The sequence below is a fragment of the Musca vetustissima genome, unplaced genomic scaffold (assembly GCF_032173495.1).
Source record: "Musca vetustissima isolate MV318-11 ecotype Yass unplaced genomic scaffold, APGP_CSIRO_Mvet_v1 utg20545, whole genome shotgun sequence".
NCBI classification, from domain to species: domain Eukaryota; kingdom Metazoa; phylum Arthropoda; class Insecta; order Diptera; family Muscidae; genus Musca; species Musca vetustissima.
This window is the reverse complement of record NW_026879477.1, coordinates 5,885-150,063: the sequence shown is the minus strand read 5'-3', so window position 1 is coordinate 150,063 and position 144,179 is coordinate 5,885. Positions and strand designations below refer to the sequence as shown.

Below are 144,179 nucleotides of genomic sequence, written 5' to 3'. Positions count from 1 at the left end.
TTTGGGATACGAAGGGAAGGAAAAAGAAACAAAATAAAAAAATAACAATATTCAACACATGTTTTGTTTTTCCTTTTGTTCTTCTTCTTCATCTTCAATGTCGTCATCATGGCAAAAAAAAGAAAACAACAAATCACTTACATACATACACATACAGATCGTTGTTGTTTTTGTTGTTGTAGATATTATTATAGTATATTTTTTATATTATTATTAATAAAATTCTTTCTTTGTTGTGGACCTTTGGTATGTCAGGCGAGCGTTTGGACGTTTGACTGTTTGCCGATTGTTTGTCTTGTTACAAAAAAACTGTATGACGGAAAGAGGGATGGTTGTATGGGTGGTTGAGACAGTGTAGGGGAGGGGGGTACATGTGGATTGTAAACAAAGAAAAAACTGGCAAAAAATTAGTTTGTTTGTTTGTTTGTGTAGGGGTGGGGGTGAATGAAAATGCATGAATGCATGGGTGTGTGTGTGTGTGTAAGTAGACTTTGGTGGGCGTTAAATACATGACACCATCACCACCCCCTCTCTCTCTTGCTCACTCTCCCTCCTCTAGCACTCTTTCTCACCACTCTCCCATTTGGGAAATTCATAACTGTTGAAGAAATGTAAACAAAGCACAAATTTTCTTTCTTTATGGAATTGCTGATGTTGTTATTATTGTTGTTGCTATTATTTGCCAGTCAGTCAGTCAGTTAGTTGGTCGTCGGGGGTGGAATATCTATACAGTGATAATTATTGTTGACCGGTTTGCGCAGGCTAGAGTGGGACATAACTCGCCCTCTCCACACCACCCCTTTTTACTGATGGCATTTGTTGTTGTTGTTGCTGCTGCTGTTGATGTTATTATTTTACAAGACATTTCTCTGAGACATTTGTGTCGGTGTTGTTGTTGTTTTTTGTATTTTCATGGTAGTAATGAAAAATTAGAGTACAGTTCCGTTTGTTGATATTTTTGATGTTGTTGCTGCTGTTGTTTTTAATTGAAATGCTTTTTAATAGGCCTTTGTGATGTACTTTAAACAAAGTTAATAGGCCAAAACAGTGTCCCGACAGGGTTTTTATGGAGCCAAAAATTAAAAGAAAAATTTTTTCAGGGTCCACCAGAGGCGTGGATTTATTAAGGAATATTTTTTCAAGGGTCAACCAGAGGCGTGGATTTATTAAAGAATATTTTTTCAAGGGTCCACCAGAGGCGTGGATTTATTAAAGAATATTTTTTCAAGGGTCCACCAGAGGCGTGGACTTATTAAAGAATATTTTTTCAAGGGTCCACCAGAGGCGTGGATTTTTTAAAGAATATTTTTTCAAGGGTCCACCAGAGGCGTGGATTTTTTAAAGAATATTTTTTCACGGGTCCAACAGAGGCGTGGATTTTTAAAACAAGATTTTTTCAGGGTCCAACAGAGGCTTGGATTTTTAAAACAAGATTTTTTCAGGGTCCACCAGAGGCGTGGATTTTTAAAACAAGATTTTTTCAGGGTCCAACAGAGAAGAAGTGTGAAGCTTAAATAGATATGACCTTCAATAGACGGAAGGGTGGCTAGAAGGCTGATCAAGTTTTGCAAAGTGCATTAAATATTATTTGTTACAAAATCGGTAGCAATTTTTTTCCTTACTGTTTTTGTTACTGTTGTTCTGTTTTTTTAATTACAATTCCAATGCAGCCGCTCATTACATCAAAAAAATCGCATTCCAATATAATTTTATTTTATGATTTTTTCAATGACGGCTGCTTTTTTGCAACCGGTAAACCGGACAATGTAAAACTTATTGAGGTGTCTCTGGCAGAAAAAAGTAATAAAAAACAAACCACAACTAATATAGTCTTTACGATATGCAGCGCAGCTTGTTCTGTCTGGACTACAAAAACAAACAAATATGCAATGCAACATTTTATTGCAGTCGGGATTTTTATACTTCGTCTAATGTCGAAACAACAATGGCGTTTAATGACTCAAAATTCTATTCAGATTTGTAATGGTTGCGGAGGTGTTCGAAGTGGTGAGGTATTGGAATATGATGGCGGAAAAGATGAAAAGAACAATTTTCAGATCACCTGAAAATATATATATTGTTTTTTTTTTAATTCGTCGGATGGGCCTCGAAAAAATATTTTTGACGAAATTTAACGCTCACGGATATACTTGAAAAAAAAATATTCTTTAATAAATCCACGCCTCTGTGGGTCCTTGAAAAAAATATTCTTTAATAAATCCACGCCTCTGTGGGTCCTTGAAAAAAATATTCTTTAATAAATCCACGCCTCTGTGGGCCCTTGAAAAATATTCTTTAATAAATCCACGCCTCTGTGGGCCCTTGAAAAATATTCTTTAATAAATCCACGCCTCTGTGGGTCTTCGAAAATAATTCTTTAAATAAATCCACGCCTCTGTGGGTCTTCGAAAATAATTCTTTAAATAAATCCACGCCTCTGTGGGTCTTCGAAAATAATTCTTTAAATAAATCCACGCCTCTGTGGGTCTTCGAAAATAATTCTTTAAATAAATCCACGCCTCTGTGGGTCCTTGAAAAAAATATTCTTTAATAAATCCACGCCTCTGTGCGTCCTTGAAAAAATATTCTTTCAAAATCCAAGCTTTTGGTGGACCTAGAAAATTCTTCTTTAAAAATCCACCCCTCTGTGGGTCAGCTATAGGGGTCAAATTTCCATGGAAGTCCAGCCTTCTATATATTTGAAGTCCTCTTTTATCTATAGCAGGGCATCCTTCTAGTAATTGAGGGCCACCTATAAAAGGTCAGTCTACCGTCTATAGGAGGCCAGTCTCCTGTTGATAGAAGGCCAAGCTTCTATCTATGGATGGAATCTGTCAATACGTGGTCAGGGCTCGGATTCTCTTTATAACAGGTTAGCTGTCTGGTCATTCTTCTAGCAATAGAAGACCAGTCTCTCATATATGGAATGTCAACCTTACATCTTTATAAAATTCCAGCATATAAAATTCCACCTATAAATTTCCAACCTGGCCAGAATACCAGAATTGCAACTATAAAATGCCAGCCTTCCAGCTTTAGATGACAAGCTTTCAATCTACATGTCGCCAGCATTCCATCTATAAAAGTTCAGACGTCCAAATGTAGAGGACAAACCTTTCGTACACTGAATGTCCGGCTTCTATTTAAGATCAGGCTTTAATTTGTAGAAGGTTATACATACATGTGTAGAAGACCAATCCTGCATCTATAGAGCCACAGCCTTCTTTATTCTATAAGCATACCCTGAGGTCTTCTCTCTGAAGACTTTCTGGTATTTTCTAAAATGACCTTCTGAACTAAAAACTTTACGGCTATAGCCCAAAATTTACGCTTGGTAATATTAAAGAAAATGTCAGAATTTTGGCTAAACATATTTTTAAAATGTTTTTCTATTCAACAGCACTTATACGCACCCTTGAACGTATACTGCATTTTAATCTACATGACATATACGCCCTAGATGATACCTATTTATAATAGCCATACGCAGGTTGGTTCAGCAAAGATCTGAGAATACCTAATGTGAGATCTTTGTGATCCTCTACATGAATTTAATTCTGGTATTTTATAAAATGGCATCTCTCCTAGTCTCCTACCACAAATCCTGTCTAAAAATCTCCGTTTTGCCTTAATCAAATTCTTAAAATTATTTTCCTATTCAACAAACACTCATACGCACCTTTGGACGTAAAGTGCAATTTAATCTACATGACTTATACGCCATCGAGGATATCTATTAATAATAGTCATACGCATGTTGGCCAAGCAAAGATCTGAGTAGACCTAATGTGAGACCTTTGTGATCCTATGCATGAATTGAATTCTGGTCTTTTATAAAATGACAATTCTCCTGGTCTCCTACCACAATAAATCATGGTATTCTCCAAGATATATCTACTGGAGTTATATAAAAGAGGCTTGCCGGTCGCTCATATGAACACATCTCTGGTGTCCCACAAGTTAGACATTTCTAGGATTTTCTAAGAAGACCTTCCTTGCCTTCTAGAGGAAGATTTTCTGCTTTCCGATAAGAAGTTCTCTTAGACCTCATCTTAGACCATCCTTGCAACCCTCACATTAGATGACTTTTGTGGTCTTCTGCGGAAGACAGTTCCGTTCTGTTCTTCCGTTCTCCTATACGAAAGCCTTTTCGGTCCTCTATAGTAGGAATGCCTTCCCATCATCTATAAGAAATACCTTCCGGTCTTCGATACAAAAACTTTCTACTTTTCCATACGAAGACCAACCTAGTATTTTATCAGAATATTTCTCTGGTATTTTATATGAAGATTCTTCTATAAGAAAATTGTTATTCTCCAAGAAGGCCCTTCTGGGGTTTTATAGGAAAATAAATCTGGTTTCCTTCTACTTCTCTATGAATATGGTATCTCCCATAAGACAACACATCTTGTCCTCTATAAGAAAGTTTTGGAATCTTTCTGGTCCCTTATAACAAGACCCTTCATAACTTTAGTTGTCACACTCTTCTGGTCTTCTATAAAAAATACCCTTCTCAGCGAAGACCTTTCTGTTCCTTTTCCATTATTATCATTTGAGAAATTTTCGTCCTTATCCTTAAAAAATTCCTTCGAAATTTCTAATAAAAGCAAAAACATGAACATTCTTGTCCTCAAATCAAAATCCTATTTCATATAAAATTAAACAAAAAACAGAACAAATATTTTTACGACGCAATTTAAGAAGAAAATAAGTTTTCTAGGATACGATAAAGTGCAGCGCACAGAGCTACGGTTTGTTTGAATTCCTTGTAAAGCTCAAAAAAAAACGAAAAAAACACCCAAGCCTTATGTTGGGGAAAAAGCATCAGGGGGAGAGCATCATCAGCAGTTAAGGTGGTGTCTTTTTGGTCTTTGGCAATTGAGGTCAGGTCACCACACTCAGTTAGCTGGCTCTTACTCAATTTTTTTCCAATGCCAATGCCATAAAAAAATACTCCCGTTTTCCCGTTTATTTTTGCAGTATTCAAAATTAGTTGCGTGGGTGCAAAGGGGGTGGTTGGTTATGGCCCATATCATAATTCCACCTACATACACATATTAAAACGCATGTCCTTTTTTAGACGCATTTTTCAGGACTACCCGTTTATTGTTTGTTTATTTTCATTTGATTTGTAGTATTTCATTGATATTCCTCTACTAGCGAAACGAGAACTCCTACAGGATTCTTTTGGTTCTACGCACACATACATACAACAATATTGAAGAGAAGAAATATATGTATGTACATGCATATATTTTCCGCTCCAATATTTATGTTTTCCTTCGAATTTTGTTTATATTCCACAATTTCACAACATTGATTGAAAAAATAGGAGCAAAAAATTCAAGGAAAATAAAAACAACCCCCACCCTCTCCCCCTGTTTTATGGGGGTGGTCATCATAGTAGCGTAATAGTATTTTCTCCTTTCGGCTACATTCATAAATATATATGTATGGCCTTGGCGCCATATTAATTTCTTTGACATGTCTCTCAGCATTGCGTATATGTACATAAAAACTTCGCCATCTTCTCTCTCTCCCCCTTTCTCTTCTCTCATATACCATTATTTTTGACATATAATAAAAGTTTTTTTTTTTTTGGACCCCAATAATGGAAGTGATGGGGGTGTGTGTTTTTTTTTTGTAATTTTGCTGTGGAATTTACCAGCTGTCTGGCCAAAATGAAATGCCAGTCATTGTCTGGTATATGACCCCACTTGATGCGGTGGCCATTCCCCTAACACGTAGGTTAAGAGATAGGATAGGTAGGTGGTGCAGCAATAAATTTTGGGGGCATTTTTGCGATAAAAAGTTATTTTTTATCGAAGGAGGAGATACGATTGTGGGCAATTTTTTCTGGTTATTGACCCCTAAAAGTAGGCAGGGGTTAGGTGGATAAATAGGGAACGCCTTTTATAAGAAGGTCTGGTCTTCTGTAATTTATATAGGCTTTCTGGTATAAATATTTTTTTAAATTTTCATGGGCGCCATGTCTTGCTGGTTTTAAATAATGACGCCTAAAAGTAGGCATCGGTTATGAGAAAAAAAATTATTATCATGAAGAGAAAGAAGCAATGACAGGATCCATTGTCATACATAGGAATACTTGGTATTCTGTAGGAAAACATGTATGCTCTTCAATAAATGACCGATCTTGTTACATTTTCTCCACAAAATCTTCTTTAAAAATCCCCAATTTTCTATTAAAAATCTTCTTTTTAATTCCACGGCTATAGCCTGAAAAAAATACTTTCTCAAAAAATCCGACCTGAAAATCACAGAATGGCCTTTAAATATACTTTTAAAATTATTTTTCTATTCAACAACACTCATACGCAACCTTGAACGTATACTGCATTTTAATCTACCTGACTTATACGCCCTAGAGGATATCAATTAATAATAGTCATGCGTAGGTTGGTCCAGCAAAATTTTGAGAAGACCTGATGTGAGACCTTTGTGATCCTCTATATGAATATAATTCTGGTATTTTATAAAATGGCATTTCTCCTAGTCTCCTACCTGAAAATCTCCGTATTGCCTGAATCATATTATTATAATTATTTTTCTATTCAACAACACTCATACGCACCTTTGGACGTATACAGCATTTTAATCTACATGACTTATACGCCCCCGAGGATATCTATTAATAATAGTCAGGTTGGCCAAGCCATGTCCTGCTATTTTTGAATAATTCATGGTCATATATAGGAAGTCTGGGTATTCTGTGGGAAGACCTTTATAATCTTCACAAAATAACCAATCGTGTTATATTTTTTCTTCTTTTTGAAAATCCATGCCCGTAGTCTTCAATTTTCTCCTGAAAATCGTATTTGTAATTCCACGGCTATAACCCGAAATTTACACTTGGAAATATTAAAGAAAATGTCAGGATTATCGGTAAAGAAAAAAATATATTCTCAAAAAATCCGACCTGAAAATCTCCGAATGGTCTTAAAAATATTTTTAAAATTAATTTTATATTCAACAACACTCATACGCCCCCTTGAACGTATACTGCATTTTAATCTACATGACTTATACGCCCTAGAGGATATCTATTAATAATAGTCATACGCAGGTTGGTCCAGCAAAAATTTGAGAAGACCTGATGTGAGACCATTGTGATCATCTACGTGAATATAATTCGGTTTTTTTTTATAAAATGACTTCTCCCCTAGTCTCCTACCAGAAATCCTACTTGAAAATCTCCGTATTGCCTTAATCATATTCTTAAAATTATTTTTCTATTCAACAACACTCATACGCTCCCTTGAACGTATACTGCATTTTAAACTACATGACTTATACGCCTTAGAGGATATATATTAATAATAGTCATACGCAAGTTGGTCCAGCAAATACCTATGAAGACCTAATAGGAGCTTTGTGGTCTTCTGCATGAATTTAAAAAATGGCCTTCCTCCAGGTGAGCTTCCACAATACCTCATGGTATTCTCCAAGAAATATCTTCTGGACTTCTGGTTTCCAATAAGAAGTTCTCTTAGATTTCAACATCAGGTGCTTCTTGCCCTCTCATTAGATGACCTTTGTGGTCTTCTGTGGAAGAATTTGTGAACTTCTGCATAAGATCTCCTATTCAACCATAAGAAATCCTTCAAGGATCTCAAAGATCATTTTGATATTCTATCTGGGTTCTCATTTAAAGTTCTCCCCATAAGAACACTTTGTAGACTTCTAAGGGAGAACGTTCTTATTTCAGGGTCTTCATTATATCTGGTCTTCTTTTTTCCGTTATTGAAGGTCTTTAAGAAGAGAAATTTCTGTATTTCTTTAAGGATATTTTCCCGATAGAAGGCCTGTCGGGTCTATTTTAAGAAGACATTTATTTTTCTTCCATGAGAAGATCTTTGAGGTCTTCTACTTTCTCTGTCTTTCTTTAAGGATATTTTCCCGATAGAAGGACTTTTGGGTCCTCTATAAAATAGTAAAATTCTGTCTCGCAGTTTAGTTTTACATGGAAATATTTCTAGTCTTCTGTAAGAAGATTTGGTGGTCTTCCCTACCTTTCTGACTTCCAGGGAAGATCAACTGATATTCTATTAGAATAGCATTCTGAATTTCTTTCTGATTTTTATCATCCGAAGCCCTATATGGCAATCAATAAAAATATCCGACTGATCTATTTGGACCCCCCAGATATTTAGAGCATATTTACCTCACCCATAAAGACCCTCAGTTGGCTTATAAAGTCAGCCGGCACGTTAGTTCGTCTATAAGTCCTCCCATCACCAGATCCCTAATCTTCAGCCTCAGTTCCTCAGGTCGTCTATAGAGATTCCCTTTCACTCCTCTATAAGAAGTCACACCAAGCTCCCAGCTTGTCTACAAAAAAATTGCTGACCTTCAGCTTGTATATAAAAACTCCCTGACCCTTCAGACTACTTTAAAAAAAAATCTCCTTATCCCCTTCAGGTCTTATATAAAGGCTCCCTTCAGCTTCAGCTCGCCTATAAAGGCTCCCTTCAGCTTCAGCTCGCCTATAAAGGCTCCCTTCAGCTTCAGCTCGCCTATAAAGGCTCCCTTCAGCTTCAGCTCGCCTATAAAGGTTCCCTTCAGCTTCAGCTCGCCTATAAAGGCTCCCTTCAGCTTCAGCTCGCCTATAAATAAAGGCTCCCTTTAGCTTCAGCTCGCCTATAAAGGCTCTCTTCAAATTCAGTCTATAGAGGCTCTCTTCAGCTCACTATAAATGATCCCTTAAGCTTCAGCACGCCTATAAAGGCACTCTCCGTTTCAGTTCACCTATAAAGGCTTCCTTAAGCTCCAGTTTGTCCATAAAGACTCCATTTAGTTTCAACTCGTCAATGAAAGCTCCCGTCAGCTCAAGCTCGTCTATAAATGAAGGCTTCTCTAAAGGCTCCCTCCAGTTCGCCTATATTGGACCCTCCTTGACTTAACTTTCTAGACCACCTCTCGTTTATGCGGGACTATTTACATTATTTTCATTGTCATCCTCTATTTATGCTGCTATCCTGCTGGTGCTGATGTTGTTGTGGCTACCATATATTTTTTTTATTTTTGCCCTGACATTGACGTAAGCAGTTACTCCTCCACAAACAATAGTGCTGGGATTTTGATGTGGGTTTCCCAGTAACATTGTTTCAAAAGAACATAAATGTGGAAATAGTATACGACAACAATAACAAAAACAACAAAAGAAAAGCGAAAATGCATTGGCTGTTCGAAGTGTCACGATTTAACCTTGTTCAGGAAAAACACATTGTTTACATTTTTATTTCCGGTTCCATAAAATATCACAGGAGAGAATTTACCTCCTCCCCATTCAACCCATTGGAGCTACATAAAATATCACAGCTAGAATTTGAGACCTTCTGCAAAACATAGGAGGTAGGGAGGGAGGGAGCTGCAATCCCAGCAACCTTTTTTTGCAAAACAAGCTGTTGATTCATGTCGTTGTGATTTGCCAAAGGGATTTGAAATTCAAGGGCAATTGAGTAATAAAATGCGAGTGGGAGAATTTTGAGTGGGAGTTTGGAATGGGTGGCAATTGAAGGTAATTTATATGTAGGTGGGTGGGTGCGTGGTTGGCTGGGTGTGAGATCCTGTATTGATGACAAGTGGAAAAAAAGTAATTGCTTCTTTGTTTACTTTGGGATACTTAGTTGTAAATTTTCTCCTCCGAATCGGAAAATATTTATGCGTAGTTTGTAATTTCTACAAAAAAATGTTGCAGATTTTTACTTCTGTTTCGCTATTTTCGGAGGGGGAAAGAACAACAAGACATCCTTGCCCGAAGGATATCCTTGAAATCATTTCAATAATTTTTAAATGTCAAGGTAAAGAACCACAACATCGCTAAATGCTAATAACAAAATCGGGGAGGATGATATCCGCTATCATTGGTTAACCTTTGATGTTGGGCTAATGAGAACGTTTTGTGTAAAGGATGTTCCCACCGCGTAATGCTTGGTTGTAAATAATATTGTAATGAAATATCTTATTAATTTTCATGGGAATTGTGAAAATTAATTTTCTCTGTGTTACATTCTAAGAATCGCGTTATTTGGGTAATTGTTTTTTTCCCTAAACCTCAATATTCAAAGGGGACAGATACATTTCTCTAAGAAATTTAAGGCATTTCCGCTGAAGAATGTAATCGACTGGAAAATTGGTAATATTTTCATATAGAAAATATTAATTTCGGACACAAACAGCTGTTGTTATGTTTTTGCCCAGCCTAAAAGTATGCAACAGACATTGAATGTTGTTGTTAATACCCATTAGACAATAGGCTATATTTTAATTTAAAATAAATTATTAATTGTTTTATAATTATTAAATAATTGTCAAAGACACATTTAATCAAAAAAAAATGTTTTAAAATTTCTCAAAACGGCAGAAAAATTTTAAGGTTAGGATATTTTGTGGTCATAACGAAAAATGCCAACTTAAATTATACATCACACATTTAGAATATAATTTTAGTTTATATTTTGCCATAAGAACACTTTGAGGACTTCTATAGGGAGAACTTTCTCATACCACGATCTTATTTATACCTGGTCCGAAGACCTGTATGGTCTACTTAAAGGGAAATTCTGGTTTTCTTAAAGGATATTTTCCCCGGGCCTTTTGGGTCTTCTATAACATTTTTGAAATTCTCCCATAAAACAGCGGTTTCTGTAGAACAATAGGATAATATTGCTAGTCTTCTGTAATAAGATCTCGTAGACTTTCATAAAAATCACCTTTCAGACCTCCACAAAAGATCAACTGATATTCTATTAGCATAGCATTTTGAACTTCTATAGAAATTCCTTACTGATTTTTATCATCAAAAAATCTATATAAAAATCAATAATTAATATCGGACTGATCTATTTGGAACCCCCAGATATTTAGAGCATATTTACCTAGTTTACAGAAACTCCCGTCAGCTTGTCTATAAAGATCCTCAGTTGGTCAATAATATCAGCCTACACGTTAGTTCGTCTGTAAGACCTCCCACCCATCACACATTAAAAAACTAATTTTAGTTGATATTTTGTCATATATTATATTGTAAAAAATATGAATTTTGGAAACCGACAGCTGTTGTCGGTTTCTATAGAGCCTAAAAGTATGCACTGCACACAGTAAACTTGGTGGAAAAAGTTGTTTATTGAAAATTGGCTATTATTTTGGGCCAAGAAAAACCTTTTTACTAATGTTTTTGTTTTTTGGAATTGGGAAATGCGCATTTTGTTGAGAATATAAATTCCAAATACCATTTTTTAGAATAGGGAATTGGCATTTCTCAATTGTCAAAATATTTATAAAAATATTTTTTATAAAAATATATTTATAAAAATAGTTTTTCGAGATCGAAAAATATTCATAATGTTGTACAAAAAATGTTTATTACAAGTTGGTTAGTTCTTATTTGTAAAAAAATGCATTTCGGAAACCAACAGCTGTCATTAATATTTTTTGCAGCCTAAAAATATGCCTCACAAATGGATTGTTAGTATTTTCTTTACAATTTCAGTTAGAGGCAGTTAGGGACAATGTTCCATTAGATAATACAGTTGTGTTCGAGTTTTTTTTTTTGTTTTCGACATATAAAAAAAATCTATATACTTTAAATCGAATTTTATGAGTTCTTGTACAAAATATTTTCCTCGTTACATTCATTTGGTAAACGATACTTTTGCGACCTTTTCGTAAAAAAGGAATATATCTGCAAAATCTTTTTAAAACTGTAGAAGTTTTATTACTACAACTTACCTTTTATCGTTGCCTTAAAATGTTTCTGTTCAACATTTCGCCTCCAAATGGGAAAATAATCAGAAATTCTGAAAGAGCGTGTCAGAAAGAAAAAAAAAGGTTAAAATTTGAAGATCGGGAAATGTTTTTTGAAAATAAAATGAAATTTTTTTATAAGAAGATATTTTTATATAGAAGATTTTATTTATTAAAAAATTACAAGCTAAATATGGAAATATGGCTATGACAGCTAAGGTCTTAAGCCAATATATAGAAGATATTTTTGAGAATTTATCGTAGATTATCTTAAGTCTTCTTTCTATACATGTAGTAAGAAGTGATCCAGGAAGAGAGGAAATTTCGAGGGTACCCTGAAGAAGTCCTTTCAAAGCAGATGTGTCTATGATAGGATTTCTTCAGAATTCTCTAGGAAGTTCTGTAAATAGAAATTTTTTTAGAATTCTTCTACGCACAGAAGTTTTTTTTCAAGGTTCGGCCTATGATAGGATTTCTTCAGAGTCCTCTCGGAAATCTCCTATACATATATATATATATAGAAGTCCTGTAAATAGAAAATTTTTAGAATGCTTCTACACACAGCAGCCTCTTTTTGCCTTCTAAACATGGCAATATTTCTGGACGTTCTCTACATATAAATTATCTTCCTGAGCTCCCACCAGATCCAAAATTCGTAGTTCCTTCAGGGAATAGAGATATAATCATCAATTAACAAAAGTATCACTTATAGTGCAAGCAAGCAGGTAAATTCATCGAAACCAAAAATACAAGGACAGAACTCACTTGTAGAATTTAACTCTACTTTCAGGATTTTCATGCATTAGTATTTGACAGATCACGTGGGATTTCAGACATGGTGTCAAAGAGAAAGATGCTCAGTATACTTTGACATTTCATCATGAATAGACTTACTAACGAGCAAGGCTTGCAAATCATTGAATTTTATTACCAAAATCAGTGTTCGGTTCGAAATGTGTTTCGCGCTTTACGTCCGATTTATGGTCTACATAATCGACCAAGTGAGCAAACAATTAATGCGATTGTGACCAAGTTTCGCACTCAGTTTACTTTATTGGATATTAAACCAACCACACGAATGCGTACAGTGCGTACAGAAGAGAATATTGCGTCTGTTTCTGAGAGTGTTGCTGAAGACCGTGAAATGTCGATTCGTCGCCGTTCGCAGCAATTGGGTTTGTGTTATTCGACCACATGGAAGATTTTACGCAAAGATCTTGGTGTAAAACCGTATAAAATACAGCTCGTGCAAGAACTGAAGCCGAACGATCTGCCACAACGTCGAATTTTCAGTGAATGGGCCCTAGAAAAGTTGGCAGAAAATCCGCTTTTTTATCGACAAATTTTGTTCAGCGATGAGGCTCATTTCTGGTTGAATGGCTACGTAAATAAGCAAAATTGCCGCATTTGGAGTGAAGAGCAACCAGAAGCCGTTCAAGAACTGCCCATGCATCCCGAAAAATGCACTGTTTGGTGTGGTTTGTACGCTGGTGGAATCATTGGACCGTATTTTTTCAAAGATGCTGTTGGACGCAACGTTACGGTAAATGGCGATCGCTATCGTTCGATGCTAACAAACTTTTTGTTGCCAAAAATGGAAGAACTGAACTTGGTTGACATGTGGTTTCAACAAGATGGCGCTACATGCCACACAGCTCGCGATTCTATGGCCATTTTGAGGGAAAACTTCGGAGAACAATTCATCTCAAGAAATGGACCGGTAAGTTGGCCACCAAGATCATGCGATTTGACGCCTTTAGACTATTTTTTGTGGAGCTTCGTCAAGTCTAAAGTCTACAGAAATAAGCCAGCAACTATTCCAGCTTTGGACTTTCCGAATGGACCACCTAAGACGCAGCCGCGGTCAACATTTAAATGAAATTATCTTCAAAAAGTAAATGTCATGGACCAATCTAACGTTTCAAATAAAGAACCGATGAAATTTTGCAAATTTTATGCGTTTTTTTTTTTAAAAAAATTATCAAGCTCTTAACAAATCACTCTTTAGAAGGCCATCAGAAATTCTGATATCCAAAACAGTTAAGCTCTTCTATTTTTAGTTTCTTGCCCATAGATACTTCGAGGGTATTTTGTATACAAAATATCACTGAAAGTCCTGGTATTATCCAATTATTCACATAGAATGGAATTCCATAGATAAAGAATTTCTTTTGGAGAACAATCGATTGAACTAGTCCCTTTTTTTGAGCTCTACTGTAGAAATATAAACCATTTTATAATGTATTCAGTAAACAGAAGATCTTCGATAGGGATTTCTGCTGAGGAATATAATCGAGTGAATAATTGCTTGTATTTTCATTGTGAAAATATCAAATTCGGAAACTTACAGCTGTTATGTTTTTTTTTTTTTTTTGCGTAGCCTAAAAGTATGCAACAGACATTGAGTGTTGTTAAATGATATGTATTTGAAAACATGGTAGATTTTAATTTTAAATAAATTCGTAATTAAAAGATCTTCTGTGTACAAAATACAAAGTCTTGCTATCCTCCAGTGGTCCACATAGAATGGAGTTCTATAGATAACGAACTTCTTTTATAGATCAAATAGATTGAAATAGTCCTTTTTGGGAGCTCTACTGTAGAAATAGGAAACCTTTAACAAGGTATTCACTCAACAGAAGTCCATGTGGATATTTTCAACAGATAGCGGATATTTTATAGATTCTCTATAAATAGAATATAATCTGGTCTATTTAAAGATTTTCGAAAGATAGATGATTTTTGCAAAGTTTTATATAAACAGATCTAAGATTTCTAGAGATTCTCTATAGAGTAATCCGAAGTTTTTATTTAAATGGACGTCTCTAAAATATTTTCGAGTTCTGCCTTCCATTGAAAACCTTCTAGATGTGTTCTATATTATGTTGACCTTTTGGAGACCTATACAAACCTATAATCCATAACCCGAGGATTTAATGTAGGTTTTATATGATTAAAATATGCCTTTTGGAGACATTCAATAGATAGGCAACCCTTCTGGCAGTCTTGTATCGTTAAACGATTTGAGGCGTGAATTTATTAAAGAATATTTTTCAAGGGCCAACTGAGGCGTGGATTTATTAAAGAATATTTTTCAAGGGCCAACTGAGGCGTGGATTTATTAAAGAATATTTTTCAAGGGCCAACTGAGGCGTGGATTTATTAAAGAATATTTTTCAAGGGCCAACTGAGGCGTGGATTTATTAAAGAATATTTTTCAAGGGCCAACTGAGGCGTGGATTTATTAAAGAATATTTTTCAAGGGCCAACTGAGGCGTGGATTTATTAAAGAATATTTTTCAAGGGCCAACTGAGGCGTGGATTTATTAAAGAATATTTTTCAAGGGCCAACTGAGGCGTGGATTTATTAAAGAATATTTTTCAAGGGCCAACTGAGGCGTGGATTTATTAAAGAATATTTTTCAAGGGCCAACTGAGGCGTGGATTTATTAAAGAATATTTTTCAAGGGCCAACTGAGGCGTGGATTTATTAAAGAATATTTTTCAAGGGCCAACTGAGGCGTGGATTTATTAAAGAATATTTTTCAAGGGCCAACTGAGGCGTGGATTTATTAAAGAATATTTTTCAAGGGCCAACTGAGGCGTGGATTTATTAAAGAATATTTTTCAAGGGCCAACTGAGGCGTGGATTTATTAAAGAATATTTTTCAAGGGCCAACTGAGGCGTGGATTTATTAAAGAATATTTTTCAAGGGCCAACTGAGGCGTGGATTTATTAAAGAATATTTTTCAAGGGCCAACTGAGGCGTGGATTTATTAAAGAATATTTTTCAAGGGCCAACTGAGGCGTGGATTTATTAAAGAATATTTTTCAAGGGCCAACTGAGGCGTGGATCAAGGGCCACCTGAGGCGTGGATTTATTAAAGAATATTTTTCAAGGGCCAACTGAGGCGTGGATTTATTAAAGAATATTTTTCAAGGGCCAACTGAGGCGTGGATTTATTAAAGAATATTTTTCAAGGGCCAACTGAGGCGTGGATTTATTAAAGAATATTTTTCAAGGGCCAACTGAGGCGTGGATTTATTAAAGAATATTTTTCAAGGGCCAACTGAGGCGTGGATTTATTAAAGAATATTTTTCAAGGGCCAACTGAGGCGTGGATTTATTAAAGAATATTTTTCAAGGGCCAACTGAGGCGTGGATTTATTAAAGAATATTTTTCAAGGGCCAACTGAGGCGTGGATTTATTAAAGAATATTTTTCAAGGGCCAACTGAGGCGTGGATTTATTAAAGAATATTTTTCAAGGGCCAACTGAGGCGTGGATTTATTAAAGAATATTTTTCAAGGGCCAACTGAGGCGTGGATTTATTAAAGAATATTTTTCAAGGGCCAACTGAGGCGTGGATTTATTAAAGAATATTTTTCAAGGGCCAACTGAGGCGTGGATTTATTAAAGAATATTTTTCAAGGGCCAACTGAGGCGTGGATTTATTAAAGAATATTTTTCAAGGGCCAACTGAGGCGTGGATTTATTAAAGAATATTTTTCAAGGGCCAACTGAGGCGTGGATTTATTAAAGAATATTTTTCAAGGGCCAACTGAGGCGTGGATTTATTAAAGAATATTTTTCAAGGGCCAACTGAGGCGTGGATTTATTAAAGAATATTTTTCAAGGGCCAACTGAGGCGTGGATTTATTAAAGAATATTTTTCAAGGGCCAACTGAGGCGTGGATTTATTAAAGAATATTTTTCAAGGGCCAACTGAGGCGTGGATTTATTAAAGAATATTTTTCAAGGGCCAACTGAGGCGTGGATTTATTAAAGAATATTTTTCAAGGGCCAACTGAGGCGTGGATTTATTAAAGAATATTTTTCAAGGGCCAACTGAGGCGTGGATTTATTAAAGAATATTTTTCAAGGGCCAACTGAGGCGTGGATTTATTAAAGAATATTTTTCAAGGGCCAACTGAGGCGTGGATTTATTAAAGAATATTTTTCAAGGGCCAACTGAGGCGTGGATTTATTAAAGAATATTTTTCAAGGGCCAACTGAGGCGTGGATTTATTAAAGAATATTTTTCAAGGGCCAACTGAGGCGTGGATTTATTAAAGAATATTTTTCAAGGGCCAACTGAGGCGTGGATTTATTAAAGAATATTTTTCAAGGGCCAACTGAGGCGTGGATTTATTAAAGAATATTTTTCAAGGGCCAACTGAGGCGTGGATTTATTAAAGAATATTTTTCAAGGGCCAACTGAGGCGTGGATTTATTAAAGAATATTTTTCAAGGGCCAACTGAGGCGTGGATTTATTAAAGAATATTTTTCAAGGGCCAACTGAGGCGTGGATTTATTAAAGAATATTTTTCAAGGGCCAACTGAGGCGTGGATTTATTAAAGAATATTTTTCAAGGGCCAACTGAGGCGTGGATTTATTAAAGAATATTTTTCAAGGGCCAACTGAGGCGTGGATTTATTAAAGAATATTTTTCAAGGGCCAACTGAGGCGTGGATTTATTAAAGAATATTTTTCAAGGGCCAACTGAGGCGTGGATTTATTAAAGAATATTTTTCAAGGGCCAACTGAGGCGTGGATTTATTAAAGAATATTTTTCAAGGGCCAACTGAGGCGTGGATTTATTAAAGAATATTTTTCAAGGGCCAACTGAGGCGTGGATTTATTAAAGAATATTTTTCAAGGGCCAACTGAGGCGTGGATTTATTAAAGAATATTTTTCAAGGGCCAACTGAGGCGTGGATTTATTAAAGAATATTTTTCAAGGGCCAACTGAGGCGTGGATTTATTAAAGAATATTTTTCAAGGGCCAACTGAGGCGTGGATTTATTAAAGAATATTTTTCAAGGGCCAACTGAGGCGTGGATTTATTAAAGAATATTTTTCAAGGGCCAACTGAGGCGTGGATTTATTAAAGAATATTTTTCAAGGGCCAACTGAGGCGTGGATTTATTAAAGAATATTTTTCAAGGGCCAACTGAGGCGTGGATTTATTAAAGAATATTTTTCAAGGGCCAACTGAGGCGTGGATTTATTAAAGAATATTTTTCAAGGGCCAACTGAGGCGTGGATTTATTAAAGAATATTTTTCAAGGGCCAACTGAGGCGTGGATTTATTAAAGAATATTTTTTCAAGGGCCAACTGAGGCGTGGATTTATTAAAGAATATTTTTCAAGGGCCAACTGAGGCGTGGATTTATTAAAGAATATTTTTCAAGGGCCAACTGAGGCGTGGATTTATTAAAGAATATTTTTCAAGGGCCAACTGAGGCGTGGATTTATTAAAGAATATTTTTCAAGGGCCAACTGAGGCGTGGATTTATTAAAGAATATTTTTCAAGGGCCAACTGAGGCGTGGATTTATTAAAGAATATTTTTCAAGGGCCAACTGAGGCGTGGATTTATTAAAGAATATTTTTCAAGGGCCAACTGAGGCGTGGATTTATTAAAGAATATTTTTCAAGGGCCAACTGAGGCGTGGATTTATTAAAGAATATTTTTCAAGGGCCAACTGAGGCGTGGATTTATTAAAGAATATTTTTCAAGGGCCAACTGAGGCGTGGATTTATTAAAGAATATTTTTCAAGGGCCAACTGAGGCGTGGATTTATTAAAGAATATTTTTCAAGGGCCAACTGAGGCGTGGATTTATTAAAGAATATTTTTCAAGGGCCAACTGAGGCGTGGATTTATTAAAGAATATTTTTCAAGGGCCAACTGAGGCGTGGATTTATTAAAGAATATTTTTCAAGGGCCAACTGAGGCGTGGATTTATTAAAGAATATTTTTCAAGGGCCAACTGAGGCGTGGATTTATTAAAGAATATTTTTCAAGGGCCAACTGAGGCGTGGATTTATTAAAGAATATTTTTCAAGGGCCAACTGAGGCGTGGATTTATTAAAGAATATTTTTCAAGGGCCAACTGAGGCGTGGATTTATTAAAGAATATTTTTCAAGGGCCAACTGAGGCGTGGATTTATTAAAGAATATTTTTCAAGGGCCAACTGAGGCGTGGATTTATTAAAGAATATTTTTCAAGGGCCAACTGAGGCGTGGATTTATTAAAGAATATTTTTCAAGGGCCAACTGAGGCGTGGATTTATTAAAGAATATTTTTCAAGGGCCAACTGAGGCGTGGATTTATTAAAGAATATTTTTCAAGGGCCAACTGAGGCGTGGATTTATTAAAGAATATTTTTCAAGGGCCAACTGAGGCGTGGATTTATTAAAGAATATTTTTCAAGGGCCAACTGAGGCGTGGATTTATTAAAGAATATTTTTCAAGGGCCAACTGAGGCGTGGATTTATTAAAGAATATTTTTCAAGGGCCAACTGAGGCGTGGATTTATTAAAGAATATTTTTCAAGGGCCAACTGAGGCGTGGATTTATTAAAGAATATTTTTCAAGGGCCAACTGAGGCGTGGATTTATTAAGAATATTTTTCAAGGGCCAACTGAGGCGTGGATTTATTAAAGAATATTTTTCAAGGGCCAACTGAGGCGTGGATTTATTAAAGAATATTTTTCAAGGGCCAACTGAGGCGTGGATTTATTAAAGAATATTTTTCAAGGGCCAACTGAGGCGTGGATTTATTAAAGAATATTTTTCAAGGGCCAACTGAGGCGTGGATTTATTAAAGAATATTTTTCAAGGGCCAACTGAGGCGTGGATTTATTAAAGAATATTTTTCAAGGGCCAACTGAGGCGTGGATTTATTAAAGAATATTTTTCAAGGGCCAACTGAGGCGTGGATTTATTAAGAATAAAAATTTTTCAAGGGCCAACTGAGGCGTGGATTTATTAAAGAATATTTTTCAAGGGCCAACTGAGGCGTGGATTTATTAAAGAATATTTTTCAAGGGCCAACTGAGGCGTGGATTTATTAAAGAATATTTTTCAAGGGCCAACTGAGGCGTGGATTTATTAAAGAATATTTTTCAAGGGCCAACTGAGGCGTGGATTTATTAAAGAATATTTTTCAAGGGCCAACTGAGGCGTGGATTTATTAAAGAATATTTTTCAAGGGCCAACTGAGGCGTGGATTTATTAAAGAATATTTTTCAAGGGCCAACTGAGGCGTGGATTTATTAAAGAATATTTTTCAAGGGCCAACTGAGGCGTGGATTTATTAAAGAATATTTTTCAAGGGCCAACTGAGGCGTGGATTTATTAAAGAATATTTTTCAAGGGCCAACTGAGGCGTGGATTTATTACAGAATATTTTTCAAGGGCCAACTGAGGCGTGGATTTATTACAGAATATGGTCTTCTATACATAGAAGACCTTCTGAGGGTCTTCTATACATAGAAGACCTTCTGAGGGTCTTCTATACATAGAAGACCTTCTGAGGGTCTTCTATACATAGAAGACCTTCTGAGGGTCTTCTATACATAGAAGACCTTCTGAGGGTCTTCTATACATAGAAGACCTTCTGAGGGTCTTCTATACATAGAAGACGTTCTGAGGGTCTTCTATACATAGAATACCTTCTGAGGGTCTTCTATACATAGAATATCTTCTGAGGGTCTTCTTTTTTGTATAGAAGACCTTCTGAGGGTGTTCTATAAAGCTGATATTTCGATTAGGCATATTTTTGAGTTATCAAAGTCATCATCTTGAGCCTTAAAGCTGTGGATATAAATTTGAAAAAAAAATTGTTTGCCTATACAGTAAATACCGATCCTGATTATGAAATTGCAAATCTCCAATTTTGAAACTGTTTCCAAAACCATATTTATTTACAATTATGCGAAAAATGATTTCAAGTACCCTTGAGATCCTCTGTAATTTTCTGTTAATCATTAAGGATAATTACATATTTTCCATACGACTTCCTAAACGATTTCCTCTACCCTGAGGCTCTTCAAAGAAAAAACAAAAATTTATTGAAAAACACTTAACTTTCCGCCCGATGACTTTCTAGATTCTTGGAATTTAGAAAACAATTTATTTATTTAACAATTGTGGTCCCCCTCCTCTAACCTCTCCCCCTTCGCCACGAAAAACACAAATTGTTACAAACTTCTACCAAGCCTTTGGTTGGTTAGGAACAGCATGAAAACACTTTAAACTCCTTGGGAAACTGGTATGCAAATTGTCCCGATGCCGGCAGGGTGGAAGAGAATTGTAATTTTGTTTCAGCTAAACAATTATTTGCATTACAATTGATGGACGGACGGACGTATATGATTGTTTTTCACAATGCCGTTTCGAAAAGGGAAAAATCGATCATAAGAAGGAGGAGTAGGGAAAATTTGTTCTGATGATGATCACCTTCCCCTTTTTTTATTAAAATTTCCTTTAAAGGAAATGGTGTGTGCGCGCATAAGGAGAGAATTACTTTTTTATGCCCAGAAAAATTCATAAAAATTAAAAATCCATAAAGTTTTATGGAAAAGGAAATCCAATTTCCCTACCCTTCCCAAGTTTGAGATCATCCCCTTTATTTTCTTGGGAGAAGTTTTTCCTCCTTTTGTATTTCTAATGTAAAGCATGAAGAAAAATCGCTTTTTAATCATTTTCAATGGATTTTTATGACCCAGTGATTTATGGTAGTAATGGTGGTGGTGCTGCTAAAAACCATTCAAAGTTCCCGCAATGCAGTTCATAGTTTTTAATCCTTCAATAGCTGGCGTATTGTCTGTAAGTTGTCATAAATCTTTGAGCAGTCTATACAGAACAAAAAGGTTCCAAGACAGTTATTGAAATTCAGTTCATTGCATTTTTTTTTTTTTTATTACAATTTACTCATACCTGATTCGAGAATCTGGCGTAAAGGATATCATAACTGTAAACTTCATAATAGTTTCTAAAGAAAAGTTATTTTCCTTTGGTTCTTCGTTTCCATGTAATAAAACTTTTGAAAAGAAATCCAATAGCAAAACATTCTTATTCACACATAGACATATCCTTATGCTGCCTTACATTTACAAAATATGTCTTTGCGGTGTTCCAGTTTTTTTTATTCGAGAATGTTTCCCCCACCTCTATCGTAATTTTTTTATTCATATTGTTCTATTGGCATAGTTTTGAATATAATCTACCGTTCAGGGCAGAGAGATCCTTTGTTTTCATGGTTTTATTCATATGATTATTACTCTGGCATCAATTTTATTACTAGCGGCTTCTATACGGAACTTCTTTTTATAGTTGTGTTATCTTTTGTCTCCTTCGACCATTTGTCTTCTAAGGCTTTTGTCTTTTGGGCTTCTTTACCCTCGAAGCTAATATTTTTTTTTTAACTTACTGCAATTTTATTGATTTTTTTTAAGACTAGTTGTAATGTTTTATTCGAATTTTATGTCTAGAAGAAATTCGAGTAATTTAAAGATGTATGGTATTACAATTGGGTCCTATGACTTTTATATATGACTAGCATATGCCCTTCGCTACTTCGTTAGCGAATGTGGGAATTATTTAAAAACCAATAACGATCATAACTAAAGTTTGAGTATGTTCTCTTATAGTATTTCCAAAAGGACCTCTATATCACAACCCTATACACCAATTCTGACCGCAACCGAAATCTAGCTCTATACTAAATTTGGTATAATTTATTACCCTTTGTACTCTAGTAATACGTATTTCCAAAAAAAAAATCCAAAGTCTTTTATACATAGAAGACCCTCAGAAGGTCTTCAATACATAGAAGACCCTCAGAAGGTCTTTTATACATAGAAGACCCTCAGAAGGTCTTCTATACATATAAGACCCTCAGAAGGTCTTCTATACATAGAACACCCTCAGAAGGTCTTCTATACATAGAAGACCCTCAGAAGGTCTTCTATACATAGAAGACCCTCAGAAGGTCTTCTATACATAGAAGACCCTCAGAAGGTCTTCTATACATGGAAGACCCTCAGAAGGTCTGATAACATAGAAGACCCTCAGAAGGACTTCTATGTATACAAGACACTCAGAAGGTATCCTATGTGTAGATTCACCCAAATTTAGTACCAGTTTGTACACATTAATATACATTTTTATAACTACCAACCTCAACAATCGTAAGTACGAATTTCCTAACCTCCCCACATACCCCAATCTTAATTCCCAATAGCAGGATTCCAGCTCTAATAAGTACTCATAAGTACAAATTTCCAAAACTGCACCCAAACCCCAATCCTACACTTGAAAATTGATTTTAATACCAAATTTTCGGAATTCAGCTGTATCAGATCAACTAAATCCAAATTGTATCATATTTGGTACCATTAAGTACACATAAAGGCAAAATTTCCATTACTACCTACAACTTGCCCAACTTTTGGAGCGGTTTACCCTAAATTCAAATTAAGTGATATTTAGTACACATATGTACGAATTTCCAAAATTATTTACATACTTCAATTCCACACTCCAACAGTAATATTAATTCCAAATATTTAGTATTCCAGCTCCAAAATCCAAATTGTAACAAATTTCGTACTTTTCGTAAACTTAAGTACAAAATTTCCAAAACTACCTACATATCCCAACCATATTCCTCAACAGAAATCCTAACGAATTTAGGAATTTATGTAAGAATTTTCTACATAATTCAATTCTACACTCCAATAGTAATCTTAAATTGAAATTTTTACTATTCCAGGTCTAAACCCAATTTGTACCAAATTTAGTACCCATAAGTACATAATTCCATACTCCCAATCATACACTCAATCAATAATCAAATTTCCAAATTTCAGTGCTCCAGCTCTAACGGTTTACCTAAATTAAAATTGTCCCAAATTTTGTACCATTTAGTACACATTAGTATGAATTTCAAAAAATTCCTACATAGTCCAAAATTCGACACCTCAACAGTGATCCTAACCACAAATTTCAAGATTCCAGCTCTATCGTTTTACCCAAAAATTCAAATTGTACCATTTCAAGAACTACATCCATACCCCAATCCTACACTCCAACAGTAATCCTATTTCAAAATTTCAGTGTTCCAGCTCTATCGGTTCACCCAAATCCTATTGTACGAATTTCCAAGACTTCCAACATATCCACCACCAATCCTACCCCCTAACAATGATTCTAACACCAAATTTGAGAATCTCACCCCTATCGGTCCACCAAAAATTCGAATTCGTACCAAATTTAGTACTATTTAGTACCCATTAGTAGGAATTTCCAAAACTACATCCATACCCCAACAATCCTGCACTACAAAAGTGACCTTATTTCCAAATTTCAGTGTTCCAGCTCTATTGGTTTACACAAATCAAAGTTGTACCAATTATAGTACGATTTAGTACTTTTTGTACAGGTTAGGTTAGATTGAAAAAAGGGGTGGATAATACCACCACATGTCCAACATGGTAAGGACATACACATAAGCCAATTGAGGCCTGTTGTGTGCTTTAGAAATGCAGCGAAAGATAAAATTAGGCAGGGTGCGGAGAATGATTAAAATGCGCTCTTTCTCACGAATGCTCACGACGACAATTCGAATGTTTTCAATTTATCGCGAATGATAAAGTTACAATGAATGAACAAGCATTTGCAATCTCTCGCGAATGTTCGCATAGTACGAAAAATTCACGAACGATAAAATTTCGATTCATTCTTTCGCGAACATTTGTTGCTGAAGAAATTTTTCTTTTGAAAAACTCAGAAAACAAATGTTCGCGAATGCTCGCGAGCATTGTTAAAAACAACAAACAAACATATCATAAAAAAGTAAACACACACAACGAATGAAGGTGTGTGTAGCAGAAAGTGTGTGAAATAACAAAACACATGTCCAACAACTATTGAGTTTACGAACGTTTGTTGTTGCTGTTTTGAGCATTCGCGAGAATTGGAGAATGTTTGTTTTCATTCGCGAGAGAATGTCAGAAAGAATTTCAACCACCAAACGAAACGAACGATCGTTTTTGTGTGCTCTCATTCGTTTGTTATTGGTGTGCGAACATTCTTTGGGGAATGCTCGTTTGGTAAAGAATTTATCGCCATAAATTCATTCGTAAAATGAGCACAAAACGAAAAGAATGTATTTTAATTCATTTGCGAGCGAATTTTTGCGCATCCTGATTATTTATTCAAAAAAAAAAATGCAAAGGTCTCCCAAGAAAGGTTACATAGGAAAAGGGATACCGATCCTTTTATAAATCATAAGAGTTTATGGATTTTTAATCTTTATGAATTATTCTGGCCATAAAAAGCAATTCTCTCGTCATGCACAATACACCACAGACCTTTTTCCATACACCCTTTATAAAGAAAATACTACAAAAGGGGGAAGGTGATCATCATCAGTAATAATTTTCCCTCCTTTTTACGATTGATTTTTCCCTTTTGCAACGGTATGGTGGAAGACAATCATGCCCGTCCGTCTGTCAATTGAAATGCAAATAATTGTTTAGATGAAACAAAAATTACAATTCTCTTCTACCCTGTCGGGATCAGTAGAATTTGCATAACAGTTTCCCAAGGAGTTTAAAGTGTTTCCATGCTGTTTTTAAGCCACCGAAGAAATTTGTTATCGACATGCCAAGTAGGAATAGTGTAGGGGAGAGAGAACCTCAATTAAATTGTTTTGCCATATTCCAAGACTCTAGAAAGTCTTCGGGCGGAATGTTAAGTGTTTTCCAATAAATGTTACTTTTTTTGTAGTGCCTCAGGGTAGAGGCGTAGTTATTTTGGAAATCGTTTAGGAAGTCGTTTGGAAAATATGTAATTATCCTTAATGATTTACAGAAAATTGCAGAGGATCTCAAGGGTACTTGAAAACAATTTTCGCATAATTGTTAATAATTAGATTGGAAATTTCAAAATTGCAGATTTAAATATGAAGAGTACAAACAAGATGAGAATTTCCAATATTGAAAAGGAAATTGACTTTGAAAAAGGAAAAAATGCCTCTTGCTCTTCTATAAAGGAGACTTTTTTTGCGTCTTTCCAAGGAAATCCTTTTCATATACTATTAAAAATACCTAGTGATCAATGAAGTATGATGTTGAGGCCGTATAGTAATCTATTATTTCAAAATTTGTTTCGAAGTGTTTTTTTTTTTTTTTTTTTTTTTGAATTTGTGGTCTTCTGTAGATAAACACTGCAGGAAGCCTTCTAATCTAAGAAAGCCCATTAACACATCTATAAAGAAGACTTTATGTTCTTTTATAAGGAAACTGTGTATTTTATGCAAAAGAAGAGGTCAGCCGAGATATATATCTTCTTGAGACCTAGACCATCTTGGCTCATGTATATAATTTCTAATTTTTGAAGTTTATAGAATTCGTTGATCATTGTACTTCTATAAAAAAATATGTCCTTTTACTTATAGAAGAAGTAATCCATTTAAAAAAAAATATTCTAAAGGTTTCTTTCGATATAGAGGATATAGAGAGGAGATATTCTACTATAGAAGACTTTAATGTGTACTTCGAATGGTAGACAATTTTATAGAACTCGAAAATATAATTTTATACAGAGTTTTTGGAATGTCCACTATTATGGAAGGCCACAATGTCTTTTTCTATGTTACAGGTATGTGTTCTTGAAGGAGTCCTTCAAAAATGTTTCTTTTTTTATATTACGAAATATATTTCCTAAGCCAATATCCTTCTATTGATGACTTCTTCGATGTTAATTCCTTTTAAAATAGGCTAAACTTTAAAAATGTTTTTTTTTTATAATTTCTTTGGACCTCTGAAATCTGAAGGATTTCAAATTACAAAATATGATCTCCGATGTATATATAGTCAATAGGAGATATCTAAAAGTCTTTTATTGATATCAGAAAACCTTTCAAGTAACCTAAACAGAGCTTCCATTGTCTAGAAAGTCCCTAAAAGTAGCCTATGGCCTTCAAAATAACTTATTTAGAATAATATAAGATTTAGATTATCTTTTGACAACATCGAAGCTCATGGAAGTTGTAAGACCATATGTCTTCCACTTGATCTTTCCATCGGATTCCCGGCCTTCCCCTTCTGCGTGAACCATCAGCTGGTTCGCTTTTATATGCCTTTTGGGCTGGGGCATCTTCATCCATTCTCACAACATGACCTAGCCAATGTAGTCGCTGCAGCTCAATACGTCTAATAATGCCGATGTCCGAGAATAGATGGTACAACTCATGGTTTATTCGATGGCGATCGGTCCATAGATCTTTCGGAGAATTTTTCTCTCAAACACATCAAGAGCTGTCTCATCTGCTTGCGTAAGTACCCATGCCTCAGATCCATATAACAGCACGGGTAGTATCAGCGTCTTGTAGAGTGTGAGTTTGGTCTGGCGGGAGGTGGCCTTGCTTTTGAGTTGTTTGCTCAGACCATAGTAGCATCTGTTGGCCAACACTATCCTTCTCCGAATTTCAAAACAGATGTAATTCGTTTTATTTATGGCAGGTCCGAGTCTACTGGATGTCTTGAGCGTTGATGCCATCAGCTTGGTCTTCCCGCCGTTTACTGCCAGACCCACTTTTGCAGACTCCTCAATTTGTTCAAAGGTGGCTGTTACCGCTCTCAATGTTCGACCCATTATGTCGATGTCATCGACGTGTAACTTGTGTTATTTGGTGTACATAGTCCCATTTCTGTTCTCCATTGCCTTTCGTATGACCTTTCGATGTGTTTTTCGTGGTTTTTTCCAGGAGTGAGTGGCGCAGAGTGAAAATCTGGTCAATGATGGATTTGTAATGTCTGAAGCCGCATTGATATGATCCAACAATGTCATTGACTCTAGGCTTCAGTCTTTCACACACCACGTTGGATAGCGCTTTATATGCGATGGGAAGGAGACTAATTTTTCTATAGTTGGCACATATCGTCTTGTCTCCTTTTTTGTGCACGGGACACAGGATACTGTGGTTCCAATCATTGGGCATGCATTCTTTTTTGTCAAATTGTACTAATCAGCTGGCGCATGTTCCTTACCAGCATCTGACCACCAGTCTTGAATAGCTCGGCTTGTAACCCATCGGCACCTGCTGCTTTATTATTCTTCAGCCGATTGATAGCTATTCTGACTTCACTTTGGCTAGGTGGTATACACTCCATACCGTCATCTATTATTGGTTCTAGGGGTATCCTCTTCACCGCTACTATTTGATACCAAGAGTTTTTCGAAATGCTCCTTCCAAATCTTCAGCACGCTGTCTGGTTTTCTTCTGCATCTCTACAGGAGGATGTAGCTGTAACAAAGCCTACGGTTTGGTGTACATCTCGATTTTCTACCCAATTAGAATTTAAAATACATTATAATAGCCTATTTGGTTGAAAAACGTACCCAACATATAGTAATATGGGGTCTAACTAAAAAGTACACCAATATTGAGAACTTTTGGAAGAAAGATTTTCTACCCAATGAAAATTCGAAATATAAAATTTCAGCCTTCTTGTACCGGTCCCATCATCGGACTTGATCTAGGCTTGGTAAAACTATTTCGATTTACAAATTTTGGAGTAAATCGGAACTTACCATTCTCTTGATAATGGATTAACAAATTTTAAAAATTCGGAAACTTGGAGGTGGAGATATCAAAAGGGGTGGGCCGATATTAAAAACAGTGGGCCTATAAATCCCATCTTCAATCTATATAAAGGCTTTGTTAAAATACTGATTGGTTCTAACTATAGTTCGAATCGGATACTTTGTTTTTTGACCATTTTGTGGTGGAGATTCAGAAGAAGTAGACCATCTTCGAACTTAATTTATTTTTGGAAGAGATATTTGAGAGTCATTTGCGCATCAGCCAAATTGTCTCAAACGGATTTGGTCCAAAGGAACATGTGTCTTTGTCATGTTTTGTATTATAAAAATGAACATGAGAAAATGGCTTTCCTAAGAAGATCACTAGGTCTAATTTATCTTAGAAGACCTTTTTACGAAAAATCAGAATATTCTTTTTAGAGACTAGAATTGTTATAGTATAAGGAAATTGTCATGTTTTGTAGAAGACAGGAATTAAGCAGGTCTTTGGTAGTTGAAATAGCGATTATAGCAAAAAAAAAAACAATAATTTCATGGAATATCAAAAGGACCTCCTCTATATACGAATTAAATTTCTTCTGAAAGACCATTAGATCACTTTTATATAAAATTTAACCTCACGATCGGAATTTCTTTGAATGAAGATCTGATTCAATAGATATTCCGATCATCTGACTTGATAGCCATGTTTTCAATATTTTATAACCAAATTATGAATAATAGAAAATTGTAAATATTTTTTCTATCAATTTTCCTTGATGATCCTGGTCCAAAGGTATCATTAATTACCCTCTACTTGACCTCATAATTATAAAATTACAAAACTTACAGCAAAAATTATGGGAATTTCCCCCAAAAAATCTTAGTTGACATCTGTGTCGATCACTTCCAAAGATCATAACCTTGTTGAAAAAAATAGCAACCAAAACAAGGCATATCTAACCCAGTTTCATCGTAAAAATATCCTTTGAAAGCTAGAAGGAGAATCAAATTTGGCCTCCGGGGCAAAAATCATAACAAAGGCTAATTACAAATGATTAATGGTAAAAAATGGATGAAAATGACATATGACTCTAATACGCGAACACATCTTTATGATGTGGACATGTCATAAATGAGCAGGAAAGTTCCTTCCTCGGAGAAAACTTCTCAGCAGCAGCCGAACAGTGAGAAATTGACATTATTAAAATGAAAAACGATTCTTAAATTAGTGGTAATTGGTGGCAGGAAAGGACAAACAGCATGCAGAGCTAGAAAGAAGAAGAAGAAAAAACCACAACTCAACTACAACAAATGAAACCGGAGATCCTTCTAAGGTAAAGGAATTTTTAAGGATGAATCATCCACCACCTAGAAATTTAAAAGGAATGAAACTGGTTTCCGAACATCATATCCCTTCTGTATTAGATCTTTGTATGGGCATTCACTTCATTTGGCCTAAGGGCTGTTTTTTTCTTCTTGTAAATCTCTGCAACTTCCCTCATCCCACTTGAAAACAATAGAATATGAATGGTGGTCATCTTCAGAACAACAAAGGATAGCATTATGAAATTCTTCCACATGGTGAATTCTTTGACATATCGTTTTGGTCATAGTGCGAAGCACACACGTGTAAAAATTACTTCGAAGGATTTAAATCAAACAAGTTTCCATCCTGCATTCCATTCCATTTCAAACTAGTTTCTATTGTATTACAACATGTCAGTTGTGAACTTTAATGAGGGTTACATTAAAAAAAATCGAATGTATTCAAAAAAAATGAAGGTCTTTTTGTTGGATTTTCGCATGGAAATTCCTTTTTTTCTATTTTTTTTTATGTAGACAAAAGCTTTGGGTTTTTTTGTCTGACTCCAGGATTTTTTAATTGCATACAGGGCGTTTTTACTAACAGCCTCCTTTAATGCGGAATGTTTTTGTGTGTTTCCTTCATTGAAGCTTCCCCGGAAGATGAAGAAAAAGTTTTTATCGTTTTATAGTAGAAAACAAAGTCCTGCCGGGCCGAATTTGTTATACCTTATTATACTTTCAAAATACCGAAAATGAGGCTTAAGTTTTATATAAGACTATGATACCCATAACAAATAGACCTATAACAAAAATTTTCTGCGATTATATTTTTCGCACTTCCAATTTACAGCCACTTCGATTGGAAAAATCCGGTAAAACTTTCAAACAACAGAAAAGGGAGCGGGGCATTTATAGTTCAATGTCTTTAAAAAGCCCCCCTATGTCGAGACCTATACTGATAATCTTCTGAATAGATGATACCAGCCGTCTATGAACCTGAAATTCAAAATTACAGCTACTTCGAAGTGGAACATTTTACTAAACCCTTCAAAATACCGAAAATGAAGCCCCTTTATTTTGAGTCATATACTGATACTTCTATGCAGAGATGTTACCCGCAGCCTATGAACCAGAAATTTGTCAAAAAAAAACCTTTAAAATACCTAAAATGATGCGGGGTCTTTATGGGTCCAGGTCTCAGCAATTCCCTTCTATGTCGAGACCTGTACTAATATTCTTTTGCATAGATGTTGTCCGCCCCTCTATGAACCAGGAATGCAAAATTACTACCACTTCGAAGTGGAAAATATGGCCAAAACCTTCAATATACCGAAAATGAAGAGGGGACTTTAATGGTCCATGTCTCGACAATGTCCCCCCATGTCGATATCATACTCATAAATTTCTGCATAGATGTTATCCACCCCTCTATGAACCAGAAATGCATGATTACAGCGACTTGGAAATGGAAAAAATAGCCAAAATTGAGCGGGGTCTTTATGGGACCATGTCTCGACAATCCCCTCCTATGTCGAGACCTTACTGATAATCAGCTGAATATATGATTTCCACCCTCTATGAACTTGAAATGCAAATTTACTGCCATTTCGAACTGGAAAATGTTTCCAAAAACCTTTAAAATACCGAAAATGAAGCGTTGCCTTAGTGGCCCATGTCCCGACAATGTCCCCCTATGTCGATACCTTACTGATAATCTGTTGAATAGATGATATCCGCCCTCTATGAACTAGAAATGCAAAATTACTACCACTTCGAAGTGGAAAATATGGTCAAAACCTTCAAAATACCGAAAATGATGCCGGCCCTATAATGGCCCATTTATTTTGAGACCTATCCAGATAATCATCTACATAGATGTTATCCACCCTTCTATGAAGAAGAAATGCAAAATTACAGCCACTTCGAATTGTAAAATTTGGCAGAAACCTTAAAAATACTGAAAATGAAGCGGGGCCTTTGTGGCCCATGTCCCGACAATGTGCCCCCATGTCGAGACCTTACTGATAATCTTCTGGATAGATGTTATCCGCCCCTCAATGAACCTGAAATGCAAAATTACAGCCCCTTTCGAAGTGGAAAATGTGGCTAAAATCTTCAAAATATCGAAAATAAAGCGGGAACATTTATAGGGGGGGTGGGGTATGACAAAACATGGAGCTGCATTTATAATTTCCTCCATAAAAGTTTTCCATTATCCCAGAATCCGAAATGCCAAATTACATCCACTTTGGTAGAAAAAAATCGGCTAAAACCTTAAAAATATCAAAAAAAAACTGCTGGGCCCTTGATTATAAAAGAAATGATCAATATTAATTTCCTCAAAGATTCTCGTCAGCCTCTAAAAATCAAATTAATGTTAAATTACATACACCTCGAGAAAATGTATCGAAAACCTTGAAAATTCCGAAATGAGGCCAAAATCTTTACATGGTGCTATATCAAAATAACGAAAACAGGCCGCGACAGTTATATGGATTCCCTGGACTCCTTTTGAGCACGTCCAAACAAACTCACAGCTTCAAAGCTCCCAGAATCTACAAAATAACTCTCATTACCTGCCGTGGTTCTAAAAGCCTACCTGTCTTTAAAGATATCAGCCTTCAATTCCCTCTCTGGTTATATACGAAGACTTTCTGGTCTATAGACTGTGTAGACTATAGACTCATTCCAGCTCGACATAAAAAAATACTCCAAATCCACTAATCGACAGAGTTCCCATTCAGCTCATCTAATAAGCTTCAGTGTATAAAGACTACCTTCAAATTGTCTAGAAAACCGCTTTAAGTCGTCTAAGATAGACTTCCTTCAGCTCGATTATGAAAGACTTTTTAGCACGTCTATGAAATACTCACTTCAGCTCATCTATGAAAGGTTCCCTTCAGGTCGCCTATGTGATACCCACAGCAGCCCTTTTTAAAGACACCTTCATCCCGCATATAAAGACTCCCGCCCCACAAACCCGCTTATCAACAGAGGCCACAATCTGCTAGAGGCTCCCTTCAGTTGTTCTATTCAGCTTCAGTCTATAAAGACTCATTTCAGATTGTCTAGAATTACCCCTTCAGGTTGTCTAGAAAAACAACTTCAGCTCGTCTATGAAAGACTTCCATTGGCACGTCTATGAAAAACTCCATTGAGTCGTCTAAGAAAGACTCCCTTCTGGTCGTCTGTAAAATACTCACTTCAGCTTGCCTATGAAAGACTGCCTTCATCCCGTATATAAAGACTCCCTCCCTACAAAAACTCATTCCAGCTCGTCTATGAAGGACTCCCATCAGGTCATCTATTGAAGACTCCATTCTAATCATCTATAAAGACTCACTCATCTGTGAGACTCCCCTGAGCTCGTCTATGAAAGACTCCCTTCAGCTCCTTAGAAAAACGTCATCCAACTCGTCCGTACAGACTACTGTCGGCGCGCCTTTGAAAGACTACCTTCAGCTCGTCTATGAAGATCTTCCTTTAGCACATCTATGAAATACTCCCATCATGTCGTCTATGAAATACTCACTTCAGCCCCTCTTTAAAGACCCCTTGATCCCGTATACAAAAACTCCCTCTCTAGAAAGACTCGCTGTAGCTCGTCTGTGAAAGACTCCCATCAAGTCGTCTATGAAAGACTCCCATCAGCTGGTCTATGAAAGCCTCCCTTCAGCCCGCCTATGAAAGAAATACTCCAAACCCGCTCATTAATAGAGGCCACATTCTGCTAGAGACTCCCTTCAGCTTCAGTCTATAAAGAGTCCCTTCAGATTATCTAGAAAACCCCCTTCAAGTCGTCTATTAAAGACTCCTTTCAGCATGTCTATGAAAAACTCCCTTCAGTCGTCTATGAAAGACTAATTTCAGCCCTTCTTTAAAAACCCCTTCATCCCGTATATAAAGACTCCCTCCATACAAAGTCTCCCCTCAGCTCGTCTATAAATACTCAGCCCGACTATAAAAACTCCCCGACCTACAGATCGCCCATAAAGACTCCCTTTAGCTCGTCTATTGGACTCCGTCTATAAAGACTCCCTTCAGTCCGTCTATAAAGACTCCCTTCAGTCCGTCTATAAAGACTCCCTTCAGTCCGTCTATAAAGACTCCCTTCAGTCCGTCTATAAAGACTCTCTGATCTTCAGCTCGTCTTTTTATTTATTATTTATTCGTCTACAAAAGACTCTCTTCCGCAGGTATATGAAAGATGTCCTTCCGTTGGTATAGGAAAAACTCCCATCCTCATTTCAATATAGCCTCCCTTCATATCGACTAAAATTAAAAAAAAAAAATCCCGAAGTGTAAAAGTTCCCAAAAAAAAAAACAATAAAAGCTATAAATTCCATAGAATTTCTATAAAAAGAAAATTATAGAAAGGAAAAAAATCATCCTTACAAAAACAAAACATAAATCAAACACAAACAATGATATCGGTAAAATAAAATCTTTAAAAATAATAAAAGATTTAAATAACAATGAAAAAAAAAGACCTTAGACATGTGAAGATCAGAACAAAAGAGGGATTTAATTACACAAACACATGGACACATACACACTCACACACACACATTACATCCCAAAACAAAAAAGGAAGCACATGAGACATATTCGTATGATGTAAAGTTATTTCACAAGGAGTTTTACAATTAAAATTGTACATCAGGACAACAACTAAAACCATGGGAGGAGGATATTCACAACTACAATAAAAAAACAAATTCGAAAAACTAAAGGAATTTCCAACCTTGTTTTCAAATACAATTCAAAAATTATTCTATAAATGGTGATGGGATGTGCCCAGAATGTGGGTACCATACCTTTAGCAAAGCGGCCAAGAACAATAAGAATGACTGCAAGAAGAACTGTAATTCATGTCATTCCCCTAATAACAAGTTAAGGGAAACGGGAAGATTCGAAAGAAGTAAAATCAACCCTCTTGGTTTCTGCTTCGGGAAACTGCATTTCACCCCATTAGACAGAGAAATCCAAAACAAAAGAAATACCAAATAACGAACACCCAGTTTTCTACATCTAAGGAATCCCCCTCTTGGTCTTTTTGTAAGTTGTGTGCCTTGTTTAGCTGGTCTTCCTTGGCCTGCTTAACATTGATATGACATGGTTTGATTCGGTTTTTATGGATTGTCTTTAATCTTCACAGGGGGTAAAGAATATTAGATACACACATACATACATCTAATATTCCTACAATCATGTGTGGCTTGAGAAGAGGTTTACTAGAGGATGACATGTAAAGGAATTAATTCAATGAAAGAACAGATAGAAAGCCAACATGGAAAACAAACAAAAATGGTCTTCAAATATAAAGCGCGATTCGTCTCGTATAGATATTCCCTTCAGCTGGTCTATAAAGGCTTCCTGCAGTTCGTCTATAAATATAGCCTTCATAGCTCGCCTTCAGTTCATCTGTACAGGCTTCCTTCAAAGGCTCACTTCAGCTCGTCTATACAGACTACCATCTGGTCTCCTATAAAGACTGCCTTTACCTCAACAAAGACTCCTTTCAGCTCGTCTTTAAAGAACCCATAACCTCTTTTTTAAGACTCCCATCACCTCGTCTATAAAGACTCATTTCAACTCGTTTATAAAGATTGCCTTCAGATAGTCTATAAAGACTCCCTTCACAGCACCTATAAATTCTGCCTTCAGCTCGCCTATAGACAATTCCTTCGGCTCGTCTATAATGACTACCTTCAGCTCTACTATAAAGACTCCCTTCAGCTCGCCTAAAAATACTTCGTCTGTGAAATACTTCCTTCAGCTCGGCTATAAAATACTCCCTTCTGTTCTTCTATAAAATAATCCCTTCAGCTGGTTTATGAAAACTCCCTTCAGTTAGTCCATAAAGGCTGCCTCCATCTACTCTATAAAGACTACCTCTGGCTCGTCTATGCAGACTTCCATCTGCTCGCCTATAAAGACTCCCTTTAGCTCCTCTATTAAGACTACCTTCAGCTCTCCTATAAAGATTCCCTCAGCTCGCCTAAAAATACTCCCTTCCGCTCGTCTATGAAAGACCCCATCAGCTCGTCAATGAAAGACTCCCTTCAGACTCCCTTCAGCTCGTCTATGAAAGACTCCCTTCAGCTCGTCTATGAAAGACTCCCTTCATCTCGCCTATAAAAGACTTCCTTCAGCTCGCCTATAAAAGACTCCCTTCAGCTCGTCTATGAAAGACTCCCTTCAGCTCGTCTATGAAAGACTCCCTTCAGCTCGTCTATGAAAGACTCCCTTCAGCTCGTCTATGAAAGACTCCCTTCAGCTCGTCTATGAAAGACTCCCTTCAGCTCGTCTATGAAAGACTCCCTTCAGCTCGTCTATGAAAGACTCCCTTCAGCTCGTCTATGAAAGACTCCCTTCAGCTCGTCTATGAAAGACTCCCTTCAGCTCGTCTATGAAAGACTCCCTTCAGCTCGTCTATGAAAGACTCCCTTCAGCTCGTCTAGGAAAGACTTTCTTCAGCTCGTCTATGAAAGACTCCCTTCAGCTCGTCTATGAAAGACTCCCTTCAGCTCGTCTATGAAAGACTCCCTTCAGCTCGTCTATGAAAGACTCCCTTCAGCTCGTCTATGAAGACTCCCTTCAGCTCGTCTATGAAAGACTCCCTTCAGCTCGTCTACGAAAGCTCACTGCAGCTCGACTATCAAAGACTTTATTAAGCTCGTCTTTGAAAGACTTCCTTCAGTTGGTCTATGAAAGACTCCCTTCAGCTCGTCTATGAAAGACTCCCTTCAGCTCGTCTATGAAAGACTCCCTTCAGCTCGTCTATGAAAGACTCCCTTCAGCTCGTCTTTGAAAGACTCCCTTCAGCTCGTCTATGAAAGACTCCCTTCAGCTCGTCTATGAAAGACTCCCTTCAGCTCGTCTATGAAAGACTCCCTTCAGCTCGTCTATGAAAGACTCCCTTCAGCTCGTCTATGAAAGACTCCCTTCAGCTCGTCTATGAAAGACTCCCTTCATCTCGCCTATAAAAGACTTCCTTCAGCTCGCCTATAAAAGACTCCCTTCAGCTCGTCTATGAAAGACTCCCTTCAGCTCGTCTATGAAAGACTCGTCTATGAAAGACTCCCTTCAGCTCGTCTATGAAAGACTCCCTTCAGCTCGTCTATGAAAGACTCCCTTCAGCTCGTCTATGAAAGACTCCCTTCAGCTCGTCTATGAAAGACTCCCTTCAGCTCGTCTATGAAAGACTCCCTTCAGCTCGTCTATGAAAGACTCCCTTCAGCTCGTCTATGAAAGACTCCCTTCAGCTCGTCTATGAAAGACTCCCTTCAGCTCGTCTATGAAAGACTCCCTTCAGCTCGTCTATGAAAGACTCCCTTCAGCTCGTCTATGAAAGACTCCCTTCAGCTCTGCTATGAAAGACTCCCTTCAGCTCGTCTAGGAAAGACTCCCTTCAGCTCGTCTAGGAAAGACTTTCTTCAGCTCGTCTATGAAAGACTCCCTTCAGCTCGTCTATGAAAGACTCCCTTCAGCTCGTCTATGAAAGACTCCCTTCAGCTCGTCTATGAAAGACTCCCTTCAGCTCGTCTATGAAAGACTCCCTTCAGCTCGTCTATGAAAGACTCCCTTCAGCTCGTCTATGAAAGACTCCCTTCAGCTCGTCTATGAAAGACTTCCTTCAGCTCGTCTATAAAGACTATGAAAGACTCCCTTCATCTCGCCTATAAAAGACTTCCTTCAGCTCGCCTATAAAAGACTCCCTTCAGCTCGTCTATGAAAGACTCCCTTCAGCTCGTCTATGAAAGACTCCCTTCAGCTCGTCTATGAAAGACTCCCTTCAGCTCGTCTATGAAAGACTCCCTTCAGCTCGTCTATGAAAGACTCCCTTCAGCTCGTCTATGAAAGACTCCCTTCAGCTCGTCTATGAAAGACTCCCTTCAGCTCGTCTATGAAAGACTCCCTTCAGCTCGTCTATGAAAGACTCCCTTCAGCTCGTCTATGAAAGACTCCCTTCAGCTCGTCTATGAAAGACTCCCTTCAGCTCGTCTATGAAAGACTCCCTTCAGCTCGTCTAGGAAAGACTTTCTTCAGCTCGTCTATGAAAGACTCCCTTCAGCTCGTCTATGAAAGACTCCCTTCAGCTCGTCTATGAAAGACTCCCTTCAGCTCGTCTATGAAAGACTCCCTTCAGCTCGTCTATGAAAGACTCCCTTCAGCTCGTCTATGAAAGACTCCCTTCAGCTCGTCTATGAAAGACTCCCTTCAGCTCGTCTATGAAAGACTCCCTTCAGCTCGTCTATGAAAGACTCCCTTCAGCTCGTCTTTGAAAGACTCCCTTCAGCTCGTCTATGAAAGACTCCCTTCAGCTCGTCTATGAAAGACTCCCTTCAGCTCGTCTATGAAAGACTCCCTTCAGCTCGTCTATGAAAGACTCCCTTCAGCTCGGAAGTGAAAGACTCCCTTCAGCTCGTCTTTGAAAGACTCCCTTCAGCTCGTCTATGAAAGACTCCCTTCAGCTCGTCTATGAAAGACTCCCTTCAGCTCGTCTATGAAAGACTCCCTTCAGCTCGTCTATGAAAGACTCCCTTCATCTCGCCTATAAAAGACTTCCTTCAGCTCGCCTATAAAAGACTCCCTTCAGCTCGTCTATGAAAGACTCCCTTCAGCTCGTCTATGAAAGACTCCCTTCAGCTCGTCTATGAAAGACTCCCTTCAGCTCGTCTATGAAAGACTCCCTTCAGCTCGTCTATGAAAGACTCCCTTCAGCTCGTCTATGAAAGACTCCCTTCAGCTCGTCTATGAAAGACTCCCTTCAGCTCGTCTATGAAAGACTCCCTTCAGCTCGTCTATGAAAGACTCCCTTCAGCTCGTCTATGAAAGACTCCCTTCAGCTCGTCTATGAAAGACTCCCTTCAGCTCGTCTATGAAAGACTCCCTTCAGCTCGTCTATGAAAGACTCCCTTCAGCTCGTCTATGAAAGACTCCCTTCAGCTCGTCTATGAAAGACTCCCTTCAGCTCGTCTAGGAAAGACTCCCTTCAGCTCGTCTAGGAAAGACTTTCTTCAGCTCGTCTATGAAAGACTCCCTTCAGCTCGTCTATGAAAGACTCCCTTCAGCTCGTCTATGAAAGACTCCCTTCAGCTCGTCTATGAAAGACTCCCTTCAGCTCGTCTATGAAAGACTCCCTTCAGCTCGTCTATGAAAGACTCCCTTCAGCTCGTCTATGAAAGACTCCCTTCAGCTCGTCTATGAAAGACTCCCTTCAGCTCGTCTTTGAAAGACTCCCTTCAGCTCGTCTATGAAAGACTCCCTTCAGCTCGTCTATGAAAGACTCCCTTCAGCTCGTCTATGAAAGACTCCCTTCAGCTCGTCTATGAAAGACTCCCTTCAGCTCGTCTTTGAAAGACTCCCTTCAGCTCGTCTATGAAAGACTCCCTTCAGCTCGTCTATGAAAGACTCCCTTCATCTCGTCTATGAAAGACTTCCTTCAGCTCGCATATAAAAGACTTCCTTCAGCTCGTCTATGAAAGACTCCCTTCAGCTCGTCTATGAAAGACTCCCTTCAGCTCGTCTATGAAAGACTCCCTTCAGCTCGTCTATGAAAGACTCCCTTCAGCTCGTCTATGAAAGACTCCCTTCAGCTCGTCTAGCTCGTCTATAAAATACTCCCTTCTTCTCTTCTATAAAAGACTCCCTTCAGCTTTCCTATAAAGACACCCTTCAAATCGTCTACAAAAGACTCTCTTCATCTCGTCTGAAAAAGACTCCCTTCAGCTGGTCTATGAAAGACTCCCTTCAGCTCGTCTATGAAAGACTCCCTTCAGCTGGTCTATGAAAACTCCCTTTAGTTAGTCTATAAAGGCTGCCTCCATTTCCTCTATAAAGACTACCTCCGGCTCGTCTATGCAGACTTCCATATGCTCGCCTATAAAGACTTCCTTCAGCTCCTCTATAAAGACTACCTTGAGCTCTCCTATGAAGACTCCCCCAGCTCACCTAAAATAATCCCTTCAGCTCTCCTATAAAGACTTCCTTCAAATCGTCTATAAAATTCTCCCTTCAGCTCGTCTATACAAAATCTATACAAATCCCTTCAATTCTTCTACAAAATCTCCATCAATTCGTCTTTATAAAGACTCCTTTTCAGCTCGCCTCTCCTACCTCACCTCCAGCTCGTCTATGACAGTCTTAAGCTCGTCTGTAGAGTCTCCCTCTTGTTTGTCCGTAAAGACTTGAGGTCATCTAGTAGGACTTCCACCAGCTCCTCCTTGAAAAACTCCCTTCAGCTCCAGTCTGTAAAATATTCCCCCCAACTCATCTATAAATACACCCTTCCACTCGCACATATAAAAAGATTCTTTTCTGTTCAATAAATAGGTTTCCTAGCTCGCCAATTATGGATCCCTTTAGCTTGCCAATAAAGGCACCTTCAGCTCGCCTATATTGGCTACATACATCTCCTCTAATGGCCCCTTTGGTTCGACTATGAGGACTCATAGGACTTCTACAAACACTCCTACTTCATTTCAAAGGCATTTTTGAATCTTATGATTCCATTCCTTTACATCCTTCGATCCATACCTACAAAAAGTAAAAGAAGCCATCATAGTTTTTCCTCTTCTATGTTATTTTCTAACCTCTTATTGTATTCTTACAATACCTCTGGGTGACACTGACAAACCGTGAAAAGACAATAAATAGGAAGAAAACCAAAGGGAGATTTTCCCCTTTTTTCAGAAAACAAAAAAAAAACGCACACACACACACACTAGAAGGAAAAATCACAAGGGACGTAGAAGTCGTCATTCTTCCCTGTTGCTAACTGCCCCGTTTAGAAAGATTTTGCAACTTTGTCATGTTCTGTGTTGAAAACTCCCTTGTCTGGATTGAGCGTGATGCTTGAATTGATGCCAATCCACTTACGGTGGTAACAGTTGCAGTTATTTGTAAGTAAAGGATATTCAGTAGAGAAGTTTGTTTCTTGAGCGCCGAAGTGTTGATGGTGGTGGCAGGCATGCAGGCATACCCTGTAGCCGATTGTGTGTGGAACACGTGCTATAATGTTAATATTTTACATGAATTTGTTGCAACAACTACAACAAGAAAAATACTTATGCTGCAGAACAAAGGGAACCCCTGTTAAATTTTCTTTTCCATTTTATCAAGATGACTGTGAAGTTGTAAGGAAATTGAGGAGGTATGGCAATGATCTGCTTAGCAACAACATTAGCGTCATGTTCGGAATCTTATAATTTAACTAAAGTAATTTTATTGGGCAGAGGACTGTACAAGCAATAACATAAGACTTCTTTAAAGTGGTCTATAAAAATTAGCTTCGTATATAAAGACATCCAATAGGTCGTGCAAGAGTACTGCAGGTCTCTAGTTCATCCATAAGACTCTATGGCCTTCAGCTTGTCTATAAGATTTCCTAATCGTAAATTTTCTTTATAAAGAGTCCATGGCAAGAATTCGTCTGTAGAAATAAACACTGATCTTTAACTTGCCTGAACATACTTTCTCCAGCTCATCAATAAAGATTCAGTTCGTCTATCGCGACTACCATTATTTTAGGTGTCCCTCCTGCCAGCAAAGCCCTCACGACACACCATCTTTTCAAATGTATTTCCGCTCCTCTTAAAAGACTACATTTAGCATGTCTATAGAGACAATCCTGGCCATTCTGCTCCTCTATAAAGACGCCTTCAAACTCTGTATATCGTCTATAAAGACTCCTTCTGATCGTTTAAAAAAATTCCCTCCTGGGGTTCTATAAAGGCATCCTCCAGAACATTTATAAAATACTCTCTCCAGATCGTCAATAGAGAGTACCATGATCCCGCTTCGAAAGGTTTTCTCCGATCATCTTATAGACAACTTTCAGCTCATTTTCTACTTCTTTCTCGCCTATAAAAATTTCGTGCAGGTCTATAAAGACTCTCTCCAGTTTATCAATAAAGTCTACCGTTAGCTCGTATGTTAATACTCTTTCCTGGTCTTCTACAAAAACATCCTCCTGATCGTCCAGAACTTTTATAAATTCACCAATCTGCACGTATTTAAAAACTCTATTTCCCACGTCTCTTAAGATTCATTCCGCTCGCCTATGAAAAACGTCCTTGAGCTCGCCTATAAAGGCTCTATTCAGCTCGCCCATAAAAACTCCTTTCAGCTTGCCTTCAGCCCACTTGAAAGACTGCCTTCATTTTGTTTATGAAAGACTCTCTTCTGCTTGCCTATAAGGGCTCCATCAGCTCGCCTATAAGGGCTCCATCAGCTCGCCTATAAATACTCCCATCCGCTCGTCTATAAAAAATCCCTTCAGCTCGTGTATGAAAGACTTCCTTCAGCTCTCCTATAAAGGCGCCATTCAGAGAACCTATAAAGACTCCCGTCAGCTCGCCAAAAAAGACTCGATTCACCTCGCCTATAAAGACTCGATTCACCTCGCCTATAAAGACTCTATTCAGCTCGCATATAAAGACTCGTTTCAGCTCGCCTATAAAGGCCCCCTTCAACTCGTCTATAAAGTCTTCTTTCAGCTGGCCTATAAAGGCTCCCTTCAGCTCGCCTATAAAGGTATCCTTCAGTTCGCCTATAAAGACTCCCTTCCCTATAAAGACTCCCTTCAGATCGTCTATAAAGGCTACCTTCAGCTCGCCTATAAAAGCACCCTTCAGATCGCCTATAAAGGCACTCTTCAACTCATCTACAAAGCCTTCTTTCAGCTCGCCTATAAAAGGTTATCTTCAGCTCGCCTATAAAGGCAACCTTCAACTCGTCTATAAAGAAAGGCTCCCTTCAGTTCGCCTAAGAAAGGCTCCCTTCAGCTCGCCTAAGAAAGACTACCTTCAGCTCGCTTAAGAAAAGCTCCCTCTCTTTCACTCGTCTATAAAGCCTCCATTTGACTTGCCATGAAACCTCCCTTCATCTGGCCTTGTTCGAATTTTTATATTGAAATTAATATCCCATCAATACACCCATTTTGAAATAGCCTTCACAATTGTCACCATGCTACCACCACAATGACATTGCACATAAATTCTGAATTCAAATTTAACCTTGAATTGTGTACACATTAACCTTAATTTTTTTGCTCTGCTCTGCCACTTACAAAAAAAAAATCCTTTACCGCCTCACCACAAAAGCTCAAAAACAACCTCCGTGAGAGTTCGCGCCAAAAAATGCATGCAATTCCAAGCTTTAACTTGTCTGCCAGCCAGCAAACCATCCAACCAGTGGCCTACACATGCATTGTCTATGTAGTTGAGAGTTGTCCATAGAAACTGGTTTCTTCCAGCAGCTTTGCTCCAAAACTGCACTGCACTCCAATACTCCATCATGGTTGTTGTTGTGTGTGGCAACGATGCTTTGCATAAATTATGAAAACAAAACAAACAAGATGAAGAGAACAAAATGTAACAACCAAAACTAAAAAAAATGTAGAACAAACACGTTTATATGTCGTGCGTTTTCTGTCTTTTGGGGTCGCTTGCTGTTGTGGTGCTGCTGATGCTTAAAAACAATTTGAAAACAAAATATTTGGTGCCACTGCTTTGGTCGTGGTCGTGGTGGTGGTGGCGTTTATGGTGGTTGTGATGATGCCAAGCAATGCTGTTCATTGAAGACAAGACAATTTAGGTTCTCCCCACCCCCAATTGTTTTTGTGATGTCTCCACCATTCCACAGACAGTTGTTGCTTCCTCTTATCCACAATAACAACAACAAGAATAATAATCATAATAATAACAACAAAATGCCAGATGTTCACGTTTTCATTGGATAAATACCCTTGGTATCTGGTGGCCAATACAACAAAACAACAAAAATAACAATAAAGAACAAAATTCAAGAGCAAGTTCAACAATAAGAGGAAACAAAAACAACAACTACAATAATAATCTGTAGAATACATTTACTTACTTTATGGCATATTTTTTTCGTAGAATTTGTTGTGTTTAATCCATTTTTTTTAATATTATATTATAATATCAATATGATGACTAAGCACTGTTTGTATAAATATACATTGCCAAATAAACAAATCGTATAATTAACAACAAATATTTATTAAGAAATCTTTTGTTATTGTTCACCTCTCTTCTTTGTACTTTTGTTTTTATAAAATCTTTTAATTTTATACAAATTTTTTCACTTTTTTGTTTTACATATAAAGGCACACCAAAATGTCACTTTCAATACGTGTTTTGAAATATTTTTCCAATATTTTGAAATTTCAATCAGAGTTTTTCTTGTTTTTGGGGAATAAAAACAATTGTAAACAATCGTGTTGTGTTGTGTTTCGAAACGAACTAGTTCAGCGCAATGATTCTGTGTAATGAACTACAGGAACTATTGACAGCTAGATTCATTTGAATGACTGGAGCATGGCACAATGAATAGGTAGTCCATTTAGCGCAGCTAATGTCTTGATTAACTGTCAAAGTAGGTAATTTCTACTTGAATTCAATGTGCAGTGTTGCCAACCATTTGAAATATTATATGGAGACATTTGACAGATAATCGAGACAAAAACAAAGGTTTTTGTTTTGATACATCACCTTATTATTGCATCATGGACTGGAGCATTATGCAATAATAAGGTAGTGTATCAGAGCGAATTAGTACAAAAACAGCTGTTTTTACTGGATGTATTTACTCTTTGCAAATTATTATTGAGTAAATGTTACTGGGAAAGTAAACGAACGAACCTATAGTTGTAATGTTCAAATGAAAAATATCTGTTTTGACAGATAATCAAAATATCAGCTGTTCCATATGGACTACCTATTTATTGTACCATGGACTGAAGTAACTGTAATCAGCTGATAGTACACAATACTAATACTAATTGTCAAAGAAAAAAATGTAAAATGTACCGAATTTAACACCCTGTAACTCACAACTGGATGCACCAAACAAAAAACAGGAAAATAATATTTTTACTGCGAAGTGTCACCCTGCCAACGAGCATAAATCTGAAAATTTTTGATCGATACTTTACGAGAAATCTATCAGTACAGTCATCTGGCGAAAATATAATGGACTTCTTTTTCTCCAACCTAATATAAAAATAGAAATTCCCAAGGTTTCTTTTAGATATCAATTTACCTTTATAAAGACCTGTGGGCTCTATATCGACCAATTTATCGTTATTATTTGGATGTTATTCTAAAACCAATTCAATTGCATAATGATCATGAAAATATCGAACAAAAAAGTTGATCGTGTTACCAGAGATCATATGTGCTTATAAAGGCCTGTTGAACCCATACAGAACAATTTGTCTTAAACAATTCCTGTGGTCTCCACACAGACCAAATGCAGTGTATTTTGTAATACGTTATATCCTTCGGTCTAGACCACCTTATCGTCATCGTCTCCATCAAGACAAAACTTTCCTGAATTAAAGTAACGATGAATGGCAGGTATTCAAAGAATTAACGAAGTAAGATCTCAAAAGTGGTGACGGTGCTTGCAAATGAACATTATTTGGTTCGAAGTACGATATCTGAAGTGTGAGAGAACCTTGTCTTCAAGTTAGCGTGCTTGGGTGTAAACAAAAACAGAAAAAAGTGGTTGAACCAAATGAAGTTCTGTAACTTCGGTACCGGAACAAATAAATTGTGGGGCTTAAGCATCCCAATAAGAGGCTATGTCAAATATTGCACCAACAAATTTGTTAGATAACAGATATATTATTCTCCGAAAAGCTTGTTCGTCACCTTGTATGATATTTTTTCCGAATTGCACATTTGTATGGCGAGTATAGAGTGCCATAGGTAAAATATATATTATAGTTATTTTTTTAAGAACTCTTTATGTATAGAATTATAGTTTTAGTTTTTTTTATGTATTTAGTTTGGACATGTCTGAAGTGTCCCTTTGTTGGAGTAGTTAATTCATATTGTTAATCATAATGTATCTTATTCGGCCTGAAGGCTTTGTATACATGTTATTGTTGAATAAAAATTAAATTAAAATATCAATTACAAAGTCTCAGTATGGAAAATACTGTTTAAGAGGCAAAAAACTTTTTACCTGCCAAGAACGTGGTATGTGGAATTGCCATCACTTCGGTTGAAAATGAGCTTAGGACTTTCAAATTAACGAAAATAGCGGAAAAGAAGAATTCGGAACACAAATTTATAGCCACTTCGGTATGGTAATATTGAGACAACACCAAAAACTAATCCGATATATCCTAATACCAAACATCCTTGGAGTAGTATGAATGGATTTGCAAAATTGTTAAGTTCTATTTTCATTATATCAACCTCTATCGCAATTTTAACACTCAATCGGATATTGTCAAACCGAATTGGGTCTCCGATGATTAGTTCGCGGTGTAGCAACGAAAATGACAACAATTTAAACTAAAAACACCAGTTTACAATTCAAATTTAACATATCTCCTTTCCCCTATGCATTTTATTCCACACAACATTTCGATCTATAGAACCCTAACAACATTTTTGACATTTCACGTGTTGATGTTTTGATCCATTTACTCTGTGAACACGCGGTGCTGCTGCCAGTTGAAAAACAATTTGTGTTTTTATTTAAAATAATTTAAATTTATTGAATTAAAAGTTTATTCGGAATAAGTAAAAATGGGCAAATCGAAAAAGAAGCATCCTAAAAAGCGTACCGCCGCTTTCAAAGAAGGCGAACCCAGTGAATTGGCAGAGGCACCACATTCATTCATTATACATCGTGGCCTATCCTGTCCCCATATTACAGATTTGACATTGGATTTTCGTCGAATTATGGAACCATTTACCGCGAGTGAATTGAAAGAGAAGAAAATTAATCGTATTAAAGATTTTGTTGCTGTTAGCAGTTTCTTCCATGTCTCACATATGGGTATATTTAATAAGGCAGCGACACAGTTGTCATTTAAAGTGGCCCGTTTGCCAAGGGGTCCCACACTCACCTTTAAAGTGCATCAATTTACACTGGCCCGAGATGTGATATCACAACATAAGAAACAATTTATCGACGAGGGTATGTTTAAACATTCACCATTGGTGGTAATGAATAATTTCACCGGCGATGGTAAACATTTGAAGCTGATGGCTCACACATTTCAAAATATGTTTCCGGCGATTAATTTGGCGGAGGTAAGTACAATGGGATTTTAGATTTTTTGAAAAATTAATAAAGACATTCTTTTGTATTTCAGGTCAATATTGCCACCATAAGACGTTGTGTATTATTCTCCTATAATCCTGAAACAAATTTGGTCGATATGCGCCACTATTCCATACAGGTTGTACCTGTTGGCCTTAACAAAGGTGTCAAGAAATTGGTTATGGGAAAAATACCCAATCTATCAAAATGTGAAGATATTGCCGAATTTATTATGCAGTAAGTTTTGAAAAACAATTCATGATTTATGCGAATATGGGATAAAAATTCCACAGAAAATATTTTTTTTGTAATCTAAAAATAATTTTTAAAAATCCACCCCTATGATAAGTCCTTAAAAATAATTTTTAAAAAATTCAAGCCTGTGTTAAAACTCTAAGGCTATATTGAGAGGTTAAAAATTATTTTTAAAAAAATCCAAGCCTAAGTTGAACCTCTATGGCTATGTTGAGAGGCTAAAAATTATTTTTAAAAAATCCAGGCCTATGTTGGATGTCTAAAAATAATTTTTAAAATATCCTCGCCTATGTTGGGTGTCTATAAATAATTTTTACGCTCCTCTTTATTAAAAAAATTATTCTTTAAATCCTTTTAAAGTCCTAAATTGTTAATATTTTAATTCACTTCTCCTTTCCAGGGATGGTAACGCCTCTGAGTCCGAAGCCGAAGATGATGAAAATTCCCAAGTTGTCCTACCACAAACTCTCAAACGTAAAGGTAATTTGGAAAATAACAAATCCGCCATAAAGCTACAAGAAATAGGACCTCGTATGACAATACAACTGATGAAAATCGAGGAAGGCCTATTGACCGGTGAAGTTCTTTACCACGATCACATTGTTAAGACCGAAGAAGAAAAGGAAGAACTAAGAAAAATGGTAGAGAAGAAACAAAAACTCAAGGAACAGAGGAAGAAGCAACAAGCCGAAAATCGGGCAAAGAAACTCAAAGAACAACAACAGAAATCAAAGACCCCTAGTAGCGGTCAAGCTGAGGCAGGTTATGAGGAGGAGGTTGCTGCTGCCAGTGATTTAGATGATGATGCTGTCTACTACAAAGAAGAAGTTGGTGAAGATCCCGATGAGGAACTTTTCAAATCCACAGAACCTGAATCAAGGAAACGTACCAAATTGCCACCTAGCTTCAAGAGTAAAAGGCCGAAATTAGACGCGAAGGATGGCAATAAAAAGGAGTTCAATAACAAAAAGGATTTTAATAAAAATGGTTTCAAGAAATCCTTTGGTGACAAGAAAAACGGAAGCTTCAAGGATAAGGGTGGCAAGGATAAGAGTGGTTTCAAGGATAAAAAAGGTGGCTTCAAGGATAAAAAATCATTTAAGAGCGGTTTCAAAGATAAAAAGCCATTTAAATTTAATAAGAAAAAATAACACTTGTAAATAATTTATTAGATAACTTTTTACAAAATGGAAAAACACTATTCGTTTGTTTCTTTCTTAAGTTTATTTTTAACTTAAAGTAATTAATAAAAAAATACTTTTTAAAAACTAAGAAATTCCCTCGCCTTTCTTTAGCTAACCAAACATTTTCTTCACCATACCCTTATAATTGGCATTACTAGTCTTGCGACATTCCACCACTTTGTGGTAGAGATTGTTAAATTCTTTTTTCTCCTGATAGTCGGGTATTTTCTCTATGGTCTTTTGGGCCAAATCAAATTCCGACAAATGATAATAGGCCATGGCTCGACGATAGACACTCTTCTCCGAGGGAGAATTTTGTTTATCCACAAAATTTGTTTGATAGATGACATCCTCATAACGCTTGGCATTTAACAGACAGGCAGCCAAATTGGTTTGAATTTGTATGAATAAATCATGCATATCCTTTCCAGCCATACCATCCCGTTTCTTGGTCAACCCTTCAAATTCTTTAAAGGAAATCAAACACTTGGCAGCTCGTGAAAAGTATTCATGGGCAAAGACGGGATAGGTTTTGAACATTTTCACCCCATTCTCTTTATATTTCAAGGCCAGTTGATACATTTCCGGTACCGTCAGCTTATGTATGGGTTTGGACTCTTGTATTTCCTTGAGCACCAATGTGACTCGTATATCTTTAGCGGTTTCTTTGGTCTTAATCGTACACAATGCCTTCTCACCAATGACCATTTGTTGCACCATCATTTCCAAATAATAATCCACTGGACTTAAGGCACTACCCATTTCCATACACTGATCCTTGCCAAGTTTGTCATCACTCAAATAAATTGTTCCACGTCCATTCAGATTTTCAACACTTTCCACACAAATAATAACCTTGGCCACCGGATGAGGTTTCTCCAATTTGGTAAATTGATGGGCCAATACCTTTTTGTGTAGGCCTTTGCGTTCCAATTGCCATTCGGTACCAACATACCATTCCATTTTGTGGACCATGGTGGAGGAGCTTATTGGATTTTCTTCCCTTTTAATTTGTTTTGGAAGCGGCGACTGACGTCGTGATTTGTTTATTTTTTGTTTTTCTGGTAACTTCGACAAGGGATTTATAGGTCGACTTTTGAGTTTAAGAACAGATGTTTTGAACCAACATGTTTGAAGCTGTGTTCGATGCGGATATGACAAGCGGTTCAATCTCGATTTTTTAAAATTTATTTACTTTGTAAAAATTATTTTTAGTAGACCAGCAAAGGCTTGGATTTTTTAAAAATTAATTTTAAGGACTTATTATAGGCGTGGATTTTTTAAAAATTATTTCCAGGAACTTATGATAAGCGTGGATTTTTTAAAAATTATTTTCAGGAACTTATGATAAGCGTGGATTTTTTAAAAATTATTTCCAGAGACTTATGATAAGCGTGGATTTTTTAAAAATTATTTTCAAGGACTTATGATAAGCGTGGATTTTTTAAAAATTATTTTCAGGGACTTATGATAAGCGTGGATTTTTTAAAATTTATTTTCAAGGACTTATGATAAGCGTGGATTTTTTAAAAATTATTTTCAAGGACTTATGATAAGCGTGGATTTTTTAAAAATTATTTTCAAGGACTTATGATAAGCGTGGATTTTTTAAAAATTATTTTCAAGGACTTATGATAAGCGTGGATTTTTTAAAAGTTATTTTTGGAGGTCCAGCATTGGCCTGGATTTTTTAAAAGTTATTTTTGGTGGTCGATCATAGGCTTGTATTTTTTAAATATTATTTTTAGAGGACCAGCAAAGGCGTGGGTTTATAGACTAGCTGAAGGTAGTCTTTATAGACGAGCTGTAGGGAGTCCATAGAAAGTAACTAACTAAAGACCCGCTGAAGGACAGTGAGTCTTTTAAGACGTGCTAAAGGATAGTTAGTCTTTATCGAAGAGCTGATATGCAGGATGTCGTATTAAACTATATTTTTCAATGCGCTGAACTTCTAGGCAACTTTATAGATGAACTGAAGGCCATAAAGAAGGCGCTAAGTTCGGCCGGACCAGACTTTTTATAATCTCCATAACGATTTTTTTATAATCTCCACAACCTTCTGGTTTCCGTAAGAGGTCCACAAGGTCTACCATAGGAAGAACATCTGGTCTTCTATAAGAATACCATCTGACCTTCGTTAATAAACCATCTGAAAATCTTCTGGTCTTCTGTAAAAATATTCTTTGGTCTTCTACAAGACCTTCTAGCTTCCCATAAGAGGAGCAAATTGCAGCAAAATCGTTTGCCAAATTTTCTTTAAGACCACTCCTCTGAAATTGGAAAATTTTACCACATACAGCCCCCTTTATCCTCATTACAACGACATTTTAGTTTAGGGACATCAGTCCGAATTGTTCTGGTCCATTCAAAAAGTCAGAAGTGGTGTAATTTTTTCAGAACACTTTCTGATTCTCTGTAAAAAGGCTTTTATTAATGTGAAGTTAAAAAATAAAGTCTTTGGCCTTCTACAAGACCTCCTGGCTTTATATAAGAGGTCCAAATTTCAACCAGATCGTTTCCCGAATTTTCTTTACGACCACTTCCCTGAAATATGTAAATTTTACCATAGACAGCCACCTTTATGCTGATTATAACGACATTTTAGTTTAGGGACCTCTGACCGGAAAGTTTTTTCAGAAGACTTTCTGGTCTTTTTAGAAAGAAGTTCTACCGGCCTTCTATAAAAAATCTACTTTCGGCGTTCCATATTTAAATAATATGAAGTAAAAAAATAAATATCGGAGGGACAGCCTTTGGTAACTTCTGAAGTATTGATTTATCCTTCCTCATCACTTACCTATGGTAATTTTTTTTTTTTTCAGACATTTATCGACCATTTTGTTACCAGGCCATTCTTTATCAGCCTTTTACTCCCTATTCAAGATTTAAAAATTAGGCATGTCCCTATTCGTTGCACATGGAACGCTTTTAAAGCAGCAAACACGGCCGGCCGAGATGTCAAGCCAAACACCTCGTGTTCATTGTTTACAGTTTGCAAAAAAACCAAAACAACCGGCCGGTATATCTGAATCAAACGTATCATCATGTCACAAATTAAACGTGGAGCCTTCATAGTCTTGGAAGGCTGTGATCGATGTGGTAAATCTACGCAATCCCGGAAATTGGTGGAATATCTAGAAAACTGTTCGATTCCCGTCAAATATATGGCATTTCCTGAACGTTCATCGAACATTGGCCAGTTTATCAATGCATATCTCACCAACAAACAGGAGCTGAACGATGAAACTGTACATCTGCTATTTACTGCCAATCGTTGGGAACATAAAAATCATATCTTGAATTTATTAAATTCCGGTACCACTTTGGTGGTAGATCGTTATGCGTACAGTGGTTTAGCCTATAGTGTGGCCAAAGGAATGTCCCGACAATGGTGTATGTCACCCGAACATGGTCTACCACGTCCCGATGTTGTATTCTATTTAAAGACGCATGTTGGCAATCTATTAGATCGTGGCCAATTCGGTGAGGAACGTTACGAAAAGGAAGATTTTCAAACGAAAGTTGCACGCACCTTTGAGGAAATCTATCAAATGGAACAACACTATTGGCATCCGATTGATGCCAATCAAACGCAGGATGAAATACATACGTTGATAAAGCAAAAGACATTGGAGATTTTGAAAGAGGTGGAGAATACGAAGCCGCAAGTATTGGATTGGTTAAATAAATGATTGTTGATTTAAATTGGCATTTATTTTTGTACATTCCCGATTGTTTTGGTTGCATAAAGATTTATTTAAGTGTTGATAAAGTGTCAATAAAGAAATCTCAGGGTAAATGATGGAGTTTTGTTATTTTTTGTTATTAATTTAAGAAATTTATATAGGAAAATATACTGGCCATTAAAATTGGGTTAATCAATAAAAATTCCTATACAACCTTCATATCTTCTGCATGAAAGCATACTGCTCACCTATAAAAAGAGTTTTTGGTCTTCATTCAGAATATCTTCAATTATAAGACCTCCTGATCATCCTCTATAAGTCCTTTTGGTCATCTGAAAGAATAACTTCAGCTATTTAATAAGAAGATCTACTGTTCTTCTAAAAATACCTTCTCTTCTATAAGAAAATCAACTGGTCTACTATGAGAAGACTTTCTGATCTTCTATGAGAAGACTTTCTGATCTTCTATGAGAAGACTTTCTGATCTTCTATAAGAAGAGCTTCTGGTCTTCTATAAAAATACCTTCTAGAACTCTTGGTGGTCTAAGAGAAGACGGTCTTGTCGTCTATGAGAAGAACATCTGGTTATCTATGGGAAGACCTACTGGTTTTTTGCAATAAGATTTACTGGCTATCTAGAAGAAGACCTACTGGTCTTCTATATGAAGACTGCTGGTTATGGTGTCGTGGATTTTTTTCAAAATAATTTTGAGACAACTATCATAGGCGTGGATTTTTTTAAAATAATTTTTGGAGGTCCAGCATAGGGGTGGGTTTTTATACCCTTCACCACACTGTGGTACAGGCTATTATGTCTTTGTGCATATGTTTGTAACAGTCAAAAATAATCGAGATAGAACAATGATTCCTTTTAAGAATATGCATAGAATTACTTTCTGAGTCGATTTATGCATGTCCGTCTGTCTATGTTAAATTTTAAACAAAGTGCAGGTCGCATTTATCATCCGAATTGGATGAAATTTGGCACAGCTCATTTGTTTGGCCCAAGGACAAACCCTATTGATATTTGGAAAAATCGGTTCAGATTTAGATATAGCTCCCATATATATTTTCGTCCGATTTAAGGTAAATGGTGTACCAAAGTCTTCATATATATCTTTCGATTTGCACGAAATTTGGCACAGAGTAATTAATAATTGGTACAGAGTAATGAATAAGGTCTAGAATGATGTGTGTTAAGTTTCGTGAAAATCGGCTCAGATTTAGATATAGCTACCTATATATTTTTATCCGATTTTAGATAATGAGTGCAACAAAGGCTCTGAAAATCATTCGATTTGCACGAAATTTGTCATAGCGTACTGAATTAAGTCTGCAATGACGTGTGCTAAGTTTCGTAAAAATCGGTTCAGATTTAGATATAGTTCCCATATATATTTTCGTCCGATTTTATGTTATTGGTGCACTAAAGTCCCTATATATCTTTCAATTTGCACGAATTTTTGTATAGGGTACTGAATTAAGTCTAGAATGATGTTGCTAAGCTTCGTGAAAAGATCCATATCTTGGCCGATTGACACAACGTACTGAAGTAATATAAATTAGTCTCTGGCACGTTTCCCTGAAATCGGTTCAGATATAAATATATAACAAAAAAAGCGACGTCTGTTAGGATACATATGTAGAATATACCCAAAGTGGTTTATAAATAATTTTTGGCGTGGATTTTTTAAACATTATTTTTGGAAGTCCAGCATAGGCGTGGAGTTAAAAAATTATTTTTGGAAGTCCAGCATAGGCGTGGAGTTAAAAAAATATTTTTGGAAGTCCAGCATAGGCGTGGAGTTAAAAAAATATTTTTGGATGTCCAGCATAGGCGTGGAGTTAAAAAATATGTTTGGAGGTCTTCAATATGTAGACCTACAGGTCTTCTATATGATGACCTACTGACCACCTATTAGTCTACTGGCATTTTTCTGGTCTTCTTTAAGAAGATCTTCCAGTCTTCTCTGAGATGACCTATTAGTTATTTATGAGAATACGTTCTGGTCTTCTGCGTGATTAATTTTGCTCTTCTTTAAGACCAAGAAATCAGAACACTCCGGCCAGTAGGTCTTCTTAAATAATATCTAAAGCTGTGATGTTCTAAATATTTCTACAAATTAATAAAAATCGCAGTCTTTTTTATTTTTTTCATTCATAAATTTTATTTTTCTTTCAAGATTTTGTTATCTGTTTTTTTTTTTTGTAACTTTGATTTTTTTCTTTGCTATCGAATACTGATTTCAGTTGTCTTTATTGTATTTTGGTTTTACTAAATTACTTAAAATATAGTATTTATGTAATTTAATTTTTTTCCATACCATATTTGATTAATAATAACCTACATTTTGAATATAAGCTTTTTTTATGTTATTCTCTTTCTTATAAAATAGTGACGGTTTTCATTGCATTATTTTTTTTTAATTTTAGGATTCGGAACATATTTATGTATGTAAATATTTATAAACATTATTTATACAAAAATATACATTATGTTTAGTTTTTATTGCTATGTTTGTTAAAAACAATTTTTAAAAACTGTGCTCTCTTGAAGATATTTTCAATATCTTCAATAAAGTAAGGATATTCATTGTAGAAGGCAGTAAATGCACATAGCCTTATTATTAATTAACTACACACATGCGGGGCCGCACACACAAGGATATTTTGTGTGTGTTACATGCGTATAACTTTTTAATTGCTTTGGTTTGCAAATAAAATATTACATTTTGAAATTATTTAATTAATAACAATACTGCTGATTACCAATTACACTTCCCGTATGGGTTATCATATAAAACAGATGCATGCAAACTTATTTATATACTTAGTTCGATTTTTAAACCAGCTCAAAGATATTTGTGGAGTAATAACAACAAATAAACTAGTAATAATTAGATATAATTAACTTGAGTAAATTAATTACAAACTCAAATTTTTAAAAACAATTAAAGAAATAAATCGTCTCCTGGGATTTAAGTACAAAATCGTCGAAATGAAATGTAAAGAGAAGATATTCTCACCACTATGGACACTTATAGAATACGGTTATAATACCTGATCATATAATTTCAAAATGCTTTAGGACCTATACTTACAAAATACCACTAGACTTGTTTTTAATAAAACCTTATTTTTTAGAATACCAGATTCATCATTAAACTGCTCATAGTCTTTCGAAGACGGTCAGATTTTCTCAAAGTTGACCAGAAGAATTAGCATACTTATTTAAAAAGATAAAGACGGTCCACTTTTATTTGTATGTCTCAGGATGTTTGTTTCTTCTAATAATTTCTGTGTAAAATCATCAGACATCTTATGCAATAAAACAATTCTGAAAGGACAAGGAGTAACGATTATGGCATTAACCACAATAATCATATAAAAACTTATTTTCTCATTATCAGAGTTCTAGTCACAACGTTATATCTAAAGAAAGGAAGTAAGTCATATGTAATACCATGCCTTTGATTGGACCAAGAAGTAAATTTAAGGCTTCTAAAAGTGCCTTAAATTACCAAGCAGAGGAACACAAACCCTAGGTTCGTTCGTTTACTCAAAAGTCCACTAAAAGGGAGTGAATTGAGACAGCAGATACGACAGTTGTGTTTCTGAGTATTCCCAGCAGTCCGCAGACCATTACAATTTAATAGTCATCTGAATGCATACTATTATGTCAATAGGAAAAAATTATATAACGGCGGTTAATAGCATACAACTAGCTTCCGATTCAGATGAATCGTATTGCTATTGCATTGTGAAACAAAATCCATACTAGAATTGAAGGACAAAATACAATATTATAAAATGTTGTCATTGTACTTGTTCTGTCCAAGTTGACACTTCGATAGCTACATGACAAGTGAAGACAGGATTCTTGTGATCGCAGAGGATCGCTTGTCTATTTCTACTAATACATATACATATTCCAATTAGTGAACATAGCTAGGAGAGCAAAACAACAACTTCCCCCGCTGGTAGGTCATCCGGTCTCCGCTGAGGCAACGTGTGGAGGAGATGCCAGTACAGTAACATCGGGTAATGTGGACTATGCGTCTAATGTGGACCACCCCCATATCTAAGAAAATGCTTGAAATATGTCAATGCCGCTTTGATATATGTTTTCCTAAATAGTAAAAACAAACGTCTAACATACTTTTTAGTAGAAAATTGCAATATTGAAAATTTAGTTAAGCTCTTATTAAAATCTGTAATTTGAAAAGTTATCTATCACAAGAGTCAAACAATTTGTTTTTCTCAATTATAAAGATGTTATATAGAACTTTATTTTTTTCAATAAAAGTGTACGTTTAACTGTAATTACAATCGGTTAGTATTAATTTTTGTTTAGTTTTTAATTCAAAAATTATTTTTAAATTAAAAATGCAAAGTCGGGTAATGTGGACCACCATATAAAAACGGGACATTTTCATGGGGACAAGTTCCAAACATGGCCCCATATTAAAAACATTTCTATGAGAAGGTATTCTATCCTTTGAAAACTCGATATTGCGAAATTACAGCTGCTTCGGTTGGATATTGAAGCTAGGTCATTTAAAATACCGCAAATGGGATGGTACCCTTAAATGGGGGCGATTCCAAAAAATATATGGGTTCATACCCATATATTTTTGCATTAATTGTTACCCAAAACTGCAATACATTGAAATTTATCCCAACCAATCCACAACCTACTTTTTAACTTATTGGTCCACATTACCCGCCAAGTTGTTTTTATTCGCAGTTATGAGTTTTTTCAAATATTTGACCTGCAATATATTTAAAAGACAAATCTACTATGTCGTGAAAACAATTTACAATGTTAGAAAAGTCGGACATATCCGACCTTCACTTACAATTTTGGTGGTGTCGGACGCATCTTAAATTCGCTTATATTGTCGGTGGCTGTATAATTGTAAGTTGAAATTGTATACAGGCTTTGAGCGGGTCGCACCTACATAACTTGGAAGATGTATGGGAAAAAATCCGCTGGGTTTGCAAACGCTTAGTAGAAAAAATTTACTCATTAAGAATGTCCTTATACCATCAGTTGATATTTAATGTTTTGTAAGCAAACAACAGTTTGCCACAGTGATCCTTACTCCAAGTTTCAGGATCCCAACTCTATCGGTTCACAAACAATTCAAATTGTAGCAAATTTAGTACACAGTTCCTACATAACCCAAACCATCACCCCCACAGTTATCCTAAATCGATGTTTCAGGATTCCAACTCCATCGGTTCTACTAAAATTCAAATTGTACCAAATTTAGTACACAGTGCCAAATATAGTGCACTCCTACACCTCCACAGTGATCCTAAATCAAAATTTCATGATTCTAACTCTATCGCTTCACTCACAATTTAAATTGTACCAAATTTGGTACACATTAGTTTAACATTTCTAAAGCTTCCTACATATCTCAAACTTACAACACAACAGTTAACCTGACTCCAAATTTCATGATTCTAACTATTGGTTCACCTAAAATTCAAATTGTACCAAATTTAGTACTATTTAGTATCCATACATATTAATGTCTTAAACTGAATCCTGACCCTAATCATACACCCCTACAATGATCCTGACTCTAAATTTCATTGTTCCCGCTCTATCGGTTCCCCAAATACAAATTGTACCAATTATAGTACGATTTAGTACTTTTCGTACACATAAGTAAAAAAATTTCAAAACTACGTACATATCCCAATCCTACACTCCGACGGTAATGTTAATTTTAAATTTCAGGATTCCAGCTCGATTTGTACCTCCGAATTAAATTTGTACCAAATATAGTACTTTTCGTCTCATATCGACCCTACTTGTCAACCTTAATTTGTATTCCAAATTTCAAGTTTTTAGCTCAATCCATTCACATGCCACGAAATTGTACCAAATCTAGTACATTTCAGTACTTTTCGGATACTCATAATTCGAATTTCCAAAAAGCCCTTTGCTACATCTATTCTACACTCCATTAGTGACCCTCAAACCAAATTTCAGAGTTCTAGCTTAACTGGTTCGCCAAATGCAAATGGTACCACATTTAGTACTTTTCGTACCGTTCTAGTACGAATTTCTGTATTATCTGTCACCTTTGGACCAAGAGTGACACTCACCTAAAATTTCAAGATTCTAGCTTCAGCCGTTTCGTCTGGGCGTTGATGAATCGTTAAATCAGTCAGTCAATCACTACTTTATTTTTATAGATATTAGTATAGATATTGCCAAATTATTAGTATAGATATTGCCAAAGACACCATTAATGCCAGGATTTCGAGAAATCTTAATCTGAATATTTTCAACTATCTTGAAAATGGGAAATATTGCCACGCCCTTTTAGTTTACTTTCCAACATAAATTTTCAAAATGCCTATACATGTTTCTTCCATTTTAGCCGCTCTTTCATATTTTTTTTTTTTTTAAATTTCGCCATAATTATCAAAATAAAAATTGAAATTTGTCGCACTTTGTAATCTGTTTCGCCTGAATTCCGCTAATAAAAACTGATGACGAACATAAAAACCCCTTCTAGGGTAATTGTGTGGTAGCCTCTACATATAAAACATTATATTCACTGTATAATTTCTATAGCCATTCTGTACATTCCAATAATCATTATCTAATAAAAAAATAAACTAATTACATTTTCCAACCAATTTCCGTAATAGAACCAAAAAATTAAATAAACAAAACAACACAAGTATTTTCTTTTTTGTCTTTTTTTGCGTATGAAAAAATAGTTTCGAATTCGTTTTTTATTTGATTTTTTATAATTTGTTTTTCCAGCTGTTTGCATATGTATGTATTTTAATATAAATCTATGTATAAAAAAGTAAAGTAGTTATTGTAAGAAGTGACTAGAAATAAAATACAATACAAAGAAAGAATGTAAAAAAATTAAAATAATTATTAAATTTTAAAACATAATCTCATAATTAAAAGAAAAATAATAATAAATGAATATTTAAATTAATAAAATAAACATTACAGACTTAATTTGTTTCATCATGGTTATTATTATTTAAAATATATCGAAAAAAAGAAACTAAAAAATAAAATTATGACAAAAATTATAATTAGTTTTATTTTATTGTGTGCTGGGGGTGGGGGATCTTGTGATGATGTTATTATTTTAATAATAATATATATTAATAATAAATATATGGTATAATAATAAATTATGTTGTAATAATTATGTTTTGGGTTTAATCTTTGATTAAAATAATCATCATTGAGCATTTGTTTTTGTGTTTTTTTTTGTGATTTGGGTTTGTCATTAATTGGTATCTTGATTGAATTCTTGTTTATTATTATTTGTTGGATTTGAAATATTTTGTTTTATTTTTTTATTGAACCCTTTTAACCCAATAACCACTTAATAAAGAAATTTAAAAATAATCCATTTTAAAAAGAAAAGTAGTTATGTTAATAAAATTAAACTTTTTTTGGGTTAGGTGGTTTCAATTATTTTGATGCACTGGTTAGGTGTGAAAAAATTGTGTGGATGTATTAATAAATTTGATTTAATTAGAATTCTAAATTGATAAAAATTTAGATGTTGTTATTGTTATTATTAGGAGCGGGAATTATTTGATCAATAAGGACATCTTTAAGGAAAAAAATAAAATTAAAAAAATGGAAATATTTCTTTGTTTAAAACGCTGTTTAAATAATTTCATTGTTCTGTTTAAAAACATTTCATCCTTTGTTATAAAGGGGGTGAGAGAGAGAGAGTCCGTTGTCTAAAATAAATATACAGTTATTCGTGTCAATGAAAGCAAGAGACATCGAGAAAGGAATTATACCATATGACAGGCGTCGTTTGCTCTCAAATGAAGTAACCAGGCCACACAGCAAATTTGCTGTTTAAAGTCTTGGCAAATATTTTGATTTGAATTTTATAGCTTTAAAATATTTAAAATATACTTAAGCTGTAAAAAGGTATTGTATTTTATATTTGGACATCCACAGTAATATAAAACCTTCATTTTTTATTTTGAAAAAATATTTAAAAAAAAATCCAACAAATACTTTGGTTTTATGTGATGATGAGATGAAATAGAAAGAAAAATATATTAAAAAAAACTTAAAATTTAAAAAACAAAATTTGGATTTAGCTTTGTTTGTGTATATGATAAAAAAATGATTTAAAAATAAAATTTAAAATCATAATTGAGCCATTTATGTTTACAATTGCTTATATGGTTTAATCGAATTTCTACAAAATAAATTAAACCTAACCTCAAAAATTTTTTCCATAATTTTACAATTTCTTTTTTCATTCAAAACAAAATAATTTCTAAAAGGCATTCTCATTCAATTTTTGTTTTTTTTTAATTCTAATAATTTATAAAATAGCATGATCGACAAATATATTGGCATTGTTTGTTTTTTCACTTTCCTTCATTTTATTTTTGTGGTATTTTTTTTAAAACTATAATACAATTATCATTTATAAAAAATAAATCACATAATACTTAGTATATATAAAGAGAAACCTAAAAAATCTTATATATAATTTTAATTAATACCATAATTTGTTGTTGTTTTTTCTTTTTAATTTTTAAAATCCATTACATTTTGTCTTTTTTACTTCTTCCAGGTTTTGCAGCAATAACAATTTTTTTTAATTTTATGCTTAAATATATATTTTTTTTATTTTTAAAAAATTCCATTAATTTTTTTGCGAGTTTTATATTAATGTCAGGGAGGGTTCCATAGGATCTATAGTAGTATTACATTATAGTGAGTGTGTGTGTATCAAAAAGAAATATTTTTGTGTTTTTTTTTGCTTCTCTCTTTGTATTCATAAGCATTTTCCTTTTGTGTTTTTTAGGATTGTTTTCTTTTTTTATGTAGTATAAGTACGTATAACATCGCGAATAACAGCCCGACACAGTGGACATTGGCCACCGCCAACACCACGCCATTGCTCAATGGCGCAATCATAGCACATACACATATGACCACAGCTATAGAGTACCGAATCAATTTGATTTTCATAGCAGATTGTACATTCAGCACCAGCTGAATCGGAATTGTCCACGGTGTCCTTAGACCATTTGTTGTTTGTGGCAGCAGCCACATTTAATGAAGAGGCAGTGTTAGTCTGAAAGGGAAAAAAAGAAAAAATTTACATTAATAAAATAAACAAAAGATCATGACCTTGCCAATTGAAAACAACAAAAATTTCAACTGCCAATATCTACATTAGCACCAAACTCAATTGCTTAACAAATTGATGTGTGTGCTTTTTTTTCGTTCGAATTCAAATACTAACCTCAATAAATTGTCCATTATTGATATTTCCAACAAGTGTATTTACATTTGAATTACTGCTGGCCCCACTTGAACAAGTAGCTGAATTTCCACCATTCGTTGTTGTTGCTGCCGATGCGGCTAGGCGAGCCTGTGACGTCGCCAAACCATTCAAATCCAATGCTGAAGTGGCAGGTGGTAAATTCACAACCAATACAGTACCACCACCATTGGTGGGCTGAATTTGTATCATTTCACCATTCGAGGGCATACTAATCATACGTCCCGTCGCAGCATTACTGGGTGGGGAACAAGTGCCATTCAGAATACCTGAGGTCTGACCCACCGCTAAATTGTTTGTCGATTGCATTGAGGCCAGTGTTGAGGTGGACGCACTTATCGTACCGTGTGTCACATTCAATTGCGAGGGATGGATAATTTTACGATTTTCCGATATTTGACTATTCAGACTATTCATTGATTCCGAGACGGGTATATTGACTATGCGTTGCGAGGAACCCGCTATTGCGTTTGGTGGATAATTCACCATATTTGGCAGCTGTTGTCGGAACATACGCACCGACTGTGTGGAACCATAGACATCGAGGAAGGCCCACAATTGTAAAGATTGATCGACATGCATCACCACCACAGCTGGCCCATTGTTTTTGCTAATGGTTACCTCACCATTGGGTGCCACAAAGAAGGCAATCTCATCGCCACGTTGGGGGGCGGCGGCAATATCTTTGCTCACCACCCAATATTCGGGACGATCCAACAAGAAATCGGAATCATTTGGCAAGTCTCCGGGTTGCAAGGCGGCTGGATTGCACGATGTCAAACCCAAGGCCAATGCACCCACATACATTTGTTCCGTCTTCAGGATTTGTACGATTATCTTCTCACCTATTCTTATGGGACGGGCAGTAAAAACATAACCTTGACAGAAATCATTTTCTGTTCGCGAAGCAATAAAACGATCATGTGACAAACGTACATTGCGGCCTTTGGTGATGTGGAAGGGTACTGGTATCAGACGGCCAGAGGCATTATAACGTAGTGGAGGTAAGCCATTGGCCAGATCCGAAGCAATGGCCACTTGATCACCGGCAATATTCAATGATTGCATCGAAGGCATTATGCTGCGTTCCAAATCGTGATCATAGCTACCAGCGGTAGAGGGCAGAGATCTCCTAGATTGCTGATTGGGATGATGGGGATTTAGACCACTCATTTGAGAACCGGCTGGCAAGGTGCCAGTCATACCGGCTGCCAAAACTGAGGGAGGCAGACCCACACCACCACTTTGCTGATACATATAAACACGGGCATCTAAAAATTCAATACCCGTACAATTGCCATAGATATCAATGATGGTCCACAAACAACCACGTGTATCAATGCCTGATAATATAACTCCTTTTTCTTCATTATTAATGCCATAGATAACATCACCGGCTGAATTGACATAGTAATAGAGGACATTATCCTTTTCACAGTATTGTTCATGTAGAGCTTTGGCCCAGAAGCCAGGACGATTTGTTAAGTCGGGGCAGGCATATTTGGGCAGAGTACCCTCTAATGTGGCTGGATCATTGCTGGTGAAACCGAAACGTATACCACCATTCCAATTATTAGAGATTTCACAGAATTTCACGCAAATTCGTTCGTTAATGCGCACCGGACGAGCCGAGAAGGTAATGGCACGACAGAAACTTTCGAAACGACGAGCTATCGTACCATCTCGTGATATCCGAATGTTATCACCGTGAACATGATGGAATTGCAGTGGTGGCAAGTTATTTGGTCCAGGGCAAGATGATGGCGAACGACGGACTGTAAAGAAAAGAACAATAACAAATGATTATTAATTAAAATTTCTATTTAAAAGTAGTATATTAATATATAAACAATTAAAAACTAAACTGTAAGACTTTTGAAGGAATCATTTTAAAGGCGTCGGGAGGGGCATTCATTGTGTATATGTGTCAACTGGGAGAGAAAATACTCTAGCACATCGAACAGGGATACATTTTTAATTTAAAATGTATTTTTATTCTATTTATCATTAATTGTAATCCATTTTATTAAAAAAAAATAAATTTTAACGCCTTTTCTCAATTTAACGGCGTTCGGCAGCATCAAGACTTGAATTTCAAGAGTCCTGTGGCTGTGATGTGTAAGCAATGTGAAAAAGTGAGATAATAAACACAAATTTTCCTATTTTATTAAATTATTTATTAATAATTGAATAGTCCTTTAGAAATAATAGTATGTTTGTTAAATTTATAATAAATTGGTTATTAAATTAAAATTTGTTTATTTTAGGACATCGCATCATTTAACGGCGTTAATTGACCTCCATCGTCTATGTGTTATTAAATGTCAACAAAGGTAATATGGGGAAAGAAAGAGAGAGAGAGCAATATACGCGTTTGTGTATTTTGCTATTAAAATTTTAATAAATTAATAATTTATGTGCTAATTTTAACAAATTAATTATTAATTAATATTTACTTATTTTAATTTAAAAAAAGTAAAATTGTATGATATTTTAAACGAAATATTTAGTTAAATGGCGTTAAGAAGCTGAGAGAAAGAAATAGTGAGTGGTATATAACCACATTGAGAGCGAAATAAAAGGATAAATAAATGGAAATTATTGTATTTTAAACGAAACAACAAGTAATAAATATTGCAAAAATATAATTAATTTTAAATTTATTAAAATAAATATAACTTTAATAACTATTGTGGCTTTTAAAAGGAATTAATCTATGCAAATGCAGAGAGAGAGAAAGAGAGTGCACATACACACAGTGAGTGTGGATGACAAATTAACTGTCAATGTCATTCTTTGCAATGCACATAACAGCTGAGCCTTATTAAATAAAAAAGACAAGTTGAAAAAAATTAAATAAATTTAAAAATACCCCCAAAGAAATACGTGATAAATTGCTTGTATAACAACAACACAACTTATTATGAATTTCCAACATATGGAGAAGCCAAGGAACAAGTGCAAAACTAAATATAGAATAAAAGTAAGTAGGCTTCATCAAAGCCTTGCTGCTTCTGCAACCCGTCTTCTTTAAATTTATATTTATGTGTATTTTAAGCTTGCATTTATCATTGACATCATGTTAAAGGACAATCCCCCAAGTTGAAGAAGACAACATAAGTTTGATACCTCTTATGGTGGCGCGTGCCAAAAACTTTAAGAGACAACAATAAAGACCCAAGAATAAAAAAAAATACAATGCGTCTGATGGGTACTACAATGATCAAGACTGGTTGCATATGCTGTGTTGAACCCCAACAACAAGAAGGAGAAGCAGTTTCTCCAGATGACAAACAAATAATTTTAGTACGCATTTATCAAGAAAAAAAAAAAACAAAATGAAAAGAAAACAAAAAACCCGACAATAAGGGCATGCGCCAGCTGCCTTTTAAATGTTGTGGTTAATACAAAAACAACAAACTAAACCTGCTTTTGGGACATGTGAGGGTTCCAAAACCAAACACAAAAACGATATTGAAGATCTTTAAGATATTGTATAAAAAAGGGGGAACAAAAGAAATGGAAGATTGGAAAGAAAATATATAAGGTAGAGGAGTATTAGGAGAAGCAGGTAGTAGCGGTGGTGCAACAGGGTTGCTTTTCAAGAGTTCAGAGTTTCAAAAAATAAGGGATGATCGAAGAACTACTAATACAAAGAGAAGAAGAAAACAAATATCGAATGCAAGCAACAACAAAAAAAGCGTTACAAATTTCATGCATATTGTTTGTTGTGTGTGCAACCAAGCAAACTAACTAAATTTTTTGGGGGTTGAATTTAGTTATTTTGGAAAACGACAGATGTTCTTTATAAAAGAAAATAATTAAAAGCCAGACATTATAGTCTGTTGCTAGGGTATATTCTTTATACCATTCACCAAACCAAAGACAAAAAAAAAACAGAAGACAAAAACTAACCCCGTAAAAAGACATTGCCCTGTTTCAAGAAGCGTAGATGATGTACTACAGATTTTCAAGATATTCAGGTAATATGATATTTTATTTTGTATAAAAAACAACCAAGAGTTCAATGATTTCTTTTCTTAGATTCTCCCCCAAACCAGAAAAGATGTGTTAATGCCTAGCCCTGGAAGAGAATATGAAAAATATGAATATTAGCTTTACTTCCGTTTCTTGGGAACAGTAAAGATCGCCATCATTAAACATTTTTTTGAAAACAAAGACCTGCTTTAGTTAGTATGGGATGTATGTTTGTCTGCTTGTTTATCGAAAGGAAGTCTCAAACACGTTTAACAGAGCAATGAGAGCAGAAAAAACATGACGCTATGCAGCCAGACAGGCAGGCCAACATGATCCCATTGAATTTACTTCCGTTCTAAGCTGTCTGTTCGGAAAAAAAGAAAAGGAGACCGAACATATCTGGGCCGTCTTTAAAACAACTCAAGAAGCGTCTTGTCAACACAAATGAACTGCCTGCGTTTTGGAATAAATTTTGTTTTATTCCTTTTCACACACTCATGCACAACAGAAAAAAAGCTTTCATGTTGGAGTGGCGTTTTATAGGCCATGATGGCTTTAAAATATTCTTGTCATGACTTAATGAAAATTCCATGGGTTTTGTATCAATTACCAATCAGTTAAATGTACAACAACAACATTCATATCTGATTGGTACAACCTCGGGTTAACTGACGGACTGACTGACTGGAAAGGAAATCACGTTTATCTTACATGCATTTTTTTAATGTCTCGCCTTGTCCCCCCAGACATAATGCCAAACAATTTGTTCACTGATTTATGTTTTTTTAATCAAACGTTTTTTTTTCTTCTTTTCATATTTTAACGGTTATAAAGAAAAACGAAACATTAATAAACATTTTTTTCTCTACGTTTCTGAGGCCATGTTTTTCTTGGTTTCAAGGAAGTCATTAGTATACATGGCATATTATATGGGAATATCTTCATTTAGTTAATGGTGTTTGAATGAATAGTTTAGAGAAATTAGAGAAAACATGTTTACCTAAAAATTCTTTATATTAGTAATATTTTTAATAACAATATGCAACATTTTGTAATTATAATTCAATTGTAAAGAATTTAAAGAGACAATTCTCTGAAAGTCTGAAATTTTCAATGGAATTTTGATCCTTCGAATCTTTGTTACTAATCTCTGACTAGTAAATCGTATCCTCTTTGAGACGCCTGTAGTCCTTTAGAGAAGTATAAACAACATGGATTTTATTTCTTCCGAGAATTCCATTGAAATACTTTCCATCTCTATGCTAGACAACCCAGTAAAGAAAGGACATAGTAATTTGCAAAATTTGTTAAGCTGTAATGGCTACCGTCTGTCACATACAAATTTTCTGTTTGCCGCCATAACGACGAATGAACAAGTGTTTTGTTGTAAATCCTTAGCAATGACTTGCCAGAAATGCATAATCTGAACATGTGTTCATGTTCATGTTTTAAATTACCATTGGGATTTAGCTAAAATAACATTGAATTACACCAATGCTTGTTTGCCGCCTCCCACCCTCCTTAAGAAGAAGAATGCAGGCTGGCGACACAAGTAGAGTTCAAAAGAATAAACCTTCCCCCTGTGTTCTTAGGAAGTGTATTGTGGGAGTGTACACATGTTTCACCACCCTCTATTCTTTGCATTGAAATACAAAAAAGGACATTCAAGTGTTATTTTGGCACGAATATTATTTCAAGAGGAGTGATGATGGAAAACTGATCAACATCAGCAGGGGAAAAAGATGTAGGAATATTATTCTTGGACATTTTTTGTTTTTCTTTTTATATCATAAAATTCTTTATAAATATTATTGAATATTTCTTTAAAATAAAAAAATAGGCATTTATTTGTTATGTTTATAAAAATAACCAAAGAATGAACAGCTGTTCTATTTCCTGTGCGCGCTCTCTCTCTCTCTACTTTGTTGGAATTCCATATAAAAAATGCTTAAATATTAAAAAATTGTGTTGTAAATTTCTTTTCCTTATTTAATTTCTTATATATTTTATTAAAAATGTAATTTAATTTAAAAAATGTTGTCTATATTAAACTAAACAAAAGATAAACAGTCACTCTCTCACTTGAACTCTCACACTCATAAATAACCAATGAAAACAATAACAAATATTAAAGTAATTGATTCATATTTTCTTTTGTAAATATGTTTCTTTTACTTGTTTTATTAATTGTCTAAAAAATGTTAACAAACATTTAATTTAAATTAACAAAATATATTTCAAATATCTCAAAAAATAAATCAGATGATCTCTTTCAGTGTTTTGATCTCTCTCTCCCTACTACATTTGTCTTAAGTGGCCCACACACGTCAAACATGTGCGTTCGATCGGTGTGAATCGAAGCAATGTTTGACGTGTGTGGTACGGTGTTCACACCGATTTGCCGGTGCGCACACCGATCGAAAGAAATTAAAAATTTTTAATTTTTCGTTGTGCGACGCGCACTTGTTTGACGTCTGTGGCCTGGTGTGTGGATATTTTCTCATTTGTTAAAAAATTTCGTGGAGTGCGGATCAGCGGACAAAGGCAATACATATGTATTTGGAAGATTTTTTGATGTTTTTACACATATTCTACTGTGTGGCAAATAAAAATGTTTTTTCCCGGAATAAAATAAAATTATTTAATACATTTATATTAAATAAAAATATTTCGTCTTTTTTCCGTCATCACCATCGCGGTCCATCTTCACGCTTCAAAAATAAATATGAAATGAAGTTTAATGGATCCGTTTGACGTGTGTGGGCTAGGAGCTTCACACCGATCGAACGCACATGTTTGAGGTGTGTGGCCCACTTTAACGGCGTTAATTTAACGCCGTCACAATTAAAAGGGTTACCGTATTTGCATAATTATCCCCCTAGACATGATTGCAACTGCATGCAACCAACCGTATTGCACGACGGGTAGTACAATAAACAAAATTTCCCTCATTAATGAATTAATAACTTTCAATTCTAATTACTTATAAAGAGAAATTATTAGGAATCTATAATTCGTGTTAGAAGAAATAATAATTATCATGAAATTTGTTGTATAAATTTCAAACAGGTGATGGTATAAAACTCTTTTTTTCGTTTGTGCGATATGCCTCAGTGGCTACCAAAAGTTGTTGCTTAAATTAGCAATAGAGCCTATTATTTTCCACTCCCCAGCTTTAGAATGATGGAAAACAATAACAAAAAAAAAAAAAAAAATGCAATACTTGGCTGAGCATACTACAATTGCTGGTGGATTGATGAAAACTCTAGAAAATGTATTTTATTTTAGATAAAACCTAAAACGGAAGAAGAAACCTCATTCCTCAATTAAGGCGAATAAACTTTAGGCTAGAGAAGAAATACACACAATTTGTTTTCTTTTTATAAAAATAGTATTTTACAACAACAACAAAAATAAGTATGTATACATATGTGACTGAGCGAGTTACAGATGATATTGTTAATGGTGGCGGTGGCGTTTTGCTTGGGTTGACACCATAGTGAGGTACACACTATAGGGTATTGTTCACCAACAAAAAAGGGGGAAGAAAACAAAAATAAAAATAACTTGTCATATATATGCATGAGTGATATAGCACATAGTTTAGTATTTTGTTATTGTTGTTTTCTTCAACTGACAAACATGCATATCCGATTCTTAGAAGGGGTCCACCAAACCATACAATATTTTCAGCTGATGGAATGGATGCATGGTTGGCTGGCTGATTTTAATAAAAGATTTTATTTTTATAGAATGACAAGAGTTGTTGAGAAAAATTACAACAAAAATAAATAAATATAATAAGAAAAAACAATTGATTTATTTACATATTAATGTTTTGAATTAATAACAATGTGTTTGGGCGTTGTAAACCTAATGCAAGACTACTTGGACATATGCTTCATGTCGGCAATGTGCGTAGGTTGTCTAGCTGTTAGGTTAAATGGTAGTGAGTAGGTAGTAGGTCACGTGTCACCATGATGTGGTGAGTGTTGCGCCTTTACCACCTAATGCAATGTAAATTATTCCATTTCATGTTTAAAGGCTATAATACTCCTTTTGCGGCATTCTTTTTTGTTTTCAGATAAATATTCTAAATCGCAGCTAAAATTTACAACGTGAATGGCCTTTAAAAATCAAATCAAAACTCTGGCGGCGTCGGCATGTGTCACCAATTAATTTGTTGCTCGTAATGGCAACCAAATTAACTTTTCAAACCAAAAACGGAAATGGGGAAGCTATTAACAATTACCCTTATTGTAACGACGAACGGAAATAACATGGCATAAATATGCATATTAAAAGTGAAAAGTTTTGTTGTGACCTTTCAAAGGTTGTTTAGAGGAAAAAAATTTAAACAACAAACAATGTTTCTAATGTTATGTAATATAAACAATAAACAAAATATCGAACAACAATTTTTATTTAACACCTACAGCTTATTTGGAAATTTTGAAAACTAACAAAAAAACATTTACATATATGACTCAATGAATGAATTTCAAGAAAAAAAAAAAAAAAATACGACCGAACGAACGAAAATGCGTGGTTCCACCTGCACAATTATTGTCTGGCAATTTATAATCTATAATATGCAAAGAGCAAGCCCACATAAAACTCGTAATTTAAAATCTAATTTAAGCGTGGTATGTTTTCATTTACGAATTAGTAGGGTAAGCAAGCCAGTTTGCTGGCCCACAAACGAAGATACAAATAATTAAATGCTAATAATAGCAATTACCACGTAATATTGGATATTTAACTGTATATGATGTGGGTTTACAAAAGAAAGAAGAAGAGTTGGCGAGGCCTAATTAATTTGAACATAAAATTTAAAAGGTAAAAATAATTGGTTAAATAGAAATTGGTAAAACTGTTAAATTAATTTTAAAAATTATATTTTTATTATTTTTTTTTTTTTTTTTTCATTTTTTTTAAAAAATATATTTTTTAGGTTATGGTTTTTTTTAACCCAAAAGTTTGGCATTTAACTAGAGTCCTTTTATATAAAATGTTATATAAAATTAAATACTAAATTATTTTTGTATTTTGTGTGAATTTTTAATATTTTTATATTTAGTTAGGTTATGATCAACCCCTGTCTTAAATTAATAACATCAACTATTTAGAGCTGTAATAAAATTTATTACGGTAATTTTATTAAAATGTTAATTAATATCAACTCCATAAGTGAAATTTAATTTTGTATTTCGTGTAATATTTTTATACCAAAAAATATATTTTCATAAAGCAAGCCTTAACTTTAAAATTACCTAATCGCTAATTAACACACCCGCATATGTGCTAATGTCTGTAATATTTTACACAAATTAATTTCTTGACCATTCGTATAACTTTTATGACAAAAAAAATCCCTACTACAAATTTCCATAAGACTATGAGCAACCCCAACCTTAAATCCAAATGCTAATTACACGCACGAACCCGCATTAATGCTAATTTGTAGAACATTTTAGGACAAATTGGTTCCTGTATATTTTCTACCTACAAATCCCTAACGTCAATGCCACAACTTTTAAGTATGGGCAACCCTTTAATCTCCAATAAATTTGATTTTGCTAAGCTATGGAAATCCCTAATCTCAAATCCACCCACTATTTAATTACTCATACCCCCCAATATTTCCAATTTCTATTAAAATTTTCACAAATTAATTCATGTATTTATTTTTCTACCTACAAATCCCTAATTGTCAGTGACACAACTGACAACCCTTTAACCTTCATCGTCAAGGTATATTTAATAAGGTAGCCGCATAGGGCCAGCTGTTGGACAAATAAATGTCAAAAATGTTGTTGTAATATTGAACCAAAAAATTAAAAAACAAAATTATAAATGAAAATCTCCGAATTTCTAACAGCATTTTGGCAATATTTTTATTAACATTTTCTTCAAGAATTTGTGTAAAAAGATCTTGTCAATCTGTTTGTTTTGGCAAAATATTTTTGACATATCAAAATACCGATGTTTGTTGAGAGACCTTGTATATCTACCTTGTTCATAGTCAACTACGCGCCATGCAAATAAACGTCATTGCTTGCAAATGGCCCCTTGGTGAAGAGAGAGAGGGAGAGAACAGCTGATAACTCCTCGATAGCATTGTAAATTAAGAAATTTTTAATGTTTTTTATTTTAATAGCTTAACAAATTACTTTAACAAGCCACAAACACATAATAAACCACAGCCGCAGCTGCCAGCCTGTCCATGGCGATAATGATGTGTATTAAATAAACCATATCAAGCTTCCATTGTTTTTTGAAATTAAGTCGCGCTCGCTCAATTACTTTGAACAAAAAAAAATTATCTTTCATTTCTATTTGTGAAGATGGCGGCATGCTTGTTGTGATGGGGTGTAGTGAAGTTAGTGGGGAGGGAAGTAAAGGGTGCCGATAATGAAGTGATGGAGTACTTATAGTGGAACTAATGTTTAATGAAAATTATTATTGCAATAATGATGTGTCATATACAGAGGTTATGGATCCCTCTCTCTCTACCCCTCTCACTCATAATGGAAAGGAAACAAAACAAAACAAAAAAAAAATGAGTACTTAAATGTGGAGTCTAAGTGGATTATTAGACCTTGGAGTTTTATTACATATAAAATCGTTTTAGGGCTATTGTTGTTTTATTTCCATAATAAGGGATATATTTCAAACATTTGTGAGAGCCACAATCAAATGCTGTCTCCTTGAAGGTTTGAATTATGAGAAAGATCATGAAATGGCATGTCAATTATAAAAGTAATGTGTATATTCCTCAAAAGAAGAAGAAGAAGAGGCGGGAAAGATAATGACGCTCTCTTTAACATATGATTTTAAAGAAAGAAGAAGAAAATACTTGCGGAATTAAAAGCCATTAATTTGTAATGTTTTATATTTTTTAAGAATTAAAATATTACCTCATATGACCCTTTTATACACCACATATTCTAGGGGGCTAATTTAATTGTGGCAAAAAGCACAACAATAACAACGAGATCCCCCATTTGTGTTTAAATGTTCATTAAGCAAGCTGGGCCATGATCTAACAACTCTATGAGTTCTTGTTGGGGTTTTTTGATGTTGTTGTTCTTTTTTGCAATGTGTGTGGGTTATCAAATTACCCTTGTTGTTTTTCATTGTTGCCGTAGTTGTTATTGTTGTTGCTCGTTCTTATTATAGTTAAAGTTTAATAAACTTTTACAACAGTAGATTGACCCAAACGTCTATGGCTGTGGGGGGTTAGGTTGGGCAACATTATGTCGCTACTAATGGATCATATGAACACATCAAAGAAAAGAAAAAACTATTGCAATAATAATATATTGTTGTAGTTGTTGCAAAACAAAAAAGTCGTTGACGTGTAAAACGTTATAAATGAACAGCAGCTCCACCACAACAAACGGAAGTAGTTACCTTGTTTCTTGTTCTGTGTTTCCTTAAGAAGTTGTGCATTTTGTTGTTGTTGTAGTTTTTTATAAAGTTTTAATAAATTTCTTCTTCTTTATTTCTTTAGATTGCATTTTAAAGGAAGTTGTGGTTTTTTGCCAGACTTGTTTTTTCGTTGTTCACACATAAGGCTTCTTTGGAGTATGAAATGAAGAAGTTTTGTGGCATGAAAAAAGGAAGTGTATGCAGTGAAGCGTTTTTCTTTGTTGTTAAGAAGCTTAACAGGTATTATGAGGCAATTTAAAACAAAAGTATTTTGTTGCAAAGACTTCTTATATAAATGCTGTCTGGCTCCCTCTTGTACAGAATGCACAACTTGCCAAGTGGGGGAGAGAGTGAGAGGTGGAATGTATTTTCTGATTCTGTTCCTTCAAATAAATGAAAATTACATTTAAATATTAAAAAATAATTTTATAAAATGTATAAATTAATACTTTTCAATTGTTTTTCTTTTAATTCTTTGCTGTTTTCTTGTGCAAATATGCCTTCAAAGTGCCAAAGTAACGTTTCTGTCATTCGTATGTGAGCGCTCTCTCTCGGGTGAAGGGAGAGAGAGATAGAGTGGTAGTGTTTATTTTTTGGCCATTGAATAAAGGAAATTTAACACAAAATAAAGAAAATATCGCAAAAAATATTAAAATTTATAAAATATTATAATTTTTTCCATCAATTGTTGTTATTTTTGGTGTAAAAATTGCCCTAAAATGTGCAAAATAATTTTGCCAATAAATGCTCTCTTGGTACAATAACATTAACTGTTATTCACTCTCAGAATCAGTGAAACAAGGATGGATCACACCAAGTAATAGACATTATGACAATAGAAGAAGGAATTAATGGAAATTAAGCCTGGTTCACATAAGTACTGTACAAAATTACATGTTAAAGGTGGCCTAGCCACATATCGAACTATAATGACAAAATCGCTAAATATTAATATTTAACTCAGTTTTATAATAAAAAATAATAAAAATTTTAAAATTCAAGAGAATAAAGAGGCAACAAATTAATTGATATTATTAAAAACAAATTATGAATCAAAAATTAATAAAGTTGAAATCTAATTTCAAAATTTTTTCTCCCTAATTTTTTCACTTCCCAAGAAAAACAAAATCGAACATCTTTCTTAACAAGCAGAAAAAAAAGTTTGGAAAAAAGAACGTGAGAAAATTGCAATTTCATGTTTTTTGCTATTGATGACAACAACAAGAAAAAGTTGCATTTATTGTTTTTGCTTCATTGCAAGCAAACTATTTTTTTTTTCAAACTCTTGCAATTTGCAATTGCTGTTGTAGTTGTTGCAGAGATCGTACATTTATCGTCATCATGATTGTCATGGTGTGTATGTACGGATGGATGTTAAAATCGTCATCACATTGCCGTGTTGTTGGATTTTTGTTTGTCGGTTGGTCGTTTCTCGTCGTTATGCGCAAAAAAGTGGTATATTTCAATTTCAAACTAACAACTGATTCACGATATTGGGTTTTGAATGTTCATTGTAAAGTAGTATGCATGTTTTTTTTTAGTTTTTTTAGGTTTGAGCGTGGGAATTTTATTTGGTTTACAAGCCACTCACACTCGCAATGTGGCGGTGTGTGTGTTGGAGAGCTAAACGGTAAATCAGGTTTTGTTGTGGGTATCCGTTTTTTTTTTGCTTTTTGGTTAAATTGCTGAAATTTACATGAAATCATTAAACTACATAAACCCAAATGTGTGGTAGAGCAAGAAAAAAATGTTCCGGAAAAAAATGAAACGATATTGAAGAAATATTGTTTGAGGGAGTTATTGAATCGGAAAATGTCACATTTGATTTGGGAAATATTTAAATCTGTTGATACAGATTGAGTCTTATGAGAATTACGACAAAAAAGAAGGCTTTTTGGAATGCCAATCATGTTGGGCGCCATTTTTTTTAACAAAAAAAGGTGCAGAATGAGAGATTAGGCTAAGAATTTCTGACGACGGCTTAAAATTATGGCGCCCAACGTTAGGTATAAGTCGCATTGCAAATTTGGTTGTGTTGTTGTTCTTTACGTTGGGCGCCATTTTTAACATTTTTGTTTATTACAGTGTAAGGCTATATTTCGATAGAATATTTTAGTAGTTGGGCGCCACTTGTTTGATTTGTTTAATTTTCTGTTTTTTTTTTATCTATGATAATTTTTTTTTTTGGTTTCAACCCAAAAACAGAAAACCCTACCACATAAATTACAAATTGCAAAATAAAAAGGGCATACAAACAACAACATTGCTAAATGTCAAGATATTAACAGCGAAAAGGTAAACTACTTTGAAGGTAGGGGGTATTACACATTCAGATAAAAAAATGACAAATGTAACACAAGCCATTTATTTTGTCTTTCTTTTTTGAGCCTTCAAAATTGTGCTGATTGGAATTGTTGCTGCTTTTTTTTTTCATGAAAAAATTAAGGGGTAGCAATTTGAAAACAGCTGCAAACATGTGCATTTATATACCTGTTCGATATCTTTGAACAGAATGCAGGTGAGAAATACATACATGTATAGACAAAAAGGCGAAGAAGAAAAAAACCCAATATCAAGCCTACTTGAAGTCATGTGTAGCATGCGGGCAGCAGGTTTTTCACAATTGATTCCTTTAAGGAATTCCAGAAATTTTGTTTTTCGAAACATTTCTTAAACAAAATGTGTGTTGTGTGTGCGTAAAATATAGCCTACAACCAAGATAATAGGAGGCCGACTTAAAAGGCAGGCAGAAAAATGTAAAACTCACTCAACATGTGTGTGTCTAGGATAATTTTGTACAACAAAAATTGTAACAAATAGCAGCTGCTAGATTGTAATGCATATATTTTTGTTGCCATGCCTCTCATAAATTCCAGCTGCTATTCTAAAAATAATGTTGTGCATAGTTGTCTTGCAAGATTAAGATTGGCTTAAGATTGAAGAAAATTCAGAGGAATTGCATCCGAAATCTTGAAAATCTAATCTCTTACTTAACAATGACCTTGGCTTATCTTTTTGTTTAATACAGTATTTTAAACATAGTTTTGAGTAACATACTTCAACTCAGTTTAATTGTGCTCAAAGTCCATGATTTTTTTTGTTTGCCTCCAACATTAATTAAAATTCAGTTGGCCAAATTTGTCTTTACACCCTTTTTAATTAAGGTACATAGAGACCGGTTTTTGTTGCTGTTTGGAGGCCACATAATAAAATATTAAAATGTAATAAGTTAAAAAAAGATAATTTAATATGTTTTGAAAGCAAAAAAAAAAACGAAATATACTATCATTTAAAAAGGAGGTTCACACTTTAAAATATTTTTAACTGTCAAAATTTGCATGAAAAACACAGGGAAAAATAAAAATCCCGCTAAACGGCGGTGCTCTCTTGACAAGAGCGAATGAATTCCCAATAAATAATATATTAAGATGTTTAATATATTTAAAAGACAATTTACTATATAAAATAATAAAAGAATTGTAAAAATATAATTTTCTATTAATTTTAACTAGTGTTTGTGTTAATTCATTTTAAATAACAAGAAATATTTACAAAAGAAATTCCATCATCAACTGCAACCGCTGTACTTCTCTTTGAACAAAATGTAAACAACAAAGTCTCTTTGTGGAAGAGAGGGAGTGGTAGAAAATAATTAATAAAATATAGCGAATTAAAATGATATTTACTATATGAAATAAAGAAAAATAATAAAATAAATTAATAAATTTGCCCCCTCTATTAATTTAAACCGTTATTTGTGCAAAATTTCCTGAAAATTAAAAGCAATATCATCAAAAGGGCCTCTCTTTACATATGCAAGAGAGTTAACCTCATCAAAGGTAACCGTACTACTCTTTGCACAAAACGTAAACAAAGGGAATATAAAAGAGATCTCTTGATGGGAAAATAATAAAATAAACCATTTTAAAAGAAAATTTGCATTAAAAATAAACTAAAATAATAAAAAAGTTATTAAATAGTTGTAATTTTTTTAATTTGAATAGTTATTTATAGTAGTTTCTTCAAATTAAAAAAATGCAATGTTGGTACATAAGCTCTCTTGAGATGAGCAAGAGAGGTGACATGAAATAATGACAACTGATGCCAAAACATATAAAACAAGGGCAGTTCACACTGTGTAATATCATGAATCAAGCAAAGAAAGGGGAAAATAATGCAAATAAAGACAGGATCACATGAAAACAGAAAAAATGCAATGTTTTAAAGGTGCATGGCCACACATTAAATTAATATTTATTTTATTTATAGAGAAATATAAAAATAAGGGAAATAAATGGGAAAAACAAAAGAATTACAAGTGTTTTAGAGACACATGGCCACACATTAAATTAATATTTTTATTTTTTTAGGAAAAATAGACAAAAAATGATTTAATGATGAAAATAAATGGAAAAAAATAATAAAATGAGATTTTTGCATTTTAAATTTAAATTTTTAATTTAAAAAGAAAACATTTTTTTATGAAATTTAATTTAGGATTTAATGAAGAAAATATATGAAAATAATAATAAAACGAGATTTGTTCATTTAAAAAGAAAAAAATGTTTTATGAAGTTTAATTTATTTTTTGCGAGCAAATATTTGTTCCAACTTATTTATTTTAATAAAAATGGAATATAATTAGCTATTCAATAATACTCCCCTTAATTATTTATTTATACAATTGTCAATTTTCTGAAATATTTGCTATTAAATTATTTATTATTTTTTATATTGACATTCGATATTTCTATTTTTTTCGTTCAAATATTTATTATTCTAACTTCCCCCTGCTTTTAGTCATTCAAATAAAAAATCTAAAAAAAATTCTTGTTTTTTGCTTTTTTTTGCAAAAGATAAGAAAATCATGTTATTAAAAATTTATGGCTGATAAATGTAATAATTAAAAAAAAGAAGAAGAAACCAAAACAACACCAATACTAATTTCAACACTAATAACAAGAAATTTGAAATAAAAGAAACAAAGACGAAGGCGAGGGTGGTGTGAGGGAGACCAGATATTGAAATATTTTTTTGTTTATACCAAAAAAAAACTTTTCTGTAAGAGATTATGAATAGTTTACTTTATATTATTTCTTAAGCAAATCGAAAAAAGAGGAAGAAGAATACAATAATAATGCTGAAATAAAATAAAAAAAAAACTAAACAGTGCAAATAAGCAAACAAACCGAATGAACGAAAAAAAATGTTTCAAACGCCACACGTACGTACACAGAGAAATGGGTTAAAAGTAAACCGTGAGAAGTTAAAACAATTTATGGCTAACAATGAAATAACAACAACAATAGCGTATAGCAGAAAATACTATCAAGTTAAGTCAAACAGCCAGCCAGCGAGCTATCCAGCCACACACTCACGTAATAATGCTTTGTGAACTTCTTCAAGGAGGAGATGAAGATGTGAGATCGATTATTGCAAAAACAAAAAAGAAAAGTAAATAAATACAAAAAAACACTCACAAGAGAAAGATTAAAGTTCAATTAGTTTGGGGAGCACACTGCAAGAAATTTAATGTATTTCAAGATACTAAAATGTTGGGCGCCAAAAGTAAACAAAAAAAAAATTTGCGTTCATTCAAAGCAAATAGAAAAAAATACAAATTTCGAAATAGAAAAAAATATTGAAATAAGGGAACAATTTCAAAATGAACTCCAACAGTTTTTTGTATAACTAGTCCCCATGTTGGGCGCCATTTAAAGTGAAAACAAATCAAATCATAGATGTGAAGATATTGTTATATAAAATTTCTCCAACCTTTTACATAATCAAAAATCTCACGTTGGGCGCCAATAAGAATTAAAAATGGTTAATGAAATTTTTTACAGAAAGTCGCAAAATATCTGAAGTCTTTTTTTTCTTCCTCGAATTATAGACATTTTCATCGAACGTACAACCATTTTGTCATATAGATAATTTTTGGAGATTCTAATACCCAAAAATTATGACATCAGGCTTTCCTCAGAATGTCTGAGAAAACTCTACAAGTAGATCTTTATCATAATCTATCATTTAAACTCGAAAATATGTAATACATTGTATTTTTGAGACCCTATCTACCAAAATATTGACATCAGAGTTTCTTCAGAATATCTGAGAAAAGTCGGAATTGTAATTTTTTGCATGAAAACATAAATTTTATTATTCATTAATATTTAAAATATGGTATTTAGGTAATTTTTGTGATCCTAACAAACACAATAATGACATCAGAGTTTCTTTAGAATGTCGGAGAAAACTCTAAAACGATATTTGTATCATAAAAATGTTATTTATATTAAAAAAATATATAATATATTGTATTGTTGAGACTCTATCTACCAAAATAATTGCATCAGAGTTTCTTCAGAATAATTTGCCATATATCAATAACTACGAACATATCTAGCAACAAATATAAAATTTTAACGTTGGACGCCAGTAAGTTTTTTTCTTTAATAAAAATTTTATGTATTTGGGTACATATTTAGACCTAAAACACACAAATTGTGGTATTAGACTTTCTTCAGAATATCGGACAAAACTCGAAACTGGATTTTTTTCTTTCTTATATGATGATTTTTTTGAAATAATTTGCATATTTCAATAACTGCGAACATATCTAGCCTATAAAATCAGCAACAAATATAAATATGTACGTTGGGCGCCAGTGAGAAGTAAGATTTCAAAGCGAATAAACAATTTATATTTTTCAATTTGACATAATTGTTAATAACTTTTAAAAAGTTAACAGGTTTTCTTTGTTGAAGTTCATTTAATAAATAATATGGACAATGTAAACTGTGAAGCTAAATCACGAGATTTATTCAATGAGAAATTTGCATTTTTATTAAATTAAAAGCCGAAAAAATTAATGCATACAAAGCACGCGATGGTAACAAGAGGAGGTATATATCTCTCTCACAAAGAAATATACACATTTAAATTGAAAAAAAAAATAACACATACAATTTGCAATAATTAATTAAATTCGAAAAACTAAATGAATTTTCCTTGTATAACCGTTAAAAACAATGAATTTTCATGTTAACCGTTAATTTGCCATGGGTATTTTTTGTAGTTATTCAAATCAATGTAAAAACCCCCCTAGTCATGCAATAATCTTCTCTTAGATGGAGTATTTTTCCCCATGTATATGTATCTCTCTCTCTTTTTCTCTGTTATGGCATTCGGTATGATGTGAGAAAAAAAACTTTGGTTAATCATAATAGCATATTTGAACCTTGATTTTATATGACAAGAACAACATAAGCAAAAAACAACAACAACAGCAACAATGAATACTGGGGTGCTGGGAAAATTATTTCTTTATCCCCCCAACATCAACAACATCATCGTTGAACTCCCTTCTTTAAGCCCGTCTCCTGTAGCAAAGAAACCAAACAAGGCAAGACAAAGCAAAACAATCATGCATGAAGTTTGGTTTGTTGTCTCAGAGAGAGAGCCAGACAGCCGTTCATTGAATATGACATTCCCGCTCTCTCAATGTTTCATATTGCAATTACCGTTTGCTGTGGTATAAACAAAGAATGAGAGAGAGCCTTACTTTGATATTGCAATTACCGTTTGTTGTGGCATAAACAAAAAGTGAGAGAGTGTGTGAGGCGGCTTGTAGTTAAAGGGGAAGGAGAGCAAGCTTTACATGAGAAGCCTTACTTTTGAAGATAAAACAAAACCAGTCCATTGTTTAATGGAGTTATGCTGTTGTTGTAGTCATCGTTGTTGTTGTTTTGTTTTATCATGAATTTACTAGCTAAAGTTTTTTACTACGTCTTAAGGCTTTAGGTAAGTAACGAAAACCATCCATCCATACATCTATGATCATTTCCATCCCAACCGACCATGTTTATAAAAAAAGAGTTTATTATTATTTTGTTGTTGTTATTTTTTCGCTGTTTTCATTCAACAATTTACTTCGTCTTCCCTGGTTGAGGTTTATAATTTGATTCACCTCTTTTTTTAAGAGTTTTTTTTTTTTGATGTGCCTCTGCTTGCCCCATCGCCATCATTATGAACATGGGATAGACACAATGGTTCATTTGTGTGTTTGCCAAGATCGTGAGTAATTTAATGATTTGGAACGCATGTCGTCTATTTCCCTAACTCCGTTTCCCCTCCCCTCTCATCCATCCATATGGTTAATATGTATGTATAGTTTTGATAATAATTGGTGGAGTGGCCCCCTCCTTCATTGTAAGTTTATCTTTTACTAAAGCATTCTATAAATGACGTGACAAAGGTAGGCCATGGCTATTCTCGAGGGAGGGAGATTTTAAGAAGAAGAAGCAGCACAAGAATAAAGAGGAAGATATTATCAATGAATTAAAGTATGGCTAGATGATAGAGAATATGTGATTATGTTTTGGTCATAAATTAAAAAAAAAAAAAAAAAAAAAAAAAACAATCAGAGGAAATACAGACAACAAAGAGAGGGAGTTGGAAAAGTTTTGAGATTAAGAGATGTTAAAATTAGGGGGGGTGTGAACTATCTTTCTAATTCATAAAGGTAAAAATTGATTTTAAAATAAATTCTGATGCAAAAGACTGGTGAACGGAACATTTTTAAATAGCGAGACTTTTAATCCTTTATAAAACTGTTGGGCGCCATTTCGAGGAAAATTATAAATTTGGTACAAAATTAACACCTGAATAATTTTTTAAACACCTCTTCAATGTCTTTAGAATCTCTTTAAGCATGAAAACGACGAGATCTCCGATCATGTTGTTAAGAACTTTTGACTCTAATTACAAAAATTATGATATCAGACTTTTTTCAGAATGTCTGATAAAAAAATGAAGAGGTGTTTTCTTTGCCAAATCATAGATTTTGTATATGAATTTGAAGTATTTACCGATTTGTGTAGTTTTGAGAGCATAGCTACCAAAATAATGGCAACAGAATTTCTTCAGAATGTCTGAGAAAAATCGAAACTGTAATTTTCTTCTTCAAATTTTCTTGTATTCTAAATTTCATAATATATTATATTTATGTAATTTTTGAGGCTCTAGCTACCAAAATAATGGCATCAGAGTTTCTTCAGAATGTCTGAGAAAAATCTAAACTAGAATTTCATTCACAAATCGTAGATATTTTTTCATGATTCATATATTTATTGTATTTAGGAAAAATTAAGAATGTCTGAGAGAACTCTGAAGAATTTGTTTTTATCAAAAATCACAGATTTTGTATTGGAAAATTCATAATATACTATATTTAGCTAATTTTTGAGACTCTAGCCACGAAAAAAATTACACAGAGATTCTTTAGAATTTCGGAGAAAAGTCTAAACTTTTTTGTTTTTCTCAAATCATGGATTTTATATTGAAAAAAAAATTTAATGTTATTTTGAAATTATTTAGACCTAAAACTCAAAAAAAAATACGACTTCCGAATTTGTTAAGAATATCTGAGAATACTCGAAACCGCGTTTTTTTAAATTATGGATTTTGTCTTCAAAAAATGTTTAACATATTATAAATTTTGGTAATTTTTGAGGCTCTATGTACAAAAATAATGACATCAGAGTTTCTTCAGAATGTCGGAGAAAATTCTAAACTGGATTTTATTACTCAAATCATGAATTTTCACTCAAAAAAAAAAAAAAAAAAATAAATAAATAAATTTTAGGTATTTCGATCAGTTTTGAGACCTTAAATACACAAATTGTGACATTCGACTTTCCTTCGAAAAGTCTGAGAAAGGTCGAAACTGTTACAGTTTGCACGAAATCAAAGATTTTGTATTCGAAAACATTAAATTGATTGCATTTAGGTAATTATTTGGACATAAATCATGCAAATTTTGAGATCAGACTTTCTTCAGAATGTCTGAGACATTTCGAAATTGCAATTTTCTTTCTCAAATCATAGATTTTTTATTCGAAAACATTAAATTCATTGCATTTAGCTAATTATTTAGACATAAATCATACAAATTTTGAGATCAGACTTTCATCAGAATGTCTGAGAAATTTCGAAACTGCACTTTTCTTTCTGAAATCGTAGATTTTTTATTCGAAAGCATTAAATTTAGTGTATTTTGGTAATTATTTAGACATAAATCATACAAATTTTTAGATCAGACTTTCTTCCGAATGTCTGAGAAATTTCGAAACTGCAATTTTCTTTCTCAAACCATATATGACGACCTAATGTACCAAATTCATTGTTTTGTAGGTATGTTTTCCGACCTTTAAACCCAAAATTATGGCCTCAGAGTTTTTGCAGAAAGTCTGAGAAAAGTCTAAAGTGACATTTTTTCAGTAAAAATCAAATTTATCCAAATTGGCAGCATAGAGATATGATTTGCGACCCCAACCACACAAAATTATGGCATCAGAGTTTTTGCAGAAATTCTGATAAAAGTCTAAAGTGACATTTTTTCAGTAAAAATCACGGATTTTAAGTAATTTTTCTTCCTCTATTTTTTGAAATAATTTTTTTCAAAATTATCCCTTCTTAAAATTACTGGGAAATTTTCAGTTATTTTTTTTTTAAATACTAACCTAATCCAAAACGTTTCTTGATTTTCTTCAGCAAATGCATTTTCTTTTTACTATTCATTTTATCCTTTTCCGTGTGCAGATGTTGCTGCTGCTGTTGGACAGCATCCAAATGCTGTTGGGTGGGAATATGCTGCTGCTGCTGCTGATGTTGTTGGTGGTGTAGCTGTTGCATGTGTTGTTGCTGCGACAGATGATGCTGATGGGCATGATGTTGTTCCATGACCATAACACCGCCATGATGATGATGACCACCACCGCCAATGCTGACAGCGCTTTGTGTCATATAACCAGCTGGCATTTCGGTGAGACCCATTTTTGTGTTTGGTTTTTTGGTGTTGTAGAATAATTTAAAAAAAAAAAACGAGAGACTTAAAGTTGAACTGGGTTTTGTGTCGTTGTTTGAATTCTCCAGGAAGAGAGCTTCTTTTTTTTAAATTTGTTGTTAATGACACTTTTTTTGAAATTTTTTTTTTCTAACAACAAATTTTTATAGTTATAAAATAACTATTTTTGAAAAAAAAAAATAATTTTTTTAAACACAGTTTTTGTTAATACATTTTTGTAGTGTTTTTTTTTTTTTGTTTGTTTTGGTAATGGATTTTTTATTATTTTAAATGAAATCCAATCGAATAAATAAAATAAAAATTTGGCGCGTTTGGTTTTGTTTCTTTTTTTTTTGGTAATCCTTAAAGGTGGTATTATTCTGTACTTCGTTTTCGTTGCGTTATTTTGTTGTTGTTGGATTAAATCCGTTGTTGTTGTTGCTTTGGAAATGAAATTATAATTTTTTAACCCCTAACACACACAGTTTTTTTATTTTTTAAAATATCCCCTTGTTTGTTATGAGCTTCTTCTTGTTCTTCTTCTATTAATTTTACCCGACCGAAAATTTGTTAAAGATAGCTCGCGCAAAAAAGCAACGACCCGACGATCTTTACGCTATGATGTGAAAATTGTAACTGAACATTAAACTCAACACCCAGCGACCTCAACCGAATCGCACAATTTGCTCGAACACAACTCAGCGCAGCAGTGGCAGGGGCAGCGACAGCACACATAAGGTAGGCAGCAAGCAAGCCAACACTCACACACACCCTCCAGGTTACTGCAGTGTGTGTGTGTGTGCAAGTGTATGGGTTCTTTAGGCCAACGAGATGCACACACACACAAACACAGGGGCAGGCAGGAGCAGTTGTTCCAATCTTTAGTTTATTGTTGTTGTTATTGTCATAGGTAGATTGCAATTCGAACTGACAGACGGACAGACAAACAGGACAGCAGGACGGTGTCACAAAACAATACAGGATAAAAGAAACAACCCAAAAACAACAACACGCATCCAGAAACGACCCTCTTTCGCATGGTTGTTTAGTCAGTCGTCCAGCCAGCTAGCCTGTGTATATTTTATACTTGCATTTATTTATGGCTATGTGCAAGTGTTGTGTCACGGTGTGTGTGTGTGTGTTAGTGCTTAGAAAAGCAGCTGTTTGAAGTTATTTCAGTTTATTCCGCGGCATCATTCGCCTTGACTCTCAGTTACTAGGGCCAACATTACTCTCTCAGGCATTACTAAAACAAGGTTGCCAACCCTATCACTTTAATGGGGACTTCTAAGCACAGGAGATCTCCGAATTTTAGATTAAAATTAATATTCTCCGAGTTGGGCGCCACTTGGAATTGGAAATCATAACAACTTCTAATACAATAAAAAAAATAAAAAACTTTTAAATTTTTTTAAGCTACTTTATTCGTATACCAAATCCCCACGTTGGGCGCCACTAGGACAAAAATGCAAAATTAGGCTAAAAATTACGAAATTATTGGAAATCATAACAAATGTAATATCCTTTACAAGATCCTATACATTAAAATACTTTTTATAATCGTATATATAACAAGAGCTGACGTTGGGCGCCACTATAACCGAAATTAATTCAATTTATCCCGCATCATTCGCCTTACTCTCTCAGGCATTACTAAAACAAGTCCAAAACAACTCCACCTCTGAATAGATGAGATAATACCACTGACTAGTTCTGATATAAATTAAAAAAATAAAAAACTATTTTTCCCCATGTTGGGCGCCACTAGAACTAAAATGCAAAATTAGCCAAAAAATTATCAAATTAATGGAAATCATAACAGTAGAATCCTTGACAAAACCCGATACATTAAATGCTTTTTATAATCATATATATACCAAGTCCCCACGTTGGGCGCCACTATAACCAAAATGAAAAAATATTTCAGTTAATTCCGCGACATCATTCGCCTTGACTCTCAGTTGCTAGGACCAAAACTACACCACCATCTTAGAGATTAATTAGAGACTTCTAAGCATAGTAGACCTCTGAATATTAAAGCGAAAATGCGCCAAGTTGGACGCCATTAGAATAGAAATTATTGGTAATCACAACAAAGAAAAAATTTAAAAAAAAACCGTTTAAAAATGTTTACACTATGTATGTATTCCCAATCTCAATAGAAACCATAAAATATGTAGCATCCTTTCAAGATCCGATACATTAGAATACTTTTTATAATCGTATGTATACCAAGTCACCACGTTGGGCGCCACTATAACCAAAATGCAGACATTATTTCAGTTGATTCCGCATCAGTCGTCTCAAGGAGCTCAGGCATTACTAAAACAACATTGCCAACACCACCATCTTATTAGAGCCTTCTAAGCATAAGAGACCTTTAAATTTAAGGTTAAAATTCCCCGAGTTGGGCGGCACTTGAAATTGGAAATCATAGCAAAGATATTACTACTGATGAATTCTGATACATTAGACAAAATTAGAAAAAAAAAACTTTAAACAATTTTTAGAAATGTAGTCGTACACACATTATAATCGTATGTATACCAAGTCCCCACGTTGGACGCCACTATAACCAAAATTCAAAAATGAATTCAGTTTATTCCGCATCATTCGCCTTGACTCTTACGGAGCCAAATTACTCTCTCAGACATTACTAAAACAAGCATAGTAGACCTCTGAATTTAAGATTAAAGCGAAAATTCCCCGAGTTGGGCGCCACTTGTAATAGAAATTTTTGGTAATCACAACAAAGTTAGTACCACTGACAAGTTCCAAATCAATAGAAAAAAATTAAAAAGAAAAAAACTTTTAAATTTTTTTACACAATGTATTCGTATACCAAATCCCCACGTTGGGCGCCACTAGAACAAAAAATGTAAAATTAGCAAAAAAAACCCAACTATTGGAAATCATAACAAATATAGAATCCATGAAGAGATACATACATTAGAAAACTTCTTATATTCGTATAGCAAGTGCACACGTTGGGCGCCACTCGAATAAAAGAACATAAATATCCAAAAAATTACCAAATATTTGGAACTCTTTGTTCTGTAGTATCCTTGACAAGATCCGATACATTAAAATGCGTTTTATAATCGTATGTATATCAAGTCCCCACTTTGGGCGCCACTATAACCAAAATGCAAAAATTAGCTAAAAAAAGAACAACAAATGATTAGAAAACAAAACAAATGTATCCTTGACAAGATCCAATACATTAGAAAACTTTTCGTAGTCCCCACGTTGGGCGCCAATTGAAGAAAAATTCAAAAAAAATCTAAAAAAATATATGTAGGTATATGGTTCCTAAAATATTCTATTCATTATAAAAACAATAGCAATTTATTTTTAATTCGTTATTTTTTACACTAAAGGCAAAGTCCCGCGTTGGGCGCCATTTAAAAAACGAATTCCAAATTATTTTAAATAATATAAAATTAGTATGCTTGACAAGATTGGATAAATTTGAACATTTTTAAAAGTTTTTTAACATTTTCTAGGCACTATAATCGTTTATCCACGTTGGGCGCCACTTGAACTAACGCGCAATATTTCTTATTTTTATAATCGCATAGCAATTCCCCACATTGGACGCCACTTGACAAAAATTAAAAATAAAGATCCAAAAATTGGTTTACGTAGTTGGTTCATAAAATATTCGTCATTCCAAAAATAATTGAAATTTTTTTACTCTAAAGTCAAAGTCCCGAGTTGGGCGCCACCTTAAAAAACAATTACCAAATTATTTAAAATAACAAAAAAAACTAGTTTCCTTGACGAGATTTGATAAATTAGAAAAATTTGAAAAGTATTTTGAAATTTCCTAGGAACTATAATCGCATATCAACCACCCACATTGGGCGCCACTTGAAAAAAATGCAAAATTATCCGAAAATTTCTTTAGTTTAGATTAATTAAAAAATTAGAATTTAAAAAAAAATTTGTAAAGTTAATTTTTGTGTCTAAAGTCAAATTTCCACATTGAGCGCCACTTGGACATAATTGTCAAATTTTAGGAAATCATTACAAAGTTCCGTATTCTTTACAAGATTTCGTAAATTAGAACATTTTTAAAAGCCCTTAAAAATTCCTATGCTCAATAATCCACTGTTTTATCATAATTTCCAATAATTTGGAATTGCATGCATTTGAAGGATTTTAACAGCTTTTAAAAACGTCTCAGAAGCCGCATAACCAAGTCCCCACTTTGGGCGCTACTTGATCAATATTACAATGCTATTCGACATAATGACAAAATTACCTAATCCTGACGAGATTGGATACATTGGAAGCATTTTAAAAGTCTTAAACAATTTATATACTCACAAATCATATATCCAGTCCCTATGTTGGGCGCCACTTAAACAAAAAAAAAGATATTATTGCAAATCATTACAAATTTTTCTATCCCTGAATGAAACCTGATACATTAGAAGAATTTTAAAAGCATTTATAAATGTCTGGACTAGAAAAATCATATACCAAGCCCCGTGTTGGGCGCCACTTCACCAAAATTACAATGTTTTTGGAAATCATAAGAAAATCCAGTACTCCTAGCGACATGGGGATAAATTAAAATAGTTTTAAGTCCTTTAAACATTTCTAAATTCAAAAAATGGTATCCCAACTCTCTGCGTTGGGCGCCACTTGATCAATATTAATATATTATTGAAAACAAGACAAAATTTATTATCTCTAATGAGATCTGATACATTAGCAGAATTTTAAAAGCCATCACAACATTTCTAGAATCTACAATCGTATACCAAGTCCCAGCGTTGGGCGCCACTTGACCAAAATGGCCAATATATTGGAAATCATGGGAAAATTGTGAACCTCTCACAAGTTATGATTCACTAGACTATTGTTTCTTTTGCGTCCAAAAATTAAACAAATACCATGTATTTGTTATTTAAGGATATACAAATCTATGATTTAAAAGAAAATCTACTTTAGATGTTTTTTTTATCTACGATTTTAGGTTGAACAAATCGGTTTAGACTATTCACCGATATTCTGAAGATAGTCTGATGCCAAAAATGCTGTACTTAGGCTTCAGAAAATAAAGCCAGCTACAATAAATGGCATATTTTGGGATTAATAAGCAAGAATTGAGGAAAAAATAAATAGTTCAGACATTTCTACGAATTTCTGATGAATCTCTGATTTAATAATTTTTAGTTTTTGGGTGTAAAAATGTCGTCATTAGAGTTTAGAAAATATGGACATTATTTACAATCAATGCCATATTTTAGGATTAATAAATAAGTTTTGAGAAAAAAAAAATAGTTTCGGCATTTCTACGAATTTCTGACGAATCTCTGATTTAGTAATTTTTTTTTTGTCTAAAAATTGCATATTTACAATAAATTTGAAAACTTATAATGTTTGATATTTATATGTGGGGAAATATTAGACTTTAGACTTTTCTCAGACATTCTGATGAAACTCTGATACCATAATTTTGGTAGTAAGGGCTTAAAAATGTATCTATTACAAGAAATTTGATATATTTGGTAGCAGAATATGTGATTTGAGAATGAAAATATTAGTTTCGATTTTTCTCAGACATTCTGAAGAAACTCTGATGTCATTATTTTTATACCCTTCACCACACTGTGGTACAGGGTATTATGTCTTTGTGCATATGTTTGTAACAGGCAAAAGGAAACGAGATAGACACATGGTTCCTTTTGAGAATATGCATAGAATCACTTTTTAAGTCGATTTATGCATGTCCGTCCGTCTGTCCGTCTGTCTGTCCATGTTAAATTGTAAACAAAGTACAGGTCGCATTTATGATCCGAATTGGATGAAATTTGGCATAGGTCACTTATTCGGCCTAAGGACGAACCCTATTGAAATTGGGAAAAATCGGTTCAGATTTAGATATAGCTCCCATATATATATTTAACCGATTTAATGTAAACGGTCCCTATATATCTTTCGATTTGGACGAAATTTGGTACAGCCTAATCATTTAGGTCTAGAATGATGTCTGCCAAGTTTCGTGAAAATCGGTCCAGATTTAGATATAGCTCCCATATATAGTTTCGTCCGATTTCATGTAAATGGTGCCCCAAAGTTCCTATATATATTTCGATTTGCACGAAATTTGGCATAACGTACTGAATTGATCCTATAATGATGTCTGCCAACTTTCGAGAAAATCGGTCCAAATTTAGATATAGCTCCCATATATAGTTTCGTCCGATTTCATGTAAATGGTGCCCAAAGGCCCTATATATCTTTCGATTTGCACGAAATTTGGCATAACGTACTGAATTGATCCTAGAATGATGTCTGCCAACTTTCGAGAAAATCGGTTCAAATTTAGATATAGCTCCCATATATAGTTTCGTCCGATTTCATGTAAATGGTGCCCCAAAGTCCCTATATATCCTTCGATTTGCACGAAATTTGGCATAACGTACTGAATTGAGCCTAGAATGATGTCTGCCAACTTTCGAGAAAATCGGTCCAAATTTAGACATAGCTCCCATATATAGTTTCGTCCGATTTAATGTAAATGGTGCCCCAAAGTCCCTATATATCTTGCGATTTGCACGAAATTTGGCATAACGTACTGAATTGAGCCTAGAATGATGTCTGCCAAGTTTCGTGAAAATCGGTCCAGATTTAGATATAGCTCCGATTTCATGTCCGATTTCATGTAAATGGTGCCCCAAAGTCCCTATATATATTTCGATTTGAAATTTGGTACAGCCTAATTATTTAGGTCTAGAATGATGTCTGCCAAGTTTCGTGAGAATCGGTCCAGATTTAGATATAGCTCTCATATATAGTTTCGTCCGATTTCTTGTAAATGGTGCTCCAAAGTCCCTATATATCTTTCGATTGTTTCGTCCGATTTCATGTAAATGGTGCACCAAAGTGCCTATATGTCCTTCGATTTGCACGAAATTTATTATAGATTGATTTTAAGTAATTGACGCACCAAAGAAACAATAGGAACAAAACGTTCTGAAATTAGTATAACCTAACCTGTGACAAGTTTGTTTTAAATCGCTTAATATTTGGTTAGAGCTTCCAAATATATATTTCCGCCCGATTCCAAGTAAATTGGACATCAAACTCCTCATGTTAGTCAGATTGACATCAAATTTTGCACATCGTACAAAATTGAGCATAGAATAACGTAGTTGCGTTTTCTAGAAGTACAGACATAGCCCAACGGATGACCTATTTATATTTGTTTGAAGTCGATTTACATACTTTATGGATAGATCTAGGTAGATTCACATTTAGATAAATACCACATATTTTATTTCATCCAATTTCATGATAATAGTCCTGTTTAATATACCCATAGTGGTGAAGGGTATCATATAGTCGGCCCCGTCCGACTTTACTACTTTCCTTACTGGTTTTTTTTGTAATTAGCGTTGGGAAAATTGACATATTATAGAAAATTGTCAATATTAGATGATTGCACTTAGACTCTAAAATATTTTTTTTGCTGTATTTAGGTCAGCCAAGAAGTATCGTAAACCTAGATTATTAAATTGGCGCCCAACGTGACTTTCAAGTCATTTTAATAGTATTTAATAACTTTTTCACATCCATTGATTTCACATCCATTGATTCCTCATCCATTGATGCCAAGCCAGCAGAGAAGTATCGTAAACCAAGATTATAAAATTGGCGCCCAACGTGACTTTCAAGTCATGTTAATAGTATTTAATAATTTTCTCACATCCATTGATTCCAAAACGACTTCAATTGGCTTCCAATAAGGGAGATATTCTAGATAAATTTCAGATAATGATGTCATGAAATCCATCAATAATTTCTTTCTCTACTGCAAATGGCGCCCAACGTAAGAATTTCGAATACAAGTGATGTCACTGTCTAGAAATGGGTAAAGGATTTTAAAAATACTCCTAATAACATTACATCAGTATAATATTCTGATAATTTTGCTTAAGTGGCGCCCAACATGGAGTCTATCATTTTTTTAATTTTAAACTCTACCCTGACGTATGGTGAGGGTAACTCTATTAGAGTTATGTGAATGTTCTCTCTCTTGTGAAACTCTCTCTCTACTCTTTCAAACCCAAAAATAAATGCACCTTGGTTGGAATGAGTGTGTGTGCTTGCTTCCCTTATGGCAAATGTTAAACTAGTTGTTGTTATTTTATGTTTATGCTGCTGCTGCAGCAGCAACAGCATCGTTGAATTGAAGGTGTTTCACAGTTAGTATGTTTCTCGTCGTTGTTGTTGTTGCTGCTGTTTATGTTGGAATTTTTGCAGATGTCAGGTCACATTTTTAGATCATCTCTCCCTCGTTGTGGTGCAAATCATAGAATGTGTGTGTGTGTGCAAAAATATATAAACGAAGCATGCATAGCTTCCACAGGCAGCAAATTTTATCATAATTTGGAATAGTATCTGTGTGTGTGGAGGAAAAACTGCATGCGGACCAACCAAGTGCAAAAGTGATTATTTGTAGAGTTTTTGTTGTTGCTTTTTTTTTTTTGCTTTATAGTTTTCCTTTTTCCTTGAAGACACAATTTGTGTCTTCTTAATGTTGTGTGCATTTCGTTTTCTTGCTGTGATGGTTTCTTTTATGCTCAGTTGGTGGTTGATGAACTTCTTCGTCGTCTTCGGGTTTTCGTCACCGTCCAACCATTGTAAAGTCCCTCTGTCGTCCCTTCATTGTCATTGTGTTCATTATCAGAAATAGCAAATGTGCTATCGCTCTCACTGGTCGGGGTTGCTGTTGTTGTTGTTGTTCGGTCTTTGCATCATCATCTGCTGCTGCAGATATTTTTGTTCATATCTTCTTCGTCTTTGTCGTAGGATATTAACTTTGCTTTGGTCTCCCAGAATGTTTCTTGTAGAGGAATTCAGATATTCCGCTACTTATTTATAGAAATAATAATAAATTAATCGAAATGGTTGAGGAAGTGGGAAATAAAAGTTCTCAAAAGAGGCTTTGAATCTTCGGAAAACTAAATACCTATTTAAAAATATTCTAACTATGCAAGGCCTTCGGATTTTGTTTTCGTTCGCATTTTTGATAGCTCTTCATTACTAAAACAAGGTTGCCAACCCTATCACTTTAATAGAGACTTCCAAGCACAGGAGACCTCCGAATTTAAGATTAAAATTTTAATTCCCCGAGTTGGGCGCCACTTGGAATAGGAAATCATAACAAAGATAGTAGCACGGACAAGTTCTGATAAGTTAAAAAAAATTAAAAGAAATGTTTAATATGTTTTAGAAACTTTATTCCTATAGCAAATGCCCACGTTGGGCGCCACTAGAACAAAAATGCAAAATTAGCAAAAAAAAAAAAAAAATACCAAATTATTGAAAATCATAACAAATGTAGTATCCTTGACAAGATCCGATACATTAAAATGCGTTTTATAATCGTATGTATATCAAGTCCCCACTTTGGGCGCCACTATAACCAAAATGCAAAAATTAGCTAAAAAAGAACAACAAATGATTAGAAAACAAAACAAATGTATCCTTGACAAGATCCAATACATTAGAAAACTTTTCGTAGTCCCCACGTTGGGCGCCAATTGAAGAAAAATTCAAAAAAAAAAATCTAAAAATTTATGTAGGTAAAATATTCTATTCATAATAAAAACAATAGCAATTTATTTTTAATTCGTTATTTTTTACACTAAAGGCAAAGTCCCGCGTTGGGCGCCATTTAAAAAACGAATACCAAATTATTTCAAAAAAAAAAACCTCTAAAATATTTCCTTTTAAATTATGACAACAAATATTCCTCAGGGGGTTTTCGAATACCGTGATTTAAATTCTAAGGGATTTCAACAAATTTTGTCACAATTTGCCAATATTATTCATTTTATTCAAGTGGCGCCCAACAAAGATTCTCCTTCATAGGAAAGCCACTTATATAAATTTAAAAAAAAAAAACTACGACAAAGGAAGACTGGCTCCCAAAAATTATTTCTAAAAAAATCTACGCCCAAGGTAGACTTCCAAAAAAAAAATCTACGCCCAAGGTAGACTTCCAAAAAAAATCTACGCCCAAGGTAGACTTCCAAAAAAAATCTACGCCCAAGGTAGACTTGCAAAAAAAATCTACGCCCAAGGTCGACTTATGCCTAAGGTAGACTTCCAAAAAAAATCTACGCCCAAGGTCGACTTATGCCTAAGGTAGACTTGCAAAAATAATTTTAAAAAAATCCACGCCTAAGGTAGACTCTTAAAAAATAATTTTTAACAAGTGAAAAAGTGTTAAGTTCGGCCGGGCCGAACTTTGGATACCCTCCTCCATAGATATACCTACAGGTACTTCAAATGAAAATATGGGGAAAATACCAAAAAGTGGACCTATACGGACATTTCTGCAAACCATTATACAAATTTCAGACATTTTTAATGGATAATTATATAAAAATAATAAATTATACCCTCAGCCTTATGGCTAATGAGGGTGTATACCCTGTGACACGGTGAAAATGTGCTCCATCGAAATATTTCTCGAAACTTGACAGACATCACTCTAGGCTTAATTCAGTACGTTATGCCAAATTTCGTGCAAATCGAAAGATATATAGGGACTTTGGTGCACCATTTACATGAAATCGGACGAAAGTATATATGGGAGCTATATCTAAATCTGGACCGATTTTCTCGAAAGTTGGCAGACAGCATTCTAGGCTCAATTGAGTACGTTATACCAAATTTCGTGCAAATCAAAAGATATATAGGGACTTTGGGGCACCATTTACATGAAATCGGACAAAACTATATATGGGAGCTATATCTAAATCTGGACCGATTTCCTCGAAACTTGGCAGATATCACTCTAGGCTTAATTCAGTACGTTATGCCAAATTTCGTGCAAATCGAAAGATATATTGGGACTTTGGGGCACCATTTACATGAAATCGGACGAAACTATATATGGAAGCTATATCTAAATCTGGACCGATTTTCACGAAACTTGGCAGACATAATTCTAGACCTAAATGATTAGGCTGTACCAAATTTCGTGCAAATCGAAAGATATATAGGAACTGTTTACATTAAATCGGTTAAATATATATATGGGAGCTATATCTAAATCTGAACCGATTTTTCCCAATTTCAATAGGGTTCGTCCTTGGGCCGAATATGTGACCTATGCCAAATTTCATCCAATTCGGATCATAAATGCGACCTGTACTTTGTTTACAATTTAACATGCACAGACAGACAGACAGACGGACGGACGGACATGCATAAATCGATTCAGAAAGTGATTCTATGTATATTCTCAAAAGGAACCATGGGTCTATCTCGATTATTTTTGCCTGTTACAAACATATGCACAAAGACATAATACCCTGTACCACAGTGTGGTGAAGGGTATAAAAAGGGGGTTATATGGGGACTACCCTGAAAAAGGGCGTGAATATTTATAATTTTTAGTGGGGAGATTTGTTACCATATACGACTACAAAATTCCAATTTGCAGCGAATTCTGTTAAAAAACGCGTTCAAGAACCCCAAAATACCGAAAATTGGGGATTCCCTTATATGGGGGCTATCCGAAAAATGGACCCATATTCATAATTTTTGTGTGGAGAGATTTGATACCTATTAAGAACTCAAAATACGAAATTACACTCAATTCGTTAGAAAAATACGATCATAACCCCCAAAATACTGAAAATTAGGAGGTACCGTTATATGGGGACTACCAGAAAAAGTGGACCAATATTCATAATTTTGTACCCAAGACATTTAGTAGCCAATAGGAACCCAATGTACAAAATTTCAGCGAACTCGGTTGAAAGACGCGCTCAAGAACCGCAAAATACCGAAAATTGCATGGGAGCTATGCCTAAACGTGGACCGATATATCCCATTTTCGAACTTGACCTGCCTGCAGACAAAAGACAAACCTATGCAAAATTTCAGCACCTTATCTCAATGTTTTCAGTGATTACAACATACGGACGGACGGACATGACTAGATCGTCTTAGGGTCTTTATAGGGTCGCAAATGAATATTTCGATGAGTTACAAACGGAATGACAAAATTAATATACCCTCCATACTATGGTGGAGGGTATACACCCTAGTATGGAGGGTATATTAATTTTGTCATTCTGTTTGTAATATTAATTTCCGATCCTATAAATCCACGCCTAAGGTAGACTCTCAAAAAATATTTTTTAAAAAAAAAAAACACCTCTGCGGTGGGAGTCTACCCCAGACGTGTTTTTTTTTAAGAATTTTTAAAAATAATAATAATTTTTAAAAAAATCTAAGCCTAAGGTATACTCCCATAAATAAATTTTAAACCAGTGAGTGGAGCTATATAGTCGGACAGGGCCAACCATACGATACCCTACACAACAACCATGGAACATTAACTTTCTGCTATGTTTTATTCTGAGCCTGGGAATATTTCGTGATAGTTGCACCCTCTTTCCCGATAAGAGGCCAACAGCACCTCTTCCTTATACTGATATTTTTTCCGAATATTACCAATATTCAGTGCAGTCCTTCTAAGTACTTCACCGTGGGTTGTGTTGTGATATTCGGCTTATAATTGTGGCCTATAGACCGACTCCAAAAAAGAGAAACAAATTAGTTTTCGGTCCAATTCATCCCAAAATGATTATTTGATCATCACTGAAAATTATAGGCGTTGTCCTTGACCATAACCGGAACACTTCATGAAAAATGTCAATGCGATCAGCGCTATATTTCTGCCCTCTAATGTTAATGGGTTACTAAAAAATATTTGAATACGTAAGCACATGTAAATATTTAAGTGTAACTCCCACATCTGGGGTACATACGACAATATAATTGGTATCAATTTAAAGGTCACCCACTCCTCTTGGATGTACTATCAACTTCTCGGGTCTATGTCCTTCAGGGGTAAATATATACGCTATTGAATACAGATTTTGTAATTTTTTCACAAAAAAATCAGGGTCAGTTTGACCCGTCTTTGAACCGATCCCCTTTTCCATGCAAAAATTTGCAATGTTTGGTCCATAAATGCGGCCTCTGGAGCAACCAGAAAAACCGACAAAAATAAAGTTTTTGGTCCATTCCATCACCTAAATATTAACTGATCTTTTCTAAAAACAATGGGCGTCTTCATTGGCCAGAAACCATCCTACTTGCAAAATTTCGTGAAGATTGGTCCATAACTGTGGCCTGTATCGTGTTGACAAATTATAATGGACAGACGGACGGACGGACACACATGCAGTGTTGCCAATTTAGCACTTTTAGTGCTAGATTTAGCACTTTTTGAACTCGTTTAGCACCAAAAAAATTGATCTAGCACCTAGCACTTTTTTTTAGCATTTTTTAATTTCTTAGGAGTTTTTTTTACAAAATTTTGGTTTCAATCCAAAAAATACCGTTTTTCGATTTCCTATTGACGCATTGAATTTTCGCTATGTTTTACGTGATGAATTTGATTTTCCAATGCTATCCAGCATGTGCCGTGCATTCGAAATTTCTTAAAAAATGGTCGGGTACTTCATGTGGTGACTATGACATTGTCTGTTGGTAGATTGTTTATTTGGGAAAATGAAAAACCAAATTAAGTGGTACATTTTATGAGAGCGATGAAAAAATAATGAATATGAATTATGTTGGAACATTCTGAAAACAAGTTTTTATACCGTTCACCACACTGTGGTACAGGGTATTATGTCTTTGTGCATATGTTTGTAACAGGTAAAAGGAAACGAGATAGACACATGGTTCCTTTTGAGAATATGCATAGAATCACTTTCTAAGTCGATTTATGCATGTCCGTCCGTCCGTCTGTCCGTCTGTTGGTGTTAAATTGTAAACAAAGTACAGGTCGCATTTATGATCCGAATTAAATGAAATTTGGCATAGGTCACTTATTCGGTCCAAGGACGAACCCTATTGAAATTGAGAAAAATCGGTTCAGATTTAGATATAGCTCCCATATATATATTTAACCGATTTAATGTAAACGGTCCTTATATATCTTTCAATTTGCACGAAATTTGGTACAGGCTAATTATTTAGGTCCAGAATGATGTCTGCCAAGTTTCGTGAAAATCGGTCCAGATTTAGATATAGCTCCCATATATAGTTTCGTCCGATTTCATGTAAATGGTGCCCCAAAGTCCCTATATATCTTTCGATTTGCACGAAATTTGGAACAACATACTGAACTAAGAATAGATTGATGTCTGCCAAGTTTCGAGAAAATCGGTCCAGATTTAGATATAGCTCCCATATATAGTTTCGTCCGATTTCATGAAAATGTGCCCCAAAGTCCCTATATATCTTTCGATTTGCACGAAATTTGGAACAACATACTGAACTAAGAATAGATTGATGTCTGCCAAGTTTCGAGAAAATCGGTCCAGATTTAGATATAGATCCCATATATAGTTTCGTCCGATTTTATGTAAATGGTACTCCAAAGTCCCTATATATCTTTCGATTTGCACGAAATTTGGCATAACATACTGAATAGAGCCTAGAATGATGTCTGCCAAGTTTCGAGAAAATCGGTCCAGATTTAGATATAGCTCCCATATATAGTTTCGTCCGATTTCATGTAATGGTGCCCCAAAGTCCCTATGTATCTTTTGATTTGCACGAAATTTGGCATAACGTACTTAATTGAGCCTGGAATGATGTCTGCCAAGTTTCATGAAAATCCGTCCTGATCTAGATATAGCTCCCATATATAGTTTCGTCCGATTTCATTTAAATGGTTCACCTAAGTCCCTATATATCCTTCGATTTGCACGAAATTTGGCATAACGCACTGAATTGAGCCTAGAGTGATGTCTGCCAAGTTTAGAGAAAATCTGTCCAGATTTCTAAATAGCTCCCACATATATAGCTCACATATTTTAAGTAATTGACGCAACAAGGAACCAATAGGAACAAAACGTTCTGAAATTAGTATAACCTAACCTGTGACAAGTTTGCTTGAAATCGCTTAATATTTGGATACAGCTTCCATATATATTTTCGCCCGATTTCAAATAAATTGGGCATCAAACTCCTCATGTTAGTCAGATTGACATCAAATTTTGCACAACATACAAAATTGAGCATAGAACTACGTAGTTGCGTTGTCTAGAAGTACAGAGATAGCCCAACGTATGACCTATTTATATTTGTTTGAAGTCGATTTACATACTTTATGGATATATCCATATATTATATATTATTTTATCCAACACATATATCACATATATTATTTTATCCAATTTCATGTTAATAGTCCTGTTTAATATACCCATATTGGTGAAGGGTATCAATGCAGTTGATGAGGGCTCCCTTAAAAGTGGACCAATATTGATAAGTTCTAGTAAGAAGACTATTTAGGTTGAAAAATGTGACTAAAAGCTTAAAAAAGATCGATATATTTCATTTCCAATATCAAATCTCATAGGAGTAGTGTGAAAAATTCCAAAGCTCTGTCTAAAATATTGCGACCTCAATCGGACGGACATGGCTAAATCGACAACAAATAGCCGTTAAGAATAAATGGGATTTCTGATTAATATTTCATTATTAAATATTAACAACTTTATTCTAGAAATTCTTAGCACTTTTTTCTGGCACTTTTTTAAATTTTTTAGCACTTTCTAGCATTTTTTTCAACAAAATCTAGCATTTTTCCTCAACAAAGTTTTGGCAACACTGCACACATGTCTAGATCGACTCAGCTAGTCGAGATATGACGATCGGTATACTTAAAGGTGGGTCTAGGACCAATATTTCGCGGCCTGACAACATAGTTGTGTAGGGTATAAAAATCCACGCCAAATGTAGACTCTAAAAAAAATTTTAAAAAATCCACACCTAAGGTAGATTCCCAAGAATACTTTAAATATTTTTATTATTTTTCATCCTTTAAAAAAAATTGCTTCCCTTTTGGCATTAATTTCCCATTAAAAATATCTTTTCCATTAATCAAAAATTTACATAACAGTAATGCTACTTCCAAATACACCCTCAACATCGTCCTGCAGCAACTTCCCTCCACATCTCTAAGACTGTTATCAACTTTATTAAAAATTTACTTCCGTTTTCCGTTTCCTTTCTGCAATATTTTTTTTTCTTAATTTTTTTTTTTGGCAAATGCATATTCAAATATTTGCACATACTCACACATTACAATTCACCATCATCATCATCATCACGATGATGCTTATAATGTGGTATTGTGTGTTGTTGCTGTTTGTTTGTGAGTATCGTTTTTTGATCCCTAAACATCTTTTGCATCTTTGTTCCGTTGGTTTTTAGTCCCCTCTTTCGTTGAACTGCTGCCTTAATTCAATGTGTTTGTTAACCTGTATGTGTGTGTGTGTTTTTGGCACACTTATCGTTGGCTGTCTTGGCATTGCACCTTTTTTCTTGTCTGCATTGTTTTTGTTGTTGCTCTTGGATTCCTTGATTCAAATCTTAAGGTCCTGGCTGTTCGTTGTTGTTGTCATCATTGTCTGTGTATTGTCAGTGGGTCAATGTGTTGGTTTTCTTTATTAAGGACAATCACCATATTCTTCTTCTTCTCCTGCTGCTGACGTTAGGTAGTCGTTTTTATGTGTAGTTGTGTTCTTTCTTCTTTAGAGATAATCCAAAAGAGTACCACAGCACATATTCAAAGTGTTATAACTTAAAGCAGGCTCGGACAGAGCGTAAAAATTCTGTTCTCACGCATTTGTCTTTGTTTGTGTGTCAATGCTTTTTCAGTTGGTTCCGTTGACTGTGTGTGAGAGAATAGTGATATTTACTCTCGCGAGAGTGCACGCGTGCGGTTGTTTGCCTGACTGTGACTTAAAGAGAGCCAAAGAGCCCTTGTAAGAAATATAAACAATACAACACATCCAAATGTCTTTGTCTCCCTCTCTCTCTCTCTCTCTCCCCATCAAACATCTGCTCTGGCTTCGTTTTTATGAAGGAGCCAATTTTAGTTTGTTGTTGTTGTATTTTGTATTAAAGCGATTATTTCGCTTTAGGCAATTTTTTCTGATATTTTTAATAACAGTTGCAGCAGCAACAGCATTTGTAATTTTAATATTTATGATCATCGATTTGCGTTGCACTGCATTAATCGATAAATGGCATGTGGTACACATTTTGACATTTGTTGGTGTGTATGGCAATTTTAATATTTTCTAGGACACGCGTTCACTTTCAACCAAAAGTGTTGTAAAATAAAATTGGCATATGGTATGGAGGTTTCTAGAGATATTTTTCCATTTGTTATGCATCGAAATAATCATTTCCGACCCTATTGATCAGCGTAAAATTCTATGACGATATAGCCATGTCCGTCTGTCTGTTGTAATCACTCTAGCCTCTAAACGAATTGAGATAGATCGCCAAAATTTTGCATAGACTCTTTTGTCTGCAGGCAGGTCAAGTTCGAAGATGGACTTTATCGGTCCACGTTTAGGCATAGCCCCCCTATATAAGGGCGCCCTCCAATTTTCGGTATTTTGAGGTTGAATTCGCTGAAATTTGGTACGTTGAGTTGTTATTGGGTAGCAAATCTCTCCACTAAAAATTATAAATATGGGTCCATTTTTTTTCGGTTAGCCCCCTTATATAAGGGTATTCCCAATTTTGCGGTATTTTGAGGTTCTTGGGCGCGTTTTATAACTGAATTCGCTGAAATTTTGTACATTGGGTTCTTATTGGGTAACAAATTCCACTCCACTAAAAATTATAAATATAGGTCCACTTTTTCTGGTAGTCCCCATATAACGGCGGTACCCCCAAATTTTCGGTATTTTGGGGATTCTGATCGTATTTTTCGACCGAATTGGCTGTAATTTAGTATTTCGAGTTCTTATTGCGTAGCAAATATCTCCACTAAAAATTATAAATATAGGTCCACTTTTTCGGGTAGCCCCCATATAACGGTACCCCCAATTTTCGGTATTTTGGGGTTCTTGAACGCGTTTTCAACCAAATTCTTTGTAATTTGGTTTTTTTGTAGTCCTATATATGGTAACATAATTCCCTACCAAAAATTATTAATATTCGCCCCCTTTTAGGGGTAGTGCCCATTAGGGATACGTAGTCGAGCGCAAAAGTCGAGTTTTAGACTTTTCGATTTTTGCCTCAGACCAAAAAGTCGATTTTTAGACTTTTCGATTTTTGCCTTTGACTAAAAAGTCGACCTTTCGATCTTTCGATCTTTTTTCAAACCTGTTCAAAATCGATTCGATCGACTTTTATTAACTAAAGCAAAATCGACTAAAAATTTAATTATTTATAAGAATTGTTGTCAAAAGATGACATAAAGTTCTGGAATGTGTACTTTTTGGGCAATTTCGGCTTTGTGATAATAAACCAAGCATTTATGAAGAAAATCGATCTTGAAAAGTCGACTTTGCGATTTTCTCAAAGATCAAAAGTCGACTTCGACTTTTAGACTTTGCAATACAAAAAGTCGATTTATCGATTAGTCGAAAGTCGATTTACTTATCCCTAGTCCCCATATAACCCCCTTTTTATAATACTTATCTGTTTTGATCGAGATAAAAAATTAGAACATGAGGTTCGAGAATGAACTATATAGAACCTGTGGTGATGGCTTTATATAACTGTAACCTCTATATGTAGCAGTATTTTGGGAAAGGTTCCATCCTACCATGCATCGTGGGGTTTATAGGAAAAATATCTATCAACATTTCTGAAATTTGTATTTCATGTATATTGGCGGCAGACATTCAGGCATCACCTCCATCATATAATGATAATTCCTGAAGGGAAGAATTGAGATACAGGAACTAAAACATTGGGTTCGAAATTAACATATATCGGTCATTAAATAGGCATAGCCTTCATATAATGATAACCCCAAATATTTCCTAATTAATACCCATTAAAAATTGCTGACATTTTTATTTGGTGTACATAAGGGTTCACATAAATCCGTTTGTAAAATTATCGGTATAGGTTCACTTTTTGGTATTTTCCCCATATATTTTCATTTCAAATATCTGTCTGTATACCTATGGTGGAGGGTATCCAAAGTTCGGCCCGGCCGAATTTAACGCTTTTCTTCACTTCTTTATTTTTCGACATCTATCATATGAGCGGATTTTTTAAAAATTATTTTTGCAAGTCTACCTTAGGCGTGGAGAACAAACTGGGAGAAAACAAGTAGAAAGGGAGAAATTCACGGGGCTAACGAACTCCCAGCTGACTCTTAACACAAACTTAGGAACAGCTGTGGAACTCAACGGGGCCGTGAAAAATCTAACGGACGTTCTCCTATGTTGCCATAAGGAATCCTGTCCGCTCACACATCCTGGAAAGAAATCTCGGCCAGTGTGGTGGAACAGGGAACTTGGTGAGCTCAGGAAAGCGACCAGACGACTGTATAACAGGGCGCATAAGTCTAAACTCGACACTGATTGGAACTCCTACAGAGTTAGTTTCAATAAATACAAGAGTGAGATAAAACGCGCGAAGAAAAAGTCATGGGTAAATTTCTGTGAGTCAATAGAAGGGGTCAATGACGCTGCTAGGTTTCGAAAACTACTATCCAAGGACCCGAAGTCCATCGGTAGTATTAAGAAGCAAGATGGAGCATGGACGGACTCAGGTTCTGAGACTCTTAATCTCCTAGCCGAGACTCATTTCCCGGGTTGCAAAGACATGGGTACCATCGACGGTGATCGTGATGACACTCGGCCTTTTGCCACCCCGGATCTGGATCTCATTAGCAGGGTGGTTAACAGAAATAAGATACGATGGGCGGTCAACACATTTAAGCCGTATAAATCGCCAGGACCGGATGGTATTCTTCCGGCGATGCTTCAATATGCCTCGCCAAGTATTTATCTGATCCTTGAGAAGATTTACACTGCGTGTCTGACACTCTCGTGTGTTCCGGATCTATGGAACGAGGTAAAGGTCACTTATATTCCCAAAGCAGGGAAACCAAGCCACTCTGCACCAAAAGACTATAGACCCATTAGCCTATCATCCTTTCTCATCAAGACTCTCGAAAGACTGATCGACCTGGAGATAAGGAGTCGTATTGACACCACTTCTCTCAGCAACTCACAACACGCATACATAAAGGGCAAGTCTGTGGAATCTGCACTGCACGAAGTGGTGGGATATATTGAGAGGAACATGGAAAACTCAAATTTTACGCTGGCCGCCTTTTTAGATATAGAGGGAGCCTTCAACAACGTTAAACTTGAATCCATAAACCACTCACTCAGGGAAGTCGGCATTCCTGATACTCTGACATATTGGATAAATAAAATGCTTAACAGCAGAATTATAAATTCAAGTGTGGGGGATACAAGAATCAGGAAAACAGTAACTAGAGGCACTCCTCAAGGAGGGGTGCTTTCACCGTTACTATGGCTACTGGTAATTAATATCATTTTGAGGGAATTGGACGGGGAATGTATCAAAGTTGTAGCTTACGCGGACGACGTTGTGATATTGATTTCCGGAAAATTTCCGTCTACAATCTCTGAGCTTATGCAAAGGGCCTTACTGACGCTGTCACGCTGGGCCAAGGCAAATGGTCTTGGTGTAAATCCAACGAAGACGGAACTGGTAATGTTTACTAGGAAGCGTAAGCTTGAGTTGACCTACAAGCGGAATTGATAAAAAACCTGGATGCTGAGGTCGTTAAACCGGTGACTATCTTTGTGGATAGTCAAGCGGCTCTTAAAGCCATCAAATCTTGCTACATCAAATCCGAAGCCGTCCTCAAATGTAGAACAGCTCTGGAAGAACTTAACCATAGCTATCGGTTGTGTTGGGTACCAGGACATTGTGACATCTTGGGTAATGAAAGAGCGGACGAACTAGCTAGACGAGGATCTCAATCCACCGATCTAGAAACTGATGACTCACTTAAACCACCCATATGTCTTTTCTATAGAAACTTTGAGGCATTCTTTGACGAAACAGCCCGCGAACTTTGGCACAACGAACCTAGGTGCAACGTGTCAAGATCAATCTGGCCGACTCTGTCTACTAAAAGAACGCACTCACTATTGAACCTGAACAAAGCTGAAATTAGAGTGATGACGGGAATTATCACTGGTCACTGCAACATCAGGGCCCTTACTAGTAAATGGGATCTTGATGCAACTGATTACTGCAGACTCTGTGTTGACGAGGAGGAGACGGAGACAATTGAGCATCTCCTGTGTCACTGCCCAGCCTTGGCTTACAGGCGACACAGACTAATGGGTGCTCATACTCTTCCGTCTCTCAGTTTCTTCTCATCAACCGAACCTGCTCTAATCTACAGCATAATTAGAAACATAAAATGGTTAGGAGCACATAACCTTGGCACGTAATGCTTTTTTCTGTCTGACTCATAGGACCATCGACCTTCAATCCTTCTCCACACCCTTTAATTTACTACTCTTCTCTTCCCTACAGATCTGTCTTCTTGGTCTCTTCTCTTCACTGTATCTTTTCTTGTGGATGATCACAACGGACCTAACCGGTCTCAGAGTGTTGCAGTCACACATGTGACTGCACGTCCCCAAACCTAACCTAACCTAGGCGTGGATTTTTTAAAAATCACTTTTTCGAGTCTATCTTAGCCGTGGATTTTTCTTACATTTCTTACAAATTATTTTTTTGCAAGTCTACCATTTAGAAATATTTCAAGTATAGTTGATTTCCAAACACTGTGCCATATTCTTCCATGGTGTATCTCGTGTCCTGTGTAACTCTTTTGTTTTTGTTGTGGTTTTCTAAACATTGTCTTTTTTGTATTTTGGCAAACTGCATATGCCAAAGAAGAAAGAATAAAACCAACAACAACAATAACACAAAGGATAAAATGTACCATTGAATGGAACCAGTCAGACCCATAGCCTTCCAAACTGAGCAACCAGTCGTGTTTAAATGTTCAAGATGCAGATTGTCGTAGCTGTTGTTGTTGTTCTTGTTTTTATTGTCAATGTAAATGTCGTACCTCTTCTCGTTGTTGTTGTTGTTCCTGTTGTTGTTGTTGTTTGCAATATTTTAACCCTATTCATTGGATTTTGCAACTCATTCTTACCCCCATCACCATCACCACCACCACCACCATTCTTCATTCCCTGGTTTTCCATCTGTCTTTTTGTGGACTCTTCTTTTGCTATTTGTTTGTTTAATTTAAGGTATTGAGTTCCACTTCGCAATGGTGGTGTTGTTGTTATTGAATGATTGCAATAAAAAATAAACGAAACCTCCGAACGAGTTGATGAAACTCCAGATGTAAAATTAAATGGCAATGTCTACACGTCGTTTTTTTGTGTAAACTTTACTTTCTTATTGATAATTAGAATGCGGGACAAACACCGCACCGCACCGCTCCGCATCGAACGACCAATCGACGACCCTCCAAGGTGTCCAGGAGGGGATTGTTTTTTCTTCAATTGAATTGAATGGCTGACATTCAATCAGTCAGTCGGTCGATCGGTCGACTAGCCATACAACTGCTGCTATCACAGAAAACCAACAAAAACAACAACAACAACAATTTTCTGTAGTTTGCATGCTAAAGGAACCACCAACAACAACAACAACACCAGCAGAAGCAATCAACCAGTAACCCATCTGAGCGGCGGCCACAATTGATATGAACGTCTGCCAGTTGTTGCTTCTTTTGCTTCGTGCTGTTGTTGTTGTTGTTATTGTTATCGAATTAAAAGCGACTGGTGGACGTGTGGCAAGCGTCAGACGTGCATTTACCACATTTAATTCCATCACTATTTATCGCCACCGCTTAACGTTGTTGTTGTTGCTGCTGCTGCGGGTTTGTAATGTTTTTGTAATGATTCTGTCGTCCACAGGGGAATTTTACACTCAACTCACGATATGCCACGATTTAATCATAAAAAACACACACAAACGCCGAAGTTAAATGGAAATTAATTCGTGGCTAAGGTCGGGATATTTTTTAAATGTTTAACACATACTGATAAGCAATACCACTCACATACATATGTAATTGAATGTAAAAAAGGATTATTTGCTTAGCGAGAATCCACGGAAGAAAAAAGTCGGTCCAATGTTTAAAAAATCCACGCTGAAGTTAGATTCGAAAAAATAATTTAAAAAAAAATCTACGCCTAAGGTAGACTCGAAACCAGTAAGGAAAGTAGTTAAGTCGGACGGGCCGAAAAATCCACGCCTATGGAGCTCAGGTTGGCTTAAAAAATATTCTTTAAAAATCCACGCCTATGGAGCTCAGGTTGGCCTTAAAAATATTCTTTAAAAATCCACGCCTATGGAGCTCAGGTTGGCCTTAAAAATATTCTTTAAAAATTCACGCCTATGGAGCTCAGGTTGGCCTCAAAAATATTCTTTAAAAATCCACGCCTATGAAGCTCAGGTTGGCCTTAAAAATATTCTTTAAAAATCGACGCCTATGAAGCTCAGGAGGTTGGCCTTAAAAATATTCTTTAAAAATCCACGCCTATGGAGCTCAGGAGGTTGGCCTTAAAAATATTATTTAAAAATCCACGCCTATGAAGCTCAGGTTGGCCTTAAAAATATTCTTTAAAAATCCACGCCTATGAAGCTCAGGAGGTTGGCCTTAAAAATATTCTTTAAAAATCCACGCCTATGGAGCTCAGGTTGGCCTTACAAATATTCTTTAAAAATCCACGCCTATGGAGCTCAGGTTGGTCTTAAAAAAATATTCTTTAAAAATCCACGCCTATGGAGCTCAGGTTGGCCTTAAAAATATTCTTTAAAAATCCACGCCTATGGAGCTCAGGTTGGCCTTAAAAATATTCTTTAAAAATCCACGCCTATGGAGCTCAGGTTGGCCTTAAAAATATTCTTTAAAAATCCACGCCTATGGAGCTCAGGTTGGCCTTAAAAATATTCTTTAAAAATCCACGCCTATGGTGCTCAGGTTGGCCTTAAAAATATTCTTTAAAAATCCACGCCTATGAAGCTCAGGAGATTGGCCTTAAAAATATTCTTTAAAAATCCACGCCTATGAAGCTCAGGAGATTGGCCTTAAAAATATTCTTTAAAAATCCACGCCTATGGAGCTCAGGTTGGCCTTAAAAATATTCTTTAAAAATCCACGCCTATGGAGCTCAGGTTGACCTTAAAAATATTCTTTAAAAATCCACGCCTTTAAAAATCTGAACCGATTTTCTCCAATTTCAATAGGGTTCGTCCTTGGGCCAAATAAGTGACCTATGCCAAATTTCATCCAAATCGGATCATAAATGCGACCTGTACTTTCTTCACAAAAATACATGGACGGTCAGACGGACGGATATGCGTAAATTGACTCAGAAAGTGATTCTAAGTATATTCTCAAAAGGAACCATGGGTCTATCTCGTTACCTTTTGCCTGTTACAAAAATATGCACAAAGACATAATACCCTGTACCACAGTGTGGTAAAGGGTATAAAAATCCACACCTAAGGTAGACTCCCAAAAATAATTTTTAAACCCCGGGCTCCGCTCACTGGGACAAGCTCCGCTCATCGTATTATCGGACAGGGCCGATCATACGATACCCTACACAACTACCACGGAGCTCTAACATTCTGCAAATGTTTATTGCGAGCCTGGGCAATATTTGGTGATAATTGCACCCGCTTGCCCGTTTAGAGGTCAACAGCACCTCTTCCTTGTACTGACATATATTCCGACTATTACTAATATTCAGTACAGTCCTTCTAATTACTTGTCCAGATTCCCATCACCGTGGGTTGTGTTGTGATGTTCGGCTTTAAATTGTGGCCTATAGATCGATTTGAAAAAAAAGAAAAAATAAGTTTTCGATTCACTTCATCCAAAAATTATTATCTGATCGTCACCGAAAATTATAGGCGTTGTCCTTGACCACAACTGGAATCTCATGGAAAATTTCAAATCGATCAGCGCTATATTTCCGCCCTTTAGTTTGGTTATGGTTTACTAAATGATATCTTAGTACGTAAGCACCTGTAAATATTTAACTGTGTAACTCCCACATCCGAGTAATACGACAATATAATTGGTATCGATTTAAAGGTCAACCACTCCTCTTTGATATACTCTCCACTTCTCAGGTCTAGGTCCTTCAGGGGTAAATCTATACGCCATAGAATACAAATTTTGTCAATTTTTACACAAAAGTCAGGGTCCATTTGACACGCTATATATTGACCAATCCTTATCAAAACAGGCATGCTTATTCTTAAGCCTGATCCCGGTTCTCCATGTAAAATTTCGGGCCATAATTGCGGCCTCTGGAGCGAATAGAACAACGGACAAAAATAAAGTATTTGGTCCATTTCATTCCCTAAATATTAACCGATCTTTACCAAAAAACAAAAGGGGTCTTCATTGGCCAGAAACCATCCTACATGCCAAATTTCGTGAAGATCGGTCCATAACTGTTGCCTGTATCGTTTTTACAAATTATAATGGACAGATGGACGGACACACATGTCTAGATCGACTCAGCTAGTCGAGATATGACGATCGGTATACTTGAAGATGGGTCTAGGACCAATATTTCGCGACGTTACAATCTTTTGGGCCTGCATAAAGCTATTATACCCTGACAACATAGTTGTGTAGGGTATAAAAATCCACGCCTAAGGTGGACAGTCTCCCAAAAATATTTTTTAAAAAAAATCCACGCTTAAGGTAGATTCGAAAAATAATTTTTAAAAAAATCCACGCTTAAGGTAGACTCGAAAAATAATTTTTAAAAAAAATCCACGCTTAAGGTAGACTCCCAAAAAGAATTTTTAAAAAATCCACGCCTAAGGTAGACTCTCAAAAAGAATTTTTAGAAAATTCCATGCCTATGGTTTTTGACATGATTTCCGAACACTGTGCCCAACCAAGGTGACATTATTCATAATTTGGCATTGCCTTGCCGTTTGTTCGATCAAGCGGATGATGAGTCCTTTGGCTTTATGTTCGCCGTCTGATGGTAGAGGTGTGGTGGTGTGGCGATGACAGTGTTAAGGTGAACTATGGCTCTTCCTCTTCTGGGTTCTTTTCCTCCGTTTTTTTTTTAATTTTAATAATGACGGCTGCTGGAAATTGTGATGATGCTGATGCATATGCATAAAACGCAGTCCCAACAACAACAATAATGCTGTACTACTCATAACAGCTGTCCCGGAGGCGGCTGCTACAGGATGCTGTATTTTGCACGTTGGCTGACTGGCTGGCTGGCGCATTGGCACAGGATATGAATTTGAATGCATGCACAAAACTTGCCATCATCTTTGATAAATTCCTATTTAATATTTTTTTCGCTTTTTTAATTTTTGTTGGATCCTTTAAAACTTGAGCCCTTGGTCTACAACTTTAGTTGCAGTTCATTTCATTATTAGTCCTGCAAGCAAAAGGGAACTGCTTCTTCACAAAATCGATTTATCTTCGTTCATTTATATGAATGGTAGGTAGGTAGAGATGAGAATAGTGGAGAGCTTTTTTTTTTTTGAAGATCAGATCCTTTTGAAATAAAAATTAAGCCATCTGCTATCGGCCTTCCCCCCAAAAAACCGAAAAAAGGACGACTGATGCCACCAGGACAACATTTGTGTTTGGTAATTATTTGCACATTATGTGCATTTAATTAACGATATATACGAAGGATACCACCGCCACCACGGCCAGACATAAAGCATATGTTTCCAAAAAAAAAACCCGTCGATTATTCCGATTTGATTATCCTGATAACTTGGTTCATTGTCGTCGTCGTCCTACTACTCCTCATCATTGCTGTCATAATTCTTTCAAACCATGTTTTCTTTAAACAAATATTTGGTTTGTCTGAAAGACAGACAGACAGACGGACGTTTGTTTCTGTCTTCTGTCTAAATTTAACCTCGATATTCATTTCCGCGCATGCGCACATTTCCTTCTTCCTCTTTTCCTTTGCATTTCTTGCTGCAGCTCAACCCAAACAACCAGCCAACCATCTGCAGGTCATGAAATTCGATCAGTGTGCTAGTGTCGCAGTTGTTGTTTTTGTCCTACACTGCCTTACACTTATCAGCCTGCATAATGACAATGAGTGGTGGTGGTAATGGTGGAACAGATTTAATTTTTCCAAAATGACAAATATCGAGAAACTATCGAACGCAGGATGAAAGGTGTTGGGCATGTGGAAATTGTATGCATGCGATAAGATTTCCTATTTCTAAAGGTAAAGGCTTCATCTGTTTTGTTTTGTTTTTCTCCGCATCGGCTAAGATCAGCTGGTTTTAAATGTTCGGAAATGCAACAATGTTCCATTGAAGATTTGAAGATCATAAATTTACCATAAATCTTGTTATTGAATGGATGGATGTTGTCGAAAATAACTTAAGGAAAAGGTGGAAATCCGTGGCATAAGGTCTTCCAGGAATAGACGGAGATTTTTGCACACTTAACAAACTTTTTAAGAACCCACGTCTTCAACAGGCCTCCTAACATAATTAAAAAAACACAGGCCTAAGGTAAACGTTGAAAAAAGAACTTAAAAAAAATCCCCGCCTAAGGACTTCCAAAAAAATTTTTTACAAAATCCAGGCCTATGATAGGTGTCGAAAATTAATTTTTTAAAAAATCTACGCCGATGCTGGACATCTAAAAATAATTATTAAACCAGTAAGGAAAGTAGTAAAGTCGGTCTGGGCCGACTATATGACACCCTTCACCACTTTGGTTATATTCTATGTATGTATCTTTACAATAGCATGTCTCGAAGGAACACACTCATGTCTTTCTGCAACCTATGCTACATTCGGGCAGATTAGTGTCGTCTGCGCGCCATGGGACAAATTTATGGAAACGATTTATAGCAAAGTGCTCGGACAAATATTAGGAATTTGGTGCACCATTTATGTAAAATCGGACGAATACATATGTATATGTGGGAGCTACATAGAAAACTGAACCGATTTTCCCGAAACTTACCGCACATCATTCTAGCGTACTGAATTGAGTACGTTATGCCAAATTTCGTGCATATCGAAAGATATTTAGGGACTTTGGCGTACCATTTACCTTAAATCGGACGAAAATATATATGGGAGCTATATCAACATCTAAACCGATTTTCACGAAACTTAGCACACATTGTAATAGACTCCATTTAGTACGCCATGCCAAATTTCGTACAAATCGAAAGATATTTAGGGACTTTGGCGCACCATATACCTTAAATCGGACGAAAATATATACGGGAGCTATATCTAAATCTGAAACGATTTTCCCGAAACTTACCGCACATCATTCTAGACTCAATTCAGTACGCTATACCAAATTTCGTGCATATTGAAAGATATATGGGGACTTTGGCGCACCATATACCTTAAATCGGACGAAAATATATATGAGAGCCATATCGAAAACTGAACCGATTTTCCCGAAACTTTATGTACGTCATTCTAGGCCTGCTTTAGTACGCTATGCCAAATTTCGTGCAAATCGAAAGATATATATAGGGACTTTGTTGCACCATTTACCTTAAATCGGACGAAAATATATATGGTAGCTATATCTAAATCTGAACCGATTTTCACGGAACTTTATGTACATCATTCTAGGCCTACTTCAGTACGCTATGTCAAATTTCGTGCATATCGGAAGACATTTAGGGACTTTGACGCACCATATACCTTAAATCACACGAAAATATATTTGGGAGCTATATCGAAAACTGAACCGATTTTCATGAAACTTCACGTACGCCATTCTAGGCCTACTTCAGTACGCTATGCCAAATTTCGTGGAAATCGAAAGATATATAGGGACTTTGGAGCACCACTTACCTTAAATCGAACGAAAATATATATGGGAGCTATATCGAAAACTGAACCGATTTTCACGAAACTTCACGTACGTCATTCTAGGCCTACTTCAGTACGCTATGCCAAATTTCGTGCAAATCGAAAGATATTTGGGGACATTTGCGCACCATTTACCTTAAATCGGACGAAAATATATATGGGAGCTATATCTAAATCTGAACCGATTCTTACGAAATTTAACACACATCATTCCAGACCTAATTCATTACGTTGTGCCAAATTTCGTGCAAATTGAAAGATATATAGGGACTTTGGCGCGCCATATACCTTAAATCGGACGAAAATATATATGAGAGCCATATCGAAAACTGAACCGATTTTCCCGAAACTTTATGTACGTCATTCTAGGCCTACTTTAGTACGCTATGCCAAATTTCGTGCAAATCGAAAGATGTATATAGGGACTTTGTTGCACCATTTACCTTAAATCGAACGAAAATATATATGGGAGCTATATCGAAAACTGAACCGATTTTCCCGAAACTTACCGCACATCATTCTAGACTCAATTCAGTACGCTATGCCAAATTTCGTGCAAATCGAAAGATATATAGGGACTTTGTTGCACCATTTACCTAAAATCGGGCGAAAATATATATGGGAGCTATATCTAAATCTAAACCGATTTTCATGAAACTTAGCGCATATTATTATAGACTCAATTTAGTACGCTATGCCAAATTTCGTGCAAATCGAAAGATATTTAGGGACTTTGGCGCACCATTTACCTTAAATCGAACGAAAATATATACGGGAGCTATATCTAAATCTGAACCGATTTTCACGAAACTTAGCACACATCATTCTAGGCCTACTTCAGTATGCTATGCCAAATTTCGTGCAAATCGAAAGATATTTAGGGACTTTGTTGCACTATTTACCTTAAATCGGACGAAAATATATATGGGAGCTATATCTAAATCTAAACCGATTTTCATGAAACTTAGCGCATATTATTATAGACTCAATTTAGTACGCTATGCCAAATTTCGTGCAAATCGAAAGATATATAGGGTCTTTTTTGCACCATTCACCTTAAATCGGACGAAAATATATATGGGAGCCATATCGAAAACTGAACCGATTTTCACGAAACTCAGCACACATTATTTTAGACTCCATTTAGTACGCTTTGCCAAATTTCGTGCAAATCGAAAGATATTTGGGACTTTGGCGAACCATTTACCTTAAATCGATCGAAAATATATATGGGAGCTATATCGAAAACTGAACCGATTTTCATGAAACTTAGCGCATATTATTATAGACTCAATTTAGTACGCTATGCCAAATTTCGTGCAAATCGAAATATATTTAGGGACTTTAGCGCACCATTTAACTTAAATCGGACGAAAATATATATGGGAGCTATATCTAAATCTGAACCGATTTTCACGAAACTTAGCACACATCAGTCAATACCTAATTCATTGCGCTGTGCCAAATTTCGTGCAAATCGAAAGATATTTAGGGACTTTGGTGGACAATTTACCTTAAATCGGACGAAAATATATATGGGAGCTATATCGAAAACTGAACCGACTTTCACGAAACTTAGCGGACATTATTATAGACTCCATTTAGTACGCTATGTCAAATTTCGTGCAAATCGAAAGATATATAGGGACTTTGTTGCACCATATACCTTAAATCGGACGAAAATATATATGGGAGCTATTTCGAAAACTGAACCGACTTTCAGGAAACTTAACTCACATCATTCTATACCTAATTCATTACACTATACCAAATTTCGTGCAAATCGAAAGATACATAGGGACTTTGTTGCACCATTTACCATCGGGATATATGGGAGCTATATCTAAATCTTAACCGATTTTTCCCAATAGGGTTCGTCATTGAGCCAAATAAATAAGCTGTGCCAAATTTCATCCAAATCGGATGATAAATGCGACCTGTACTTTGTTTACAATTTAACATCAACAGACGCATAGACGGACGGACATGTATAAATCGGCCCATAAAGTGATTCTATGAATATTTTCAAAAGGAACCATGGGTCTATCTCGTTTCTTTTTACCTGTTACAAACATATGCACAAAGACATAATACCCTGTACCACAGTGTGGTGAAGGCTATAAAAATCCACGCCTAAGGTAGACGTTCAAAAAAAATAATTTAAAATCCAGTGAGCGGAGCAGTATAGTCGGACGGGGCCGACCATATTATACCCTACACAACATCTACGACATTTTAACTCTATGTAGTTCTATATTCTGCGCTTGGGCAATATTTCGCGATATTTGCACCCTCTTGACCGACTAGAGGTCAACAAATCCGGTACAGTCCTTATTCCAATATTCAATAATTTCATGAATATTGGTCCATAACTGTGGACAGTATCGTGTTTACAAATTATAATGGACAGATGGACGGACATACATGTCTAGATCGATTCAGCTAGTCGAGATATGGCGATCGGTATACTTAAAGGTGGGTCTAGGACCAATATTTCGACGCTTATGATAGGTCACCAAAAATAATAATTTGGAAATATCTGCGACATGAGGCCAAAAATATATTTGTCTTCGATGCCTTGATTTACCATCTCATTTCTCATTACTGGTACCTGACTAGTCCTCTACCCTCTCATATTTGTTGTTTTAAGATTTTGCCTTTATCATCGATGCGTTGCTTTTGTTGTTTTTTGTTTTTTCTTCTTCTTGGTCAAACCACAATTCCTTCATTGTTATCCTCGTACAACAATAGAAGAATCCGAGGCCAAGAAGACGACGTACTCAAAAACAAAATCTTAATTGTGTGTAGCGAACGAAGACAACGGCTGTGCTATCTTAAATAATTTTTCTTGCACTCTTCTTCCTTTCTCCTCGTTGTTGTTTTTGTGTTTTTGGTTTTTCTTTCTTGCAACATAAGGATGTGCAAGGATGTTGGTTTTCCCTTAATGAAAAAAACTACACATGTCTGCTGTCGAAGTATTCACATTTACTTTCTCCCTAGAAATGCACTCTGACGCAATTCCGATTTAGTTACGTTACGTTATGTAGAAAAATATGGGTATCTGAAGAGAAAATTACCGCCACCACCACCGCCCAATACGGCATATGTTTCTGTATATTCCATGGGACAGACTTGCATCTTCCAATTGATGTTTATCGCAGGTCCTCGTTTCGCCAATCATGTATTTCTTTCAGGGGGGGAAAAGGAGATTTCCTAAGACAAACGATTCCAGTGCAAAAGAAAATACGCAAGAATTTTCATTTGCATGGCCTGGGAGGAGGAGGATGTACACCGGCCGGTCCACAATAATTTCAAGACAAATGTTGCATCTTCGTAACAATGGAATGTTCTTAAAGAACCCAAACAAAAAAAAAGAGCAACCATTATGAGTCAGCTGTTTTTGGAGATGGAATTAGCAGCGGCAGCAGATGATCATTGCTAGTGAAGATAACTAATGGGAACCACTAATGTAGCGGAATGGTTCTGCACACACATTTTTACATACATACACGTTTTTATGCTAAAGACATATTTTCTTGATAATAGAAATTATGCGGTCGTGTTTTAGAGATTAGCAAAGTTTTCAGTATCAAAAGATTCTGCCGACTAGACTGGGCGCTTCATTGAATGGAAACGTCTTTATTCCAATATATTTTTTTTTTTAATTTGGACATTAATTAAAACTCAGTATTATAAAAAACACATTTATTTTGTATTATTTTATACCCTACACAACTATGTTGTCAGGGTATTATAGCTTTGCGTAGCCCCAAGAGTTTGTAACGCCGGGAAATATTGGTCCTAGACCCAACTTTAAGTATACCGATCGTCATATCTCGAGTAGCTGAGTCGATCTAGATCTAGATGTATGTCCATCCGTCCGTCTGTCTGTTCGTATGTCCATTATAATTTTTTGCATGTAGGATGGTTTCTGACCAATAAAGACCCCTATTGTTTTTGGTAAAGATCGGTTAATATTTAGGGGATGAAATGGACCAAATACTTAATTTTTGTCGGTTTTTCTGGTCGCTCCAGAGGCCGCAGTTATGGCCCAAACATCTCGAATTTTTACATGGAGAAAGGGATTGGGCCAAAGAATGAACATGTCTGTTTTCATAAAGATCGGTCAATATTTAGCGGGTCAAATGGACCCTGACTTTTGTGTGAAAAATGACATTTGTATTCTATGGCGTATATATTTACTCCTGAAGGACATTGACCCGAGAAGTTGATAGTGCATCCAAGAGGATACACTCGGATGTTGGAGTTACACTTAAATATTTACAGGTGCTTACGTATTCAGATATTATTCAACAAATCATTACTACACTAGGGGGCGGAAATATAGCACTGATCGCTTTGAAATGTTCCAAGAGGTTCTAGAGTTGGTCAAGGACAACGCCTTTATTTTTCGGTGATGATCAGATAATAATTTTGGGATGAAGTGGACCGAAAACTCATTTTTCCGATTCGATCTATAGGCTACAATTATAAGCCAAATATCACAACAAAACCCACGGTTAAGGAAATATGGACAAGTAAGAAGGGCTGTACTGAATATGAGTAATATTCGGAATCCGCAGATAGAGTTCTGTGGTAGTTGTGTAGGGTATCGTATGGTCGGCATATACTGCTCCGCTCACTGGTTTTAGGTCTATAATTGGCTTGAATTTTTTAAAAAAAAAATATTCTTAGTGGCCTTTCCATAGGCGTGAATTTTTTAAAAATTATTTTTAAGAGTCTATCCATAGGCGTGGATTTTTTAAAAATTATTTTTAAGATTCTATCCATAGGCGTGGATTTTTTAAAAATTATTTTTAAGAGTCTATCCATAGGCGTGGATTTTTTAAAAATTATTTTTAAGAGTCTATCCATAGGCGTGGATTTTTTAAAAATTATTTTTAAGAGTCTATCCATAGGCGTGGATTTTTTGAAAATTATTTTTAAGAGTCTATCCATAGGCGTGGATTTTTTAAAAATTATTTTTAAGAGTCTATCCATAGGCGTGGATTTTTTAAAAATTATTTTTAAGAGTCTATCCATTGGCGTGGATTTTTTGAAAATTATTTTTAAGAGTCTATCCATAGGCGTGGATTTTTTAAAAATTATTTTTAAGAGTCTATCCATAGGCGTGGATTTTTTTGGAATTTTAAAAATTATTTTTGAATTTTTTTTTTTTAATGATTTTTGATTTTTTTAAAAATAATTTTTAGATTTTTTAATAGTTATTTTTGGATTTTTTAAAAAATATTTTTGGATCATTGAAAACTATTCCCTCTTCTGAGGGAATTGAGATAGGGTGCTGAAATTTTTCATAGGGGTGTCTTTTGTATGCAGGCAGGTCAAGTTCGAAGATATCGGTCCACGTTTAGGCATAACTCCCATATAAGGGCACCCCCAATTTTCGGTATTTTGGTGTTCTTGAGCGCGTTTTTCAATCGAATTCGCTGGTTTCTGGGTTCTTATTGGCTACTGAATGTCTCCACAAAAAATTATAAGGGTACCCCTTATTTTTTGATATTTTGGGGTTCCTGAGCGCGTTTTTCAACCGAATTCGCTGAAAATTGGTGCTTTGAGTTCATATTGGGTAGCAAATCTCTCCACAAAAAATTATGAATATAGGTCCATTTTTTCGGATAGCCCCCATATAAGAGTACCCCCCAATTTTCGGTACTTTGGGGTTCTTGAGTGCGTTTTTCAACCGAATTCGCTGAAATTTGGTATATTGCGGTCCTATATGGTAATAAATCTCCCTACCAAAAATTCTTAATATTCGCCCCCTTTTTGGCGTAGTCCCCATATAACCTCCTTTTTATACCCTTCACCACCCTTCACCACACTGTGGTACAGGGTATTATGTCTTTGTGCATATGTTTGTAACAGGCAAAAGGAAACGAGGCAAGAGGCAAAAGGATCACTTTCTGAGTCGATTTACGCATGTCCGTCTGTCCGTCCATGTATTTTTGTTAACAAATTTATGATCCGATTTGGATGAAATTTGGCATATAACTCCCATATATATTTTCATCCGATTTAATCTAAATGGTGCACCAAAGTCCCTATATATCTCTCGATTTACACGAAATTTGGCACAGCGTAATGAACTAGGTCTAGAATGATGTGTGTTAAGTTTCCTGAAAATCGGTTCAGATTTAGATATAGCTCGTACGATTTCAAGTAAACGGTACACCAAAGTCCCTATATATCTTTCGATTTGCGCGAAATTTGGCACAGCTTAAGGAATTAGGTATATAATGATGTGTGTTAAGTTTCCTGAAAATCGGTTCAGATTTAGATATAGCTCCCATATATAATTTCGTCCGATTTAATGTAAATGGTTCACCAAAGTCCCTATATATCTATATATATATACCTATATATAGCGTAATGAATTAGGTCTAGAATGATGTGTGTTAAGTTTCCTGAAAATCGGTTCAGATTTAGATATAGCTCGTACGATTTCAAGTAAACGGTACACCAAAGTCCCTATATATCTTTCGATTTGCACGAAATTTGGCACAGCGTAATGAATTAGGTCTAAAATGATGTGTGTTAAGTTTCGTAAAAATCGGTTCAGATTTAGATATAGCTCCCATACATATTTTCGTCCGATTTAAGGTAAATGGTGTACCAAAGTCCCTTAATGTCTTTCGGTTTGCACGAAATTTGGCACAGTGGAATAAATTCGGTCTAGAATAATGTGTGTTAATTTCCTGAAATCGGTTCAGATTTAGATATAGTTTCTATATCTGACCAAACGAAAAATTTAGAATTGGTTGCAGAATGACATGTTTATGGATCCAATTTCATTTTACTGGTCATTTAAAAATGCGACGTCTGTTAGGATTCATTTGTTGAATGTACCCAAAGTGATGAAGGGTATCATATAGTCGGCCCGTCCGACTTTACCTCTTTCCTTACAGGTTTATATTAAAATAATTATCTGATTTGTTCCGAATTTTGGGTTTGGTTTTATGACTCTGTTGTAATCATTTCAACTGCGGAGGATATCGAGATAAAAAAATTAGGACGTAAGGTTCGATAATGAACTATAGCACGGATTTAGGCCTAGCCCCTGTGTAGGACGTACCAGAAGGAGTGAACCGATATTCCCCATCTTCGAACTTGAACTAAGTTTGGAGAAATAATAAGATAGGCCAAGTTTGGATGAAATCAACATTTTCTGGAACGGATTTGGTCCAAAGAAACATGGGTCTAGAAGCAATATTTCGATGAGGCACATTTTCACTGTATCAAAGTGTATACACCCTCATTAGGCATAAGGCTGAGGGTATAAATATCCATTAAAAATTTCTGAAATTTGTATTTGGTGTACGTTATGGTTTACATAATCAGTTTGTAGAAAGGTCAGTTGTTGTCCCTATATTTTGATTTCAATTACCTGTGAGTATATCTATGGTGGAGGGTATCCAAAGTTCGGCCCGGCCGATTTTAGCGCTTTTTTACTTGTTTTAAATTATTTTTAGTAGCCTATAATATTTTATTTCCCCTTTTCAAATATTATTCCAAATAACGTTATCTAAATACTCGAAAGGGCAGTATTTGTCTATTAAAATAAAATATTGAGAATGCTATGTAACCAGAATTGATTCCAAATCAAACAACCATCAAAAGAGCCTTAAGTGGAAGATCACTTTGGCTAATGGAATCGAAGCACATGGTGTTCTATTGTTCAAAGAAGATATTCAAATGTTAAAACACCAAATGAATGTGGAACGCAAACATATCCTAGTGGAATATCCTTGCAACAGTGAAATATTTTTCCCCATACCCAACCGAAAAAAAACTCTGGTGTTAAGGCTTTACTGGCTGCATCGATAAGAAATCGTCAATGATGATGATGATGATGAAAAGGAACAGGATCCGAAATTCGAACAAATGAAATCGTCTTTAATTGTTTGCGTAGTTTCCAATGAAAAATGTTTATGATTTCGCCTTGTGTACATGTGCCATTTCGAAAACAAAAAATACCTATACACACAGCGGCTATGGGCATATGGTCCTGTGACCAGCGGAGTAACAAAAATACTTTTCCATCCCTTGTTTTGTGATCATATGCTGTGTTTTTTCACTAAGGGCCTCCTTTACACATGTCTGTCTGGGATGACTATTCACTTTCTGCTCACCATTGTAAGGACATTTGTTTTGGTTGAATTTGTGTTTTACCTGTGCTGCAAGCAAGGTTTACAATTTCGATTTTTACCTGTAACCGTGAAAAAAACTGTAAAGGTATTTTGCTATAGATGCTTATTGGGGGTTTCTACGATTTTCGATTTGAAGGTGGTGCAGCGCCGGACCATCAGCTTCAACTCACCATCAGTGTCTTTGTGTTGTTACTTTGTGCCAAAAAAAACACACACACACACACCAACCCTTGGCTTGGTTTTTGGGTAATTTGGTTTCTATCCAAAAGGTGTGTGCGAGCAATAGTCAAGGTCCTGCTGTTTTTGTTAAAATCATTTCTATAAATTAAATCGTTTTTATTACCGATAGGTTTTTTAGTCAGACCGGTTGATTTCTACCTCTCGAGGGTTTTTTGTTAGTTGCACATTGATGCTATGGAGGAAGAGGGGATTTTATCGTTGATATTCCTTTTTTAATATTCACTGCATGTCCTTGTTGTTCGATTTCAATGCTGCAGACACTGGATTGTAACAGGTACATTTTTTCCTTTCATTGTGTGATATTTGAAAACGAAATTGGGATTGAAACAAGTGCACTTTCTTAAAAATTCTGAAAACAGGACTATCGAATACGTGAGGTATTAAGAAATCTATGTAGTCTACAACTCAAAGGATATTGTTGTAATTTATTGCCAATGAATGTTGTTTTTAATCTATAACAAGAGGAGCAATAATCTCACACACCCGTTAAGATTATAGCAGACATGCTTATATTTACGGCATGATCTTCTTGCACCATAATAAATTCCAATCACTTTACTCTATTTTAAGATTTTCAAGAATAAAATAACTATATTGACTTCCCTCACATCCGCTTAGAACAGAAAAATTATGTTCGAATTTAGAAAAAAAAACCAGTAAAGTCGGACTGGGCCGACTATATGATACCCTTAACCACTTAGGGTATATTCTGCATATGAATCCTAATAGATGTCGCGTTTCGAAGAACATTGACGTGATATGGAACGAACTTAAATATGTGATCTTTATCTATATTTAAACCGACTAACACATGCCATTCTGCAACCTATGCTAAATTTTGTAAATCGATTTAAAGCAAACTTGACACACGACAGACCATCAGACACCCATTGCTTATTTAGTGTACAGTCAACATGAATACAACGAAATTATATATGTAAGATATGCTATATCTAAATCCGAATCGATTTCAAGGAAATTTGCCATCGATTAATTTATACAAACTTCAGTACGCTGTGTCTATCGGCCTAGTTATGGGACATTAGTGCACTATTTACTTAAAATATATAAGGGAGGGAGCTGCATCTACATCTGAACCGATTTTCACGAAACTTTTCACACATCATTATAGACCTAATTCATTACGCTGTGCCCAATTTCTGCACATCGAAAGATATATAGGGACTATAGTGCACCATTTACATTAAATCGGACGAAAATATGAGAGCTATATCTAAATCTGAACGGCTTTTCACGAAATTTAGCACACATCGTTCTAGACTCAGTTCAGTACTCTATACCAAATTCCGTGCACACTGAAAGATTTACATTAAATCGCACGAAAATATATATGGGAACTATATCTAAATCTGAACCGATTTTCACGAAATTTAACACACATCGTTCCAGACTTAATTCAGTACGCTATGCCAAATTTCGTGCAAATCGAAAGATATATAGGGACTTTGTTGCACCATTTACCTTAAATCGGACGAAAATATATATGGGAGCTATATCTAAATCTGAACCGATTTTGATATGGTTCGCCCTTGGGCCAAATAAATGAGCTGTGCCAAATTTCATCCAATTCGTATCAAAAATGCAACCAGTACTATGATTACATTTTTACATGGACAGACGGGCGGACATGCATAAATCGATTTAAAAAGTGATTCTGTGCATGATTCTATGCAAATTCTCAAAAGGAACCATGTTTCTATCTCGATTCCTTTTGTCTGTTACAAACATATGCACAAAGACATAATACCCTGTACCACAGTGTGGTGAAGGTTATAAAAAGGTATAAAAATACCAAATTTCAGCAAATTGGGTTGAAAACCGGGACCCCACAAGGACCCCGAATTACCGAAAATTGGGGGGTACCCTTATATGGGGGCTATCCGAAAAAATAGACCTATATTCATAATTTTTTGTGGTTAGATTTGGTACCTATTAAGAACTCAAAACCCCCAAAATACTGAAAATTAGGAGGTAACATTATATAGGGGCCAGCAGAAAAAGTGGACTTATATTTATAGCGTGATAACAACAGACGGTAAATCATATTGCTTATCCAGCCGTAATCTAAATTTCAGAATTTCCACTCTATTATATAACCAAAATGCAAATTGTACCAAATTTAGTACCCTATAAGCACGAATTTTCAAAACCACCTCAATCTTGCAAAACTTTCTGAATCCCACCGCTACCATTCACACAAATTCAACTTGTACCATATTTCGAACCATTTATTACTATTCGTACCCATAATCCCATATCTGTACCCATATCTATTCACACAAATCCAAATTGTACCATATATAGCACTATTTAGTACTTTTCGTATCCATAATTACGAATTTCCTTAACTTTCTCAATCTTAATTTCACGTTTCCATTTCTATTCGTTCAGTCAAATCTGAATTGTACTAAATGGTACTAAACATTTAGTACACAGAATTACGAAATTTCAAAACTATCTCAATGTTGCAAAACTTTCGGAATCCCAGCGTTACCATTCACACAAATTCAATTTGTACCATATTTAGTACCATTTAGTATTTTTCGTACCCATAAGTAGTAATTTACAAAACTCAAACTTACACTCCAACAATAATTTTAATTCAAAATTTCAGGATCTCAGCCCTCTATCCGTTCACACAAATGCTAATTGTACCATATATAGGTGTATTTAGTACTTTTTATACCCATAAGTACGAGTTTTCTTAACTATCTCAATCATGTTTCTAGCAGTAATCGTAATTTCAGGTTTCCATTTCTATTCCTTCAACCAAATCTGAATTTTACCAAGTTTAGTACAAGTTTTGGTACACAGAATTACCAAATTCCAAAACTACCTCCATGTCTCAATCCTACATTCCATCACTAGTTTTAATTCCAATGTTCAGGATTCCAGCCCTATCCGTTCACACAAAAACAAATTGTAAAGTATTTAGTACCATTTAGTACTTTTCGTATACATAAGTACGAATTTCCTAAACTACCTCAATCCTACACTCCAATATTAATTTTAATTCAAATATTCTGGAGTCTAGCTCTATCCGTTCACACATAATCAAGTTGTACCAAACATAGTTCCATTTAGTGTACACAAGTACTATATTTCCATACGTTGATTTCCCACTTCAACGGCATCGATTTGTATTCCAAATTTTAGATTTCCAGCTGTCTGCCTTCATCCACGCTTTCTCTATAGCTCATTCCTCAACATTAATCTTAATTCGAAATTACAGGTTTTCAGTTCTATCCGTTCAACCAAAATCCAAATTGTACTAAATTAAGTATCATTTAGTACCCACAAGTATGAATTTCCTAAACTATATTAATCCTACCCTCCAACAATCATTTTATTCCCAATTTCAAGACTCCAGCTCTAAATCCAACTTGTATATGTATACAATTTCAAGATTCTAGCTATATATGTTCAATATATATACAATTAGACCTAAGTTTAGTACTTTTCGTACACTTGTATGTCGTATTTCCAAAATCCCTTTTGTACATCTTTCTAACTTTTCATCAGTGAAAATTTCGGAATTCTAGATCTTCTTGTTTGCCTAATACAACGGGTACCATATTTAGTACATTTTAGTACTTGTCGTACCCTTCTATTACGATATTTCCATAAACCGAGCCTTATCACAAAATCGATATGGCTAATTCAGCTGTTTAAATCCTACTTGTAGTCTGGGAAGGAGAATCTTCTTATTCCCAATCAGTAAAAGTAAAATATTCTCACTTTTCCAATCAGAATTGTTCCATTTTTTCTAAACCACAGGCACACAAGAAAATCCCTTTGTACATACCACACAATTGCATTACATCTGGTAACACTCTCTCCATAAGCATCAAAAATTTTCTCACGTTACAAAAACAAAGTGCAGCAACGACCGACAACAACAAAAATAACAACACAGCACAGCGCACACATACACCTCCCACCCCCTACAAACACAAAAAATTACGGAAGGTGATGGCATGCACAATTATGCCGCAAATATACTATTGAATGGGTGTTTGCAAAGGCCAAACAGCCCAGCAAGGAAAGGAATTAATACCAATAAGATTACACAAATTCCATTAATGGAGTTTTTATTTTTTTATCACTTATTTAACAATAATAAATATCCATGAACTTACCGATTTTACTGCCTGATGCTCCCATATTATTACTTCGTTATGGGGTTCTTTGAGGGTCAACAGCAGTTGTAGAACAAGGAAAAAAAGCTCACCACAAAATTTCACTCTTGTTTTTTAGAACTTATCAACTAATATTTGACACTTTTCACAGACATATCACTTCTATTACACTTTTCTTTAATTAACTGTTTCGTCTTGAAGGAGTTTTTCTTCGTTTTATGAATATTTTATCATTTTCTTTGGGGTCTGTCGTTGTCGTCGATAAAAAAAACAACAAAATTTCACACAACAATTCATTCACACATGCACGATTTCAAAACACCATACAATTGGGAGTTAGAGATAGGCGAATAGGCAGTGTAGTGGTACAAAAAGTACAAAATTTTGTACTTGTGTGGGTTGTGTTGTTTATCCAATGATAAAACCAGCAGTGAGCGAGCGATTATTGGTTGTTTGTTATCGATAACAAGGCACATGTAACATATGCAGCTGACAGCAATGCATGTTATCATCTCATGTTGAATAGTAAAATGCGTAAAGGGAGTAAGAAGAAGAATATGGGTGGTTAGTTGTAAATGGGAACTTAAAACAAAAAATCCTTTTTTAATAATATTTTATATATATTTTAACTCCAAAGAAGCGTAGATTTTTAATGATATATATTTTTTAAATTTTTAAAGAATATTTTTTCAAGGCTAGACAAGTCGTAGATTTTTTAAAGAATATTTTTTCCCGGCTAGACAAGGCGTAGATTTTTTAAAGCATATTTTTTCAAGGCTAGACAAGGCGTAGATTTTTTAAAGCATATTTTTTCAAGGCTAGACAAGGCGTAGATTTTTTAAAGCATATTTTTTCAAGGCTAGACAAGGCGTAGATTTTTTAAAGCATATTTTTTCAAGGCTAGACAAGGCGTAGATTTTTTAAAGCATATTTTTTCAAGGCTAGACAAGGCGTAGATTTTTTAAAGCATATTTTTTCAAGGCTAGACAAGGCGTAGATTTTTTAAAGCATATTTTTTCAAGGCTAGACAAGGCGTAGATTTTTTAAAGCATATTTTTTCAAGGCTAGACAAGGCGTAGATTTTTTAAAGCATATTTTTTCAAGGCTAGACAAGGCGTAGATTTTTTAAAGCATATATTTTCAAGGCTAGACAAGGCGTAGATTTTTTAAAGCATATTTTTTCAAGGCTAGACAAGGCGTAGAATTTTTTAAGGAATATTTTTTTACATTTAATTAATTTTTTAAGGTTAGTCATTGCGAATATAAGCTACATAAGCGGGGATTTTTTAAAGAATATGTTTTTAAGGCTATATAAGTGTGGATTTTTTAAAGAATATTTTTCTGGGGCTATCTATATAAGATTGGATTTTTTAAAGCAAAATTTTCCAGGGCGTGGATTTTTAAATAATTCTAAAGGGTTAAGAACAATGTTCACGTCGTGGATTTTTTTCTTAAAGGCTAAGCTGAATGCTCGCGTTGAGCCATCCGTCGCGTTATATGTTATCGAAAATACAACAACCACATAGAAACGATAATCGTTAGTGTTATCGTTTGAACTAGGATAAAGCCAATCGGTGAAAAACTTTGAAGTGACGGAGGATATTTTAGGCATAAGTATAAAAGATAGATTAAAAACCAGTGAGCGGAGCAGTATAGTCGGACGGGGCCGATCATATGATATCCTGCACAACTTCTACGTAAAATTGACTTCCTGTAGCTCTATATTCTGAGCTTGAGCAATATTTGCAACCTCTTGACCAACTAGAGGTCAACAAATATTACAAATATTCAGTACAGCCCTTCTAATTACTTGCCCAGATTCTTTCACCGTAGGTTGTGCTGTGGTGTGAGTCTATAGGCCAGACTTCAAAAACACAACAAATTAAGTTTTCGGCCATCCCAATATTATTATCTGACCATCACCGAAAATTATCGGCGTTGTTCTTGGCCATAACTGGAACCTCATGGAACATTTCAAAGCGATCACCGCTATATTTCCGACCTTAAGTGTGGTAATGGTTTACTAAATAATATTTGAATACCTAAACACCTGTTAATACCTAAGTAAATACGACAATATAATTGGTATCAATTTATTTGAATCCGCATCATAATTTTGAGGCATTCACATCAGCAGGAAATAAATATATTGCAAAAAATTAAAAATTTATAAACAATTTGGAAAACTTTCTTCAGTTCAAGCATTAGAGCTCAATCAGCCTTAATTAAATCATCACGGAAGTAATCCTTGCAAGCATCGAGACTTTGACCGACATATCATCAGCTTCAAAATGACGGCCAAACGTTTTTGGTGATTCACCGGGTAATGTGTTCAATTTTAACCCAAATCTCTTGACATTTGCGAGCCGTTTCCAATTATTTGTGATTTGATTTGATTGAGCTGACAATGTCAATATCGACCGGCACACAAATCGGTGTACCAACTATCACAATGCCATTTTCGACCATTACACCCATGACAATGGGGTCACGACTTTTAAAGATGAACTGGGGCAGGGGAAGACGGCAATTGATTGACATTTTTCAAATAAACCACGCAAAAAGAAAAAAATTAAAATAAAAAAAAATATATAATAATTTCATACTATCTCAAACTTCACTTTGGTTACCATATTTTTCAAAATAATTAACATTGCTGTTAAGTATTTTTTTGGTGAGAGAACTTTAAAAAGTGCATTTTCCATTAAAATGTGTAGCCCTCTATAACACAAATTTGACACTAATATTGGAAAATGCGTTTTGTCCAGTCTTTACGATTGTATGTCTTTGCAGTTGATTAAATATTTAATCTTTATTATTTTAGATTATTCGTGTTTAACACAACATGTCTGTCCCAGAATCTTCATTAATGTACAAATTTTTCTACCATTTCGCGTACAGCTAGAATCTACTAATTTTTAACAAGAAAACAATTTTTGCTTTATGAGATTAAAAAAAAAGTAAAAACTAGTAGATTCTTGCAGTACGGGACAACATATTTTTTATTTATATATGTGGTATGTTCCCTTGCACCAAGAATCTACTAATTTTTACTATTTTTGTTCATATCATAAAGGAAAAATTTTTTATTATTGCAAGTTCTGGAACAAATCAATTTTTTTATTTTTTTTTTTCTTTAAAAAGCTGAAAAAAGGCCTCCACTATCCCTAAAATTCCTTTTATCTTTAATGTCCCACATAGAAACTCAATTAATCGATTAGTTATAAATCGAACTACATAACCCTATACACTCGTTGACAACACGTTGAAACAGCTGTTGTCAGCAGCTGGTTGGTCCACGGCTCGTTTGTTTTTGTTTTGAACCCCATTCGCCTCGGATGGTCCTCGTCACGTTCACTTTGACCTCATTCGTAAACACGAGATATTCCCTCGTCTCGTTTGCTTTCAATTTCATTCGCCACTGATGGTCCTCGTCTCGTTTGCTTTCACCTCAGTTTACAGGGTTGTAATTGGCAAACTCTTGTGAGCAACTCTTGCTGGCTGGACTGCAAACAGAGGACGCGTGTCATAAACCGAGGAAAAAAGTTAAATAAAACTGCGAAATAGTGTCAAAAAAGTGAAAAATTTATAGAAATTCAAACGGAAAAAGAAACCAAGTAAATGTGCAGCGTAACAGGGATCCAACGGAGATAGAAACACACTCGGTTTGTATTAATTTGCTAAAAAATGGCGGATCCCTTGAGTTTGTTGCGGCAGTACAACATAAACAAACGAGAAATCATCGAACGTGATGGACAGATTATATTCGGTGAATTCTCCTGGCCAAAAAATGTGAAGACAAATTATTTGAAATATGGGTAAGTTGGCAGGAGGGGAGGAGGTGATTTTCGGATAAAATGTAATGGTGTTTTGTTTTCCCAAATAGTTCTGGCAAAAAGGCCGGACCACGAGAATACTATACGCTCGAGTGTTTGCTGTATTTGCTGAAAAATGTTTTGCTACAGCATTCGGTGTATGTGCGTCAGTGTGCCGCCGAGGATATACCCGCAGTCAATCGTCCCGATCGTAAAGAGCTGCTGGCCTATCTGAATGGCGAAACCAGCACCTGTCCCAGCATTGATAAAAGTGCACCCCTTGAAATACCCACTCAGGTGAAACGTCCCGCCGATGGTGATTCAGCCGGCGGTGAGGGTCTGGCCAAAAAGGCCCGCTTCGAAGATACCCAAGTGCAAAAGGTACGTGAACAATTGGCTGCGCGCTGGGATGTCAACAAAAAAGAGGCCACCGTCAATATGGACAACATCAAGTCGTTGTCCGAAACAATGTCAGTGGAAAAAATTGCCGCCATTAAAGCAAAACGTTTGGCCAATAAGAGAACAACCATTAAACGTTCCGATAATGAGGATGCCATGGCCACAGATTTGCGAGCAATTTTAGATTTTGATGTTGATTCGACAAAGGATATTATAAGTCGTGAACGACAATGGCGTACTCGCACCACAATACTACAAAGTACTGGTAAAATATTTGCCAAGAATATTTTTGCCATTCTTCAGGGTATAAAGGCGAGGGAGGAGGGTCGCAATCGGCCCATACAACAGAATCCAATTAAAATGCCCGAACCGGCGAGAATTAATAAACCGCAACCACAGCTAACACAATATAATCGTTACGATCAGGAAAGATTTAATCGACAAAAGGAGGGTGAGTCAACGAGGAGGAGATTTATCGATGCTGAATTTATTATTAATTGTTTTTGTTTGCTTGTTTTTTTAGAAACCGAGGGCTTCAAAATCGATACTATGGGTACCTATCATGGTATGTCACTGAAATCTGTAACTGAAGGATCTCAGGCCCAGCGCAAGGCACAAATGACACCACAAATTGGTAAGTTATACAAAAAAGCGGATTTTAAAATAATATTCTTAAAACTAATTTGAAAATGGAAAAGCTGACGCGAAAAATTATTGGATGGGAACAAAGTTATTGAAAACGCTAAATTTTTTTCAAAAAATAAGTTCCAAAAGTGGAGACTTTTTCAAATTAGCTTGGGAAATAATTTTCTTGACTACTAAAAATCATTAAAAATCCATCCGAGCCATTTTGAAATATAATGAAACCGAGAAAGCGTGTATTTTCAACGTTTGGTTAGTGGAGACTTTCAAATTTCACGATAAAAATTTCTGAAATATTTTTTTATGAATCGTAATTAAATTTTAAGGCATTTCCAGTAGTTTTTAAAAAGTCTCCAAAGGTGGAGACTTTTTAAAATTGCACGGAAATTGTTTTTTTTTATCGCTAAATATGATTAAAAATTCTTCTGAACAAATTTGAAATGAAATAATCTTGAAAAAAATCTGTAATTTCCGCATTTATGTAGTGGAGACTTTCAAATGGCACGATAAAAATTTCAAAAATAATTTTTTTATGAATTGTAATTAAATTTTAATGCATATCCAGCAATTTTTAAAAAGTCTCCACTTTTGGAGAATTTTTAAAAATTGCACGGAAAATGTATTTTTTGATCGCTAAAAATCATTAAGAATTCTTTTGAACAAATTTGAAATGAAATAATCTTGAAAAATTCTGTAGTTTCCGCATTTAGGTAGTGGACTTGCAAATTTTCAGAACGTATATTTTTTTAAGAATATTTTCCATAGTTTTTTTAAATGCGTAGATTTATATAAAAAAATGTTGTTTTAAAGATTATTTTTTGAAGACTATCCAAAAGAAAAAATACAAAATTATCGAAATGTGAAAAATCTAAAATTTTAACAAAAGTGGCGCCCAACATGGTACTAGCTTTACATAACAGCTAGTAACAGCTAATTACCTAAAAATACAAAATTATTAAATTTCAAAAATTCTTACAATTTAATTGAAGTGGCGCCCAACTTGGAACTAGCTATGCATAACAATTTTCTGTAAATTCGATTTTGTGAATAACAAAAATTACCTACGTGGGACTACGCTATGCATAAAAATGTTATGTAAAATCAATTTTGTGAATAACAAAAATAACATAAAAATACAAAATTAATAAATTTCTAAAATTTAACTAAAGTGGCGCCCAACGTGGAACTAGCTATGCATAAAAATACATAATTATTAAATTTCCAAAATTCTTAAATTTCCACTAAAGTGGCGCCCAACGGAGTGGAATCTCCTTCGGAATAAAATTTAATGTAAAATCATTTTTGTAAATAACAAAAATTAACTAAAAATACAAAATTATTAAATTTCAAAAATTCTTAAAATTTAATTAAAGTGGCGCCCAACGTGAAACCAGCTATGCATAACAATTTTTTGTAAAATTAGTTTTGTGAATAATAAAAATTACCTAAAAATACAAAATTATTAAATTTCAAAAATTCTTAAATTTCCACTAAAGTGGCGCCCAACGTGAGGCCTTTGAGATTTTTAATTTTTTGATATTGAAAAAAATAATTTTTTTTAAGAATATCCAAGCCATAGATTTTTAAAAATTATTTTTTGAAAAACTGTTTATGATGTAGTTTTTAGAAAAATTATTATTTTTTAAGACTAACCAAGGCGTCGACTTTTTTTTAATATCCAAGCCTTAATTTTTTAAATGATTTTCTTTTGGAGACTATTTAATTTTAAATCTTCCTATTTTTTATTTTATCAGGCCGCCCCAAGGAACTATTGCCCACGGCACAGGCCCGCCAGGTAGCACCCACACCACAAAAACGTGTATCACGTACACCCATCATTATTATACCCTCGGCTAATACTAGTCTCATAACCATGTACAATGTTCGTGATATATTGCAAGATTTGAAATATGTTAGTACCGATGAAAAGAAACGGGCTGGCTGTACCAGAGATAATGAAGTACTCTTGCAGGTAAGCCTCTCCACATCTCCCCCCCAAATTATATACCTCTCCTAATCGGGATTTTATTCTTCTCATCCTCTGCTAGCGCAAGAAACAAAATATGACGGTACCCTATCGTGTCATTGATAATCCACAAAAATTAACTGCCCAAGATTGGCAACGCGTTGTTGCCGTATTTGTTATGGGACCTGCTTGGCAGTTTAAGGGTTGGCCCTGGGATGGTAATCCCGTTGAAATTTTCTCCAAAAGTAAGTGCAGCTTTTTTGTGGTAATATTTCCTAGAGAAAATTTGATATATTTAAAATTTATTTTTATTTCATTTTTGCAGTTTGCGCCTTTCATTTGCGTTTCAGTGAACTTAAGTTGGATGCCAATGTGGCCAAATGGTCTGTTACACTACTGAATCTATCACAGAATAAACGGCATTTAGATCGGGCAGTATTAATGACATTTTGGGAAACATTGGACAAGTAAGTTTGACCTTCAAAAAAATATTGAACATGTTTTTAATTCCAATCTTCCTCTTTTTTGCAGATATATGGCAAAATATAAAGCTGACTTAAGATATTGAACACATATAGAGAAACATATGGGCCTGTGTTGTTTTGTTGTTCTTTCATGTTGTTATTTAAATCGAATATGATGATTATGCTTGATGATGACTTGAAAAGCCGAAAACAAAAATAAACACAATGAAAGATCAAATCAACAATCAATTTTTTAGTAGTCAACATTCTCCGATCCTACTCCAACACTTTTTTAGTTTTAGTTGTTTCTTAAATTATTACAATTCAAATGGAAGCAAACTGTAGTATAGTAATAACAACAATGAAACTATTACAACTCTCCAACGTCCCCTCCTCCCCAAAAATGATATATCTATATATAAAACATTAAATGCATCCTAATTTGAATGTGGTACATTATCGTTTAACATTTTGTTAAGCAATGAAACAAATTAGTAATTCTTTTTTTGTATAAACAAAATTAAACTATAAAACAAACAACAACATAATATAATTTAAATTTAAAATAAATACAAAAATGTTTTATAAAAGAAAATGTGAAAAAATTATTGGATTTTTATTTCAATGACTGTCGTCCAAAGGGTTGGTTTTTAAAGAATATTTTTTTAAGGGATCTACACAGAGCGCAGATTTTTTAAAGAAGATTTTTGCAAGGGCCAACATAAGGCGTAGATTTTTTAAAGAATTTTTTCCAAGGCCTTCAAAAGGCGTAGATTTTATAAAGAATTTTTTCAAGGCCTTCACAAGGCGTAGATTTTTTAAAGAATTTTTTTCAAGGCGTAGATTTTTTAAAGAATTTTTTCCAAGGCCTTCACAAGGCGTAGATTTTTTAAAGAATTTTTTTCAAGGCGTAGATTTTATAAAGAATTTTTTCAAGGCCTTCACAAAGCGTAGATTTTTTAAAGAATTTTTTTCAAGGCCTTCAAAAGGCGTAGATTTTTTAAAGATTTTTTTTCAAGGCCTTCACAAGGCGTAGATTTTTTAAGGAATTTTTTTCAAGGCCTTCACAAGGCGTAGATTTTTTAAAGAATTTTTTTCAAGGCCTTCACAAGGCGTAGATTTTTTAAAGAATTTTTTCAAGGCCTTAACAAGACGTAGATTTTTTAAAGAATTTTTTCCAAGGCCTTCACAAGGCGTAGATTTTTTAAAGAATTTTTTTTCAAGGCCTTCACAAGGCGTAGATTTTTTAAAGAATTTTTTTCAAGGCGTAGATTTTATAAAGAATTTTTTTAAGGCCTTCACAAGGCGTAGATTTTTTAAAGAATTTTTTCAAGGCCTTCACAAGGCGTAGATTTTTTAAAGAATTTTTTTCAAGGCCTTCACAAGGCGTAGATTTTTTAAGGAATTTTTTTCAAGGCCTTCACAAGGCGTAGATTTTTTAAAGAATTTTTTTCAAGGCGTAGATTTTATAAAGAATTTTTTCAAGGCCTTCACAAGGCGTAGATTTTTTAAAGAATTTTTTTCAAGGCGTAGATTTTTTAAAGAATTTTTTCCAAGGCCTTCACAAGGCGTAGATTTTTTAAAGAATTTTTTTCAAGGCGTAGATTTTATAAAGAATTTTTTCAAGGCCTTCACAAAGCGTAGATTTTTTAAAGAATTTTTTTCAAGGCCTTCAAAAGGCGTAGATTTTTTAAAGATTTTTTTTCAAGGCCTTCACAAGGCGTAGATTTTTTAAGGAATTTTTTTCAAGGCCTTCACAAGGCGTAGATTTTTTAAAGAATTTTTTTCAAGGCCTTCACAAGGCGTAGATTTTTTAAAGAATTTTTTCAAGGCCTTAACAAGACGTAGATTTTTTAAAGAATTTTTTCCAAGGCCTTCACAAGGCGTAGATTTTTTAAAGAATTTTTTTCAAGGCCTTCACAAGGCGTAGATTTTTTAAAGAATTTTTTTCAAGGCCTTCACAAGGCGTAGATTTTTTAAAGAATTTTTTTCAAGGCGTAGATTTTATAAAGAATTTTTTTAAGGCCTTCACAAGGCGTAGATTTTTTAAAGAATTTTTTCAAGGCCTTCACAAGGCGTAGATTTTTTAAAGAATTTTTTTCAAGGCCTTCACAAGGCGTAGATTTTTTAAGGAATTTTTTTCAAGGCCTTCACAAGGCGTAGATTTTTTAAAGAATTTTTTTCAAGGCCTTCACAAGGCGTAGATTTTTTAAAGAATTTTTTTCAAGGCCTTCACAAGGTGTATATTTTTTAAAGAATTTTTTTTTCAAGGCCTTCACAAGGCGTAGATTTTTTAAAGAATTTTTTTTCAAGGCCTTCACAAGGCATAGATTTTTTAAAGAATTTTTTTTTCAAGGCCTTCACAAGGCATAGATTTTTTAAAGATTTTTTTTTCAAGGCCTTCACAAGGCATAGATTTTTTAAAGAAATTTTTTTTCAAGGCCTTCACAATGCGAAGATTTTTTTTAATTTTTTTCAAGGCCTTCACAAGGCATAGATTTTTTAAAGAAATTTTTTTTCAAGGCCTTCACAAGGCATAGATTTTTTAAAGAATTTTTTTTTTCAAGGCCTTCACAAGGCATAGATTTTTTAAAGAATTTTTTTTTCAAGGCCTTCACAAGGCATAGATTTTTTAAAGAATTTTTTTTCAAGGCCTTCACAAGGCATAGATTTTTTAAAGAAATTTTTTTTCAAGGCCTTGATAAGGCGTAGATTTTTTATAGATTTTTTTTTCAAGGCCTTCACAAGGCGTAGCTTTTTTAAGGTTTTATTTCCAAGAGCCTACACATGGCGCAGATTTTTTAAAGAATTTTTTTCAAGGCGTAGCTTTTTTAAAGAATTTTTTTCAAGGCCTTCACAAGGCGTAGATTTTTTAAAGGAATTTTTTTCAAGGCTTTCACTAATAGATTTTTTAAAGAATTTTTTTCATGGCCGTATACAACGAGCAGATTTTTTAAAGAATTTCTTCAAGGTCCTACACAGGGCGTAGATTTTTTAAAGAATTTTTTCAAAGGTGAAGGAAAATATACCTTTTAAACCTTGCTGAATGGAAATTTTTGTAAAGGAATAGGATAAATTTTCTCAAATTTTGGTTTCTTTAAAGTAAATGAGTATTTCAATATGCTAAAAAGACAGCTGAATTGTGTTTTCTGTAGCTGATTAGTGAAATTCTTATCAAATTCAGTTAAATTTGCTTTTTCCCCCACTTTTTTTATTAAGAAAACCTTTGTTGAATTGTGATTTTCGTAGCTGAATATGACAAAATTTAACTCTAATGAAATCTCGTATGCCTAGTGGTCCTGTTGCATTAAAAATATTCCAGCGGAATTACAAATTAACCTCGCTGAATTGCATTTTTCATAGCTGAATAGGCGAATTTTTGTCAAATTGATATTTATTGAAGGAAAGTATGTATTTTAGAGCCTTTTGACCTTTTCGTAGCTGAATAGAAACATTTAGGTACATTTCTATGAAAAAAATATTTTTTTAAATTTTTAATCTTTGCTGATTTGCATTTTTCGTGGCTGAATAGGCGAAATTGTCACAAATTTATATTTATTGAGGAGAAATGTGTATTATAAAGCCTTTTAACCCTTGCTGAATTGTAATTATCGTAGCTGGATATACATATTTTTCTCGTATTTTAGTTTCTTTGAGGTAATAGGGCCTTCCACTCATTTGCTGAATTGTATGTTACCTAATTAAATATTGAAATTGTTATGAAAATTAGCTAAATTTCGATCTTTTCAACTTTTAAACTTTGCTGAATTACATTTTTCGTAGCTGAATTGCATTTTTTGAACTGTATTTGGTTAGTCTAATATGTTATATTTAATTTGTTGCAGAAAAAACAACTTTGCTGAATATATTTCGTTGTAGCTGAATTGTGAATTTTCTTCCCATCTCATCTATCCAATTGTTATTCAATTTTATATTGAACTAAATTTCAATGAAATTTTATTTATTTTATTTGTTGCTTGGCGAAGATTTTTTACGGAATTTTTTTCAAAGAATTTTTGAAGGCGTAAATTAAAAAAAAAATTCAAAGATTTTTTCAAGTTGTAAAGAATATTTTTTCTAGGCGTAAATTTTTTAAAGAATATTTTTTCGAGTGCCTACACAAATTTTTTTCGAGGTCTAGATAAGAAAAAAGTTGAAAGATTTTTTCAAGGCCTAAATAAAAAATTTGGATTTTTTAAAAGCCTATATTGAAATAAATTAAGATTTTTTCAAGGTCTAGATTAAAAAAAAACATATCAACGATTTTTAAAGACTTTTTTTCAAAGCGTAGATTTTTCCGGAGATGTTTTCAAAAACTTTTCAGAACGTATATTTTTTAAATTATTGGTTTTTGAAAACTATCCAAGTCGTAGATTTTAAAATTATTTTGTTTTTTAACTAATTTTTTTTGGAGATTTAAAAAAATTTTTTTTTTTAGTTTCTTAAAAGACCATTTTTTAAGTTTTTAAAGAATAATTTTTTGAAAAATTTTCAATATTTTTTAATTTTCTTTTATTTACTTCTCTTATATTTTTAATTTCGGAAAACATTCACATTACATTAATAACAATTAAAAAATAAAAGCAATAATAAAATCTAAATCTTATACAAAAAAAAATCATTATTAAATATCTGGCTGGGACACACTACTATGGTTTGGAATTGTCGTTGGTTTGACTTGCGCCTCAAACTGTTTCAATATTAAACCGCACCAATTTGTATTATGGGTAAAAATAGTCTAAAGGCATTTTCAATTTGTTGCCGGGCCTGTACCATTTCGGTAAATATTGTGGTTATGTTTGTTTTGGCCTCCTCTTGTTGTTCTTGCGGCGATTCCCGATTACTTAGATGGCTGGCAAAACGATTTGCCACCACTTGTAAATGTATATTAAATTGTCGACACAGTTGGACAACGCCATCCACTTCATTTGCTGTACTGTGATGTTCCTGAATCAGAAGTAATTCGGCAATTTTATGTAATTTTAAAATTTCCAGTGCACACGTTTCGGCTAGGGTGGTAACTGCTTTAGCGAAAATTGGTTGTACTTCGGCGCTGTGGGATTCTTCGGATGCGAACCAGGTAAGGGTTGTGGACCATAAGCTGGAAGAGAAAAATAAATTTAAAACAAATTCAAAGCCAATTCCAAAATACCCTCAAATTAATATTTTCCCTAATTTTTGATTTACTCACTTTGTAATTTCATCAAAGCCTATCTTCAGTTCTGTGTCCTGTATGGCCTCCTTCAATTTGTCACTCAGTTCTTCTGCACTATATTCTTCCGTTTCCAGCTCCGCATCTAAATCTTCCAATTCCATTAATTCCTTAACCTCATTCAATGTTTCCAAGAGTTCTTCCAAAGCTTTACCGCTAACCGATTCCTTAAGGGTTTGGATTTTCAATTGCGACTCCTTGGAGAGTATTTCCAAAGCTTCCATATGCACCAGACCACAATTGTTCTCGAATAAGACCTCAAATCTTAACTGGGCTTTCATTTTTTCCAAATTTAATTCCTTCATGGACTGCTCCAACTGTTCGGTTTCTTTTTTGGCTTCCTTGAGGATCTGTAAGTGAGAGAAAAAAAATACATCAATAACAAAAATTGTTTTTTTTTTATTTTCCCCCATTTTCCTTTACCTCTGTCAAATTACATTTCTCCTTTTCCAATCCCAATTTCTTGATTTTATTCTTCAGCAGTGGATCATTTTCTTGTAAGATATTCATGGTCTTCTTGCCAATACCCTCCAGTGTATCTAGGCCGGTATTTAAAACTTTACTACCCAGGGATGTTACATTATTGACCAGATTTAAACCAAAAACAGGCACAGCCTTATTGGGGGTAATTGATCTTTCCTCCTCATCATTTTCATTGCCATCATCATTTGGTTTCACTTGTTGTTGCTGCTGTTGTTGTTGTGACTTAAGTCTTGCCTCCTCCGAGGCATTGATGCGGGCCATTTCCTCAGGATCTGGGACACCAATTACCTTGTCCAAGCTATTGGTCACAGTGCTTGTCAACTCGGTGGCAGTGCTAAGGACCGTGGACATGACACCACCAAACAAACTACCCCAACCACCACCGCCGCCACCTGCACTGGAAGTTTGTTTGACTGTTTCCTGACTCCGTTGTTGGGGTTGATTACAGTTTGTATCCCCTTTTTGCAGGACTTTGGGTGCAGTATTATTATTCTCCGCAACTGTTTTCTTACTGCACTGCTGCTGTTGCAGCTGATCACTGCCACTATTTGTTTTTGTTTCCTCTACCTTGTCTTCTGTGGGATTTTCTTCAGCATCACCCCAATCATCCCAATTATCATCGTCATCCAAATCCCAACCATTTTCATTGCTATCATTGGCATTAGATTCTAATTTGGTTGACATTGTCCCGGGCAGAAAAGAACTTCTCGAAGTTTCCAAAAATTGATAGATTCCTTGGACCCCTTGGACCGATGTGTGTTTGGTGTTATTTACGTGGAAGTTTGCAAAATAAGTATTTTTTCTTTTCCGGAAAAGAAATGAAAATGCAAAACAATTTTTCACGCAATAAATTTAACTTTTAACACGACAACAAAACACGTCACCTTCCTCCGACTGCAGAAATGAAAAACGAAACGTTCCACCTGTTACGAATGGGATGGGAAAGTCAAAATGCCCGGTAAAGAAGAAGTCAAAAAAGAAGACGGAAAGTTACGAATGAGGTGGGATGGAGACTAAAAAGGAGTTGCATTGTTTACGAATGAGGTTTAAAGGGAACAACAAGAGTAGCAAGGGTAGCTCACATTCAGAGCTTGCTAGTTACAACCCTATAAACGAGGTGAAAGAAAACGAGCCGAGGACCAATCTGGCGAATGAAGTTGAAAGCAAACGAGACGAGAACAAATTTCGTGTTTACGAATGACGTCAAAGCATATTTGATCAGCTGTTTGCATGGATGCTGGAGTTCAGTGTCCTTGGTAATATACTGTTACGCCGCTAAGGGCAATACTACTTTTTTTTTTTTTTTTTTTGTATTTTAAGTTATTGGCCCGCCTCCCGATTGTCGAGTGTTAACAGCGCCACCACCACAATACTACTTTGACAATTACAAAATAAAGTGACGCCGTTGAAAAGTGTAAAGTTGGAGTCTGGCAACGTAGTTCTGTGTCGTTATGACATTTACACTCTTTGACTGAGAGGGGGAAATAGCTCAAAATAAAGTGACGCGGTTGGGAGTCTGGCAATGTATTTCTTTGCCGTTATGACATTCTCTCTTTGGTTGAGTGGGGAAAGAGCTTAAAATAAAGTGACGCCGTTGAAAAGTTAAAAGTGGGATTCTGGCAACGTATTTATTGGCCGTTATGACATTTATTCCCTTTGGCTGAGAGGGGGAAATAGTTCAAAATAAAGTGACGCCGTTGGGAGTCTGGCAACGTATTTATAGACCGTTATGACATTTACTCGCTTTGGCAGTATGTAAATGGCGCGAAAATGTTGTTTAAGCGAATCCACATTAAGATGGTGTATTTTTATTTAAAAAAATTACAAAAATAGAACATAATTAATTTATAAATTTAAAAATCACAAAAAATATAATATAATCGAAACATATTTGATGTATTTGAGCTATGAGTGAAATCGAAGGCCCTACGATGCTGAAGAGTTTGAAATTTTGCATCTCGCGTACAAGGCACGGCAAAATTTAACCAATAAAGAAGGTATAATAGCCAAATTTAACGCAATAGATACAACATTGTACGGAAGGATTACACTATAATCTGTTATACACACAATTTTGTATGGTGAATGAGTATGTCCCCACAAAGAATAAGAGGAGACATTCTGATAAATCCGCCATTTCGCTCTAATCTAAGATGAAGAAGTCACTCTCGACTCCACCAACAAGGGTTACAAATTTTAATTATTTCAGTGATTTCCTACGTCGTTCAAGAGCCCGAGGGGGCACATCCAAGCCTTGTGCCCCAACCTACTCGGGCAGACAAGGAAGCTGTCAATGAGCCAAATTGCTTACTTAACCCTATCAAAAATTAGTGGTCACAATGTCGGATGACGACTCCTCCCACGAGTACCCTATAGTAGCTTCCATCATGTTTATCCACCATTCTAAATTACGCTATCAAAGCTAGAATTGAAAATATGCAGATAAGAGTCCGCACATCACATGGATCTACTTGCGCTCCCCACAGATTATTTCGACCTATAGAAGTGGTTGACTCTCTACAATTTCCAAAATAACTAACATATCTAACACCTCATCCAAATTTGTCCCTCCCCAATAACAATCTTTGGAATAATTATAAAACATAGATTGAAATTTCCAGTGAGGAGGTTTTCAATGTCCTTTCTATTATCCTATGATCACATATTTTGTGTGTAAGCTCTACAACAGTACTTCATCAAGCCGCTCCAATCAATTTTTCCCACCTACATCTATTCTAAATTTTACACAGTTCCATCCATCAATAACAAAATGAACAAAACACACACACACAATTTTAGTTTTTAGGGTTTTTTACGGTTTTTTTATCTAGTTTTATTGTTTTTGTTTTGAATTTAGTTAGCAATTGTGGTTTTTCTTATTTGTTTTGTTTATCTCTTCTTTTTTTTAAATTTCAAGTTAAAACATTTATATTTAATTTTGTTTTTGTTATTAAAGATTATTTGAAATTATTTTTTATGTGATTCTAAATTTGTTGTTGTTTTAAGACAAAAATTTGCTTTTTGTGAGAATTTTTTTTGCAAGTAAAATTAAACAAAATATGGTTTTTGAAAATAATCATATTGCTATAAAAGAGCATAAATTTCATTTGCATTTGTTTTTGAATATTTTGTTGTTGTTGGGATTGTGGTGGATTTGTTTTTAAGAATAAGAAATTATATAGGTATTTTAAAGTTGTTTTTAGTAATAGATTTAAAAAAATTGCAGCATTTATATTCATTTTCTTGTTGTGTTGAATTCTTTTCTATTTTGTTAGGAAACAACTAATTTGTAAATAATTGTAATAGTGAAGAAAAAAAAGAAAAGTTGAATTTTTGTGTTGTTTTTATAAATAAAATATTTTTTCATATTTATATTTTTATATATATATTCTTGTAATATATGTTATGCATTTCAAAAAAAAAAAAAAAAAAGAATTTTGTTTTTGTTTCATATTGTTGATTTTTGGGATTTTTCCGTTTTTTGTATTTTCTTTTCGTTTGTATTCTGATATTTTTTTTGTTTTGTTTATATTTATTGGATCAACTATGTATTATTTTATTTATTTTCTATATATAATATATTCAATGTGTTTGTTTTTGTTTTTCATATTTTTTTGTTTTCTTTAAATTCTATTATCATCTCTCTCCTCTTTTCTCCTCTGTGTGGTTGTGGTTTTTGTGGGCGCACACATCATTTAATTGCCCCACCAATCGGGACCAGATGAAGAATTTCCTCCATAATTGCCACCATCATTGCCGTAGCTGTTATAGTAGGAATTGCCATTGCTACGGTAGGAGCCGCCGCCGCCTCCACCACCACCGCCTTGATTGCCGGATGAACGATTGTTGCTGCTGCGACCGCCGCCGCCACCACCAGACTGTTGACGGTAATCGCGGGATCCAAAACCACCGCCATAACGACCACCACCACCTCCACGACGCTTGTTGCCACCATGTGAACGTTCCGAAGCCATCATATCTTCCAAGAAGCTGGGCAACTCTTGTTTCGTTTCAATCAACAACTCCACCAAGTCGGCACAAATGTTACGATTCTTTTCGTTAAAGAATGAGGTGGCTACACCCAGGTTACCCATACGTCCGGTACGACCAATACGATGTACATATTCCTCTACATCGGAGGGCAAATCGAAGTTAATGACATGCTTTACATGGGGAATGTCTAAGCCACGAGCAGCCACGGCAGTGGCCACCAATATGGGACAATCACCAGAACGGAAACAACGCAGGGCTTCCTCACGCTCCTTCTGGGTACGATCACCATGGATGCTGGTGACTGGGTGATTACATTGATACAAGAACTCCTCCAAAGCATCGGCTCCCTTTTTCGTCTCAACGAAAATCAACGTCAACGAATCTTTCGAATATTCAGCGCCTGCCCTAATGGTTTCCAATAGATCGAGCAGATACGAACGTTTGTCCTGCTCATGTACCCACAAAATGGTTTGGGTAATATTCTCGGAGGTGGAACCGACACGGCCCACAGCCAAGAAAATGTAATTACTTAAGAAATCAGATGCTAGTTCTTGAATTTGTTTGGGGAACGTGGCGGAGAACATAAGCGTTTGGCGTTGTCCCCTGCCGGGCATATTCGAATCTTCAACAATACGTCTGATTTGAGGCTCGAAACCCATGTCCAACATACGATCGGCCTCGTCCAAGACCAAGAAACGAATGTTATCCAAACATACCTTGCCTCTGGTGATCATGTCCTCCAAACGGCCGGGTGTGGCCACAATCAAGTGGCAGCCGCGATCCAATTCGCGCATTTGTTCAGAAGTATTATTGCCGCCATACAACACTGCGGGACGCATACGCGAGCGATAGGCAAACTTTTTGGCCTCTTCGAAAATTTGTGTGGCCAATTCACGAGTTGGTGCCAGCACCAAACCCAATGGATACTGCTTGCGACGAGTGTAGCCACGAGTGTTCTGGGGTGGTGGCGGAATACCATGCTCATACATCTGATTCAATATCGGCAATAAGAAGGCAGCCGTTTTGCCTGAACCGGTTTGGGCGCAAGCCATCAAATCGCGTCCACTTATAATAATTGGGATCGCGTATTTTTGTACCGGTGTCGGTTTGTCATATCTAGCCATTTGTACATTATGGCGAATAATCTCTGTCAGCTGCACATCATCGAAGGATGTGATGTTGGCTGGGACATTTTTGCCCGTCGCTTCCACGGGTATATCCTCGTATTTGTCAAAATTGATGCCGGTATTACCGGTGCCGAAAAGCTCGGCTTCAAGGCGTTCATCGCGCGGACCCAACTTGGTATAATCAATATCGCCGCGGCGTTCTTCATTCCAGCGACCGCCATATCGGCGTTCGCCGCCACCTCTGTTGTTGCTGCCACCACCGGCGCTGGCATCGCCAGAGACGGAATCTGTGTCCTTGTTGCCATCATCAGGACGGCGTTCAGGTTCTTGCCAACGATTGTTGCGTGGCGGGTCATCACGTCGGTCACGACCGCCGTCGCCTCCGCGATAGTTCCTGCCGCCACCACCGTCTTCACGACGTTCAAAGTTGCGATTATTTTGAGATCTGCCTCCGCCGCGATTCCAGTCGTCACCACCGCGTCTTGAATCAGTATCACCTGAAATAGTTTGTAAAAGGAAAAAAATGTGGTTATGATGTGCACCTTGAAATTAGAAAATTCAAAATAATCCTTGACCCATTCAATTTAGTTAGCCCTATTATATAACTGCAAGGTTGTTGGGTAAAACATATGATAAAAATTTCAATATTAAGATTGAAAATTTTAAGGCTTTTTTGTTGTATGTTACTACTTACCGTTATAATTATCGTCGTATCTTCTACCACCGCCACGACCGCTAAAGTTACTAAAATCACCACTTTGACGATCACCACCACGTGAATTAAAATTGCGACCACCGCCTCCTTTACGGAATTCACCACCACGTTGTGAATCACGATCACCACCACGATTACCACCGCCACGCGATTCGTAACGGGAATCACTTGAATTTGAAGTTTTTGGTGCAAAATTAGTGTCACCCCTTAATTGTGGTGGCACATAAACGTCGGCTTGGCTTAAAGAAAGAGAACTTTTAGTTGTTATGGGGCTGCTATTATTAGCTCTGCCGCCATTCAAGTCCAGACCAGCAACCTGTAAGAAAAAGAAAAAAATTAGTGATGTGTAGAGGAGAAATAAAAGGGATCAATTTAAATTGATGTGTGTCCCATAACGCTACTTAATACAAATAATGTTTGCCTTTTTGTTGTTTTATTATAGTGGATAAATTAGCAAAAGAAAAATTAAGTGGACTTGAAAAAAAATAATAATAATAATTATTTGGCATGATCATTTGTGTTCGATGTGTGTCCATGTCACTTAATACACATAATCATTGTTTTTGTTGTTGTTCTATTTTTACAAAAATTAGAAATTGCCAAAAAAGAGAAAGTTTTTAAAGCTAAAACGACACAAATTTATATTTCTACCCAACAAATACCCATTGGCGGCCATTATTACCTATTTTCCCTCTACTTTTGTAACACTTCTGTGAATTTTGCGTTATCATATTTACATCCAATTGGGGGGCAAAAAA

The 144,179-nt window shown here is 35.0% G+C and overlaps 7 protein-coding genes across 7 annotated transcripts in view; 3 read left to right on the top strand and 4 right to left on the bottom strand.

Moving 5' to 3' along the window:
* Nucleotides 1-46,035: 46,035 nt before the first annotated feature.
* LOC133324391 (protein Peter pan-like) lies at nucleotides 46,036-48,109 on the top strand. The gene is made up of 4 exons (XM_061533233.1): nucleotides 46,036-46,545; nucleotides 46,608-46,792; nucleotides 47,211-47,933; nucleotides 48,106-48,109. The coding sequence occupies exons 1-4, from the start codon at nucleotides 46,036-46,038 to the stop codon at nucleotides 48,107-48,109; spliced, it is 1,422 nt and encodes a 473-aa protein (XP_061389217.1).
* Nucleotides 48,106-48,957, bottom strand: LOC133324390 (uncharacterized). The gene has a single exon (XM_061533232.1). The coding sequence runs from the start codon at nucleotides 48,955-48,957 to the stop codon at nucleotides 48,106-48,108; it is 852 nt and encodes a 283-aa protein (XP_061389216.1).
* A 2,078-nt stretch (nucleotides 48,958-51,035) lies between these two features.
* LOC133324388 (thymidylate kinase) lies at nucleotides 51,036-51,686 on the top strand. The gene has a single exon (XM_061533231.1). It carries the CDS (start codon nucleotides 51,039-51,041, stop codon nucleotides 51,684-51,686), a length of 648 nt encoding a protein of 215 aa, XP_061389215.1. The 5' UTR covers nucleotides 51,036-51,038.
* An 8,839-nt stretch (nucleotides 51,687-60,525) lies between these two features.
* Nucleotides 60,526-124,669, bottom strand: LOC133324395 (protein neuralized). The gene is made up of 3 exons (XM_061533238.1): nucleotides 124,606-124,669; nucleotides 60,968-62,781; nucleotides 60,526-60,796 (listed from the first exon to the last, which is right to left on the bottom strand). Exons 1-3 carry the CDS (start codon nucleotides 124,628-124,630, stop codon nucleotides 60,539-60,541), a joined length of 2,097 nt encoding a protein of 698 aa, XP_061389222.1. The 5' UTR covers nucleotides 124,631-124,669; the 3' UTR covers nucleotides 60,526-60,538.
* Nucleotides 124,670-128,278: 3,609 nt separating this feature from the next.
* Nucleotides 128,279-131,995, top strand: LOC133324387 (parafibromin-like). Its single transcript, XM_061533230.1, has 7 exons — nucleotides 128,279-128,423; nucleotides 128,492-129,270; nucleotides 129,343-129,453; nucleotides 131,216-131,433; nucleotides 131,510-131,672; nucleotides 131,753-131,894; nucleotides 131,959-131,995. Exons 1-7 carry the CDS (start codon nucleotides 128,293-128,295, stop codon nucleotides 131,993-131,995), a joined length of 1,581 nt encoding a protein of 526 aa, XP_061389214.1. The 5' UTR covers nucleotides 128,279-128,292.
* Nucleotides 131,996-136,592: 4,597 nt separating this feature from the next.
* On the bottom strand, nucleotides 136,593-138,270 carry LOC133324396 (protein FAM114A2-like). The gene is made up of 3 exons (XM_061533239.1): nucleotides 137,527-138,270; nucleotides 137,083-137,453; nucleotides 136,593-136,992 (listed from the first exon to the last, which is right to left on the bottom strand). The coding sequence occupies exons 1-3, from the start codon at nucleotides 138,268-138,270 to the stop codon at nucleotides 136,593-136,595; spliced, it is 1,515 nt and encodes a 504-aa protein (XP_061389223.1).
* Nucleotides 138,271-141,281: 3,011 nt separating this feature from the next.
* LOC133324397 (ATP-dependent RNA helicase bel-like) overlaps nucleotides 141,282-144,179 on the bottom strand; it is an 8,564-nt gene continuing 5,666 nt past the window's right edge. Inside the window, exons 2-3 of the mRNA XM_061533241.1 lie at nucleotides 143,401-143,737; nucleotides 141,282-143,203 (exon numbers count right to left, since the gene is read on the bottom strand). Coding sequence (XP_061389225.1) covers nucleotides 141,282-143,203; nucleotides 143,401-143,737 — 2,259 coding nt within the window. The remainder of the gene's footprint in view (nucleotides 143,204-143,400; nucleotides 143,738-144,179) is intronic.

Coding starts and splice junctions, on each gene's coding strand:
- LOC133324391 (XM_061533233.1), top strand. CDS start 46,036: ATGGGCAAATCGAAAAAGAAGCATCCTAAAAAGCGTACCGCCGCTTTC. Junction 46,546..46,607: donor CGGCGATTAATTTGGCGGAG/GTAAGTACAATG, acceptor TTTGTATTTCAG/GTCAATATTGCCACCATAAG. Junction 46,793..47,210: donor ATTGCCGAATTTATTATGCA/GTAAGTTTTGAA, acceptor TCTCCTTTCCAG/GGATGGTAACGCCTCTGAGT.
- LOC133324390 (XM_061533232.1), bottom strand. CDS start 48,957: ATGGAATGGTATGTTGGTACCGAATGGCAATTGGAACGCAAAGGCCTA.
- LOC133324388 (XM_061533231.1), top strand. CDS start 51,039: ATGTCACAAATTAAACGTGGAGCCTTCATAGTCTTGGAAGGCTGTGAT.
- LOC133324395 (XM_061533238.1), bottom strand. CDS start 124,630: ATGGGAGCATCAGGCAGTAAAATCG. Junction 62,782..124,605: donor AGCATCAGGCAGTAAAATCG/GTAAGTTCATGG, acceptor TTTTCTTTACAG/TCCGTCGTTCGCCATCATCT. Junction 60,797..60,967: donor ATAATGGACAATTTATTGAG/GTTAGTATTTGA, acceptor TTTCCCTTTCAG/ACTAACACTGCCTCTTCATT.
- LOC133324387 (XM_061533230.1), top strand. CDS start 128,293: ATGGCGGATCCCTTGAGTTTGTTGCGGCAGTACAACATAAACAAACGA. Junction 128,424..128,491: donor ACAAATTATTTGAAATATGG/GTAAGTTGGCAG, acceptor TTTCCCAAATAG/TTCTGGCAAAAAGGCCGGAC. Junction 131,895..131,958: donor TTTTGGGAAACATTGGACAA/GTAAGTTTGACC, acceptor TCTTTTTTGCAG/ATATATGGCAAAATATAAAG.
- LOC133324396 (XM_061533239.1), bottom strand. CDS start 138,270: ATGTCAACCAAATTAGAATCTAATGCCAATGATAGCAATGAAAATGGT. Junction 137,454..137,526: donor AGAAATGTAATTTGACAGAG/GTAAAGGAAAAT, acceptor TCTCACTTACAG/ATCCTCAAGGAAGCCAAAAA. Junction 136,993..137,082: donor GGCTTTGATGAAATTACAAA/GTGAGTAAATCA, acceptor TTTCTCTTCCAG/CTTATGGTCCACAACCCTTA.